Below are 144,179 nucleotides of genomic sequence, written 5' to 3' on the forward strand. Positions count from 1 at the left end.
TTTTAAATTTTGCTTGTATCACAGTTTGTTGCGCTACTGATACTTACCTTGGATTAATAATCTGGGAAAAGGTATGTATTTGAAGTTTAAAAAAGAAGTTACAGTGGTTGAACTGAGTCCAGTATTCTACTTGGGATTTTTTACAGTTATCTTTTTAATAATTTCATACAATGCATGCACAAAAGCTTTTCACTTATTCCTAGAAGGACTACTGAAGAGCAAATAATTTCATATTAGAGGCATTTTCATACTAAGTGACATTTCTTTGAAAATTGTATGCTATGTTATAGATGAACTTTTATTTCCTCCTCTGAAGAGAGGCTAGCATGGGATTGATCTTTATAAAAAGACATTAAAAAAAAAAAATTCTAATGCTATTAAATTCATGGATGTTAATGACAGCAAAATTTGCCCAGCTAATACTCCCAAGGCTAATGATTATTCCCTGCCTGGTCTATTGACTCTCTCATCTGCTTTAATCTAATGTTGCTGTATACTTCCTGAGTTACATCCGGGACATACTTCTAACAATATCTACTTCCTCTTAATTTTCAAAGTTTATACGTCTATAACATCGCATATTAAACATCGACAGTACTATTTCCACACTGAAAAGGCAAGTATTAACTTTCATGAGCAGGTCACTGCCTATACCTCATAACACAATTTCGCTCATATAATTGTATTTACTTTTAGTTTTTCTGTAATAAGGTTCATGTAGCAAGAAAGAAGACTGGATCTACAGTTGAACATAAACAGGTAGGTAAAGGGGTGAAGAGTGAAAGAAGTATTGATAGAATTTACACGCACCTTAGAAAAATGCAAGTCCATGATGCTCTTGAGCAGGATAATAGTGATTACTTTCAGGGAAAGAAAACACAAAACTACTCTGGCTGTTGTAGAAGCCATCAATGTATGTTAAGTGACGTTGCTCCCTGCTGTGGGCAATTCCTCCATCCTAAATCTGGAGCAAAGGTCTGACCCAAGGAAATTCTTAGTTAGTGTAAAAGATTCTCATGGCAATCAGTGTTTTTGGATATGTTTGTAGTTCTTTAATGTTTAAATTGGATTGGTATAAATTTTCGGGTGTTTCATTGGAATGTAAACTAGCTAATTATATATGTAAATGAGATGTGGTTTTCAGTGTGCCTCACTGTTTGTGACATAGGACAAAGTACATAGTTAAGTCTTTGAAATTATAGTAATTGGTGTGAGCAAATGCGTTTGAAATTCTGTGTATGGTTACCCTTCTTCCATTCCTTTCCCTAAAGAGGGACTAAGAAATGTGACAGAATAAGTATCCAACTAAGTCATTGTCCTCTCTTTGTTGGAGGAATATTCGTTTCCAGCAAACTGTCTCAGGGGCTTCCAGAGCTATAGGTGATTGTTACTACGTTTAGTAACCGTGGCAGAAAAGTCTTACACTTTTTGAATCCACATAAATTTTTAGCATCCAGGATGTATTGTTGCAGACTCCATACCTTTTGTTTGTTTGTTTTTGAACCTGACATCTTGTTAATCTTTTTATGAAAATATTTTAAAAGGTGAACAGCTGTTCCCTGTATTTTTTACAGTTTTTTAGACCTCTGTCACATCACCATTTAATCTTCCATTTTTCTAGGCTGAAGAATCCTTAGTTGGTTCAGTTATTCTTCATTAAATAGCTGCCACATAGATTTCTTAGTCCTTGTTACCGATTTCTGTTATATTATTATACTATATAACTAATTATTCTATATAACCTTTTTGCGATGGGGGGGTCAGAAGATTGTGTAATAATGATATTTTCTGTTTTTTTCCGTATTTTCCATAGCATATATATGTGTATTTCCATATAATCCCAACATGTTTTGTTTTCTTGGCCATTGTTGAGCACTGAGATGCATTTTCATAGAACTTTGTACTGTAACTCGGAGATCTTTTTCCTCAGTGGTATTAGCTAGTTCAGGGCCACCAAAATATATGTAAAATTAGGGTTGTGGGTTTTGGGTTTTTTTTTTTTATGTATACTTTTGGGTGTTTTTGTATCAAGCTTCACGTACCATTTTGTCTCTCCGTCACTCAGTATCACTAAGTTCTCATGCAGCTCTTCTCACCATCTTTTTACTACACAGGTAGGTTAATATGATCAGTAAAGTATATGATCACAATATTTACCTCCTTTTTCAGTATGTTGAATAGCATTTTACCTAGGACAAGGGCTTGTGGGACTTTAGTTATTTCCCTTCAAAGCCAAGCATTTGTTCTTGGCACCCTGTTGCTGTCCATTTTGTTACGCTGTTCTGTAATCAACATAATGGCTTGAGACATCTACCATACATAATAAAGGATTCTGGTTTGGAAACATCCCTACTCTCCTCTACTGTGAACACACACAAAAATCTCTTAAATCTGTTTGCAATGACCTTTTTTCTTCTGACTGCTGCTCTTAACAAATTCCATCTCCTACAGGCTTCTCTTTCAGATTACCTGCTACTGAGGTATTCAGAAATGAATACAAATTTTATGCCTTTACTTTAGAGATCCTTAAACTTTTTTTCATCTGTGTTGTTAAGTTCTACATTTAACTTGCCAGAGTTCTTTTATTTTTTTCCCCACTGCTTCTGTCACAGACCATTGGAGGTAAGACAGCATCCTTGAAAAAGTTTATTTTGTTGTCTAATGATGCTTGGGGAAGTTTTGTTCTCTCTGAGGTCTTGATAATATTTAATTTTGCTTATTTTTTTTAGCAGTTATTTACTTAACTAGGAATTTTTATAATCTCTAGCAAATGAATTTAAAAGATCATGTTGTTAAAAATAGTTCCAGTGGTTTTATTTTACTATATAGGTGAGAGAGACAAACTAAAGGAAACAAAGAAAAAACCTCCTCTTATCCTCATGCCAGTGGGCAGTTTATTTTCTTCCAAGAATGTATGAATTTTCCAGTTTTATCAGTTAATTAAATGTTTCAAGAAAAATAAGTCTGCTGTTTTATTTGCTATTTTACAAGAAGATATGGCTGAGTTACTAGGTTGTGATAATGTAATGCCATCTCTTTCTCCAACATACAAGACTCAGAAAAGCCTAGTAAGAGACCTGCAGATATTAGTGAGCCTTGGATCTGAGGTGAGTAGGCATGGTTCAGCTCTCTTTTGTTAAAAAAATCAGAAATTACTGCAATTAAACATCACAGTAGCTAATGAAAGACAGCTTTGAAGTAAAATTTAATACTTCTATTAAAGCTAGATTGTTTGGACAGTACAAGAAAGATGTTTAGAGTGTGTCTCCAACTTAATCAAAACATGCTGAGAAACAAAGCAAACTTTCAGTTAAAAAAAAAAAAACAACAGAACATCATAAATCCAAAAGTAAACGGACCTTATAAAAAAAAATTTTTAGTGTTATTCTGGCTCAAGTTTGACCCTTCATAAATTTTTTTTCATCTGTTGATTTGAGTAAAATTAACCTCTGAATTGAAATAATCAGAATTTAGCCTATTACATTACTAAATTTTGTATTTGGTTGGGTAGATGACATTCTATTTATATCATACGTTCTATTTATATCATCACAAGTCATTAAATTCTATACAAATAGAAGAAATGTCTAATGGAAGAGTGCAAATCTTCATGTTGTGTAAAGTTGGTATACTAATACGGATTTGAAGGAGTTCACTTGGTAAATTGCTGCTGTTGCTTTGGCAAGTTTCATAAGCAAGTAGTGGAGACTCAAGTTAGTAATATGAAAGAGATTTCTGCTCTTGTAAACATAGCCATTTCAAATACTGAAATGTGATTATAGAATGAGAAAAAGTAATAATTCTCTTTTTCTATTCTGTTTCATATTTCTGTGAGAATCTTTATATTTTTCTTTTCAAATTAATTCTTTTTAAAACACTTTCAGTTTTTAGCTGTTTGTGTTAAACTGAAGATAGCGTTTAGTATAAAATTCTATTCAGAGGACATTAACCTCAAAACTTTGCAATGTAAAGATATATGTTACATAATCACAAATTTAATTTACAAATCAGCAAGACAAACTATTTGTATTTGACAAAGGGGCAGATTTTTAAATGCGGAAAAAAAATAGTTTCTGAATGGGGGAAAAAAATCAGTTTCTGAATGGATAAACTATGTTCTACTAAGATTTCCTGGTTTTCCTGCTGCAAGGGCAAAATTACGTTTTATTTGCAGCTATTAGTGAAATGTTATTAGTATTCTTGTGTTACTTTAGTAATGCTAATAAACAAATAAAAGCACTTAATGAAGGAAGCCAGGTCAGTTCTGGTTTTCCTACTGTGATTTTACTGTTCTTTATTTGCTTCTCATGTACCTCCACATTTATTTCCTGGGGATACTATGTTCGTTCCCAGCCCTGTAATACAATAAAACTACTTCAAATTCTTGAAGCAAGGAAATATTCTGTATGAATTAGGGAGAAATGTAATGTCAAGTCTGTTCCAGTAAATTGTATGTGTGATTTCTGTCATACCATGTTGCAATTATTAATGGAGTGAAATGCTTTTCAGATGACAGCACACGGAACCAGGAAAGCTTTAATATCCAGCAGACACTCTACACAGTTAAAGGCTGATGATGTACTGGGAGTATGAGGAGTACTTCAGGTGATCATTTAATCAGGATAGATACTGCTTTTTGGAAGCAGAGTTTTATATAAATACTTAAGGGTTGGGTTAGCTTACTGGTTTTTAGTTAACTTTATTAAATAGATTATTGCTATTGTTCTGTAAGTTTCTGTTGCTACAGATAGGTATCTGTGCCTATTTTTGCATGAATCTTTGAATACTTTTTGTTGGCTTAAATACTTCTCCAAATATACCATCTTCTTTTCTAGTTTTATTTTAAGAGTTATTAAATGCGACTGCATTGCCCAGCCAGACACCTTACTGATTGTATGTACTACCTGCATTTTATGCAGTTAGCTTAAGAAAGATACTCCGTACTGCAGTTTAAAGCCATAGTTCTTCTTGACTAACTACCAGCCAGGAGAATTGATCAAAATATACACAGGAAACTAGTCATGAAAAGTGAGTGCCATATGAATATATATTTGTCCCAGGTCTAGAGAAATATGCACTAGTTACTTCACTGATGTATGAAAAGTGAAGTATTTGCATGAATATTTGCCAGTCAGGAGAGGAGGACATTGCTGTTAGAATTTTTCTTGCTGTTGATGCTCTAACTCAGAAATGTAATGCTGCTTAGCAAAATTATAGTGAACTCTGACCCTGAGAAATCTAATTCCTGGGGCTTCTTATTAGCAATCCTGATTCTTTACAGAAGAAACCACAAAAATCTTGTCTGTGGGAGAAACCACAGAAAATAAACAGCAGCCACTAGACGTCATAGTAGAAATTGCACAATTGCAGTTAACACAGCAAAAAATACTCATGCTAAGTTCCAAAAACTAATAGCCCCTTCTTTCTATCCTTAGAAAAGATAGATGAGGGTAAGTAATTCTATTGTAATAATATGTGGTCTAATCTAATTAGGCCATTTTGCAGTAATACAAGAGAGTGGAAATATTGAGGATCCAGATACTTCATCATCACACCAACTTGAAACAAAACAGCACTCCAATATGTGCTCTGGCTTTCTTAACAGAATATTTGGTGTTACAGTGGTGGTGTTTGAAATATGTTAAAAAAGAAAGAGTACTGTGAGTACTAGCTAGCTATTTATGACACAACATATAAAAATGAAAAATACTTAGCTTTGAGCTTTATTAAATTTTCTATGACCTTTTTCCATCAATATAATTTAAGAGTTAATTCATAACCACTTCCTCAATTGAAAATGCTAGGAAGGAAGTAAGGATTGGAAAATACTGCATGTACAGGAAAAATTGACAAAAAGAAACAGACAGCTACATAAAGGTATTACTGTTTTTTAAAACAAAAGATTTCATTTGTAATATTAAAATATTAGTTGTTATTTTAATGCTGTCACTAGCAATTAAGTGATGAGATATTGAAACACAGATGTCATGAAAATTGGCTAAAATACTTGAAACCAATGACACTGCTCTGGAATCAGGATGAGCGAGGAAGTTAGTGAAAAGATAAATGAGAAAACAGTAAAACTGGTGGAGAGTTTAATACTGTAGTATATGAGAAAACTCAGTTAAAAGAAACTGTGCAGACACATAATAATTGGAGTTTGATTATTTTACCCATTTGCTACTCAGCAGTCTCCAGCAAAACATCTAGCTGGAAAATGCTGTCTGTCTGATCACATGCAGAAGGATCCCCTGTCGTTTCCCAGGTTCATGCCCCTGCTGGGATCATAGTCAGTCTGAAGCAATGAAAAGTTTGAGTTGTGAATTCTTGGGAGATTCAGGTCTCCCTGTATCGGTAGTTATCCGAGTCCAGCTCAGAGATCTGAGTACTAAGTCTAGACTCAGGATAACTGAAATAGCAGTGGATCGATGTTTTTTAGCCTACCACTGCATATTTGAGCATGTAATATGTAACTGTAGATGCATATACCTACACATAAATGAAAGTGCAGTTTTCTAAGCCATCTGTTTAGCTCCTGCTGACTTTTTAAAAAAAAAAACAAAAAAAAACACCAAAAAAACCCTACTGGGCTTCCGGAAGGATGGCCAGCAACAGAGTTCATCCCGACAGAGATCATAAGCTTTTTTCTACAAAGAAAATGTTTTTCATTGAAAGCTTAAATGACTGAAGAATGAGAGATTCTGCCAAGGCTAGCCAAGTGTTATACAGCTGGTGTAGAGCTGGGAAATAACTTATTTCTTCTATGAACTGCATTAAGGCAGGATCTAAAGGCTCTTAGCTTTTCTACTTTTGAGACCTTAGTAGGATGTATAACAGTTCCTACAAAACTGAGAGCATTAGTCATGTATGGTTCAAACAGATGAGCTCTGGTGGTGTATACCTATGTATGTTCAAAAGGTATATAATATGTGAAAACCTAACCCCTGGGTGGAACTAGAATTTCATTCAGTATCTCTCCTGGTTGTGTTTTGTTTTGTTCCACCCCCCTCCCCAATAAGCTCTACATAAGGCCTTCAGAAGCTATATTATATATAAACAATAGGAAGATGACATTACTAGAACCTCAGTTGTTAGATTGTCCATATCAAATGATGGAAGAAAACATGAAGAGTTAGAGACACAAACAGAGGGAAAAGGTTGTAAACTCTTTTTCTTGCCAGACCTGTGTGACATGCTAAGATCCAGAAAGAACAGGAAACAGATTTAAACAATCAACAAATGGCAGTACAGTAAAAATGCGAGAATCTTTTTTAACAAATTTGAAATGAGAAGTAAATGAAAAAACTCTAAAGCTTTCAAAAAGCCACCAAATTAACATGAGCACTGATATTGGTAGTAGGAAAAAGTTTGTTACACAATGTATACTTCAGTTTTAAAAGCTGAAGAACACTTCGTTCTCATTTGAAAAGTTTGCTTACTGCACATTTTTAGTTAGCAAAATCGTGTGTGGACATGAAAAATATAAAGGACTTGTGTTTCCTGAAAAATATGAACACACAATGTGGAGTTAACAAAACAGCAGGTTTTTTTCATTCGTACTGGCCATCCAGTACTAGGATGATAAGCCATTGTTACCATCTCATATAGAATATAACTATCATTTTCTGTAAGATGATGGGATAGAATTTCACTGATACAAGGGTTAGTGGCAAGGTTTGTCTTAGACAAGGGAAAACAGATTTTACACTAGTTAACTTAAATGTCTACGTTTTCAGATATCTAACCGAGAAACAGAATGGAAAAAAAATAGAGAATTAAGTAAATAATAATTTATGAAAAATCAGAAACAGCAAAGCATGGCTGTATGAAAATCTGAGTAAATTATGAAAGTAATAATTTGATACTTAGAATTTTTGCACTTTTGAGCCTCTTGAGAGGTAATGTATGAACAAAATAGAGCAGAGGTCACTGAGGTTCTGGTCATGATTATGGACGTTGTTGGCTGCAGTCGTGATTTGAAAGTGAAAATGCATACAGCTATGTGAGCACTCTCCCAAAACATGGGAAGCAGCATGTACCAAGCTCAAGACAATGGAAGGCGACAGTTTCTGTAACTTCTCTTTCACTCTGAAATAAGTCTGCCCCTGTTATCCTGTAATTTACAGGGTGCATTGATTCATTCATATTCTGCAAAAAAGTCATGGTTTGCCACACACCTATTATAATCTTTTCCTTGCTCATTCCTGATTCAGGTTCTGCGCAGGCTTAGTTAACACAGAAGGACAGTTGAGGGACTTACTCCTCTTACAAGCTGGATACTTTTTTGAGACACTGAACAGAAATCTTTCTGCATTATTTTATTCAAGACCCAGGTTGTATACAGATGTAAGAATCGCAGGCTACCAAATGGGCCTGTATTTCAAGTTACATTCCATGCTGGAATAAATTACGCACAAAAAGTGGGTAGTATAGAAAAAGAGAGGAGCAATGTTCTCTTGACTTGCGATTTTCTTTCCTTACTTCCTGATAAAACTCAGGTTTTGAATTGTATATCTTGAGGAAGCAAAGGATTTTGCATCCTCACTGAAGACAAAAGCCCTTGTCATATTAAATCTGGAAAACAGCATCAGTTTTAAATTTAGCCTGTCTATAAATAAGCTATAGAACTGTGAAATAATTCAGTTTGAGGAAATGCATCAGAGTGAGGCAGAAAAAAGCCTCTGTTAGATGTAAGTAAGGCTGAAAAGATTTTAAAGAAACAGTACACATTTTTTCTCTTCTAGAAATGTGATTTGTGCTAAAGAAAACACATTTTGTATTTCTGTCAGATAAAACCCATATGCCCCAAAGTTACTAATCTATAGCTCAGCATACTAAAGGCTTGGGGAAAAAAGAAATGCCTCAACCTCCTTCTTCAATGCCTTAGGTAAGTGCTAGAAGATTGTTTTATTGTCATACTTCGGTACAAAAGATCACCTTATTATAAAAAGCTAATGAACAATAAAAGCATACCAAATTTGGCCAGCACAGCAAATAACTTCTAACTATTTTAGTATTATTTGTTAGTAAGATGGATGGTTAAAGATGCCTGTATATCAATCATTGTCCCAGGGTTTATTGACCTGCCTTACTATGAATTTAAATGTTTGGTCAGTTGCATTGTGTGCACTAATTCATATGTTTCAGTTTACTGGAAAATCTCGTCATTTATGACTAGCTACTCCAGCATTAAATATTGGATTGTTGATGTTCTATTGAAGGTACAATGTCAAGAGAAAGTGTTTGAGTAATGCTAGCATCTCCACTTAAAAATCAGTTTGTACAATAGGTCTCTAGCATATGAGACTTACTGTATTCCAATATTATGATACAGTTACAGAAAAGACTTCACTGATAAATGATATAATGGTATTTAAACTTACCCAACGATGATGCAATTTTGCAGTAAAATTCCCAGTCTCCCTCCTGTGTCACCTAACCACAAACTGTGCGGTTAGTGCAAATTTACAAGTGTGCTGGCTGACTAGCTACAAAGCCACATTGAACAGAAGTGTTGAGCTCCTGCCACATCCTTTCCCTAAATGGGATAATTAGCTTTGTTCTTTCCACCTTCTCCAAGCTCAACTTGTGAAATTCTAAGGAATTTATATCTGAAAACTTTACCTTCCTTTATTTTGGTTGAAACTGGCAAGAGAGTCAATGTGTTACTGTGAAGAGAAAGCAGGAATGCAAGACAGGCAATATGGGTACTGTGACTGTGCAAGTCTCATTTCCATAGGAAACAAGCAAGTCATGGTGATCTATGGACATAGCATAAATACCATGCCTTCTCTAGCCCAGGTCTCTGAAAACATAAGACACGTTAAGAAGCACTTTTGTATAATAGTAACTACACAGAACACTTTGCTGATAAAGTCAGTAAGCAGCATGATAATACGTTAAACCTAGTGAAAGACAATGCATGCTATAAATAATAATGACACCTATCAAGTAGAAATTGTAGCGACTGAAGAAAAAGAGCTGAGACAAGTACAGACAGATTGGGGAAAGCTTATAGCAAGTTTGACACTGCCCCAAAACCCAAACATATTAAGAAATGATGTAACTTAGTAACATATGATCCAATACCTTATGCTTGGCTCTGATTGTCCTCTGTCAAAAAACTCTGAAGTAGAGAGAGGGCGTTTTGGAGATGAGAAAGGGGAAAAAAAGTTTGAATCTCAGAAAAAAATAGTTTGTGCAATAGTTTAGAACAGTGGAGACCATGATTGCATATCCTTGGTCTGCCACACATTTCATGTCTGACCACAAGAGCATTCTTTAAGCTTTCTCCACTTTAATTTCCAGTCTGCGCAATGAGAATAATTCTGTAGCAAATAATATAAACAAATACTCAGATTAGATCTACTCCTACTTTCTCTGCTCACTTGAAATTTGAAGAGACTATTTCACAGCACTACTGTCAAATCATAAGATTAAATAATTGCAAAATTAATAATCAAATTACAAAGCTAAAGCGGAAGAACTGATAGTACTAAAGATTTTATGTCACCATAGAAAAATATAAAAATATGTAAGATAAATTGATAGGTACATTGGACTTCAAGTTGTACTGGGCAACTGGTAGGCCCGAATACCTCAGATAATACACATACACATCAAGCTATTACAGGTCTCATATTATTTGAACGTACTAGTTCTGTAGTTCTCATGGTCAGTTCTCAGGTTTGCGGAGACTTTTAACTGCCTTCTGTGCCATGTGATAACGCCAACTGCTTCTGAAATGTTGCCAACCTTGAAAGTGCAGCAATTGCATTCACACAGAATTGCAATCTAAATTAGGTCTGGTTTGGGCTAACTCAGGTGTCTCCAGTCACTCAAGCTTTCTACAAATAGCATAGCTGAGAACATAATTAAGATGGCCCATTCACCTTGTCTATTCTCTGATAACATAAGATAGGAGACAATGAAAATGGAAGGCAATATGCTTAAAATTGTAGAAGGAAATGTTTGAAAGCAACACATCATGTAAGGAAATAGAATCTTCAAGATGTTTTAATAAAATCTAAAATAATTTGTTTATATGGTTAATGAGACTATATTGAACTACTTTGGGCATGGTGTGAAAATTATTATGTAAACAGTCATGTTTCAGGGCTTAAGCCAATTATTAAGACCACCATCTAATAAATCACTAAAGCATGTTAAGAGCATGCATGGTTTTGTTCAAGGCAATGGAACTATTCATGCTTAAAGGTGGTATGCACTTAGGTGCTTTACTGGCTCAGGAGCTAACAGTCCAATGGTAGAAAGATAATACAACCGTGAGCAGGTCCTTTCGAAGGTGTCTATTATGTCTTTCTTTTACTTTCCCCTAAAACAAATAGTATAAGTTACCATCAAAGGCAGGATATTACGATAGATGGACCACTGGTCTTGTATTTTCCTGTAACTAGCGATTTTTCAATGCTAGTTTGTTTTTCCTTTTTCTGTGATGCATAGAGGAAAAAAGAATTACAAGCCCTATCTTCTGCATCATCTGTTTGACCTCTCTAAGAAGTGTATCCACTAGGAAATGTAAATTATTAGAAATGTACATACTAGGAACAGACAATGGAGATTACCTTTTTTTAAACGTTATATAGCATCCAGGTTTTTTTAAGTAGATGGGAAAATCATTTCATTCTTCAGCAATGATGTCACTATGCTTGTAGCCCAAATGGTGTTCTCATTCTTGGCAAGTAACATTAAACAAAGAATGTATGGTTTTCAAATGCTGCTCAGATTCAGTAAAAAGCATTTATGCAAACAAAAGCTGTTGTTGTGTCTAGAAACTGTTGTTTATCTTCAGAATGGAGCCATGTTAATAGTTTTAATATGCTAAAACGTGAGGTCCTAGATGGAGAGAATAATCAAATTCTGATCATCTGACTAAATAGCACTGTCATACTGTGATCTGAATTAGGACTATGTGCAAGAGAAAGCAAAGATTCAAACGTTGAAGCTTCAGGCCCTGAATAAGTTGTGCACAAATTAGATACCACAGAAGTCTCTTTTATTCTTACATTCTATGGAAGATATAGTTGTGTTTCTAAGTTTTAACTGTATTTTCTTGAATGTCTAGAGAAAATATATGTATAATACTTAAATAGTCATTATGCTGCATCAGTATACAAATTTACTGATCTGATTAAACTGATGTCTTTCTTTTCTGGAATCTTGAAGGAGATGTACATTGAAGAGACATTGTGAGTTTTGGTTCAGAGTGGTTAATGTCCACAGCCAAAATCATTAAAGTCAATAGTGGGATCTTGGTGCTTTTGGTGTCCTCTATTTTCTGATGAGTGCTTATAATTTTATCAAAGGATATGATGGCATTGAGTGTGAATATATAGAGTTATCTTCATATTCATTTTACAGAGAATAAGCAAGGACTGAAAGCTTTTAGTTGAGAATGGTATCCCTAATAGAAGATAGGAATATACAAATAGATATGAAGTAGAATGAGCAGCATATTCTAGTGATGAGTTACTTGACTGCCAACATGAATTTTCAGTTTTAGCTTTTCTGTTTTACCTAAACATGTCTATTTCATTATAAAACAGTGTATAGTGGCATTCTTGCATGGGGCTGGAAGTCGGTCCCATGAGGATGACAGAGCACTGGAACAGGTTGCCCAGAGTGGTTGTTGAGTCTCCATCCTTGGAGATACTCAAAAGCTATTTGGACATGGTCCTGGGCAACCAGCTCTAGATGGCCCTGCTTTGATTAGGTAGTCTCCAGATGGTCTCCAGAGGTCTATTCTAACCGTAACCATTCTGTGATTTCATTGCTTGCCTCTAAAAAAAGAAGGGAATATATGTGTTGGTGTTCAGATGAAGAATTCTGTTTATAGTAGCATCCAGAGTCATCTTTGTGAAGATACTCAGCATGTCGCAGTGAAAAACTTTCGAAGTTTCCAATGCAGAAAAGTTAATATGGTTCTCAATTTTCTTCATTGTCCTTCAGTTCTTCTCTAGCTATTAGTTGTCAGGGGGAGAGGAGGCTAACGACTCTACAGTACTTGATGTGTTTATAGTTGGGATGTGATAAGGACTGAGCAAAAGAACAGGGGAACAGCCTTACTCCTCCTAAATTGGTGGGTACAACCAAATAGAGAGTATGATGTTCTAGCTAGGCAAAGATTTAGCAAGTGAGAATAAGAAGAATACAGAAAATAATTTACAGATCTTCTTATGGGGAAAAGTGTATATGACTATTTTGCGTGTCATTTTATCTGGATGGCTCCCCTCATAATTTGGCACTCCTTAGCCAATTTCAGTCACATTTGACTGAATGGGAAAGGCCTCAGTGAGAAGTTCCCATAAGTCTGAATATAGGTAACGGAGAAGGATTCATTAAAGGTCCATTTGAAGAATAGCCTGCAGCTGTATTCATCGCCAAAAACACTACATGGGAGAAAAAAATCTTAATTTCTTCAGCCACAGGAAACACTTCAACTGGAGTTCGTATTTTTTTAAACATCTGCTTCAAATAATGACACGAAAAAACCCATCAGGAACCAAGTGTTAGTTTTGATATTTCAGTGTGACTTGTCTTAATATTTACCTAGTGTCCAGGAAAAATGATGAGAAGAAAACAAGAAAGGAAGTGGAAGATTGGAGGAGAAAAGAGAAGAAATGGTAGCTATATGAAGTACTTTTTTTTTTTTTTAAATTTAAAATGTTCGTCTATGTATCTAAACATCTTTTCATCTCAATATCTCTTTAACATTCAGTGGAACAAAGAAGGAACATCTGTATGTCATCTGTATGTCAGCTACATGCCATACTGTTGTAAAGCACAACCTCCAGACCATTTGGATGACTGCATTATTATCAAGGCAAGTAAGACATTAGAAGCCATTTCTGAAGTAATATACAAGCAAAGGTAGATTGTTAGTTTCCGTAGGTTGGTTTCTCCCAATTTGAGGCAGCCATGGAGTTGTGTAGGTGCCACGCAACTTGCCATTTAAAATTGTGGGGGTAAAAAAAAAATATTTCCATCTTTTCAAATGACATGTTTTTTTCTTACTTAATGACAGAATCCAAGATCTGTTTGATTATTTTTAGATGTCACATTCCAGTCCACAGATCCACTCCCAGTGATTAGGAATGAATAAACTTTCCTCCAGCATGACACAAAATCTCTTTATCATCTGTAATACAATCTTCCTCGTATAAAACTGAAATTAAGCAATCTGTCTGGATTATGTCTTCTGTTTCTGAGAATCTCTGAGGCAACTGCATGTGATCATTCTGCAGTTTGCTATGCTTCATATATATTTGTGTGTCTCAACGTCAGAGTCTTAAGAAGTTCCAGCTGCTAACTTAGCTTTGCCCAAGGTTGAGAAATTTGTACGTTCTTTCTCTCACTTGCTGCCTCTCATGTAATAATTCTCTGGCATCTAATTAAGTAGTGACCTGGGGTCAGATAAGGTCATTTTTTATCCAAGTTCCTATTGTCACAAGCCTTAATGGAAGTTAATAATCTTTTGCACATTTATGTGTCTATTGAATTTGGCCCAGGCTGTGAAAATAATATACAAGAGACAGAAGTGCGAACACACTAGGAAAACAAAAGAGCAATTTAATTAAGTTTTTAAAAAGTATTTTATACAATCTAACCTCATTTTTGCCTCTGTTTTTTTTTTTTTTAGCCTTTAATGTTTGCCCTAGAAGACTTTTTATCTACAAAGATTATATCAGCTCAACTAGAAATCACACAGGACAGTTAAATGTAAAAGGGAATTGCAGTAATACAGTTGGAGTAACACAGAGCAAGAATCAGCTGCAGGCAGGACATTTTAACGTGCTGAGGTAAAAATTGTTTTGCAAATTTGCCAGTGTGCTGAATAGATGAGGCTGATTACGTTAGCTCCCCAAGATGTAACACAACCTAAGTGTACCCAGGGAAGCAGCAGTTCACAGTGGGAAGCATTTTTCCATTAATTGGTAAGACGAGTCATGATCATTTACCTATGGGTTTTCTATTGTGTAGAGAACAGTCTTTATCTGATGCTGAGGTGCAGTATTTGTACTTTGAGTTACAGTGTTTGGATAGAGAAAGGGATTTCTGATGGGACTCTTCACTTTCAAGAAGTTTCATCTTAAGAAGATTCTTCTCTTTTGGAAAATTATTGAATCTCTCATTATATGGTGCACTGAAGAGGCAGGTAAATTGAATTTCAAACTTGCATTGGAGATAAGCCTCCCTTATCAGGGACAGCTAAGTATTCCGAACAGATCAGTTTAGCGCTGGAAGCGTAGCTATAGGTGCAGAATGGTAGCTTAGGCTTTGTGCTCACAGGAGTGTTACAAGCAAAGAATATCCTTTCCACCACCCAGCTCTTAAATCTAGGTATAAAAAGGTTATGGGTACTGAATGTCTGCTTGCTTTACAGCAGATTGAGTGGGGAACAGACAGTGGCCTGGCTATTTGAATTATTTGAATGAAGTTGAATGGATGTTGGGTTTTGCTACTATTTTAGACAAAAAATGTATTTATGCTGAAGATTTTTTTTGTTTGAGATGCCCTGCAAACAAATCAAACCTACAACTCATTACAGTCTCAAATGATTACAGAACATTGTAAGCTTTACAAAAAAAACCAACCACCCACACTTGTTTCTGTGCAACAGTGTTTAATTGTAACTATTATTTTATAACCACTAAAGGCCAAAACGTTCTTCACTCATGTGCACAGCTTCTATTGCGAAAGACCCAGCAATTGCCTCTAAAATATTCTGATTTTCGTCTTCTTGCTATAGCTGCCTCTTTCGTCCATGCTGGCGAAGCTTACGGTAAGAATGCTGTAATTCTAACATGCTCCTTGCTGTCTTAAGTAGTTTTCACAGCAGTATTTTCAGAGTGTTTGTGAAGCTTACCATATGGTTTCCACACTTCAGTGCTGACCGGACTCTGGCTATTACCAACAGACATGAACAACACATCTTCAGAAACTCATGTTCTGTACTCCTTGCCTCTTGCATCAGTTCGTTTTTGCAAAAGATCTGTAATAAAGTAGTCTGCACTAAAACAGGAGAAACTGAAATCAATTGTTCTATATAGGTAAAGCTGCTGCCCACACCCAGGACACTATTCTGTGGCTGCTCTACCAGTGCTGTTTGTCCTTGTACACCTCTTGAATTTACTTTATAGTTACTTTGTTGAATGATTTCTTGTTTATAAAAGAAAAAAAGCTGAAAATACTCACTAAGAGGGTGCTAAGCAGCTCAACTCTTATGACAAACAAGACAACTAATTTACGTGAACACTGCCATCTTTCTATTAGCCTGTCCTCCATTTGTGTGTTCACCTCTCACTGTAGTTTTCTGTCCTAAATTTTGATAAGGAATATTTTGGTACACATGTGCTTTTGTTTGGCCTCTTAACAAGAATTCTGTTTCCCATTTTGTCCTACACGGTGGAGTTTTAAATATATGTAGGTGCTAATTCATGTTGAATTCAAAGTGAATTAAATGCCTTAACAAATACATTTAGAAATGTAGCCACCCTTAATATAAATACTAGTTAGAAATGTATCCACTAGATTGGGAATGCCATGATCCAGACAATTTTTTTTTTCACTCATCTTTGATTTTGCACCATAGGGAGTTTTCATGGATGGGCCTAGGAGACTAGTCTTCCTCCAGACAGTAGAAAAAGAAAATATTTCTGTTTAGATTGAGCTTTCTAGGCATTATGAGTCAATCTGCTATATAGAGGATAGAGAGTAGTGCAACTGGCTGTGGAAGACTTGCTGTTTGTATCACTTAAAAAAAGTAACTTTAATTGATGCAGTTATTTTTAAATCAAATTCCATCATAGGGAAGGAAAAGAGTTAAATGCTGTATTTTCCTTTGAAGGTTTTCCTAGGTACTTTTAAGTAACCTTTCGTCTGGATAGAGAGGGTTCAAATAATAACTATGTAAGTTTGCTTCCCAGACAACTTTAGCTTTCCAGGTTTCTAAGTTTTCACAATTAATTGTTTAGTTCTTTTCCTTCTCATGAATTAAAGAAAAAGAATGAATCATCTGACTTTACATTTTTGGTAAAACCTGTGATTTTGGCTTACAGAATGGTACGTTCCGATTAAAGTAAAAGCCAAGCAATCCAGTTTACCAATGATGTAAGGCAATACAGCTTCATCAGCTGCTGCTTTTGCACACTCAGAAATCTAGTATTGTAGCAGCTTAAGGACTAGAAATAGCATGGCTATGTCCACTGCTAAGGCTACAGTAATACACACTGAAGACAGCAGAGCCATTTCTCCACCCTGAAAGATGTTAGTGTCTTCTGTTGGAGCTGACTCTGCAGGTTTCAGAAGCACAGAATGGCAGATTGTGCTTTGTGAACCTTGCTCGCTGAGTAACAAGATCTCTTTCATGTGTTCTCAAACCTGAATGGAAGTTTAGGAAATAACAATTCAGCTGCACATCTGTGCAAAGAAGTTAAGAGCAGTAAGACCATTCTATGTCTGTCTCAACTTTGGGATCTGACATGCAAAAGTAGAAGGTGCAACATATTCATCTGCTCTCCTTCCAGACCAGGCAGCCTGAACATAAATGAGGAGGATTAAATGTAGCTTTGGTGAGTTACCTGCTGAGCTCGGCTACTATTAGCACATGATAGTGCAAATTTACAGCTAGTGCAGCCCATAAGTCAGTTTGTATTCCTCAGAAGTGCCAAGATAGCAAGAAGGAATTTAGGATTTTCTGAGCCATAATTATTTCCCCAGCAATCTAGCAGGACAATAAGTATTATGCCATCCTCTATACCTTGGGCCACTGGAACTGTGGCAAGGATGCATTGTCTGACTCTCCTTAAGTCACTGCCTGCCTTTCTTTGCCTTATTTTCCCCATCTTTGTAAAAACATTACCTTTTTGGGTTTGGAAAGACTAATTTGTTAGTGTTTATAATGTGCAGTCATCTGTTCCATGCAGAATTCTGTTATAAATTCATAATAAAGATTAAAATGAGTGGAAACCTAACTAAATATGATCTACATAAGAGACTCAATATGGCTTCTATAAAGGAAAGTTCTGCCTTACAGACCTCTGGGTGATCTTTCAGAGGATCAACACATGTGTAGATGATGTTGCTCCAGGCAATATAGTCTGTGTAGATACGTAATGCATTTAATGAAATCCCTCACTGGAAGCTTTTTAGAAAATTAATCAGCCATAGAACAAAAAGGAAGGTCCTTGGATAACTAAACAGTTGACTAAAATATCAATTAAGGAGAAGTGTAAAAAGTCAGTTTTACAATGGACTGGTCATTTGCAAAGTTCAGCAACGGTCTGTGTTAGAATATACTCTATTCAACGTACGCATAAATAACCTGGAAGCAGAGGTAAACATTGAGATTAAAAGTTTGTGGAAGATACTAGGTTATTCAGGATAGAAAGGAGAAGAGAAGACTGTGAAGAAGAACTTACAGAACTGAGTCCCTGGGCAATAAAATGGCAGTTGAAATTCAGTGTAGATAGATGTGAAGTGATACACATGGTGAAAACAGCTCTCATACAGTCGTATGTAAAATTGAACCAGCTGTTACCACTCAAGAGCAAGTTTCTGAGGTTATGATCTTTAGTTTCATAAAACGTTGATTCATTGCTCAATGACAGTCAAAAAAACAAAGCAACTGTTAGGCATTGTCAGGATTGAAAACAAAACAGAGAACACCATTATGCCACAGGATTATGCCACCATGTACATTTATAGTTCAACCGTTTTTTGAATACTGTGCAAGTTCCGATCCCTTGATCTCAGAAAGGAGTATATTAAAACTGGAATATGTTCTGAGAAGGCAAAAAAGGTGATGAAGGTATGGAGTTTCTGTAGAAGGGGTGGATTAGCAGGCTAGGCATTTTTAACTTGGAAAAGGGTGATTTAGAGGGCTGATGACAGATCCACAGAATCCTGGCTTTCATGGGGACAGTTGATGTGGATCAGCTGTTCACTGTCTCTTCTCATACAAAAACTAAGGACCATCAAATGAAGTTGGCTAAGCCAACTTCAAAACAAATATAATATGGAAGTTCGTTATGCGAAGGGTGGTAGACCCATGGAACTGCTTTCCAAAAGGCATTGTAGATGCTCGTATTTATGTGTATTTTAGGGGAGAGTGGACAAGCACTTAGAAAAGAAGTCCACTGAAGATTACTAAACAGAAAAATTCCATTAAGCTCAGGAAATTGCGTGACCTGAATATAATTGGAGACTGAGGGACTATTGAAGGGAAAGTCAAGTCTGTTTTTTCTCTGTTGCTCTTCACTGAGCATCCACTTATGGCTACTGTTAGAAAAAAGATACTAGGCTAAATGGACCCCTGGTTTGAATCCATAGATGCATTTCTGATCTTATATGAGCCTTATTTCTTTTGCTTAGCTGCAGATGCTGAGCACTCACGCTAAGAATATAAGAAGTGCAAATAATGTGTTTCTTTTTTAAAAACAATAAAGACTGAAGTCACCCAGTTAGAGGTTGTTGGGCAAGTAGTGTTCTGTGTTATTAGGCTATTTAGATATCTAAGTAAGAATTTAGAGCTGATATTTTCATAAAACTTAAAGGGAGGCTGACTTCCAAATCAAACTGAATTGCAGTCAGGTTTAGATATTTCATTGTATTTGTTGTCCTTGAAAACTGGGGCATAAAATAACATACAGGCAATATTTAGAGAGTTATGATTCCAGTTAAAATTATGTTGACTTTTGCACTTTAATTAGGGATTCATTTACCCTCTTATTATTTAAGACTATTAAGCCGCCATACTTATTTTCAATACAGGGTGAGTAGAAACTCATGTTTCTGCTTTAAATTTTCATCCCCAAAGCCTAAAAAGAGAAAAAAACCAAAGAGTTCAAAACCAAGCTGATGTTAATCATGATTTTCCAGGAAACATGACTGTTCCATAAATGTATTCTGTTGTTCATTCAAGCAGAATAGTGCTCTCTGTATTTGCTGATTCACTGAGGCTCCTATAACACTCCAGAATGTGTAACCCTTTAGAATGTCTTTTTCTGAAGAATCAACTGTTTGGTTTTTTTCAGCTAAGACTCAACAAAAAATTATGTGGATCCTTAATGCATATATTTCTTAAAACCTCAAACTAAACAGTTTAAGATCTAGAAGAAGATTGCTGTCCAAGATCATATTAATGCTCTCAAATATTTCATCTGAGAATTTATGTATGAATGGACATTCCCAAAGCATATGCATTAGATTAACATTCAGTCCAGCACAGCTACAATGCATAACATTTTCTTTAATGAATTCCAGGGATTTTAGGAGAGTGTATTTTACATTATTAACTTCAGCTTAAAGCTATTAACAGCAATTAATCCTCTTTTCTGTTTAACTTCATGAGATTTATGCAAGTTTAGGATTTTGAAAAGAATATTGTTATATTAGCTTAACACTACTAACGAAGGGATAAATAGTGAAATCACTATTTATTCACTGTCTATCCAGTGAAAATTCACTGTCTATCCAGATGCCACCATGGTGCCCATCATTAACATGCCTACTCAGTTCACAGTTAAGTAAGTCCTCTAGTTAGCACACTAGGACTCTGAATGCCACTTAAAGACTCCTGCTGATTAGAAAATTAATATATTTTTATATGTATATACACGTATATAGTATATCTAGCAATCTAGTCCAAGATTTCTGATAAAATTAGGATATTTCTTACTGCATTAAGGCTTTTGCTGTTATTATTTGTTGCTTGCGGTGTATATTAACCCTCAATAATCATAATCTGTAAGGTTAGCACATCACTTTAGTTCTTAATGTCAGATTAATGCACAATAAAACAATATCAGGTAGTAGACAACAGCCTGTTTCTTGGTCTGCACATCTAGTAAATAATAAAGTGCGAAAATTCACAATTTTTGAGTTGGAATAAGAGTATTTCTGAAGTTCTGAATGAAGGAGGAAAAACTCACTAAGAATTTTGCTACCAACATCAGTGCATCCAAGACTCAAGTCTAAAAATACAAGCAGTGTAGATCATAATTTTGTTATTTTAGGTTTTTTTCTGCTCCTCTAGCTCTAATAAATAATGCTATTAGCCAGTTTGCTTAATGGCATTTAGAATTTTTAATATTTTAGCGTATTATTTAAATCATAAGACAGAGTGCATCAGCTCCTGTATATTGGGCCTTTATTCGGGAAGATGCTTAACATAGTTTGTCACTTTAAACAGGAGTTGTCTTGTTCATTTAAGAGCATTGTTCAGGTACTTAAAAGTTATGCTCGTGTTTAAATTCCTTGCTGCATAGGAGATTTGTTTCTTAAAGTAATGTATGCCACTTTAGATATAACCAAACAATGCCTGCTTCTGTCCCAGTCTGGTGTGGAGGTGTATGGCTACATGACTTAATATAAGGCAGATACGGCAATTCCTTTTATCTTCCTTTTCTTCCCTCCACAAGCCAAAGTTGCTACTCCTGCCATTGTTCAGGGTGGATACCATTTTGTTTCTTCACTAAATGTTGAAGATAAGACATTCTGAGATTGAAAGAGTACTTTGGACACTTCCTTCAAGATCTTGAAATATGCTGTAAGACAAATCGGTGAAGACTTACTTGTGGCCTTGCTTGCCTGTTTCGCACAATTGTTACAAGAAGGCGGCAGTTTGATTTTCTCCATTTCATCTACATTGTTAAGCCTTCTGAGCTCCTCTGTTTGGAGACTTTATACAAACCCATTGAAGAAACCGGGGATTAAATGAACAGAGATCTACAGAATCTTTTTAAACCAACAGGAAGATAACTCCATGTTAGAATTCATGTGCAGCTGCCAGTTGTACTAAGTGAAAAATTTACATCGATTTTCTTTTAAATGAAAACTCAGTTTTTGTTGACATTTAATTTTAAGTTCCATCTCCCCTTCTCCTGAGCCGAGGCTTCCAAAGGGTATGTACCTTCCTCAGTGTTCAGTGGTTGTCAGGCTCCCACAATACATCACAGTATGTCAGCGAGAGCAAAGACTACTATAACAGCGAAGAGAGTCAGAGTTTCTAGTATTGCGTATCAGAATAATTATAATGAGCTACAGATCCAGCAATAAAAAGTTATCTTGAAAAAGAAAATGGGATCTCACTATTTAAAACCTTTCTTTTCAGAACCAGTGTATCCCAACTGCAGTATTCAAATGCAAATCTTAATATTCACAAGACCATGAAATTAAGAGTAAAAAGAATTTACACATTAATAAATTACATCCTAGAATAATAAATATATGGTTAATTAGTATATGTGGACATACCAACTGCCTGCTAGTTTTCATTTTATTTGAAGGACAGAGTATGTCCAAAGTCATCTCCACAACATAAAACATTTTACATAACTTGGATTAGATCCTATTTCCTGTGAAGTAAGGAGAATTTTGCCATAGACTTCAATGGACCTAACTCTTGCCCAGGTGCTTATGTAGACATTTGAGGCAAAGCAAAGAAAATGAAAGAAAAACCCCACTGTTATTCTGTCTTACTTGCAATTAGCACCAGTGTTAATGACTAACATGAGACACAGGACAATGGATAAGGCAGCTCACAAAATACTGTAATTTGGAGCATGCCAGAATTTATATGTTCAATTACATTGTTACATTGTATTGTAGGAAAAAAGCCTTATAAATACTAATTCAACATTTTTAATTGAACACAAGGGTTAGTATCTTACTCAATTAAATAATTAGCAGATAGTAAGCCATATCAGGCAAGTTCAACTAGTTGAAATGTGTTAAGAATTCTTAGTCGACTTCAGGGGTCTTTGTACCAAGCTTGCATGTAAATGTACAAAATGGTCTTGATTATTTGTAATTAGATGTTTTTATTTTTTTAAAGACTAGATTCCAAATTAAATATGGCCTATTTTAACCCTCTGGGCAGTAAGTATTTCCGTTGATTTGTTTAGTGCAGCTGTAATGTAGATAGCTTGATCCTTCTACTCTTGAAATTAATGGCAAAATTCCTGCTGATTCCAGCAGGAAAACCAAGTCTACATCATAACTAACCACAATTCCCTCTACTCCTCCTTCCCTCTCCAAATATCTTGTTTATTACAGAAAATTAATTTTAAAATGTTCTTTAACTAATGATCTGCTGAAAGACATTGAACTTTTTCAGTTTAAATTTGCTTTTTAAACGTCAGAAGTTAAGAAACAGGTTGCTTGATTTTGAGAAACAAAATACTTTGATTAATGGATTTCTTTTTCGATCTGTGCATATGCCAAACCTATGGATAGAAAGGAGATGTTTACATGGTATATCATATATTGCAAACACTAATGGCATTTAGAAAGACCTGTATTAATGCAATTTTCCTGCTTAAATGTATCCTCTGTGTTTTGTGTGGTTACGGTTAAAGCTTATTATCATACAAACTAAATGAAAGAGCCTCGTGAAATAGGCTGTTGTCAGATCCCACATGATGAATTGTAACTTCAGGCATCTCTGTTTAAGTCTCTCTGCTAACCTGTTCCCAATTAGTGACATCTGGGACCAGATTTTCTTTCATTTGAAGCAGAGGCTTTAAGAAGTTTTGACTCTGGAAAAAAAGAAGACATAAAAAATAGGAGACGGGAAATGTAATAACAGAAAGAACTTTAAATCCAAGTCCTATGTATGATTTTACAAGCAGTGTCAGAATATTTTTAAGCATTACAGCTAAGTGTAGTGCTTTATACCATGATGTGTTAAAGGTCTGATTTTACAGTGACTGGTATTTTTCCAAGTCTAAGTTTCAAAACTTTGGCTAGGGATACTTAAAAGGCTTTTCTTTTTCTTTTTTTAATAAAGAGATGAGCTAGAATATCTTTGAAGAAACAGTAGTAAACTTCCTGTCCTATGTATAGAAATACAGAAATATGTAGGATACTACACCTCCTTTTTTTCCAAGAGTTGGTAATCCTTTTCTGTTGTAAATTGGCACAGTTTTGTTGAAATGAGTGGAGCCATGAGGATTTTCACAGTTGAGAATCTTGACATATATATATTTATACTTCCTTTGCGTTTTTGGTCATGATATCACTTCTGTTTTTCTTTATGCCATGGATGACGTTTTAGACTATGTATCTGTTCAGTCTTACCCTGAAATTATGGCTGGAGTGCAGGAGTCCTGAGGCAAAAACATGTTACTTGCTGAAATGTACAAATGATCTTTTAAACAAGGATTCTTCATTTTGAGAGACACTGAACATTAACCTCCCATGCATTTCAGCTGGAGCTGGGGATGTGTTGATCCAAAAACCAGGCCAGCATAAAAATGCAGGCATATATACATAAGTACACAAACAAGCAAAGAAATACGTGCTGAAACTTAACATTTTTGTGTTGTTTCACAAATAATTGTGGGTGCTTTTCATATGTATTCGGGTCAAAAGAGAAGGTGATAATTTAAGTAAATTTAAGTAATTTTGTGTGTATGTCCCCCAGAAAATACATATCCTGTTCTTGTGATAACTAAGAGTGCTTAAACAATTAATTGTATAAATGTAATTATACGTACCATAGTGACAACTCTAATCCCACATTGCAAAGGAAATGTCAGTCCACTGTCCTATGTACAATGGAAAACAGCTATTCCTTTTACTTTTATTTGAGTCCTCTGAAGTAGAGAGGAGCACCATGAAAATGCCTCCAAATAAAATACAACCTGGGTGGTAAATGGGAATGCCAAAGCCAAAAGTAGTACAAACTGAGTAAAATGTGAGCCAGACAAACTCACATTGGCTGAGAATTTTCTCATATGCTAAAAAAAAAAAAAAAGTATAAATTTTGAACAGTGTCACATGGGACAGGCAGAGATAGACAGACAGAAATCATTATCTGTGTATTCTGGTTCTTGAGCGGTATTTGCAGTCATAATGTATAATTGTAAACAAAACCATTTTGCATTACTCTGAACAGAACAAAGGAATTTTAAAGTGACTTTATTAATCAGTGTGTCACAAAAGCAGAGAGTAACCATGGCATACAATGGTTCCATGACAGCCACAGCAATCATCAAAATGACTGTAAAGAAAAAAAAATAGCAAAAACACAAAGAATAGCAGGCATGAAATAATTAAAACAACAGCCTGAGGTGGAGGAAAAGTACAAATGACTTGTTGTTCTTTGGCTGTATTCTTAAATGAAAGCTGTATAGATGGTTGTTCATAGATACGACAGAAGTTTTCTCTAGGACCTATATTAGTTAAAAAAAAAAAAATTTTAGGAAGAGGTATTTTGAGGTTCCCCTGTCATCTCTGGACATAAGGGGCATATAGGACATAAGACTGTAGGAAAACATTCAGAAAATACTGTGAATACTTGCAATAAGCCTGAAAGAGCCCCTGCTGAAAGCAGTATAAAAGCTGATAAAGTCTTTCTGATAAGTACTTCTTTGACCTTGCTGTCCTACTAGCATGATAGTGAGGATTGCATACAGACACATACACAATTAAGTCTCGTGTCCATCCTGGCTGTGCTCTTAAGAGCAGACTTGTCCTTCCAGCAAGAAAGATCTCTAGTTAATCTTCCATCTCAAAAACGCTCAATCTGATGAGAAGCTGTTAGCAACTTTGATGGCTTAAAGCTCACGGATTTTAACTGGCGTCTAAGGCAAATATTAAGTATATTTTATAAGGAGGAGCCATGGAATATAGGAGGAGAGACCAGATGAATGGAGTTCTTTAGGCTATCATCAAAAAGGGTTTCCCCTTGTTTTTTATTGAAAGTACATATACTGCTATTACTATTATTAGTTACTGTTTCTATCAAGGCAATATCTAGGGGCCTTTCTTACAAATGGGATGCCGCAGTGCCAGATACTCTAGGAGTATACGGCTAATGTCTGTGTAATCAAATAAAGGAGTGATTCTACCATGTATGACCATGCCTGAAACAGCTTACATTTAGCTAACACAATGAATAGTCATGGTGATGTGACAGTATATTTGCCTGTAGTCTGCTGAAAGTCCCTACTACTGTGTCTTCACTCCTGATTAAAGTGAATATGGGATACACTTTCCTGAGATACAAACACACTCTTGTGTCTGTTCTCCAAGAAAGTAATTTCTGAAAGAAAGTTCAATGGCAAGTTAGCTAGCTCTTTAAAAAGGAGAACAGTCATTGCCTCCTTCACAGAAGAAATAAGCTCAGAATATCAGAGAAACAGACTGTTCCACCTTTTCAAAATCTAAGGTGAGTTTTAGACATATAAAAGCAATGCTGACATTATTCATGTCCTCTTCCCCAATACTGAGTTGAATAGAAATCTAGCAGTGAAAACTTTAGGAGCTCCAGCATGGATTTTGTTACTAGAAACAGAACAGCAAAACAGGAGAGAATTTACTGACGTTTCTAGTAAGGCTGGCTTTTCTAAAAAAGGAAATATATCACTGTAACCACAAATGAAGGCAAAAGGACCTCAAATTGTGTGAGCCATCAGAAAACACGGAGGCATGAGTAGCATGTATGTCAGAATCAAAAGATTCTTTTGACCCATGATCAAGTCTGGCAAATGCTAGCTTTTAAATAGCACTTGAGAAATAGTAGTGAAAGACTACAGTTCCCAACATGTACTTCGGAAAATGAAAAGCATGAGTGAGCTTTTCTGTTTAGTACACTTTATATAACCCAGTTCAGTAAAGAATTTAAGGGTATATATAAATTAAGGTGTGTGAGTAATCCCACTGAAGTTAATAAGACTATTAAAAAATGATGAAGTGTTTTGCTATATTGAAATCAGACTACATACCATCTCATGGGAACAAGTCTTACAGCACTCCAATAGAAATATTACCATTTACTTCAGTGGCAGTTACTTGAAAAGTTAAAGCTATTCTTAGCTTTGCTGGTTCAGAGTGAACAGTCAAATTTCACTTAGGAACAGAACAACAGTACTTTAACATATATTGCTAAATTTCCCAGAGTTCAAAAGAAAAATGCATCTAAGCAGCTAGAAAGACTTATCAAGGGGACATAGAGATTTATTCAATGATTACTAACGTGTATCTGCATTCACTATGTTTAGCAAAGCACTTTAAATATGGAAGGTCCTCAGTGTATCATAGAGAACTCTCCATTTTTGGGTTTTTAGGGGTTTTGTTGCACTATGATAATGTTGCTGAATTTTCTGTTACATGTTGAATGAAGAATTTCTTGTTATCTGGTGACAGTTCAGGACCTGGCTGTCAGTCCTTTTGTAGTGGTCAGGGAACGGGCAGAATTAAGTTACACACAATGCATCATATAAAACATAAGGCAACCAAACCAGTCATGGTTGTAATGTATAGCTAAGTAGTAGAATATGCAGTATAAGGTCAAGTTATGATTGATACTAATGCCCTGGCTTCAGTAAATGCCCAGTGATGGCTTTTGGTAATTGCTGCTGCTAGTTGGAACAGATCTGAGGAGCAAGGCACATTATAACTAAACGAGTGTAGAAACTTCGGTAGATTACTGAAGTAGATTGCTAAGTGTTTGATGGAAGGTGTGGAAGTGTTATCTGTGTGTCTCCGTACTTTGTGCATACATGTCCTTTAAATTTAAGAGCTTTTTGTTCTATTCACAAAGTCATGTTTATATCTTGATGGGTACAAACAAGCTGAATGGTCTGGTGTAATGAATGGTCTGGTGTAAACACGTATTTAAATCATCCTTAATTCTGATAGCTTCAGGAGATACAAAATAATACACTACCATTTCACCAAATTTTGTGTATTTTAGTGTATTTGTAGTGAAATGTCAGACCTGAGGGCAAAGCATTTCATCAGTGTTCATTTAGGAAACATGAGTTTCTTTCTGAAACTGAGAATTAATTTTTTAATTTCCATAAAAGGAAAACTGTTAGCGAAACCATTGGAAGATATAAGTCTGCATAGGTGCTTTCACTTATAAAGTGAGAAGGTTTGTTTTACTCCAGGGTAAAAGTTTGGGGATAATTTATGATGCTAGTTTTGTCTTACGGATTTGGCAAACTCTCAAGAATAACAGCCTTAGTAATTGTACAAGGTCAGTTCAACTTGTAACCAGTCTGGATCGTGGTCTTAACAGAGGCAGGTCAGTTACTTAGGCAATCTGGATTTTCCTTGTAGGGAAGAGTTAACAGCAGTATTGGCCCCACTGAAGTCAGTGGGAATTTTGCCAATGATTTCCATAGAGCCAAGATTTCACTCGTCTTTAGCAGAGCTATTAAATACAGTATATTGCATAAACTGAGGGAAAAAGTGAAAGCTACAAATAAAGAAACTTCTTTTTCTGGATTCATGTTAATGATTCTGCAAATTATTTTCTTACTAGCTATCTGTTTTATGAGAGTTAAGACCCAATTTATATTACTCCCAAATACACAAAGAATATACCTATTTAATGGGAAATCTAAAATCTTGAAAGAATCCTGTTTTCTGACTTGCAATGAAGCTGTTACTTACATGCACAAGTTAGATCCTCATAATGACTGGCCTGTATGTTTGTGGAACATTTCAGAAGTAAAGTACAAATTATGGAATAACTATCAAAGCAAATGTATGTATCTGCTATTCAGCTGGAAATTTGCCTGTCTGAACATTTCTAAGTTTAGAGAAAAGAATATGAGAGCTATTCTGAACACTAGCGTTATTCTAATATAGACGACTATGTAAGATGCTGCTTTTAAACAGGGGAAATAGAAGTTAAGCTAAAATTGGCCTAAATTACTTCATACCACATTCATGGGAAGTTAATGGCTCAAGGTTGCTAGTTTATAACAGCTAACTCTTATGCAGCGTGTTTAATTTTATGGAGCTCAAAACATTTTACGAATCAGGTTATTCTTAGAGATAAAATGAGGCACAGAGAGGTAAATATCTTGCCAAAAGACATCTCATAAGCCAGAGAGAGTGCTTGAAACAGAATCTCTGTTCAAGTCTGCTCAAACTTGCTGTTTAGAAGGCCACATTTCTCCCAGATAATTAATTCCTAAATAGTTAGGACTCGTGGGGGATGGGGGGTCATTTTTGAGAGTAGACTGAGCATGTTTTTTCTGCCTCCCTTTGGCATAAGTTGCTGCTGCCTGTCTGTATGTCACATCCTCTTTTTTGTACATTGCACTGGGGACTGTTCTTCCCTCTCGAAGGAATATCTCATTGACCCAGTCCCAAACTATATGACTAGATCTAAGAACAGTTGTGAGATTACAGTAGAAAGAAATATGAGTGGGAGGAAAGGGTTTTCTGGAATAAAATGGGTAGTACAGAGCTGGTTAGTTTGAGGTTTTTTAGATAGAACCTAAATTCTGTTGCTAGCTCTGCTTCCAGAGCTCAGCCAGGAGCTAAGAAAGGAGTGTCAGAGTAGTCCCTGGCAGACAGAAAACTCAATTTTTATGCAAAACTTAAATTATACTACAGCTCTTCTCCAAAGACTCTGAGCCAGTCTCCTCATCTACATGGCCTGTGGCTAATGATGTAATATATACAAATGAAAATGTCTGCTCTGAGACCTGGGAGCCACAGGGTACATGCAGCATGGAACATCTTAACCCATCAGGTTCATTTAATAGGGCTAATAGCTTTATTTTTCCTTTCGCAGCTGTCCAAAGATATTCTGATCCATCCACTCTTCCAATTAAGAGACAACGTCCACCAACTTCGCATGTCCCAGATGTCAGCCAGTTTCTGTAGAATCATGCCAGAAAATATGGTAAGTTTATAAAACTTTTCTTCCAAACAGTTTGCTACACTACCATAACTTTTAAATTAATTTTTATGAAGGTGCCCTCCCATAGCCACCACTCAGAACTGTGTAAGCATTGTGTAAATGCAAGCCCCACTCCCTGTGTATAATATTATTAACATGTGTTTGTAGAATCAGGCCACCAAGGATGATCTTGGGTTCCTGGGACAAAGATATTACAGCCCAAGGCTGTAAAGTCTAAAAGATTTGGTACATGAGTAAATAAAGTTTGGGAACCTCTGTTAAACTGAGACTGAGGAAAAGAAACACAGGCTGTCTATGAGGCTGAGGGAAATGGAGGAAACCCAGTATACATGAATTTTTTGTAAAGCTTTATCAGTGTTCATACTCTTTCTGCTGACTGTCTGCTTATATTATAATGAGTTTAAATCGCAGTTACTGGTCAGATAAAAGTTTTCTGGCAGGCTGGGACTGTTTGCAGATGGATAGGATGGCTTCTTTCTTTATTAGACTTAGGCAAAAACATTTGTAAAAATACAGCAAATTCATAAAACAATAATGAAATAGCACTGAATGAAGCAGATTTTAAGTGATCATGAGGAAACGTAGAAAACTCTGTGCTCCTGATTTTAAGCTATTCGATACAACAGACTCTGGAATTTTATTTATGCAAACCTGAAATGTCTTATATTCACTTGTATATTTTCTGTTTCCCAAAGATCATTTGGTCACATACTTGGATACTACTTTTGTTTGACAGGGATGGAGCTCAGATTTATCAGGGATGTCAGGAAGGGAAATGGCCTTTTGCCAGAATAGCCATTTACTTTATTGATGGCTTTTCCCCACCCTTTATAATGAGATATTATTTTTGTTTGAACAGTGAAAATAACCATTGGTACAGATGTTGATTGACAAATTTAAGAGTCACCCTCTGAGATGCTGCAGCTAAAATAATGACTGATCCCTGCTGTTAGATTTGTGGAGGCCCCAAGCAGAGCCTAAGGCAGATGCCATTGTCCCCTCCAACCCATGTATGCGTGACTCACACTGCTCTCCAGCTTATCCAAACAGAGCCCAGCCTTCCTAGGCCTCAGGTCCTGGAAAATGCCTTGCCTGTTCACACATAAGACTAGCTGTGCCTGCAGTGACATGAGGGAGCCTAGAAGGGGAAAGGAAATTTATGGGAAGGGGGAGATCTGAGAGACTGGGAGGATGCATCTCTAGAAGGAGAGGCAGGAAATACCCCATGAATGTCAGATTGAGTTATTCCTGAATTCTACAAGTAATGCCACAAGGGAAATTACATGGATCATCAAAGCATTCCTTTATGCCCCAATAAACTCCTCCTCGCCTTAGAAGCAGACCCTATACATATTAATAGAAAACTAGTGTGTGTTTTGAGTGTCCAAGATAGCTATATGTATTTTTTTCTTAATCAGACAGGAGAGAAAAGAAAATGTAGACAACACTTACAAAATGGATACAAACTCCAAAATGGGTAAAAACTCAAAATGCTTAGAAGCAATGATGTTGAAGTCTGATGTATGAGTCGCAGTCTCGAATATTTAACTGATCCATGCAAAGAAGAAAAAAAATGTTCAGAGATTAATCTAGCAGTGAAAGGGTTTGTCTGTACAAGGAAAGCTCTATAGAGTAAGCCAAGCCTCTTCTAACAGTCTTCAGGTATTTGAAACATAGAGCCTAGGTAGATACCCTAGTTTGGATACAAGCATATGCATTGCTACCCACGTGGTATAAGTAGCTTGGGCTATTGGCATCCACGTAATTATACATATGCATATATGTAATATATTACTTATATGTACTTTTTTATATATATATGTAATATTATTTATATAAAGAACAGTCCAAATTTAGGATGGTTATAAATTTGATCTGACATAATTATTCTGGAAGAAGTCCTGAGCCAGCTTCTCTGCCTGACTTTAGCTACAAGATGCCATCATAAGCCGGATAGCATAAAGGTGGTGGCTAGGTCAGCCTTCTTGACTAGACTTGGAGGTACAGTTTTGTACACACTAGGGAACAGAGGAGGCTCTCAGTCCTCCCATCTTCCTTTGCTTATCTAGGGCCTGGCTTGACTCAGGCTGGTGTCCATGTGGTGTGGATAGTCAGTAGTTTGGGATTTCAGAATGAAGATGAGCCTGCTGTGTGGGGAACAAACTGACTTATCTAAGGGGAGGTTTTATTCTAAGCTAATCCCTAACAAGGACATGCTAGGTGCGTATGAAGCTACACTGCCCTAGGGTACTTTGATGGTCACTGATGACACACAAAGCATTGAGTACATAGTGACAGTAACTTCAACATGAATACAAGCCCAGAGATCTATTAAAAACTAAACTAGACTGATTCAGAATCAAAATAAGCAACAAATTGTAATATGTAGTGCCATTAACAGTTTCAAAAAATAACCAAGGATTATGGTGCATCCATCTCTGAAAACTCTGACAAGTTTTTTTTTAAGGTGTGTTCTAGTTCAATCGGAAAACCTGCCTATACTATTCAGAAGGATGGGCAAGATAGTCGGAATGGTGCCCATAAACCTTAAAAATCCATTTCCAATATTAAGATGCTAAAACCTAAAAATTTCCAAAACTTCCAATATTAAAATGATTAGGTGGCACAGTGGTTGCCACATGTCTTTTGGACAGAGGTCTTCCTTAGTATTCTAATTATTCTTGAATTCATAAAACAATCAGGTAGTGTTTTCTCCAGGAAAGAAGCCGAATGCCAATTGTACTTTGCACATACTAGTGTCTGGAGCTAATCTGAATGGATCATTTGTACTCCAATAGCTATGGATTTGCTTATGGGGTCTTATTTTTACAGTGGGAGATGGTTAAGATCCACACAGGTTTTTCTTCATCCTTGTGCGTCCATAGCAGTCAGTGAAGTATTCTTCCTATTAAGAAGGAAAGAGGCCTTTTTATGCATCTTTAGTGTGGCACATTACCTTAATGAGAGTCAAAAAGTAGCTTCATTTTTTGTCGCAGGGGCCAGGGAGTTTCCCTTCAGTAACTATGGGTAGATCTCATTTCTAGGTGAATCTATCTTCTTACGTGCAACATCCTTTCTGAATACAGGGAAGATATAGCAAATTTTTTTCCCTCTCTTTTGCTCAACTTCTGGGACAGATGGGTGGAGGAGAAAAAAATAAATCAGGATTTGGGAGCTGCAGTAAAACAGAGGAGCTGGGAGGCGCAACAGCTGTGACTATGGGGCAGCTTTGTTCACTAGGCAGAGGTTGATGTCCTTACATAGGCTTATTCAGGCCATCTCAATAATTCCTGTTCCCATGAAAACTAAGTAGCCAAATGACAACTGTGAACCTGCTGCCATAGATGGTAATGGGTTTGTTAGAGTAATTCTAAATTCTTTGTCAGTCTACTTGTGTGTATCTACTCTCAACAAGACCCTTGGAAATGACTTGCACAATGATTTGTTACGCTGTCATTACTCATTAATATGAGCTTCTGCAAATGATTTTTATTCTTCTGAAGTAAAAATAAAATCCTCATTAAAGAATTTGTTTGTTTTAAAAGCTACACAAAGGATTACAGGCCCTTTGCAAACAGATGTAAGAAAAAATGTGGTTATGCAAAATGTTCCCTCTCATAAGCCTTTACTTTCCATTGACTTCCAGGAGCTTTGAATTGAGCCCAAAGTGCATGGCTTAGCTCACTACAAAGCTTGGGGTCAGTAATTAGAATCACATGTACTCGAGGCCACTGAATCTGATTGTAGGTGAGAGTGCCAATTTATTCTGGAAATGTGCATTAATGTTATGCAAAAAACCCCACCCCAAACCAAGGAAGAACCTATTATCAGATCTGCAGATGACCATAGCCATGATCATTTCTAGAAATATTTCTTAAACTGTTACTTGATTTTGCCTCATTTCTGGTAAACAGCTTGTGGTGGCAAACTAAAGAGGCACAAGGAATTCTTACTCTGGAGTAAGAATGTCCACACATGGTGTTAATCAGGGTAACTCCATGTGTGGACAGGCTATTATGTATGACTTTACACTGTTTTAGTCAAACTGGTGAACTTCTTTCTACCCGCCTTTAATCAATTAGGAGAGGGTTTAAAGTAAAGTGAAGTAAGCCAATATTGAACTGAATCCAGGGTTTCTATAGAGGGGAATCCACCGGTTCAGTTAAGCTGGTACAAACTTTAGACAAGGTGTGATCTTTGTTAGTTGCCTCCTGCAGCTGTCTGATACGTGAAAAACAGTAGCTTGGAGGTTGTGATGAAACCCTGCCAAGGTCCCACTATAACTGCTCTAAGATCCTTGTAAACTGAGTTAGGGCATTTAAAGAAGAGACAGGAATAGACATTCGTGTATAGAAAAAGGAAGCAAAAAATACCCTCAAATAAAGCCAGCCCTCCAACTTTCTTCCCCTTTTCCATCTGACCATTCCTAATAAAATAGAAGGGGCGAAAAAAACAACCACCCCCAAACAAAAAAGAAACAGCAGTCGAAAAAAGATGACCTGGGCATGAAGAGTGTGGATAGGGGTCAGTTCTTTGATGTCTCTTCCTGCAGCAGAGTTAGGAGGCACCATGAGAAGGTTGGTGGAGCCAGGTTCAAAAGGAACAAAAGGAAATGGCCCTTCACACAGTCACTGGTAGATCCATGAAACCTGTTGCCAAAGGTTGATAAAGGTTTACAAGAACTCATTGGGAGACAGGGTAAATACCTGGAATAGAAATTCACTAGGGGCTACTAACTGCCCAGAAACCACATTCCACTGAGAAAATGCTCCAAACTCAAAGTAGCTGGAGGCTGGGACAGTAGTTGGGAGAATGATCACGTGTGTTTTCCTAGTTTGTACTCTTCCTTTGGTGACCGCTTATGATCATTGCTGAAGACAGGCTATTGGTCTAGTTGGACCCTTGGCCGTATAGTCATTTTTATGTTCTTGTGTCAGAAAAGAAAGGAGCAAGTAACCTGGGGCAGAACAAAACATGCACACTTTCAACGCTTAGTGCCTTAAATACTTTTTCCAGTTGGACATTTTGAGGAGAGATATTCAAAAGTTGAGTTATTGAGTAGTTACAAGAGGAACAGTCCAATCAGAGTCCCTATGGCACAACTACCAAATAAACACAAACTAATTTCCAACTGTTTGTCTGAGTAAAACCGAGGGCAAAGTATAGAGGGGTGATGAACTCGCCATTTGTTTCCATGCGCATTTGCCTGCAAATATTATCCCCTGCGTTATCTTTAAGATCTTGGCAACAGCATAGCCAACTGGGTGCTTTCAACTCTAGCTCTTCCTTTGACCACTATCAGTGTTTGTGTTCCTGTTTAAATAAGATAATGAGGTTTAAAAAAAAAGAAAAAAGAAGGGAGGGGAGAGATAGAGCAGAGCTGACTGCCTCAGTTGGGTTGAAATTCTCATCCTGACTTTTTAAGAGGAGGGGGAGGGCAGAAGGGAATTTTTTTTCCAGTGAATTTCATTGAAAGCTTCTAGAATCTCTCTCCTTTTTAAAATCCTTTTTACTGACAAAAGTTGTGTTGGTGTAAAATCCACGGAAAGACCACGAACGAGGGCTGAAAAATCTCCCCTCCAGAGGTTAAACCTTTCCTCCTCTGCTAGGTGGTTTCTTTTCTTTTGTTTTTCTTTGCTTTGCCTTTGTTTGTGGCTTTCTCCTACTTGGCACCGAGAGAAGTCGCTGCATTTCTCCTTCACAGAATCAGTCACGCCGGCCCTAGGTTCACGCTGAGTGTCTGTAAAGTTTTCCGAGCGAAAGGGAGTCACTTTCACAGCGTGTGTGGGGGTGGCGGGGAGAGAGGTAGGGGTATCAGAAGCAACAGGGTCTCTGCCTCCGAGCTGCGGTGGCGGCTCTCTTCTGCTAAGCACTTGCAGGCTGTATAATTAACCGGGGAGGCAGTGAATTAAATCTTTGTAAAGCCCACTGAGTGGGGGGTTCCTGCAAGCTCTTTTCCAACCGGTCTCAGGCGGCTGGGATAACATCAGAAACAGCAGCAACAGCAAGCAAAAAGGGGGGAGCCCACTGGACGCTGCAGGAGAGCCAAGCCCCCGCTCGGTGCGAGTGCTCCCGCCGGCGGGGAGCTGCGGGCGGCCGATGGACAACCTCCGCGGGGCCCGGCCGCTGCGGCTGCTCTTGCTCCTGGCGCTGGTGCCTTCGCTCCGGGGCCAAGGTAAGTGCGGGGAGCGGCGCCGAGCCGATCAGCGGGGCGTCCGCCGGGCTGCGCTGCGCCGCGCCGCGCTCTCCTCCCGCTGCCGCCGCCGTGGCCCCGGCGCCCGCGGGCCCGGCTCTGCCCCCGAGGCAGGCGGCGCGGGGTCCCGGACGCCTCGGCAGGCTGGGGGGCGCCGGCGCAGCTCCGCCTGGCCAGGAGGCTGCCGGCGGCGGGGCACCTCGCCGGCCCCCTGGGCCGGCTGCCCCCGCGGTGCCCGCTCCCCCTCCCGGGGCCGAAGGGCGCGCGCGGCGGCGCTCCGGCCGGCGAGCGGGGTCCCGCGGAGCGGGCCCCTGGGGCAGCGGGGCGGCGAGGTTTCACCTGATGTCCCCCCCCTTTCCCGTGCCCCTGGACGTCGCGGGCAGGCTTGAAAGCGCCGCTGCCACGTTCGAGTGAGCAGAAAGGCGTGGCGTGCACCGGCTCCGCCGGAGCCGCCCGCTGCCACCGCCAGCTCCCGCTTGCCCCGGGGGCCGCTGCCACCCGAGCAGGTTCGCTCTGCTGCGGAGGGTCGCTCCGAGGCTCCGCCGGGACGGACTTGGCCGCTGGGAGCTGGTGAGTCGGTCGGTCGCGGGGCCGGGCTGCGCTGTCCGCCCGGCGCTCCCCGCCCCGGGGCCGGGCACCCCCCGGGCTCCTGGTGGCGGGGCCGGCCGGACCCCGGGGGCGGCTCCGAGGCTTTTGCAGCCCGGCGTCCCGGGAGTTGCGGTGTGGCGGGGCGGTTGTGCGGGGCCGCTCTGCCACGAAAGGCGCCCGGCCGCGGGCGTCGGGGTACATGGCACACCACGAAGGTGATGGGTCCCGAAGCCGGCCCTCAGGAGAGGTGTCGGGTCTGAGCTGCTGGGGGCAAATTACGCTCCCCAAAAACGGGAAACGGGAGCAACAGTTACTTGAAATCTCATTGGAGCAGGAGGAATAGCGAAGCAAAGGGTGCAGGCTTTTTGAACTCAAAGTGTGAAACGTTTATGAATGATACTGTGTGATGTGGTTGCTTTTGAAAGTAGGGATCTGGATGTGCGCCATGAGTCCCCTTCCGTACCGTGCTTTTTTTTTTTTTTCTGTTCTCTTAATACTGTATGAAAAGAGGATATTCTCTTGATTTAATTCAGTGTAGTAATCCAACGCAAATATAACTGGTAAGATATGACAAAGAAACTACTTTTCATATGGTGATAATGAAACTCTCATAGCTAACAGGTAAGTGACTTTTTCTAGTAGAGTAATCCCAAGGACGCCAGTCAGAGTTGAGGCTTGATTATGCTGTACTCCAGGCAAACATTTACAAACATACAGTCTCTGGCCTAGGCCTAGGCAGATAAAAGCCAGTGAAGTAACTTATTTGTTACTATCGCAGTATTTTGGCTCTTAGATTTTCATATAGCAGAGCACTTGTCACAGATATCCTTCAAAGTATTTGCTTTTGATAGAAGGATGTTAGCCACTCCTTTTAAAGAAGGAGGGACAGAATAAAGAAGGTTGGAAAAGCAACATTTAGTGCCCGAATCCCAAGATAGCTCCTACTTTCTCTCAGACAACAGGGTACATGAGTAGAACTGTGGCTTTGATATATCACAGTAAACAGACATAGTAATTTTAAGTATTCAACATTATTGTAAAACACTGAATAATTTCTTTTTGTAATCTCAGTGTACATTTAACCTTAACTACTGGACTACTTTTTAGAAAAATGGTAAGTAATTAGATATATAAGTTCAGGTTTTCAAAGTGTTTTGTTAACACAAGGTATAGCCAAATCTGGCAATAAAAGTTATCCCAAGTTTTTATTCTCAAATAAAAATCCATACTCTTTAATTTCACCTAGAATTTCTACATCTTTAGAATTTTGAAAAGAGTACATTGGATAAAATTAGATTTAAATGCCTAAAAGCAGATGAGGATCCTTGCTTAGGAGACTACCTTTTGAAGAGCAGACTTTGATCAGGTGAAATAACTACTAGTAATTTAATAATTTAATCATTACTAGTAATTGTAACTGCTGTAAGAAAGATCTCTTTCTGCATTATTTCACATGGCCATCTGTGTTTTACAGGCAAATGAAGTAATTGCCTTGTGAGATCATGTTGTTTAAGTGCAGGCTCTTTGGGGCAGAGCCTGTGATCCTCCATGTGACTAGTATAAAGGGGCTTGGGGCAAAGCCGAGCTCTTAAGTGCTTTAGTGATAGAGTTGCCAAGTTACTAGGAAACATATTTCTGAACTACAGCTTCTTCCTAAGCTTGTTACCATCAGTTTTCTTAATTGTTTTTCCTTAGTAATGAATTGTCAAATCATCAGTATCTATTAAATAAAGTCCGCATTCTGAAAAAACAGGAGGGACTGCCTTCACTGGAACTGCCCAGTGCATGTGAATATAGATATGCATGTCATTCTTTGCAAAAGTAGAGGTCTTGTAAACCTTCTACATTTTATAACACAGCTTCGTTTTGTTGTAAACATTGCATTTTTTAAAAGAATTTTTTGCTTATCATGTAAACTAACCATCTACTGCGGAAGATTAATTACTTGCATCATTATGTCCAGTCAGTGTACAAATAGTTCATCCTCTAGCTGCGTCTTTGGCATGTCTTGGTACTTACAGGCACAGACAGTTTAACTCACTAAACATCTGGAAACATGTCTTTTCAGGGTGAGCTTATAGTTTGGAATAAAAGAAATGTTCCACTGACTTTGTGGAATGAGTTTTATTTTAAGATTATGATTTTTACATGTGCTTTTATAGCAGTAAATTTATAAGAAGTATATGGGTGGAGGTAGGACTTATAAAAGGCTAAATCTGTGCTTTTTTGCCTGCTATCTTAGACACAATCTCCCCCTAAAATCACATACTACTAAAAAATACAGTTCTAAAATATGAGTGCTATCTCTAAATTAGCTTTTAGTTGAGTTTCTTTTTAATAGTACATTTTCAGGCATGACGTTTTATTGCAATCAGGGAAGAGCAAGATGTTAAACTCTTGTTTTTCATCTGTGTAATTGAAAGCAGACATGTTAGTGAAATCCAAGATGAAAATCCATAAACTAGCTTATCAAGTTACTGCAGTATATTTATACTATTCTGTCAGATTTCAGGCATTTTCTGATAGCAGGTCAATGCATTTTCAAAAGCTATTTATTTATTGTTACACTTTAGCTCATTCTGCAAGTTTTGTATCAACTTTACATGTGTTTTTAATAAATAGTTGTGTTAAGACCAACTTGTTCTACAATACTTTCATTAACATTTTCTAAAATGAAAGATGAGTCTTAGCCCTCTGGGACTTGCGAAATAGAGTTACCTGGGACCATAAAAGAATTTAAGTTTAGTTTTGTGAGTTATGGGTAGATCTAAAGAAGTAGATGGCAAAATCAATTCACTAAAAAGAGAATATGGGTTTACTAGATGTAGTAAAATGTGTGCAGAGAATAAAAGGGGATGAGACAGAGAAGGTCAAGAAAGAGAGAGCTGAAATCCAAATAAAAAAAAAAATCAGGGCATGGGCAAGAATTTTAATGGTAGCATAGAGTGGTTTCGTATGAAAGAGATAAATGAACATAAGCTTTTGTGAAAAAGGTAGCAAAAAGTGATGGTTGACAGTGACAGGGAATAAGGAAAATGAGTAAAGTTAAGAAAGAACAAAATAAGCAGATCATTTTAGCCAGAATAGGCAAGAGTTTTTGTAGAGCACTCAGGAAATGTCAGGCACATATATTTACGTGTAGATTCAATGGAAGGAAGTAGGCCGGGTGTTAAGATTTTAATAGTTAAGTCATCACATATAATTAAACTAGGAGAGTGAATAACATTGCTCCAAGATAAAATGTAGAAGTGGAGGCAGAAGATTGAGAAGACTGCAGCGTGAGAAAGAATAGAAAAATTGTCCACAAAGAAGTCAATGAAGGAGTTGTCAGGGGCAAGAGGGAAAACAGTGGAAGAGGGCAGAAGACACAAAAAGACCAAATATGAAGGAGGGGAAGGGTCAGTAGAGATCAGTGAAGAGCCCTAGAAAAATGTAAAGAATTATTGGCCGTAATATTTTGTGAGTAAAGACCAGTTTAGAAATGTTCAGGTAAGTGGAGAAGGAGTAGTCAACATAGTATCTACGAAGGTGATGTACTGGGTAATTTGCAGTGATAGGGAGAGTGTGTACAGTAAGGGAAAAATTGTGACAATAACCTGCCTGTTTGTCAGAGCGGGTGATGATTCTTGTCCTGCTGAAATCATCTCTGGCAAGACACTGGGACAGTCCCGTGAAAGTTGTGTTGAAAGTCTTCTCTGATCAACAGGATGCAACCCTTCTAAAGAAGGATGTCCAGTGCTAATGCTTTCCTGAATACACTGGCACATCTTTGGCTAATGCGTTAATGAAGCTTCTTGCCTTCAGTTTTTTTAAACAAGTAACACTTTTTTTCCCCAGCACTCATGAGTACTTTGTCTCTGCTTTGTACGTAGTATAATCTACTTCAGACTTCTTAAAAGTTCTGAGAAATTGCCCTCTGGATTTCAAGGATGTGCTGTTGGATCTTAAAAAGAAACTGGATTTCTAGATTCTCAGGAATTCTCATTCAAATTCTTTTCAGTTAATCAAATTGATTTAAGATTTTCCTTCAAAGAAAGCTGAATGACATCTCTGAAGTTTTGGGTACTTGCCACACAAGTATAGGAAGTACATTATTTACTGGATTACAATAGCACCCACAAACGACCCATGCTGCACAAGCATGTAAGATGTTCCCTTCTAAAGGGTTCACTTTTGACTCTAGTACTGCCAAAATCTGGATTGAGACCTTAAGCATAGTAATAAAGAAAGCAATATCTAAAAAAATCTTTCTTTCAATGCTGAAGTAAGTGTATGGATATATAAATACTTTGTCTGGTATATTCCAGCTTTTTTGGATGTTTCCTAGTATTTACTAAGCACTGGAAGGATATACTGTACAAATGCTACCAGCAGTACATTCATTCAAAATACTAGTTTTCCAGCTTTGAAGCTCTTATCACTGACTAAATTCCAAGCTCAGAGTACTGAGTACTTCTAATATCAATACTTAGGCAGAAAATCTGGAAGAGCTAGATATCAATTTGCAACTCAGTATACATAATTTCAATAATGAGGAAAATCTCACGGAAGAGTTCTAGTAACGCTTTCTCCAAAAGAAAACCTTTCCTAAATCGTTGTTATATAAATATATACAAAAATGGGTCTTTATTTTCTCCCTGCTCTGTAAAGTCTGCAGTTCCTTCTGCGTTCATTAGTTACTTGAACCTTGTCCCATTGTGCTATAGATTTTATCCCATCTACGTAGTGTTTCCAGACTATTCTTTAAATGTGACAGTGGTAGAATATCAGAATCTTTCATCATTGTTCATCTTTTATTTTTTTTTTTTTAAATCCAGCAATAAATATGCCTACACAGTAGATATGTGTCACTTAAGCAGTATATAAAAGCATAGTTATTCTTGATAATTTTCTGGTCAGATGAAAATAGAGAAATCCCAGTGTGAAAATGTTTTTCCTGTAACCATTTCACATGAGAAACTATAGAAATGCCTGAGCATATATATGTTTGATACTCTGAGATGTGCCGCTTTGTCATATTCTCATATGCTTCCTATTTAAATTGCTTTAATTTAAATATATTTAAATTGCTTTAATTTAAATATATACATAGTTTTGGACTTGATCGAAAGCTCTTTAAGGTCTATCTAAAGATTGTCATTTACTACAGTACATCTTACATCATGGCCTTTATACAAATGAACAGGACTAACAATAGATTAATTGTCACATCTTATATAAAACTTACTAATCACACTTTTTGTTTAAGATTTGAAATGAGAAGTCAAGAGAAGATAAAAATTTGTTCTTAAATGAGAAAGAAAAAGTGCCACTTCAGGCTATCAACACCCTGTGAAGTAATTTCATTATTTGCATGATTTTTTCATGCAGGGAGGAGTGAAGGACAAAATTTAGCATGTGCTTGTCAGAAAGAGCAGTTCCTGTTCTTCCATTTAGGAGTCTTTTTTGTAGGTCCACCCATGTCATCTTGGTGAGATTGGGTTCTTTAGGTCACCTGTGTCTATCAGAGCTGTGAATGTAACCTCTTTTTTCATGTTCTTGTGAGTATGTAAAGTCTATGACAGCCACTACTTATATGGTGATGACTCAGTGGACTCCAGTATTAAACTTCTCTCAATTTCTCCATGACTTCTAGAAATCGTCAGAACAGCCTTCAATGTTCTAGTTTTAGTATCTTTCAAGCTCCCGCCCTCTCACAGAAGTCCAAAAAATAACCTATCCAGAAAGATGAAAAAATTAAAGTTAATTTGAAAAGACATTCACATGAAGTAGCAGTCTTCAGATATAGGTTGCTGAAGTGTGTAAAAGCCTGTGTATAAGAGGTAGCTACAAAGGAATGGGTTTAAATGGGCTTTTGGAGCAGACAGTGAGGTAATTTATTACTAAAAATTCTCTGTCATTAGGGACATTGAAGTATAAGAGCTTGTTGCCTGGAGAAGTTGTGCAATCAGCCTGACTTGATATCGTTATGAACAACTAAATAGAAATCTGCCTAGAACTGACCAAATTCTATCAGTTCTGCCTGAGAGTAGTGGGTAGGACAAGATAACCTCTTGAGGGCTCCTACATCCTTATCTTCTGTGGTATTTTGATATGTATATAGGATGCCTTATAGTCTTTCTGCAATAGGTGGAGTCTTCTTTTCTGATTTTTTTTTTTTAGTAGCCCATTGCCTTTTTTGAAAGATTTTTTTTTATTAGAACTTAGACAAAATAAAAAAAAAAAACCCACAATAAAGCACTTACTTTCCCCACCAGGGAAAATAAGGCATGTTGCAACAGACCACTGCCTCCCTTAGGCCTGTCCTTATCACCAAACACAGCAGCTACCTCATCACCAGCTATTGCTGTGAACAATTTTAAGAGCTTCTTTTATTAACTGTAAACAGACACCTCGTAAAATGAGGTTTGGCCATATCTGAAAAATCCCCCTAATATGTGATGGCCACTGCTGGTGCTACAAGAGCCACATTCCCTATAAATGAGTGTTCTCCAGACCTAAGAAAATTTCCAGTAAAATGCTGGCTGTTTTAAAACCAACCACAAAACACAATAACATACCAGGCATTTCCTTTAGGGTGCTGCTGCTTTACTAAGTGTGCTAACTGTGTTTCTTTAGTTATTTCAGCTATCCTGGAATAATCACACTCAGCTGAGAATTCAGCTGAAGGTAAAGGTTCAGACCCTTTAAGCCTGTTTAGGGAAAATATTGTATTTTTTAGCAGCACATGAACTGTGAGTGATTGTCTGTCAGTCCATCAAGATCCAATACGACCTCCACACTTGGGAGAGAGAGCAGCACCATTTTCATAGGCCCACTTTGAGGGCAAAGAGTAGTCAGGAGCAGTACTGGAGAGGGACGGCTGGTGATGAACGGAGCCTTGCAGGCTGCCTCAGATGCATTGGAGACTGCCTCCTGGCTTGCACTGCTGTGGGGATTACAAGAGAGGGCATCCTGGCACCAGGTGTCATGCGTTTGTTACGAAGTTCAAGCTGATATAGTCTTTAAGGGAACATGTAAGAACAACCCAGTGAAAGGACTAAGAATAGGTTACTGTCCAAAGGTGACTAATGACACAGCTCAGCTATGTCTGTTCATCTTACTCCATCCGTGTATTGCCATATTTCATGTATGGTCTTGAGGTAAACAAGAACATCTCTGCAGAAAAAGGAAAGTTCCTATTCACTTTACTTCTTTCTCTGCATATAAAATGGAGGAGAGGCATCTTCATTCCAACTCCAGTCTGAAGAGATCCAGCAAATAATCACATCATCTCAGATGGAGAATGGTAATGCTTTCCTGCATCGCTCCATTACTACCAATTCAAAGTATTTGTTTCAGGGAAACATGAGGCCAGATTTTCTGTTGTATGTCTTTCATAGTTTCAGGTCTCCATTCTTTCCTCTGCTCTGTGTGCCTAATCCCTAGGCTTACACACAAGATCGAGATGCAACAAGGCTGTACTTACCCCATGTTAGTCTATTACCAGTTGGACCTTTGAAGTCAGCTGGCTTCCCTCTTGTCTAAACATGTCTCTGGGTCTATTTGATGCCTTGAGTGGCCAGCCAGAGTGTATTTGCATTGCCAGAAAGACCGTTTCCACAGTTTGTTGTAAGGACAGCCAAAAAATCAAGACTATAGGTCCCAGCTGCCAGCAGTTGACTGACATCCCTGCTACAAAGGCAGCTGACTTGTCCACCTAATATTAGCCAGGTGTCATTGTTTCAAGAACAATTGGTTTGGTGTAGCAGATCAGGCCAAGCACACTTCATCTGCCCTGAACCTATAGCACAGCAGAGCCTTGGCCAAAGGGATATGCAGTTGCTCTGGTTTTGTGTCAGGAGAGTGCAGATGGAAAGGGAAGTTGGAAGACAAAGAATGTGACTCTGAGTAATACGGATGGCTAGTCTGTCATTTTGAGGATCAAATTCTGTATGCAGACTTGAGGGTTTTTTTCAGCTGACAGATGGATGAGCATCACTATTAAGATGGTTTTCTTGACAGGACAAGAAGGGTTTAATCAGAAAGGTATGCTGTGAAAGTTGAAAGTATTTTTCTTACTGGAAATCTAAACTAGTGCATGTCTGTTGTAAGCATGAGTTCCAAAAATTCTGGATGACATACTGTTACTGAAACGTGTTGGACTAGTGCTGAGCTTTCACAGAGTCCATCTGCTGCCTGTATCTGCATATGCTGAGAAATGATAATCATGTTTTGTTTTCTCACATTCCATAATACTGAGTCTATTACAGAGTAAATTGAGTGAAGGGCAAGACCTACACCACATTTTACAAACTTAATCATTTAATGTGCTTGAAAGATTGAAAATGTCTTAATAAGGAGGTGTGACTTTGGCCCCTTGACCTGGACTCACTTCCAAATCCATACCCAACTGGTTATGTGGGCTGGGAAGTCGATGAATTTGACGGACACATCACTTACTGCACTGATGAACTGGAAAGCTTTACTAGCACTAGCTTGATAAGCCCACCTAGGCTCAGGTGTAGCTTTGGTTTGATATTATCATCAGCTTTATAACTGTTCCATAGATCAGCACTGAGTAATGAACAGCTATCTAATCCTGGACTGTACATAGGCTTTTCCATCCTCATCAGCTGTACAGAATAGCTGCTATTGAAGATTGTTACTTAAAAAAACTATCCCTTTTTGATCTAGCTGGAATGCTACTGCTGTGAAAATTATCCACTCCTTTTTACTTCTGCTTATTTTTTGCACAATTCCCAGAAACAACTCAGGGTTTGTCATTCCAGGAATCATGCTTTTGGGTAACATTCTTAAGCTTATCTTTCTTTTGCAGAAAATATTCACTGTAGCAGCTGAATAAGCAATTATTACATCATAGAAGTCTAAGGTTATACATATTTTAATCACATTTCTTGCTTTGAACTCCCACACAGTATGGCAATCCTGTTAAGATTAGCAAACTACCTTTTTTAAAAACAACCATATGTTCGTACACATTTTGTCTATCTAAGCATAGTTCATAGCTAGCACATGAATGCATCATGTGCACAAAATGTTTTAATTTGTGTGACCTTTAAACGCTTCTTAACTGATAGGTCTTCTTCATGACAGCTTCTGTATAATTAGTGGTCTGAGTCCCAGCTGTGTTTCTACTGTCCTCTTCCTGAGACTCCTGAAATCTCTCTCAGAATACTACGTATGCCATCTTAACATCAGGACAGGCATCCTGGCTGTTATCATGCTAACACGACTCAAGTTCTTGTCGATGCCCTGCTGCTGCACATACTTTTTTACAGGGACAAAGTGGTGATGAAGCTGCGTTTGATTTTATCCAAAACAGACTTGGATTTTTCCTCAATTAGTATGCAAAATTACTTCATCTGAGTGAAAAGGAAGTAAACATGGTACCATCTTAAAAGATCTCAGGTTTATCTTCATATTTTTCTGTCTCGTGATACCAAAAAGCTGAACAATTGCTTCACAAACTTACAAAATGGACCAGACAGTGTATTCCTGCATGTTACAACTTTCCTGTAGGGTTTCTCCCTCCAAATAAAAGGGCACATTTTGGTTGAACACAGACAATATCATCAGCCTTTCCCAGAAGTGCTTTGTCTCTCAGATGCCTGAGATTTCTGTGGCTGATTTGCAGGAAACATTATGCACTTGGCAAAACAGTTGAAGGGGCAGCAGGTTCAGAAGAGCAGTGCTGTAATTCCTATTCCATCATCTTTGGCACGCCAGCACTGAGGGGTGCCATGAGCCCATCAACAGCAGTAAAAGACACATGGTCACATTCAGAGAAAAAAGAACCATCACTTTCTGCACAGTAAGTGAGATTCTTCAAGATGTTGTAATCAGAGTAGTTTCTACCATCTGCTTTCCACTATCCCCTCCTTTCAGACGCCCTGCATTACGAACTTCTAGTTAGGAGAAACTGAGGAGAGGCCATGGCACCCCATGCTGTTGGTTCCCTGAAGAGGGTGTTAAGGAAGCCCAAATGGCCTCAGTGTGTAACTGCTTGCCCAAAGATTTTCAACTGGGAGCCACCTGAATATGCACATGTACAGCTGAGTCCACAACACTGGCAAGATACAGGTATGAGATGGTAAGTTCGACCTGTTTTTAAACACTCATTGACAACTCTTGATGCCAAAATAGTCAGAATCGATTTCCAGTGCCATCAGGAGCTGACACCCAAAGTGTGAGACATGTACTTTCTGAGATTTTGAAAGAGTAGAGATTTGTATACGAATGACATTTTTAAAAGCAAACTGCAAAGCCAAGCTAGAGAAAATCTTTTTCACTGTTTCATTGTTATGTTTTAGAAGAATGGCCTTGAGGGTGGAGTCCTTCTTTTTTTTTTTTACTGCTTGTTTTTCACTTCCCTCTATTCTCGAGAGATTTTTGGCAGGCTCTTTGGAGGATATGAATTGTGATGTCACCAAAAAAATGAGTCTGGACCACAGTTCTCCCTCAACAAACTGTCCGAAATCCTTCTTTGTCTGGATGCAGTCCTACAGACGAGCTTGCTTAGTTTGGCCTGCTTTGAATTCTTGAATTATTTGGTTGGAGTAGAGGTGTGTTGCCAGAGCTGGGAGGGAAGAACTGGTGTCCAGAGCCAGGGATTGTCCTTCTGGGGAGGAACTTGGCTAAAGACCCATTTGTACAAAGCCCTGCAAAAACCTGCAGCCAGCTCTGCATTTCAGTTGAATGTGTATCATTTTTCAACACGGTTAAGATTAATTGCAGACAACAGCACTAAAAATACAGTTATTTGTAACACATTGTATGAAATTTGATGCATATAATGTTTGTTAGCAGTACGCTGGCAGACAGAGAACCCCAGACAGGGTCCCTATTCCCAAAGAAGAGATCAGACACAAATTCATGTCTTTCACCACAGGCAGATATTTATTTACAAGACTGATTTTTTTTCTGTAGCATTATAAACTACAATTAGCTTTCAGACACTGGCATGAATTCTGGACACACTGAGGAATTCAAGAGAAATATTGACTTGACTTCATAATGACAGAATTTTGACCATTATTTTGGGTTTGTAAGTAAGACTAGAAGGATGACCTGGGTCATAGAGTACAGAGCTCTGTTATAAACTAACATTTAATGTAATTCCATTTATAATTATAATGATTTTATTATTAAAAAATGTCTGGTCTACTTGATCCCATAATTCTGATTATTGTTTACTGCTGTAATATTTGTTGACCAGAACCACATCCTTTCACAAGCTTTACTTATCTAGGCTTAAAATGGTCTCTTTCTTCCAGTTTCTCCTCATACAATAGGGCTTTGATTCCCCTGACCATCTTCCTAGCCTTGCTTTACACATTTTCCACTTTGATGTAATCCTTCCTAAAGAGGGATAGCCAGAATTATGCTCAGTACTCCAGAGCTTTGTACTGTCGAATTGATAACTACCTTAAGACTACCTACCTTAAGGTGACTGATGCATCCTAAAATCTCATTTAACTCTTTCCTTTTTGCTTTGAATTATTGGATTATAATCACTAGTTGAGAATATAGGTTGTTCCCTACAAACAACTGAGTTACTGGAGGGGGTTATCTTCTCTACTCGCTTTCAGCTGCTTTTTACTTTCCCACATATGAAGATCTGCCAGTCGAGGTACTCATGTAAACTCTGTCTGATGTGTGTCAAAGTAAGTGTGATCATGAACAGGTTAAATAATATTTCTGCTTATTTTGATAACTGCAACAGGTTAGGAGGTGGATACATGGAGAGATGGAAGGAGGCCGTAACCCCCATACATCAGGAGCACCTGGGGAATGATGGCTTTGTAACTGGTATAGGGAGAGCCAGAGGAGACAGATGCTTGTCCTTACTAGACTCTGCAGGAAGTCATTTGTGCAGATGGATAGTCTTGAATATAATGCTGTTGCTTATTGAATTTTGTTCCCTTTAGATGTGCTTGGAGCAAAACTAAGAATGAGACAATCGTGTGAGGCTTTTTATGATCCAGTGGAAAGAGATGGTCTGGGAATGACCCTGTGTGCACTCCCTGTTCTGCCACCAGCTTGCTGTGTAATTTGGGCAAGTCATTTCATCCTTCTGTACTTCAGCTTCTCTATCAAAAAGAAGTAAATGAGATTTGCCTTCATGTGCAGCACAGTGACCTACAGATGAAAGGGTCTTATTTATTTTTCATTAAATAATCAGTCACAGAATTGTTTAGGTTGGAAGGGACCTCTTGAGATCATCCAGTGTTTGAACACTCTCACAGTAAAGAAGTGTTTTCTTCTGTTCAGATGGAACTTCATATGGTATAATTTGTGTCCATTGCCACTTGTCCTGTCAGTGGACATTACTGAGAGGAGTCTGGCTCCCTCTTCTTCATCCCCTCCCATCAGGTATTTATAAACATTGATCGGATCCCTCCTGAAGCCTTCTTTTCTCCAGGCTAAACAGTTCTAGCTCTCTCAGTCTCTCCTCGTATGAAACATACTCCAGTGCATAAATCATCTTGGTGGCTCTGCATTGGACTCACTCCAGTAACTCCATATCTTTCTTGAACTGGGGATCCCAGGACTGGGCGCAGCACTCCAGGTGTGGCTTCATCAGTCCTGAGCAGAGGGGAAGGATCACCTCCTGCAACCTGTTGCCAGTGCGCTGTTTAATGCAACCCAAGATGGTGTTGGCCTTCTTTGCTGCAAAGGTGCTGGCTCACGATCAACTTGGTGTCCACCAGGACACTCAGGTCCTTCTCTGCAGAGCTGTTTTCCAGCTGGTAAGCCCCCAGTCTGTACTGGTGCATAGGGCTTATTTCTCCCCAGATGCAGGACTTTGCATTTCCCTTTGCTGAACTTCATGAGGTTCCCAGCTGTCCATTTCTCCAGCCTGTTGAGATCTCTCTGGATGGCAGCACAACCATCTGGTGCATCAGCCCCTCCTCCTAGTTTTGTGTCATCTGTCAACTTGTTGAGGATGCATTCTTTCCCAGTGTCCAGGTCATTAATGAAAATGCTGAACAGTGTTGGAACTAGTATTGACTCCTGAGGTACACCGCTAGTGACTTGCCTCCAACTAGACTTTGTGCCACTGATCACAGCCCTCTGGGCCTGGCCATTCAGCCAGTTTTCAGTCCCCCTCACTGTCCACTTACCTAACTTGTATGCCATCAGCTTGTCTATGAGGGTATTATGTGAGACAGTGTCAAAAATGTTACTGATGTCAAGGTAAACAACATCCACTGCTCTCCCCTCATCCATCAAGCTAGCCACTTCATTGTAGAAGGCTATGAGGTTGGTCAAGCATGATATCCCCTTCATAAATCCAATCTGACTTCTCCTGATCACCTTCTTGTCCTTCATGTGTTTGGACGTTGTTTCCAGGACGATTTTCACCATCACCTTCCCAGACAGCGAGAAGAGGTTGACCAGCCTGTAGTTTCCCAGATCTTCTCTCTTGTTCTTCTTGAAAACAGGCGGGCATTTGTTCTGTTCCATTTTTCAGGAACTTCTCTCATTTGCATGACCTCTCAAAGATAATTGTGAGTAGCCTGGCAATGACATCAGCCAGCTCCTTCAGCACTCGTGGGTGCAGCCTGTCGGGGCCGTCAGTCAAAAAACTTATGAAACAAAGAAAAAACATTAGAAAGCTGTCCCGCTTAATAATCGGATGTTTTTTTACGCAGATTGCGTATTTGTTATACAAGGAGCTGTTCAGTATCCGGACTACAAGATAATTAATAGGAAAATGTGACTCATGTTTTATTCCAAGTTCTGATACACCTGCTGTGCAGTGAACTTTTGCACTTGGAGTATGAAGCAAACCTGTGTGCTTGTTAGTTCGTTAACAGTATTTAGATTTATTAAATTAGAGACTTTTGCAAAAATCCTACTCTGCACAAGTAATTATCTTCGGTATGCTTTTCCCTTTAGTTTCGGGGTTGGTGTCAGTTGGTATCTATATTAATATTTCTTTCATATGTTAAGTGATCAAAATAACATATACCTTTCTGTGTCTCTGTACAATACTTCTGCATTTACAGACATACTTTTGAGTAAAACACATTAATTGGATAATAACCTCAGGAAAAAATAGTTCTGTAAATTAACTTGTAATGATACTCATCTGTCTTTCATATCAGACAGTTATTTGATTTATCTTGTGTTCTTCAGGATTTTAAAAGGTTGCTTATTGCTACTGCCACTTTCGATAACAAAGGAGTGCAATCCAACAGATCCTTTTAGGAGTCTATCTGAACTGTTTTCTGCTGGAGTATCAGTCCTAGGCTGTGTTTTTATGTAGAAGGTTAGGGGAAAATGCAGTTTGCTTCACCGAGGAAGGAATACCTCCAGCACTTGGGCTGATTGCAAGGTGCTAACGGACGCTTCATTTGGCCATGGCTGCCTTTTGGATGGGCGCACTACTCTGTCTGTAGATTAGGAAGGGGAAACCAAACTGACTCTCTTTTGTTTGTTTTTTTTTTTTTTTTAACTGGCAGGTGCAATACTGTTTACTAAGGTTGTATTAAATACATTGTTGTGTTTTTCTTTCTTCATTTCTGCAGATCTTTCAATGGAAGAATGCTGTGACAAGGGTATTGAATGGGCAAATAAAAACAGACTATGTACTTCTCTACCGTTAATATCCGAGGCCAGAGAATGCAGGTATATAGTTATGAATTATATATTAAACTATAGTTTATATTTTCATGTAAAAACATGGGAATGGCAGGTATGAAAGCTGATTTAGAAGATGAATCATCCAGCTCTTAAATCCAAGTTTTTCAAATCCACATCTGGCCTTGGGGAGTACGTACGGAGTACCTACTTTTCTTCCTTTATGTCCTTTAAATTTTTGCTGTTGGTCTAGTGTAGAGTCACCTAGCTCTAATCCGTTTGACATGTGCTTAGTCAGAAGTTTTTCCACTGTACTCTACTCACAGGGCTTGGACTCCGCCTATAGTGAATATGTCTCAGCATGACTCCCCTAATGTCAGCAAAACTTCTTCAGTTCATACTGGTTGTGAATCTAACCCAATGATGGTCTAAATTCTTAGGCAAAATTTTATCAAGAAACACAACAGATCCTGTACATGAATAACCTATAGATTGCATATGTACATATGTATGTATGTAAGACAGCCTTTTAAAACTATTTCTCCTGTGTAGTGCCAAACAGATAATTGTCCTGTGGTTCTCAGTTGAATTGCTGGATGGGGGAACTTAAAGGAGAGTCAAGGAGATTCCTAGTTACGTAGAGTGTCCGACTTCTGTCAAACGTATTTGACCGTAGAAAATATTAACCTTTAGTTAACAAATAGATTTCTTAATTCTACTGACATTTAAGAGGATACTAATTTCTATTATGTAATCTAGCAAATGAAATAATGAAGTTAAATGTTAAAATTATTTGCAGAGTAATATTTTGGTTATACTGAATTTCTTACATGGTTGGGGCATTCGTATTTTTTATGTCAATGATAGCTTGCGTTATATTTGCTGTTAAATGCACTTGTCACATTTAATTTGTGGAGCTAACAATTTGTGATTGGTAGTTTGAGGGGCAGTTTCACAGAAGACTTTGTATTTAAAACACATTACATTGCTCCCCTCTATCTTTTCAAATGCATTGCAAAGTGATTTAACTTTGGTAATTGTAGAAGTGTTGGATTGATCTTTATTGCGGAAAGAATGTGTCTTGCAGGCAAGTCTGTCCATGTTTTCTGACTTTTGCATTTATATTGGCATAGAAAGCAGTCTCTTACGCAGAAGAATTGACAGATAGGACTTAAATCCCAATTTAGGAAATACTTGAAGAGTCATAAGAGTTACAGACAAAACAGAGACAGGAAAAACAGGAAACCAAGTTTATTGAACAATCTGGGAGTGAGAATCTTGATGATTTAATGATCGTTTGATTAATGTGAGTTGTGATTCAGCTGTAAATGTAATTTATTCTTTTAAAGATTGCCATTTTAGAGAGTCTTTAGGACTTCATAGGAACTGAAAAATGCTTACTAATACTTCATCTAGCTTTTATGCATAACTGATATGTAATTAAGAAAATTATAGTGATGTAATAGTAAATCAGAAATGGATAAATGCACATATTCTGTGAGAGGCCTGAGCACTTATTGACAAAAAACAAGTGGATAAATTCAGTTCGGTTGCATTTATTCATGACTGTGTGATAAATAAACATAGCCACCCTGAAGCTTGGCTTCACAATAAAAATGAGTAAGTAAAATTGGCATCTTTGACTACTTTCTTTAATGGCAATATTATTTTACTCCAGTTATGACTGCAAACTGGCATATCTGTGAGAGGTACAGAAAAATCACTTTATGATGCCATTCAGACACAAAAGTAAGGGCCAAATTCTACTCCTAATTGCTGGTGTAACTGGAGCCAGAATGAGCAGTGAGGGAGCATGATTCCCTTTGCAAGCACGTGAGGGTAATGACACTGATTTTGTACATTTATTCCTACTGCACAGAGATGCAAGCAAAACCAAAACCAGGTTCATTGCACTTGCTGATATGTAGGCAGATGAGAATATGGCACAGGATGCCTTATTGGTTACAGTTTTTCAAAAGAACTTCCTTCCTATTTAGACATCTACATGCAGTGAGAGCTGCTGGGGGCCAGATACCTGTCATTTATGTGGTCGCTTAAATCCCAGCTGGGATCTTTTGACTGTTGAGTGCAGAACAGTTTGGACAGTGTAGATTGTCTGACTTTGAGTGCTCTAAAAAAACATGGCCTCTTGGGTGTACAAACCTGTATTACTTCATGCCAGAGGGAGCTCTGCTCTGCATATTTCAGCTTGGTTTTGCAAGGTTAGTGATAGAATACAAGGGAAAAATACATTGTGAAGTGAGCAGATTTGACCAAGTTACTGAAGTAAAAATGATTTTGCATGGTTACATTGCAAAGACTGTGCAACACAGAACAGATTGGATGTGAGTACTTTCCCCAACATGCTTTACAAGAATTTACATGCTGTTTTTTAATCATCTGCTTAGAATAGTAATAACATAACAGCATCTCAGATTCGGTCCTTCCCTCAAAGCAAGCCCATTGCTACCGTTTCTTTTGCTTTTCTTTTGTTCGTGTGAGGAACAAGCTGCCTTATTGAATTAGAACTGCACCCCCTTGACCTTTTCCCAACCGTTTAAAGCACATGCATAGTAATCAAGAAGGGTTTCCACGCAAGCCCTGACATTCTCATATCTGCTGTACATCCTAGAAACAAGCTGACAGCTCTGGGTTTCAACATCCTTTTAGGATCCTTCCCTCAAAGTCCCTCGTGGTTCTTGAGGGACTTGCCATCTGTGTGAGCGTCACTTGCTGACTATGGTACAGTTCAAACTGCAGATGTGCTCACTTTCTTGTCCTACACCACAGGTGAGCCAGACGCCCTGTCTGAAGTTCACATGAATTCATAAGATCTATCTGGCTACTGTTACTCGGTTGCATTTAAGTTGTAACAAGGTTCCTGGCTCAATGTCCAGTCATGTCTGCAGTCTCTTACTGTGGTTGCTTCTCCCACAAATGAGTATACCTCACTGTATTATTACTCTGGGCAATGGCAGTATTTTTCTCTCTGCCTTCATGACTCAGTAAATATGAGTGTGGAGTTTTAATGAATGATATCTTTGGCTGTCATAACAGCAACTTTTTGCCCATTCATCCATTTTCTTGTGATGTGGTTAAACTCACAGCATCTGGAAACAGCTGCCATTTATTTTTGGAACTCAACCTGCTCAATAAATCTTCTTCATTTCAAAACGAAGAGTTTCCCCTGCCCAGAGCTCTTAGCAAGTGAACTTAATTCCAGGGCCAGAAACAGCGTATCTCCATGTGAGAATTGCATGCCTTTAGCACTGTGTAAAGTCTTTTTGCAATTACATTGGGAATAACATTATTTATTATTAGTGTTGCAAGAATGCATAAAAGAAGAAGCTACAGAACACTCTGCTAGGTGCTGTGCACGAACAGAACAAAAAGGTGATCCATGTTCCCAAGCAGAGATAAGTGGCAGCACTTGGATACACACTCAGGCGGGAACACAAGGAAATAATAACACAAGAGTGTTTGGAATGATAGGCACCAGATGCTTAACCGCTGATAGATGTTTATTGATTTACGCCATTGTAAGCCTGGAAGAGCCTGAGATTTTGGACATCAAAGTTGTGACAGTTTTATGTCTGAAAAAGCTATTTAAGGTTGGTTTTGGAGAAGTTGTCTTTATTAATTATTATCTCTTCTCTGTAGCCTGCTAAGTGTGCCTTACAGTCACTAAGATCTTTGGCTTCACAGTCAGAGGCGTAGAAGAACAGTCTGCTATGTTGTCAGGGTTTTATTGCCCCTCATTTAGGACAACTTGCTTACTTCACTTTGTGAATAATGTCAAACTCAGTCCTTTCTCTGCCACAACATTATCAGTATTGTTTCTTTACATAATATATGATATCAATATCATTTTACCCTTTACCTTCAAGAAAACTTTTATTAAGTAAACTACAAAGTTGTTTATGGATTGCAGCTGATTAATTTTGAGGTTTGTTGAATCAATTATTTTTACTTGAGTCCCTTGCTAATTTATAACACGTTCAAATATATGTATTTTCATTTTTGAGGCACTCTTTATTATTTTCATTTGTCATATTGTGTCACTCATAATACCAGATCTTGCTCTTAATTTTCCTAAGTTCATTTCTGTTGCACATTAAACTGTGAACTGAAAGGACTAAGGGTGGAAGACCCAGCTTGTTTTTGCAAAATAATTCTGGAGTGGAGTCATTCCCTTTTTAATTTTAGTATTTTTTGTCAAAGGCCTTCCACTGTGCACATGAATAGCACTGACATAGTTTGAAGACAGGCTAATAAGTAGGAGAGAGGCAGAGGGTAATGAAATTAGACTGACAACAAAGACATTGTGTTCAGAGCAAAGTTACATTTTAATGCTTTTATGGAAAGAAATGAAAGGAAAATTAAGTGTTTAGGAAATCTTTGGTGGTTTAGGAGTGCATCCTCTGGGAAGGAGAATAAAAAATGTGAAAGGATTGTGGAGGTAAATGGAATGTAGCTTTTCAGCTGGAAATTTATTCCATGAAAACCTATAACATTGGTTAAATTTTAACAAAGTAACAGTGAGAATATAAAACATGGTTTATTCACTTGATTTGTAATCAAATTACCTAGTAATGAAATAACGTTAATTTTGGATCAGCATCTGCCACAAAAAATAAGGATTTTTTTAAATGTCTGAGTGATTTCTCTTCACTAGTGAGCCATGAATAAAACTCATCTTTCAGAGAAACCAGAAAATGCATGATTTTACCTGGAATATCCTGAGTGAATGTCAGTTATGAGGCCTCATGCTCCTAGAGACTCTGTATTTAGTGTTCTAAGATTTCAGCCATATTGTAAATACCTATTTATTTCAATAAAGTTCTGTTGCACTATTTTAACTGAAAATCAGAATATGGCAGATAAGGAAGAAGCAGCCTTGGGCTTTTTTAATTATTAGGAGTAATTAAAAAAAAAAAAACAGGAAAGCACTCCTCTACTTTCTCTATTTTTAGAGACCGATATTTTAAGCTGTCCGTAGACATGAAGTTAATAGGAATGCTACACAGGAAGAGTTGAAAGGTTTTACATGAAGAGGCAAATCTAGATGTCCTATTAGCCATTAGAGGTGGCTCCTTTACTCCACTGTGAAGTAGAAAGTGGGTATGTATTATATTAGGGTTTAAGCCAGGGAGACACACATAACTTAGCAAAGACAGGGAGAGACTCTTCATCTCAGAAGTCTTGGAGTCTGAAGAGCTTGTGGTGGTATGCTCTAGCAACCGTCAGCATGTGGGCTGGGGTGCAAAGGGAAAAGGATGGTCAGCTGGGCAGGCTAAGTTGCAGCCAGAAGACCAGTACTGTGCAGATTTTTCTAGCATTTGTCTCTGCTACCTTTCAATGATTTCTACCTCTGTTACAGCCACACAAGTGTTTACAGTCTCAAACAGTATTTGCTACCAGTGCAACTTCACTGTAGGATTTGGGCAGTGAAGTGTGCTTTTATTGTTGTTGTTCTGAGAATGAACAAATGGTATTTTAATCTAGTATTCAACTGATGTTTAATTCCTTATTACAGTTGGGGTGGGCCACATGACTTATGAATACAGCTGTGGGAAACATTTTAAGAAACTTTTTTGTTTTGGTTGAAATTGCCAATTTGTCAGGAATTTCAAAGAGGTGACTTGTATTTGAAAAAAAAAGCCACACTGGAAATCAAACAGATCTACTGAAAGACTGCTGTTGTTTGTTTGTTTGTCTGGGGCTAACATATCTAGTCCTCAAGAGGACTTGGAGGGGTAAAGGAGCTGGAAAGTCTCAGCTCCCACACTCTTGGGCTTGAAGTTCAGGTTTTACAGGCTTCCAAAGTCCTGACAGTCAGACCACCCCAGAGCTGGGCAGGGAATGGAAATTCTGCTTCAGAGGGAATTTCAGCAACAAAAAAGCTACGTGTTCTTCAAAACTGGAACTAAATCAAGTATCAAAAACTTCAAATATTCTGCCAAATAAAGTTACTGTCCTGGGCTTAACTTCTAGCTATGACTTTAGAGTCTATTTTTGAACAATTTGTTCAGGAACTTATCCTGGTTTTTGTTCCTATGCATTGAAGTCTCATAGCTGTTTCTGTCCAAGTGAGAACTGCACAGTCAGACTGTTACAAAATCCAATAAATAAGAATCAGAAATCTTCAGGAGTGTAGCTTGACAACCTTGCCTCGCCAATTTATATCCTGTCTCCTTTCCACATCTTCCTGCCCTGTAATACTCTTCTCCTCTCCCTTGTCTTTCTTCGCCTCTTGCTTGCAATACGCTCTTTCTCACTATGACTTTCCTCAGTATCTTAACTTCTCCTCATATCTCCAGTTGTCCCACAGAGCAACACTATGAGCTTCCTTCAACATGCCGTACCTGTTTGTTTGAGCAAGGGGCAGCAGGTGCCAGGGTTGCCTGGCCATAGGATTGCAGACTGTCACAATGTCCAGGGCCCGACTTCTCCCTTCCATCAGTAGGAGCACCGATTTGTTCTCGCCATCCTCTGCTCAGCCACCAGCTGTCACAAAACATGCAACAGTGCGACGACCCGGAGACCCTGAGCCCTGTAGCAAATGTGGTTGAAGTAATCCAGCTTAAAAAAATTGTTAGGACAGACTGCAAAGCAGACAGGCAGTTAAACTGTATTAAACATATGACCTTAACTGTATTAAACATATCACGTAGATGTTCTGCCTACCTTAAAGAATATTTTTACTTTGTAACTAAAATGTGTGCCCACAGGAACCTCTTTCGATGAGACTAGTACAAGTGCTAATTGTCAAAATTTGTATTATCTGTTCTTTACCTGTCTATGACATTCTTCTCCCATTGCTTCCATCCTTTTGTCAGCATGACTCAGTTACAGTGCTGCCACAGCCATTTGGAGAAGCAGTACTGTTCAGATGGGATTGAATTTGCCAACGTGCGTGACGAGTGTGACTCACATATTGGTGAAAATTCTACCTGTGAAGCTGAATACTTTAAGGTGAGACATGAGAGCTACTCCTGTTCATCTTTAAGAAATGGTATTGACTGTCTAGATTGGTATTAAGGGTTGACTCTGAAGGTCACCATACTCAGTTTGATGCACATAAACAGTTTTTTCCCGCCTACACCTCGTGTCTCTGTTAAGGCTGTCCACTTTGTGCTTCTTTGAGAGAAACAGCTCCTTGTTGAGTGAAGTGGACTGTCTCGTTACGTTTTAGCAGAGGCAGAGGATTGAATGTAAAAGGGTGGAAAGTCTTGAATGGGTAACTGGTTAGGAAACTACTTTTGCATGAAGAGAAGACATCAACGCTGTAGGAAGGGATGGGTGAGAAACTCAGTCTTATTTCAGACTTTAGCTTTCATTAGAGCTTCATGGCCTAAGGTCAAACTCAGTGGTTTTCAGTATTGGTGGTCCAAAGGGGAAGGACTGACGTTAATCCTCTCAATGTACTTACAATTCCAGCTTGTGTACATGTCCTTAGTTAATACGACTTTGATTTACAATTGAATGGAGACATCTGTAAGCTTGTAATAATAGCTTTTGATATTAGAATAAAAATACCTATCGTTGGCATCTTTAGTTAACCTGTGCCCTGCCCTCCACCTTTGTTACTGTCTTTGTCTCCCCTTTTTTGAAAGGGAGCATATTCATACCACTCTGCAGAGTGTTTTTGGACGAAAGTTCCACCAGTAAGATCATGACCTTGACCATGACCCAGTCATGAACAGCTCTGGTCCTGTTACGGATTTCTTTCAGTGGTGGTGAAAATAGATGAGAGTGGTTTTAATTCTTCCTACTGCTCAAAGATGCTGAATGTTTTGGTTCATTCGGTTAAAAAAAAATCTATTATATAGAAGATGGCAGACAATATCTGACTCACAAGTTTCATATCTCTTCAAAATGCTGGCTTGGTCATGTTCCTGGCGTTAGGATGCTGCTGATGCCAGGGCTGTGAAGTAAGGTAACACATGCTGATGAGGCTGGCATTGTCGGGTTGTCACTAACTTGTCTGCATGTGCAGTGTGATTTTTGTCCCGTAGTGGAGCGTATCCCATAGAGGGGACATATCTGTTGACCACATCCAGGGTATGCCCTGCTTCTGGTATGGAGATTCCTCTGTGCAGCCTTTACCGTTAGGAAGCCTGTTCACCCCAATATGAATGTGGCATGAAAAAATATTTAGCCCTCTGTGTCAGTACTTTGAAGGGCCATGAACAGATGGACAAGCACCGTGATAGCAAGTAGTCTGCAGATTCAAGTGCTTGCTACAAGAGACAGGTTTATAACAGCAGCACTATTTTAAACACATGCCATGGGACAACTCTAAAACAGGACACAACTGTTCAAGAAAACCCACTTTTCCATCAATTGTTCCCCTATGTGGGCTTGTCAGCATGAGAATGATGTTGTTTTTTAAAATGGCTAGACTTCTTTAAAGATAGCAGGTTTTCATGGTGACAGCTGTATTATTAAACAAAATGGACTGGGCCTTGATCTCTGGCCCTGAGAATAAATGACTCAGCACAGCTCATGTCACATAACTGACATCTTTCCCCTGCAAAACACAGTGCATGAGGGCTGTTGGGAACATGCACTCGCCTGTGCTAACCCCAAAATATGCTTCAGCATTGTCTGAGAGGATGTTAGTTGCCATTAGAACTTCCTAATATTTAAACGTTATAGACGATTGCGGGACAATGCCTGAGCCCATATTCTGACCCTGTTTAATTTAGTGGTATAAACATAGTCAGTTACTTATCTTTGTGAGACATGTTCTGCCCTCCCTGCCTCTCTAATAAGAATATCTTACACTTAATAAATGTACGGACATAGCTGTAGGAGTATCTTTGTAGATAATCTCTTTGATCCATGATGGGCATAGATGATTTATGATCTAATATCAGTGAACAATTCATCATTTCTTTTCTTGAATACGTTTGTAATCTGATGACCTGGAGACATACAATTTATCTGGCAATTGTGCCCTGCTGTGGTAAACTTTTACATTCACACCAAGCCCATCTCACATGGGCTTGAATCTCATTTTGCCTAAGTTGGTCCATTTTAGTTTAGCTTAGGTAGCATGGGAAATCTTTGGGATCCTCTTTGTCTCCTTCAAGGAAGCAAAAAGAATGGTTTAGTAATTCAATTAGTAGGATTAATCGCAGCACTTCACAGCAAATGAGGCAGCTAATCTTTCTTTGGAATCCCAAATTTGCGATTGGAAAGAAGATAAAAAGACCGTATTTTGAAAACAGTTGCCTCAGCTTTTACAGTTAGAGGCGGTAGGCATAGGTAATGATGGGCATACATCTACTCTGTTTTTTTGGAAGCATAGCTTTTCTTGCCTTGAAAAAAAATGATGCAAAATTAATCATTAATCTTTAAAAGCATGCTCAAAAGACAGTAATCAGTTTCAAGTTTTGTTGCTGATACAGGAGTTGTAGAAACGGTGTTATAAAAGTTTCTACCACAGGAGCCCTGCAAAAAGGAGTGAAGCTTTTAGAAATTTGACCTTCTTTAAGGTGCTTGGATATTTTCCCCCAAATTTGTCATAGGTACTTTCTTTTCCCAAAGATCAAGATACAGCCTTATCTCCCCAATTTTGTCAAGAATACTTTGGTTGTGTATATTAGGTGAGCAAAGAGGTTTCATTGCTTTGGACTGCTGAACATATTTTTTATTTTTGTTCACATCTTCAAAAGCTGTGAAAAATTCCACTGAGTTATTTGGGGTTTTTTTCAGTCTGTTTTTCATAGCATCTACTAGTTAGTCTGGATTTCAGCAAGTGAGAGACCTCTTGTGGACAGACACATAAAAGCAATGTTAATACATGGTTCACCCTTCAGGACCTGGTAACTTAAATGGTGACATAAATAATGAAGAGCTATTATAAAATTTAACTAATTAAGAGAGCTTATCAGTGAAAGCAATTTCAGGGGCTTCCTAGTAACACCAAAAATAAATCTTCAAACTTCTCACATGTAAATATTTATTCCTTTATTCCTTCCATCTTTATTGCCTTCTGTGAGAAGGCAAGGTATAAGAGCAGTCAAGGGATCACAGGACACAGCTTTCTATCCAAGCTCGGAGATCACGACATGGTTTTGAAGTTGCATGGGCTTTTGCTAGTAACAGGGGAGAGGCAAATGAAAAATTGTTTGAGGTTATTATCAGGATCACGTAAGATGCAAAGGCTTACAGGCAGTGAAGGTGTATAATACCAACTCGATGATGAGGTAATACCATCCATGAAGGCAGTGATGGTTCTAGCAAATGGGTGAATGGCCATCGCTACATGCATCTGGGCAGCTGGCAACCTTTGGAAAATGGCTGCAAACACATTAAGAACGGAACTAATATGGAGTCTAGACTGCACTCTGGACTAAAGATCAAAGTCTTTCAGAATAAGCTAACAACCTTGAAAAAATTAGTGTGAAAAAGAAAATGCTGAGATTAATCTTACCGGGATAGTGATAGTTATAATGACATAGTGCTTTGTGTCTCAAAATGTCAGAGTGCTCCATGAACAGAAGTTAAACTAGCCTCACCACCTGCTATGTTACTACCTTTCCACAGTGGGAGAACTGAAATAAAAGGAGTATAAGTGACTTTCCAAGTTCACAGGTGAGATATGTGGAGATGTATGCGGTCTACAGAGTCCTGGGTGTGCTCTGAGCACGAGGCCGTCCATCAGCTTCTCCATCTTTTTTCTTTAGTTGAACAGGAAATGTTAGCCTTTAGGACTGCCAGTGCAGAATCTTCTAGGGTCGGTATTAAAAGCCAGTTACCATAAACATCAGTTAAGAAAACATTTGGCACTTTCCATCACTGGATCATTTTGGCTGTGGTATAGCTACACAAATTATTATCATAATCAAGATGCATCATGCACAGTTAGAATAAATACAGGCTGGAACAAATGGTTCAATGCATACAACTATGTGAAATGAAGATACAGTTTCTTACAGACATTGCAAGACTTAGCAAGCTCTGTACTTGAAGATTTACATTAGCTGGAGACAGAGGTCTTTCAAGTGGTGACTCAACCTGGAAGAAATAAAGAACTTCAAGAATGGCAAGATTAATGATCACTCTTTACAAAAAAATCCAGAGAAACTATGTAACTCCCAATTTGAGCATTGTGTGACAAGACAAAGAAATAGATTGAGTCAATTCGTATGCCTAACAGTAGAAGCCAGTGAAGGTATCCAGAAGTATATAATGTCAAAATTTGGCAAGGCATTGGCTGTATTCAGTAACTTAAATTAGATTTGGTTATCAAAATTATGCAAGCTTAAGTCAAACAATGAATCTTCACCTCAGTTTTTATTTGCTTTCTAATTTATGGTTGTGAAAATTGGAAGTCTAACAAAATTGTAGACAGATACTAAAAACTTTGAGAAGGATGCCTCAGGAAAATGTTAGACATGTTAGACAGAATAAATATTCAGAAATATTGCAATTCTTGAGAGAGATAATCAAGTATTTATTTCTAAAGTCATCCAGAAAAGCCAGAAAAGATGGAAATATCCCAGACATGTCAGTGATGAAACCAGAGCATCCGCCACTGGATGGAAGTAGTTGGAGAACCAAGTTAAAAAAGTAGGTAGTGAGGAACCACCCCACCAAACAGAAGTTAATAAGGGAAAACATATCTTAACGTTATGGTGGACATAAAAACAACACCCCAGCACTGGCCAGGAGGGAAGAATTCCTGCCATACACCATTCTGCAGCAGGGAAAGGATCCAGTTGTGTATTTAAAGACAAAGTACAAAACAGCATGCTTACATACTTCAAAATGCTGTAAAGTAAAAAAAAGATTGAAGAAACAAGGAAAAAGGATTTTATTATTTTATTTTCATGCTGCTCTAGGTTTTAAAAGAACCTTTTTCTGCAGTGCAGAGAGAGAAACATATAATATCTTATAAGGGAAAACTTAGAATATAGACAGGGGTATACATCTCAGAGTAGTGAAAGAAATGTCATAGTTGCCTTCTTTTCAGTAGGTGCGGTGCTTAAAGCACCAGATTACAGAAGTTTAGTTCAATGTTCAGTTATTTTGTATTCCATCTGCTCTGTTACGTGACACAGGCTATTTTCTTCAAGCAAAAAAGAGTCTGGAAGAATAATAAAATCAGCAATAAAAGCTTAAATCTGCTTTTACATGACAGTAGCAAGCGGCAGACACCAGTTCCAGAGAACCGAACATCTTTAAGAAAACTGAGTAAATCAGCAGTATCCCCTCAATTTAAAATAAAAGGAAACCTCCACGGGATTAACTTGTCCTGTGTTCACTTCTGTGGTGTATTCTGGGTGGTAGTTCAGCAGGTCTGGAAGAGGCGGATCATGTTTCATTGCTGGAAGCCATGTCAGGACTGTGATGCTTTTAAATAACATTTGACTATGTAGTCTGTTTTTCAGAGCAGAACAGCTTCTCTTTATGACCTGTTAACACTAACCTTGGATGAATCATGTTTGTTCACTTGTTTGTTAGTTCAGAGAGGGGTATTTTTTGCTGGGAAGTTGAGTAGGCAGATTAATTATAAACTGAGTCACGCACTTCATTGATCGTGTCCCGTTTTAATCGAACTAGACACAAAAGGGAAGCAGAGGTGTTAAGAGTTCCCACTGTTTGCTGGTGTTTGAAACTGGGCTATGCAGGCAGGGAGCAATGAAATTCTATATACGTATGTGGACCTTGCACACACATTCACACATACATAATGTTTGTGAGAACTGGATCCAGGTTCTGTGTTTGGCTCTATGTAGGCCAGATGCAGAGCTCACTGAACTCAACTACAGATTAAAATGTCTGAGCCTAAGTATACTAGGAGTTCTTAAAGAGTTTGCACAAAATTTTCCATCAGTTTGCCAATGTGAGATAACACTATTGACACTACTGACAAAATTTGCATTGATTTGTTCAGGGCTAGGATTTGACCTTTTTTTTTTATTTTTTTATTTTTTTTTTAACAGATATGTTGTTACTGTTGTTTGCTGGGAAAGGCTGCCCAAGTCCAAGGACAGAGTTGTGAACCCAACCCGAAGACAGGATACCAGTGTGGAATTGTCTTCAGAGCTTGCTGTGTGAAGGGTCAAGAAGGCATTGATGTGTCTGTCAGTGATGATGCTCCTAAAAAGGAGCAAGGTATTTCACGTTGCAAATTATAAAAGAGTGAGACGCAAAATGATAGGGGGTGCAAGGAGTGCTTGTACTTTAAATTTCTGTTGGAATTCCTCTAACTTGAGATCTCCTCTGAGTAATTTAATGATGCGTGTGTTGGAGGTCATTTTTTTGGCTAGTGATAGCTGAAATGTCATATACCACGGGAGGCTAAAAGAGCTGGAAACTGGTCACTCAGTTCCTGGTGTCAGAACTTAACTATAAGACAGATTATTTTGGCCACTAATGATCTTATCTTGGAAACTGAGTATAAGTTATTAATTTTTAATAGCATTTTGCCCATTGATAAATTCTTCATTAAAAAGAAAATCGACAATCGATTCTTTTAATTGGATTTAAAAGCCAGATGGCCTTTGCCAGCTCGGCAGAATTCAAATGTTGCCTTTTGTGTGAGAGGCAAATGCCCACAAATGGGGCGTGTTTGAAATACCTGGACTGTCTGGGAGAACTGAACATGACTGGGAAGCAAGGTATCTGAATTTCTTTTGGCATTATCAGAGAGAGGGACATCTAGATGGCAGCAGCTCCTGACACCTTTCTCCATATCTAGTCGACAGAGCTGAAGAATGAGTGTGGACATACTGACCCTTACAGACCTGGGTTTGGGGTTTTTTGTCTTTTTCACTTAGCAGACAGACCTGAAACAGCAGTAAAGTCATGCTGTATAGTGTTGCCTCCTTCGTAGGCAGCTGAGCACTGAAAACATGCAGTCTGGCTTGCAGATCACCAATGACAGATTTTGGGAGACATCACCCTAATCAATCACTTAAACCCAAACCCCACCGCAAAAGCTTGCATTGGTCTGCTTGAGCCAGTGTGTTATCAGACTTGTTTCAGGTCTTCCAAACCTGGCATATGTCAGTGTACGCCCTTATCAGGTAACATTTAGAAATGTCCTGCCAGTTTCTTTGTGTACCGCTGTCTCAGCGGGGGAATTCCCCTTGTCCATTAGCACTGTCTGAAGTGACTGGACTGGTAGATACCTTGTACTTAGACCACTCTGCTAATAACAAAAATTTGCAGAATCAGTGTACCTGCATGACATGAGAAATACAGTGACACCTGAAAATTCAGAATTGTGAGTATAGCATACAGAATTTCCCCACTTACCCTTGTGGGCAAGTGGCATGCATAATAACCATTATGCATATCGTTATTATGGCATACATAATAACCATTATGCATTGCAAAGATGGGTCTATGTCAACAAGCAGGGCAGGACAATGTTCTCATCATTAAACTAAGAAACAAGCAAGTGGCTGAACATATGTCAGATAACCCTATTGACAATAAAAATTGCCTGTAGAAAGGCAGAGCAAGCAACATGAATAGACACCTTTGTTAGACACGCAGGGGAGATCAGTCTCCATTTTGTAAGGCAGCTTCTTGGACTAGCACCTTGTGTTTGTGTTATGCAATAGCAAGGCATGCGAGGCATTCTGCTGCAGAGGGTAAGGCAAGCTGACTCCCTGTATGATGCTTTCTTAGTCATGTAAAGAGTAATCTCTGGTACTGTGTCCTCAGAGACCTCTACAAAATTACACCAGATTTCGGCAAACTGATTTTATTAGCTTCTGTGTGACCAAAATGTACCCCTATGGCTTGAGGACTCAGTGTACCAACCCAGCCTTGTGCCACTGCACAAAAACTTGCTTTCACGTCCGTGATGTTTTATTTGCTTGTAAGTGGCTGCTGGTTGAATAGGCGTATGGACAATCACTGAAATGAGGCTAAGCTTCCTATTCAATAACCAGAGTGTTTTGAGATTGTGTTTTTATGCATCTCACTACCAACCTACCATTTCCCCTGCGTTCAAAGTGGCGGGATCAGAGGAAGTCCATTAACTAGTCCTTGGGCAAGCAAGTGGATGTATTCATCCCTTTTATGTCCTCTGTGTGGAGAGAAAAGAACTCTCAGGACACATGCATGTAGCAGAAGTACCGCTGATCAAAACTCTCCAAGTTTAGGTACATGAAGTACATTTGAAAGAATGCCATAAATAGGTGCCCAGAAGTTGGGTGTGGAGTTCTTTTTGGAATGAAGTCTAAATAAATAACTGAGGTTAATCTGATTTTCATTAAAACTGTGAGTACCCCAAGCTACTATAAAGTCAGTGGAAGCCAAGCATGCCTCAACAACATGTCTTATGAAAATGAGGTTAAGCTCCGGTTAAAAGCCTGATGTTAAGAACCTGTATTTGAAAATCTCAGCCCATATGTAATCTATGATCACAGCGTGACTTTCATATTGAATCAGTCAGATGGAAAATGCCCCATGGCCATGTGCATTTGAATGTCAAATTTAAGTACGAAATAGCTGTAAAATATGTAAATAACGCTCTTTAATTTTGTCCTGGTTTATCCAAAACCCTGGTCTGAGTCCTGTCCCAAGCAGGCAGCTTTTTACTGTGAGAAGAAAAGTGCTTTCTCCTCTAATGCCTATCTCTCCTCTTTTTAGTGGAAATTTCAAAGGAGGAACTAGACCAAGAAGATCCTTATCTGCATGATGGCTGCAGAGGTAAGTCAGGTGACTAGCCCTGTTAGCCAGCTCTTTTTTGATTGCCTCCAGTATAAGTGAAGCAAACTTAGATCTAGAGATTAGCCAAAACTTTTTGCCTAGGCTAGTTATGGGTAAAAATAAGAGAATGAAGATCCTCTCTAAGAAATAGTAGGCCATTATGTGACGCCTCAGTAGTTCTTAAATACAAGGGAGGCATTGTCTCCCATAGTGGAGTTCATCTTATCCAACTGAAGCTTAGACTATACATTTAACTTTTTTTTAACTTCTAGTGGGTAATACCTCAGAGGTGTTACCCATTGAACCTGTGGAGTACTCTAGATTCTTCAGAACATGGGGATCCTATATTAAATATGTGCATTCTTTTATTCTCCTCTTGGGGTGATCAGGGTGATTGAATATGACATGAAACTTGTTTCCTTTTGAGATGCATCACCTGAAAAAAAGGAGAAAAAGCGGCTATTGTCCTCATTAGTCAGGCTGTTCTGTCTCCTGGGAGGAATGTGTTATTGGGATATTGTTCTGCTAAGTATTCTGATTTATTGCTTGTCACATGTGATTTAGATGTCTATAAACTTAAAACAGCAGTGATTTATTACTTACTACAAGCATTTCAGAACTAAGTAATGTATTTAGGATAAAATCAATTTAATAGACTTATATTCCAGTTGAGAGATGATTTACTGTGCTTCATGTTGTATAGCTATTACACTGTAGAGAGGATGGAAATGTTTGCTAGGTCATTAGCTAGTCAAAGCCAACACTGGCTCTCCTCCTTGTCTCCAGCTGCTAATTACAAGAGATGACATAGAAAAATGTGTTATACGTTTTCCTAGCATTATTTCTTTATGTAATCAGTTGTTGCATTTGTCAGTTAATTGGCTGCTGCAAGAGATGGATGGGTATGACTAATTACAAAACTAGAGTTTCTATCTCCAGTATATTTTCTGATAAACTTGGCATGCCAAAATTACTTGTGATTTTCCGAACTTCACCAGGGAAAACTTAAATTTCCTAGGCAGTGGAACTTCTAGCAGTTTGTTTTGGAGCACCTTCATGGTATATGAAGAACTTAATTCTGTTCTTCCAACACGTCCATGATAAGTTTTACTGTGACTGACAGGAGCTTACAGTATTAGCAGAGGTTCAGAAAGTGGTAGCTGTCTATCTCAACTGCAAGAATATGGTTCCTTCTAATGTCATTGCCTTTGCCAGTACTGTGTACAGATCTAATTTTCTGTGGTGTATTGATGGCCCTGTCCTCATTAGAAATTGTTGCACTTTAAAAAAAATATTTTAATTCACTCAAAAGTTTAAAGTGTTATAGCTGCATTTGCCCACATTGATTGTGCCTATCTCAAACTTTTTGTTTTAATGCCTATTCAGCCATTCTGAAAAACGGAAGAAGACAGGTTTGATTTGTAAAAAGAATATCAATACTCTTACAACAAATAGTTGGAAGTATATAACCTTTGTTCTATTGTGAGCATATTAAATGTTTTGAATATAGATTTATTTTTTAACAAGATCAGAAAAAGTAAGTTTTCTTAATGATGAGCCAAATTTTGTGTAAATTTACTATAGTATCGTCTCTTTCTCTCTGCCAGAACAACTCCATCTCTCTTTCACTTTTTTCCTCTCTTTTTCACGTTTTTCCTCTTTGTTTGTGACTCCTGCACATACCTCACTAGGTCCTTAGTACCCCAGTACTAAGTCTTGGTTCCTTTAGGTTCTCTGAAGCCTTTGTCACCCGCAATACCCTCTTCTCCCTTTCATGTTTCCTGGCTGCTGTGTGGGAAAAGAGCACATGCTATAGCTAATTCAGGAGTATGGTCCTAATAATGATGGGCTAAAAATAAAGCCTAATGCAGCTAATAGTGAAAACATTTCATTAACTTATGGTGATGCATCTTGTCTTCCTTATTGTACAGTAATCACCATACAAAATTTTAACTTCTCAGCCAAAACCTGAGGAGGTGTCTGAGCTCATCAGCATTTTCCCTTCAACTTCTAACAATGATGGGCTATAAGTGACAAAAAATTTACTTCCTTCTTGTATTCATTTTTAGAGCTAGAAGAATCCAGTGATTACAAACACTTCTTTCAGAGTTTAGCCCTTTCCTTCTTTTCTGTTTGTGTGTGTTTAGTTATCTACTTTTCTAAATAAATCAGCAAGGATCCTGTGAATCAATGGTTTGTTTCAGTTCCTGTGAAGAACCTCTTAATTATATAAGACTTCTTAAAATATCCAATTAGGTGGTGGTCCCTGCTCTCAGCAGTGCAGAGACACAGGATCCAGTTATGTCTGCTCCTGCTTTGTTGGGTATCAGCTTCAACCAGATGGTGTCAACTGTGAAGGTAAAAGAAATAAAACCATTGCCTTGATTATCGACATCCTTGTTTTAAAAGAGCAAGAACAGGTAAAAATGATCCAGACAGAAGAGATCAGAATATGCTTATGCCAACTGGGGAAAGAAGTGAGATCATAAAAAGTTGATTTAAACGGAGTGTTGGAATGAGCGTTGTGGGAAGATGGCATTAAGAAAGAATCAGTAGAACAGATGAAGGATTTAGAGTGGAGAAGAGGCAGAAGATCTTGAATTTATTGTTATGAATCAAACCAAAATAAAATACCTGTTCTTTTTTACAGTAGTAGCTAGTAATTGATAAGGCAGATGAAATAAAGTAGGATTCTTCAGCGTGTTGAGGACACAACTGACAGAAAGGATGAAAGTCTTGGATATCATGAGTGGCATGGGAATAGTCAAGGGGGAAGAACTGTTAAGTTTCTCCCAGAAGAACTAAAAGGACATGAAATGAAATGGGATGGGATAGAGCTCATCGCACTTGACTTCAGACGTGTGCAATGTAGACATTTGCTTCTGAGCTAGTCAGCCTAGGCTCCTTTTGTGGCTAACTGAGAGAAACAAAGCACTTCCAGGGCACAGTCATTCTTGCCTGTTTTGCGTAGCCATTCTAGGATGAAAAGCGTTACTCATCAGGAGTGCCTTTTTCTGACTGAAAACAGAGTCTAGGTAGCTCAGATACAAACTTCAGAATATAAAATAGATATTGATGATTGGTCAAATTAACATTAAACTAGTGTGAAATATAAAAAGGAAGAACTTTTACGTTTGATACATGTGGAGGCCAAATTTTCTCATGCATTCAAAGAGCAAATGAAATAATTCACAAATGTCTATCAGTAGCTATAATAAAGTAGAAAGTTGCAACTTGTGGCTTGGGGAATCCCTAAACCATATGTTGGTGGGAGGCAGAGCAAGGGAAGGATTTCTGAAAGTTTGACTCATTCATATAGTCACTATAATCATCTGCTACTGGACTCAATCAGATGATGTTGGCCCTTTGCTCTCACTCAGTATAACTTCCTCCTCTTTCTTAAGTGCAGCGAATCAGCAGTCGTAAGTCCTGTTACCAATGGGGTCAAAATCTCTTTACTGCCTCACACTCTGACAACAGAGATGAGTAACCGTGTTGTGGGTGTGAGTCTGAGGCCAAATCCACACTGTTCTTTGTATCCTGATGCTCAAAGTAATGACTGGTTGGAGGTGTGCCCACAGCTAGCCTTTGACCTCATCTTTTCCCAGTGATTTCATGTTTCTTATTTACTCTCTTTTTTTTTTCTTAAATAATTTTGCATATTCTAGATATTAATGAGTGTATCACTGGGACACACAGCTGTGGGATTGGACAAACCTGTGTCAATACATTAGGATCCTTTCGCTGTCAGCGGGACACGAGCTGTGGAACTGGTTATGAACTAACAGATGACAGTCGTTGCAAAGGTATGTCCTATACAGAGAAGCTGTAATCTTCCAGACTTAATTAAAAAAACAAGTCATGCTCTTTTACTTTTGGTAAATACATGTGTAAGCTGTAGTTACACAGGGACAAACAGACAGCGCTAGTTCTTCTGGGACAGTAGTTTTCCACCTGTCACCTTGCAGATAGCAGGTCAGACTGTCTGTGGACTATTACAAAGACTTCCATGAGAGATAACTGCATTTATTTTACACTGGCAATTTGTGTTGTGTGACAGGAGCTGGTCTAGGGACTGACACAGTTGATTTTGAAGGCCAGCACTCACATTATACACATTTTTCTGGCGCTTACTTCTGGCTAGCTCTAGTCTGGTCCTGTGGATTTGTTGCTCGTTAGTGAGTGGAGTGCCTGAGTCCTGCTCCTGGAGCATATCTAATGGTTTAGTTTCACCTGAAAGAATCAAATTTGCACACTTCAGAGTGTGAAACGAAGTGTGGCAAGTGGAGCGACCAGGTGATTCAATTTGAAAACGCCAAGGTAGATGCATCTTTTAAAAAGAAGTAAGCCTTTATCCTCAGGGGTTTTAAATTTGTTACAAAGGGATTGATTTCTTAATCACAACATTCTTAAGGATCTAAAAATGGAAAAGGGTTAAAAGCGCTGTTCTTGACTAGCTATGTTTGAACATAAGGGTAACAGCCTTTTTTTTTTTTTTACTAAAGAAATGGCTTTTTTCAAGTTGCATCTAGCTTAACGTATGCTGTTATGTGCATCCGTAACTTCACCTGACATGCTACCTTCACAGAGATATAAATTAGCAGCAGACTCTCTTATAGTGCAAACCAGTTCCACATCAAATGAAGTCTGTTCCCCCAGAGCTTAGAATTGTTATAAACAGACTAATTTCATTCCACTGAATAAATTAACTCAACCAAAATTCTGGGTAAGGTTTTATTGTAGGAACTGATCAGTGATGAATAATAGATTGAATAAAAAAGCTGGCGAACAAACTCCAAGGCAAAACCTGCAGAACATACAGACAATGTTTTTCAAAGTATCATGGTCTAACTTTGATCCCTTTGAAGTAAAATTTCTGCTGATTTGAATGACATCAGATTTAGGCCAACAAATATCTTACCAGCAAGTATTAACAATCTTTCTCTGATGGAAAAATAGGAGTACAGACAGTAAATTATGCATGCCATTAACGTTAGACATTTCCTATCTGGATAAGATGTGTTAATGATGCTAATTATTAATGTTACTTTAATAGCGATGAAAATAGAAAATGAATAATCTTCATGTATGATTTTTAAATGCCAAGCAAAATGACTGAGTTGTAGAACCTGTAGAACCCTGGTGAACCCAGTTCAGTATTAACCCATCCTAAACTTAAAATGGGCTCCATAATCTTTATCTAAGTCTTGCAAAGCTCTAGGGATAAGCGATTGCATCTACTGTTGTGTCAACTGCATAAATGGGAAAGCTGAGGGATCCTATTGCTAAAAAGTTTCTGTATTTTAGCAGCTTTAGGAGATTTAATCCCATTGCAAGGAGGCAAACATTAAATTTTAGTTGCTTTTATGTGGATAGGGTTACATTCATGAAGGAAGCCTTATTAGCCCTTGTCTGCTTTATGTGAACTATAATTTATTCACAAATATTTATTGTCTGTTCTGAACTGGAATGGAATATTAAAGTGAGCAGAAATCATGTTTGTGTGCATTTTAAAGCAAAATAATGCAAGGATATTGCAAGCCTTAAGATGGATGAGAATCAAGGCCAAGTAATTCACTTATGAAAGAAATAAACAATGTCTTCATTGGATCTAAGGTTAAAATTAAAATTAAATCTTACTGACTTCAAAGCTGAGCCCATGTATAAGCACACTGCTGAATCAAGGCTTAACACTGCTGAACATAATGCTTCAGGTGCTCTATAATAATTTTGAATCATTTAGTTGTGAGAACTACACTTGTAAAGCATAATATATACACACCCCCCCTCCTATAGATAATGTTTATAATGAAATAATAAAAAAACCTTAACTTATTCTACCTGGTTCTACTGAGATTCTGTGTGAGGTAGGAGGTCAGATTGATCTTGGGTCACTGCATTGAATTGCTTGAACATACGCTGAGGATTAATCTGTCTAACATTTTTAACTATGTCTTATGTTTTAAATGTGATGAAAAAACTTCTGTCAAACTCCTGCTAACAATTTTTTTTTGTGATGTACTAGATATTGACGAATGTGAGACTGGTACTCATAACTGCCCCCCCGATTTTATCTGTCAGAATACTCCAGGATCTTTCCGTTGCCGACCCAAGCTACAGTGCATGAATGGGTTTATACAAGATGCGCTAGGCAACTGTATTGGTAAGACATATTCTTATCTTGGTGGATACTTAAGTGTTGCCTATGAGATAAGTTGTAGTTTTACTGCGTGAGTTCTAAGCTTCTCAAATCATTCTTCATGCATGTATGCATTGCTCTGCTGTGTGTTTTTTCTGCTCCTTTAAAGGCAGGCTTGGTCCTACGGGTAAGATTTACACATGAAAACCATTTAAATAAAAGACTTAAATAGTAGGTCTCTATTTTTAATGAGATTTGGTTGCCTAATGCACTTAGCTTCATTTGAACATTTTTCCTTAAGTCTTTGGGTATTTTATCTGAAACAAAATTTGTAAAAAATTTGTGATATGTTTTATCTTCCTCTATCCAAAATGTTGTAGCTAAAGCTTAGTAATTTATAAACTGTAATTTATCACATCCTCTGTAACACATTTTGTTGGTATTAGTATGCATGCTTTTACAGGTATGTAGGTCTTCCCTGTCCCCATTTAGTTATAGCCTATCAAGAATCTTACCATGTATGAGAATGATGGGTCAGTTATAACACACTGTGGAGAGGAGTTTTATTTTAAAGACTGATTACAATCTGTCAGCCTAATACCTTGTTTCCAAGACTCCTACAAAACAGAATTATAACCTTTATATAAATATGTTAGAATTATTGGTTTCCAGCAGACTCTAAACGGAATTGTCTAATGTGACCTACAAATCTATCAGTTATTCCCTTGAGTAGTATATTCAAGTCTCAACTTAACTTTGAATTCCCCCAGCGGCGTAGCGTGTCTTGGACTTGTGGAACTGGCTGAGCGGCAGCAACTGCCAAGTCTAGCTCATTGTCAACCCCTTGTTCTCCTGACCATATCATACCCTGTAGTGCTGAAATCTGACACTGGAAACACTGAGACTGAAAACAAAATTGCAGCCTTTAAAATGAAGGGGGCCAGTGCTTGTGCACAGCAAACCCTTTGAAGACATGTATCTGCCATTGCTAGCACCAGGTCCACGGCAGTTAGTAGTTAGCTCACCTTCGGTTAGTTAGCTTTACTTCTGTAAAGCCACATCAATTTGCAGCAGCGATTATTATGTTCCTTAAAATGCATTTGCTCAAAATATTTACCAAAACAATTTCACAGGCTGATTTTACACACTGTGAATCGAATGCTGCCTTATGTGGTGAAAAAGTATGAAAACTTTCCTGTCTTTCCAGTGTCTTTGTAAGTTGAAAATTTTACACCCTAGTGAGCTGGGATAGGCCTGGCTGAAATGTTTCACATTATACTAGGTCCCCTTCCCCATCTTCAGGCCGCCAGCGTTTTGCAAGCTGGATGCTGCGCTTAATGCCATACCATACCAACTGGAAAGCAGTAGCTCTTCAACAGTTAACAGTACCACTGTGTTAAATGATGATAATATCCCAGTGAAACAATTGGGAAAATTTTAGGCAGAGGAGTACTCACGTGAAGCCGGACTTTGCTGAAGGTTATGGGATGCAAGCCCATACACTCACAAACAGTGCTACTCCTACGAACTGTCAAGCCTTAGTTGCATTAACATTTCCAGGTAGCAAAGGCTGCCTCAGTACCTCCTGAGCCACTGATTCCTGACTCTGAAACTCCTTTTCCCCAAACTAATAGCACATGCTAACCTTGTGTAACAGTGAGTTCCTTACCTTCTTGGCTAGATACCACACCAGATCATACTCTAATGCGCTTAGTCTCATCTAATACTTTTTCTGAGATTTTACTTTATGGTTGGTTCTTACCAGGCAAAGGGTATCTTTATCACAAAGTGATATGATGTCCGGTTTGTAAAAAACCAGACGTATGTTTGATGGATGGTAGAGGTCTGCACAGTCTTGCGAATACATAAATAAGCTATTCGCATTCTTATCTGTTTACATGGACAACTTACCGTAATTAAGGTAAGGTGTTCATGGTGAATACCTGTGAGCAGTAGTTTATCTCTGTAAAAATGGAGTCAGCTACTACCTATATGAGCACGTACTACCAAATAGCTCATTCACTGTGAGCCACAACCCACAGACTGCAGCATAACTGGTTGAGCTGGTGAACTGAATTGTTGATCATCTTCTTATGTTTGGAGGCGACTTTCAAAGGCTTTTAAACAAATACAACTTCCATACCCAATTTCCACTGCTTTTCAGTGGGATCTGGGCCTCTCATTCCTCTCCTGATCTAAACCCTGGAAGCGTTATATCGGTAAAGTTAATGACACACATAGTTGTATTCCCCCATAGGCAGAACTTTTCAAACTCTGAAGGATTACATCAGGATGTAATCCTCTGAAGGATTACATAAGGAAAGCATCTTACCTTTAAACATCTTCAGACAGCAGATAGTTACACTGACTTGTTGTGCTCTTGTAGATATCAATGAATGCCTGAGCACCAACATGCCATGCCCAGCTGGACAGATATGTATTAACACTGACGGCTCGTATACGTGCCAGCGAATCTCACCCAGCTGTGGCCGAGGTTATCATCTCAATGAAGATGGAACAAGATGCGTAGGTAAGTAACAGTTTGGAAGAAAAAACAGTTTGAAGAAAATAAATCACATCTGTCGTTTACGTTTACTAGTTTCTTTCACTTTGCCCAAGTTTTTCTCATTCCCACAGTCAATTCTTGATCCTGTCCTTTCCTTCATGACAGTCCCAACAAGTGAAGAATGACAAGGATCCACTCTCTGTCCCTCATATAACTCATGAAACTCTGTATTCTGAGGAGAAATGATAATCACCCCCCAAAAATGGCCTTGTCTGTGCCTGTATTAGCATATTGGAACAATGCTGTGAGGTCTCAAATCTCCCCAATACAGAGGTATAACACAAGGCTCACTTAATGTCCCACAGAAGCCATTCAAGTAATGTTGAAAGGCATATATGCCTTTGGCTGGCTTTTAACTAAGGTGCTTTTGCAAAGAGAGGTATTTTTGCACGTGCTTTCAATTTTTGTAAATGGGTTATCAAAGCACTACTGACTGTGGGTCTCTGGCATCTTACACTAGCTGAAGATCTGATCCATGAATACTGAGTGTGCATAATAAAACAATTTTGCACCTGATTTTCTCCAAAGACTGTCGGATTTTCTGATTCCTTTTCCCTCCCAAGTCCATCAACATTAACAGGACACCTGAGAGATAACCTGTTTTGGTCAGAATAGCTTGGGTTTGTGACTCTGATCTTTTTATGGAAGCTGAGAGCTAGATCAAAATCTTGCTTTCTGTTTCAAAACACTTTATAACTACTAGGGGTCCCAGAAATATGTTAACATGTCGTTCTTCTCTCAACTGGCATGCTCAGAAGTGTACTTTCAATCATTTCTCTCCTTTTTTTAGATGTGGATGAGTGCTCATCCTCTAATCAGCCTTGTGGAGAAGGACATGTTTGTATAAATGCCCCAGGCAATTACCGTTGTGAGTGCAAATCTGGCTATTCTTTTGATGTCATCAGTAGAACTTGTATTGGTAAGTTGTACCTATTGACTTAAATACGTGCTGCCATGGCATTTTAAAAAATGATCCTGTGTAAATAATGTTATTGCTCTCTGCATAACCTCTTTCATCTGAATGTAAAATTGACTACTATGTTATTTGTATAAATCTAATACCATATTAAAGAGCTGCTGATACTTCAAAGGAAGCTGTATTAGTATTGTCAACATGTTACCTGTTGTCCTGTTAAAAGGTAAGATTATGAGAGTGTGTGTAATTGTTTTCTGTGATATTTTTATATGCACCTACAGCAAAACATTCCTTTGGAAGATCAAAGCAACTTTCTTCTTTATAGATCTAATTCAGTTATGCACTGGGGTGCTTCTAAATGAGCATTTTGAGCAAGTCCTTCCCTCTCTTGTATGAAATTTAGATCTGGATAATAAAAATCAAACTTTTATGACCATGTTCTTGTCCAGACTACTATTGCAGTGAAGCCAGCCAATGCATACGGCTCTGTATATATTTATCATTGCAGATATCAACGAATGCAGACGCTATCCAGGCCGCCTTTGTGCTCACAAGTGTGAGAATACTCCTGGTTCCTATTACTGCACATGTACCATGGGATTCAAACTTTCAACTGATGGCAGGTCATGTGAAGGTATGGCTGTTACATGCTTTGGTCATATAGTGTGAGATACAGCTCATTGCTGTTTAGCTATTTCTGTTTGATTTTAGGTTGTAAGACTGTGCTGGAATGGCATGAGAAATGAACCCAGTGTGATCTCTGATCACATGAATGCTGTTATGATTAATCAAGGCCCACAGTTCCAATATATTGCCCTTTGGCTGGATCACACAGGATTGTATGGGTCTGCCTTTACTGTATTTTGTAGGGTGATTCAGCTAGATCAGATTCAAGATCTTCAAAACCAGCCTTGCTGATAACCAGATACAAAAATGCAAGTGTGGTCCTAAAGAATCCCTCCAAGTCACACACCTTGAAGGACAATGGGAAATAATAGCACAGTGCAGATTAACCTATACTGCCAGACCCTGTTGAGAGTAATATGCCCAAAGCCCCCTATTTCCAGCTTACTCAGTGACATGCATACCATCCTTTTTCAATTAAAAGAATTGTCTTCCAAACTTCTGCCTTAGTCCTGTAATAGGAATGACGAATATAGCAAGAAATTTGGGGTTCAGGTGTATAATTTTGCATTTCAGATTTAAATGAGTGTGAGAGCAGCCCCTGTAGTCAAGAGTGTGCCAATGTGTATGGCTCCTATCAGTGTTACTGCCGCCGTGGCTTTCAACTTAGTGACATAGATGGGATTTCATGTGAAGGTAAGCATTATCGTTTTGCAGATAGAGGATGAGTGAGCATTTCTTAGTCTAACCATAACATATAGGAACAGTTCCATGTACCTCTAATTGTTTATGTTAAAATCATTTGATTCTCTTTGGTATTTTCCTGTGAAACTATGAAACTGTATTTAATGAAGGACTCCCACCCATGTCTTAGTCTAGAAGTATCTCTGCTTGTGTGGTGTCAGTTTTGCTGTTTACACTGAATTGTAGCTTGGCATACTTTTGTAACTTACCAGAAATGTGGGGTTTTTTTCTGAGGAACTACCAGAATTTCTAGTCTTCAGCAAGTGAAGGTACAAACACATTTATATATTACATATGTAATATATAATATTGCTAGATAGTATTTTATATAACCTCTTTTTGTGGCTGGTTGTGAACTAATGTGTATGTAGATTTTCCTCAAATACAAGGAGGATGTGGGTGTGACCTCATGGACAAGATCCTGAATTTAGACTTAGGTCTCCAGGACTTACTAGACAGTAAGACTTTGGGCAGAACACCTCATCTCAATTTCGTTTTTGTAAGAACAGGGATAAAACTATTCCTCTCCTTCCCTTTTGTAAAGTACTGTGATACACGTTACTGTAAAGTGCTTGCTCTTACCCATTTACTTTGTCTCTTTGGGCCCTTATATTGCTTTTCATTTTCTTAACACCTCCATTTACTCCTGACAGCCTTTATTGACTAGAGCCACCCCTACCTGATGATCTTTTTCCTTGCCCAGCAATTAGAATCATGAAATTGTGTTGGAAGCTTGCAGTGGGAACACCATAGTTGTGCACTTGGTTGAAATGTCATGAGCACATAGTAAATTAGTGGTGTTTTCTTCTTGCAGATATTGATGAATGTGCTTTACCTACTGGAGGGCATATCTGTTCCTTTCGATGTATTAATATTCCTGGGAGCTTTCAGTGTACTTGTCCCTCCACTGGTTACAGGTTGGCACCCAATGCACGCAACTGCCAAGGTAAGTTCAATAACTGCAGGGATTGTGGACTTCTGAAAAGTTCTACCAAGTTTTTATGTTCAAAAATGTGCCTTTCCTACAACAATATAGGTAATGCAGTAAACATCAGCTTGAAATCTGAAGAAACCAATATTTTATGATAAATATACAGGAAAATTCTCTTATAAACTATAGAATGCAGTAGAGAATACTTTTTATAACATCATCTTCAGAATTTGGTAGAATTCTTTAATAAAGATTCCCACTGTGAAATGGTATGAGTTATTTTAGCCATTAAAAAGAAATACCATGCTATAAACGTTTCAGCAAATATTTAGGTCTTGTCCACTTAGTGGCACTGCTGCTCTTCCTTTTCCTATTCTTGCCTGTTGTTTGGGTTAGTTTTCTTCTTTTTCTGTTCTTCTGCCCTCCCAGTCCTGTAATAATGTTTAATTGCATCCCATGTTCTGTAGTACCTAATATGATACTTTCATAATCTGGCACCTGCAAGTAGAGGGAAGGCACGTGTTTAATCCACTCACCTTTTTCCATTTGGCAGATATTGATGAGTGTGTTGCAGAAAGCCACAACTGCTCTTTCAATGAGACCTGCTTTAACATCCAGGGGGGCTTTCGCTGTCTGTCTTTGGAATGTCCAGAAAATTACCGCAAGTCAGGAGATACGTAAGTACTTTCTTTTTCAAGGTTGAACAGTTTTTTGGTGACATGATCTCCTTTAGGTCATGCCACTGCCAACTGAATACATAACGGATTCTGGCAAATATGTACTTGGTTGGTAGGCCTACCCTATGTTTTGCACACACAGGTCTGGTCCCTTTCTCATGCTTTTGTTTCAGTCTAAGAAAAAAGTATTCCCTTAAAAAATGCCACGTGTCAGTGGTTTGCATCGTAATGATCTCTAGAGCCATAAGCTGATGTCCTTTCTCTCTCTGGCTACCTTGCAGGCAGCCTGTTAGGAGGGTTACATTCAGCTTCAAAACTCTGACTTTTACTTCCTTTCACACGTAGTCTTACCTTACTGTTACACTCCAATGAAAGAGTTATTTTTAGCTCCCTCTCTGAAGTCTTACCAGTGCTGTTGCAAAGCATTGCAAGAATGTCATTTCTTCAAATGTCTTACCCAATTTCATCTCCGTTAAAAAAGCTGGGAATCCTAGCAAGGGTGATATGTTAGCTGCTGCCCATATTTGTGTCTCTTAACCTAGCTCAGAGAAAGTCTATGCGTTCTGGTGTTGAAAATATGGTATGGGAGGAAGGCCAGCTGGCAGCTCATTTATACTCATCAAATGGTGCTAGCAAAGTGGAGAAGTTGTTGCAAAATTTCAGTCGCTTAGCTAGAGTTTATGGCTGATGCGCATGACGGCTTTTCCTCCTGCCCCGTGGCTTTATGGCCACACCGTACTCCGGCGATTCTTCCAAAGGCTGCGCTACAGTCCCCGCCATGTGCCCCATACCCAGGTAGGTGTATGCTCCGCCAGCTAGGGAGGAAACCTGATAAATCATATTTGTCATCAGCCTGCTATTGCTTTTCACAGCCAGTGTTCATATGCCCAACATCTTTTACTGTGCCTCCTCTGTAGAATGGAGCTAATGCTGATCTTCATCAGAGGGACTTTGTGGGGATTAGTTAGTTTCCATTTAAACCTTAAGCTGTGAGATGCCATATAAGTGGCACAGCAGATGTAGTTAATCAGAATGCTGTAGAGGGAGTTCATGGTATAAAACCAGATATTTATAAAATATGCTTGTATTCTGAGAAGCATCAATAGTAATTAAATCTTAAATTATATTTGTCACATCCATAAACAAGCAGTGCCTTATGATGCAGATGTTTTCTTTATTTGTAATATTGTGGGTTCATTTGTATCCTAATTCCAAAAAGACATTTGCAGTGGCCCACTAAGCAGAATTAGCAGATTTCTACTCTTATGGACATCCCTGAGTTGCAAAGTTCAGTCTAGAAAATACACATCGTACGCACACATTCCATTTCATCTTCTTTCTCATTTATATTTTTATGCATGTGTTGAAATTAATGGCTGTTTGAGATTTAAGGGATCTTTTGGGGAAGTAGTAGAATGTCTGAATTGTTTTTCTGTGTCTGGGTTGTTGGGGCCCTGTAATGGCTTACTCTGCCTAACTTGAACAGACTCATAGGGAGAGATTCTTCTGATGTGCTAGGGCTATAATTAGGCTATGAGTCAGACACAAATCCTGTAGCTGCTCAGTGAAGTTCTAATTATTTTAATTCCTTGAGTTATTATCTTGTTGGATTTATTAGGTTTTCCCCTCTCAACAGCTACAGACACAGTTACTAAATTTATTGTTGAAAATGTGCTTGCATAAAACAAAGAGAATATGAGTTCATTATCTTTATTGCAAAAATTCCAACTTAGTTCAATGGGAAAATAGGCACTCTCATATTTAGCCAGTATACGAGTATTATACGAACATGCCAGAGTCACGGTTTATGTATTGGGTTACCTTGTGGCCATTGGGGAACAGTTTCAAAACACAGCTCTTTAGCGGCCTTTTTACATCCAAACTAATTTACGTATTCTTGAATCATTTATTTTTGGCATATATAACCCAACATAGCTGATAGCTAGCATATTTTCATTAGCTTTTGTGTGATAATGACATTAAATCACTTTTTCACCCAACCTTGTGCCAGGACTCTAAAATCAAAATAGTTGGCTTCTCATAACATTGTATCTATTACAGATACCATTTCCCTCTCCCTTTCATTCAAAACACATTCCAGTTTCACCAACTTGGCACATCATAAGAAAGACAACACATTTTCCATTCTCATCAAGCTGGCACCTCATGGGATTTTTTTACCCTGTTCTCCAACATTTTCTTTGGAACAGCTATAATTTAATAGGCCTCAGTCCTACAAATCCAAGTTTGTCCATTCTTATTTTTCCATAAAATCCTTTTGTACAGGCAACAGCCCTCAGTGATCCAGAAGCTTCCTTATCCAGTACCTTTAAAGCAGAGATTTTTGCATGGTGGCTGTTGCAGTGGTGATTGTGATCTGTTGAAGTAATCGCAGGATCATCCCATGCTACAGGCTGAAAGCCTGGGATGCTGTATAGAGCTTCAGGAGCACACAGCCTGTGTAACCTTCCCCAGAGACCAGCAAAGTGCCTGGCATGGTCCAGTCCTTAATGGTAACAATTTTTTTGAAGGTCTCCCCTCTTTTGCTTAAATTCTGCATATTTTTTTTTTCCTTGATCAGCCTATAGGCTTGGTATTTTTCCAAGGATAATTAAGATCTACTGCTACTCACAATAGGACTTAACTTGCTGTACTGCCTTGCCAAACACTTTGTTTTCAAATTGCATAACAATTAAATTCTCTTTATGTGACACTGAAGTCAAACATTTGTAATATTTAAGCCAAGAAAAATAGTAGAAAAGATAAAGAAGCGGTTATGGCGGCGTGTCAGAAATGCGTGCTGCATTGAGCTGGATTGGGAAATATTTTTATATTCTAGACATGTCTGTGTATTATTAAGGTTGCCTGTCGCTTCTTATTATTAGGACCTGTTTTTAACTGCTTAGAATTTTGCCAAAACGTAACCAACGGCTGAAATTTTACATGTCGGGTGTCTGACTCAGGCTCAAGTTTTGGCAAATCTCAGCCAAAGCAGTTCACTCATTTCCAAGAACAAGGGTAGAGAGGAACACATTGTTTTGTGTGTTTAAGACATTTTGATGATTTTTTTTTTCTTTTAACAGTTTGCTGTCATGTTTTGCAGCAGAAATCTGGAATTTGTTAGGAGATTACTTTTGTGCTTTTTGTCATCCTTGCCAAAAACCTCTGAAGCTTCTGAAATTATGAACTTTGTAAAATTACATTTAGCCTTTTTCCACAAACTATAGGAAATGAGGACCTTGATGGGTAGTCTTAATCCACCCCTGTATGCCAAAACAGAATCAGGTCTACCTGGAGTATTTCTGAGAGTTGTTTGTTTAACTTTTGCTTCAAGTCCTTGAATGATAAGGATTTCATAGCCTCAGTGGCAATCTGTCTTTGTGTTTGACTATCTTCCTCGGTGCAATTCAATTCTTCCTATCAGTAGAGAGGTCTTTCTTTTCAAGCAACAAACAATTCTCTTCTGATTTAGCAGACCTGAGCTGCTTGCAGCTCTTTAAAGCAGTCTAAAATGTGCAGGTACCGGCTCCACAGCCTGTCTGAGCCCGCTCCCACATATGGCCACAGGAAAGAAGCCCGATCTTCCCCATAATGTCAGCTCCTATCCGTCCTGGGCCAGCTTCTGCCAGCCCCAACAACCCCAGAGCCTGTTTCTTCTGTGCTTTCAAAGACTACCCAGACGCCATGGATAAGAAAGCTGTTTCTAGCATGGGTGAGAGAAGAGCCGACTCGGTAAGAAGGAAAGGTGTACTTAGGGATAAGGAGGCTGAATGTAGGGAGGAAGGATCTGAAGGTATGACCAGGTGAGAAGAATGAATATGGGAGAAGCTTGAGGAGTAGAAGGTAAAATTGGGTAAAACAATTTAGAGACAAGGGGGAAACCAGCCACAGGAGTCAGGAGCTTATGGTTAAGAGTGATTGATGCCAGATTTGGATGAAGACCATCAGAGTGAGGAATAATTTGGGATGGCTGCATAAAGATACTGAGGGAAGGGGTGTATGCTTTGGGACTAGGGTTGTGAGGTAGAAACTGAGAGAACCAAGTGTCAGCCAGGAGAGGATGGAGCAAGAAGAGGAGGATTGGCACTGGCTGAGTAGACAGTCTTGATGGCAAATCTTTGAGTGAGCAGGAAGAGCAGTAGGCAAGGGAAGGGGATAGGAAGAAGGAACCAGGTTGGGAAAGACAGATGAAGGAGACAAGGACAAGGACGTAAAGGCTCAGTGCCGAGGGCAAAATGAAGATGGGTCTGTCTCTTCTGTAGCTTGAAAACTCTTTGAGACTTTCCAGCTCTGGACAGGAGGAACATGGAGAGTATTTGTCCATCCTGTCTGCTGCTGTATACTGTATTCCCACCTGAGCCTGAAGTGGGACTCCGGGTTAAGTGGGACTCCTGGTTAAGAAATATCTGTGAAAACCAACCATCAGTTGGTTTCAATCCCTTTAAGTTCTGGTCTGTTTAAGACAAAAACCACCTTCTCTACACAGCTGCTCTATTAACATAAATGTAGCGATCCACGATGTGGTGATACAACCTGAGTGATGGCTCATCTGGGCCTCAAGGTGTGATGCAACCTGCTAAAAAGAAATACACGCCGATAACAGCATAAGTGAGTGTCTTTGTAGTGGAGTATATTCCAGGAGGTCCAGAAGATTGTTACAGCTCTGGAAATCTACAGGGTCGAATTTCAGAGATAGTAATGTATAGTTTGGTAGTAATACTTGGTTAGTTGTTCAGCATGTTGAGATGATTTCCCTGTATGAAGTAAATTACAAAGCCATAAATCCTGCTAATAAAAAGTTCTTTTCCCTTCAGCGCATGAGGAATTGTTGTATACCACTCAACTCCTTTGGGCACAATGGAGTGAAAACCAGGCTAAGACATTAACAGGAGGGAAGGCAGAAAATATTTTATCCTCATTTCTCTGCTAGGAAATGTTGTATTTCATTATCTAAAATGGAATCTCTCTAGTTTTGGTAGTTTTCTTTTCCTTACCAGTACAGTTTTCTGTACCAGTGTTTGGTACATGAAATACAAACTATAAGTAATTCTTTGAAACCAGTATTTCAGCCACATAAATAAACCTAAGAGAACAGAGCAGTAAGCGAGCTAAAATAATCAGGAACAACTTCAGGAATAAGCATTTAGCAGCAGTATATGCTTATTTTTCTAGCCCACGCGCCTAATTGCAGAGGTTTGCAAAGGTGTATATAAAACGGCCTCACTGCGAAGCAGCGTATGTTTTCCTTGGGCTCTGGGTTGGGTTTCTCTGGTAGCATCTTGTTGCCTCCTCAGCACTCCCCTTCTCCCACCGGGCCCCGCGTGCTCTCTCCCACAGCGACACGACGTGGTGGCAGGGCGCGGTAGCTGTATGGCCAGCTCAGCTGTCCCGAGATGCCACGGAGCTGGAGCAGCACCCAGGGGCTTGGGCTGCTTACTCACTAGCAGCAGATTGTTGGATTCCCCCACCGTATGATTTTCTTCTGCGTTTAAATAAGGTCTAGAGAGTACACTGGGATTTAAATACTCCTTGCTGATTGCCTTTGTGGTTCATGACCCCAGAATGAACTCTGGTTCTTGAAAGCACTAATATTTGCTATCTCTCCTTTGTGGTTATTTGATGGAACAATTAGTGCACATTAACTAAACATATAGTGAAGTGTGCAGTGTGTAGTGTGCACCACCAAAGAATAAGATAAAAGATGATGAATTTTGAATAATTCTAACTCCTAGCCGCAAGCACATCTGTCTCCACAAATAACTTTCTGAATCAGCAGAATGTCCTTTTTCAAATCTCAGGAAGCTGGGAGCGTTGGTTTTTTGTTCTCTTAAAATTCTGGCTATTATTATAAAACACATTTTGTTTTTCTAAAAGAATAAATCATGGCATCTTTATGAGCATGTAAGTGCTTCCAAAAAGATTTACATGAAGAAAACATTTCCAGCTAAGAAATTAACTGCCTTGACTTGCTTCAAGATTTCAACAAAACCAAGTCATTCTTTTTAGTGGAGTTATTGATGGCATTTCAGAAAAGAATGCAGATCTCACTATACCTGAAAATATTCCAAGAGTATCCACACCTAATAAGCTGGCCATCCTGTGGAGACTTGTGTGTGCTCTTTACACACATGAATAAAATTAAGAATGCATTTAAGTCTTCAAAGAATTGCTTTGTACTTTAGTTTGCAAGTGGTATTAAAAGAAAACAGAACACATTAACTGAAGAACTGAGGATGCTTTTAACTACTCTTTTTGAAAATGCTTATTTTGCATATAATGAGAAGATCCCGGAATTCAGGTCACCATGCACTGGCAACAAAGTGGTGCTTGCTTATGAGCCACAGTTCTATTGATACCAGATACTCCTGACAGGAGCTCAATTTTATATGTCAAAATATTTTCTTAGTAAAGAAATGAATGAATAGTTTAGGTTCCAAAACCTCAGCCTGTGGACTGAATATTGCTTTTGAGCAGAGAGACTCTTGTACATAATTTAATTGATTCATAGTTGTGCATGAAGCAGGTTTGGAGCTAAATGCACAGCCTGAGCACCCCCAAATTTTGCAAAGTCAACATCCAGCTGAGATCGTCCTGTCTACCTCTACTTCCGTGTACTTGTCTGAGAGGTTGTTTGGATACCAACTTGAACGTGGTGCTTTGGGCATATCTTTAATCTGAAATTCATATAATCTTTCCTTGTATGCAATTGTCTAAAGACTTCTTAAACCCACCATCTAGCATGACATGTCAGATCTTTGTTAATATGCTGGTAAACTACAACATTCTTTAATAGCTGTTACTTCAATGCCCATACCTGTCTGTGCCATATTTTACAGGACGAACTTCACTTCTCTCAGTAACAGAAAGGGAGGAGATTGCTCCCTCCATGCAGATCATGATTTCTAGTGCTGACATTCGTTGTTCACTTTCAGCCTGTATGGGTGATCTCTTCCTAGTTCTGTGGATACGACGCTGTAATACAGTGCCTAGTGATAAGGGAGGGAAACAGTAGAGAGTAACTTTCTCACTCACCAGCATCATTCCTGTGACTCAAGGCTGCTTAAGAGTGGTCTGAATGTTTAGGGCACACGCTGGAGACATCGGGCCGTTGGATCTTGGTGTCATTGCATGCCTAGGTGTGTGTTAGACTGACTCAGGTTGGCTCTCCTGGTAGCATCTCCACATCAGGAGAAAGGTGTGTCTTCAGAGCAAATAAACCTTAACACATAGGCAGTGTTGGAAATAAGTATTGCATTCCTCTGTATGCTGTCAGATAATGAACATACATAGCGCAGTATCTAGAATGCCTCTTCTCTCTCAGAATGACCAACTCCTTGTACATTTGTGGTTTTCAGAATACTTTGCTCGGTCTCAAAATCCAGCCAGACATCCCAAGTAGGACACAGTCAACCACTTGGGATCTCTTCCTTTATTTAATATATGTCATATGTCCAATCAACAAAAGCATAAAACTTGGGGGGTGGGAGGGAAAAGCCAGTGTTCTGCATAGGAAGAACTTAGCTGATCTAAATGCAAATAAACTCTCACCCATGCTGAGGTGCCAGACTCAATCCACCTGTGCATGCAAAGAAAGGGCAACACTTCTGAAAATGGCAACGCAACGCTTCTCCAAAAGCACCAACTACAGACGAGTTCATCCTTATTTAATAAATATCCATTTGCAATATGACTGAGGTGCCAGGCTGAAGAATGGATACAGTATGCAAGTCAACATATCTTTTCCCACCCCCACTGCCCTTGCTCTCCTATCAAGCTTGCTAATTGTACGCTAATCTTCCTCTTGTCTTGTGTTCTCACTTTTCTTGCAGTCGCTGTGAGCGCTTGCCTTGTAATGAAAATAAGGAGTGCCAGAGCCTGCCTCTGAGAATAACCTACTATCACCTCTCTTTTCCCACCAACATTCAAGTACCCACCGACATTTTCCGCATGGGCCCTTCCAATGCTGTCCCTGGGGATAAAATTCTGCTGTCCATCATCAGCGGGAACCAGGAGGGGTTTTTCACCACAAAAAAAGTGAACAACCACAGTGGCATTGTGGTCATGCAGCGGCAAATCACAGAGCCCAGAGACCTTCTTCTGACCATTCAAATGCAACTTACCCGCCATGGAACTGTCAACACCTTTATTGCCAAACTTTTTATCTTTGTCTCTGCACAGCTTTGATCCCTAACTTACAGGCATCATTGACTACTTTTTCTCTTCTAAGAGTAGCTTTTTTTCCCCATTTTTAATAAAGTTTTAGTTCATCTGTTGCATGCTGCACTTGCATTGTATTTGCTATCATCATTACAGTTCTCCACTTTCCCCTATCACTGAACGTCTCAATTTGGGGAGATTCTTATGTGTACTCTGCATCATTATAAAAAGCAGAAAGTGGTGTCCAAGAGCTTATTATCTGAATATACCAAGGACTGAAAACTCTAAATTTACTTCACACAGTAGTGGAGTTGGTCTCATCTAATGATACACAGCTGCATACGTTTAGGTCTAAATTTTCAAAACAAACAGGTACATAATTTGAGGTGTCTCAACTGAGACATCTTTAGAGAGTTTCATCATTTAGGGGGCAAATACTGTGCATTTTCTGAAAATCTATTAAAAGGGCATAACTTGGGTCCTTAGGACCTCACAGGTGCCCCAGCCCACAAGTCACTTTGAAAGTGTGGAGCCAGAGTCTCAAGCTGCGCTAGTTATCATTGCTCTGTTGTGGCCAGTGAGTTTGTGCTGATTTCCACCAGGTACAAATCCCAGTTGTAACTTTTAAGGATGGTACAAAAGAGAATCTTGTCTAAAGAACATTTATTTTAGAGATTTTTCATCTTCCTTTCTGTGGAATTTCCACTGAATTGAAAAACTGCTAGTGATGGGAAAACAGCAATGGACTCCTAGCAGCATTCAGCTAGTAGCAGAGAGCTCCTTTCTATTTCAGAGGCTGTATCCTGAGATGTGTCTACAGGAGCATTTGAAAAAGATATTTAATTGGTCTCATAACATTTTTGTCTCTCCAACTTCCATATCAAAGCTAATAAATTTTTAACTGTAAAGACTTTACCCACCACCATCACCACCAAAAAAACCCAACCAAACCCTAGCAGCCCTGAAAGATCAGCCAGAATTCCAATATCCAAATCTTTCTTCCTTTAATTCTACAACTTTCTTCCTTTGCTTCTGTGACATCACAAGCAATGTAGACAGTACAACTGGAATTTCTTCAGAATTCTTTTGTTTTGTGAGCTGGAAGAGGATTTATTTTACTCTTCAGTCCTTGAATTGATAAATATTAAAAGCTCAGCCCCAGAGGTTTGATCTAAAAATTAATGTTCTTTGACACCATCCTGGGCTCAGGTATCACTGCTGCCCAGTACATAGGCAGAATAGTCAGTCTCTAGATGAATGAGGAATAATCCATGTGAATGCATATATAAAAAAATACTCCACTATGGAAATACAGACAGCACAGGCAGGGTGCAAGGTTAGAAACTGGGAACCTTCTAATCCAAGATCACAAGTCTTAATCACCTGAACACAAGGAATTACTCTATTAGCTAAAAGGTGCGGGCTCTCAGGCTCATCATCAGCCAAGGACTAGATTGGGGCATGATCGCAGCACTCTGCCAGAGTATTACATGTTCCCTAAGGCAAAGTTTATCCCAGCTGGCTGACAGGAGTTCCAGTCTCACGAGGAATGCCAATGTTTAATAAGTCTGTTGACACATACTTATAAAGCTGCCAGAAGTTGCCAGTGGGGATAGAGTCCCAGCTTTAAATATTGAAAGCACAAGCCCGTGCTGCTTGAGCTAATGGGGTTTCTTACCGCCACAGAAGATGCTTGTGTATAAATGCCCTCTGGCTACCAGTTCATTATGAGGCCATAATTAAGTAGGATAAAGATTCAAAAATAAACTTCATTTTTTGCAAGCATTAATATATATTTGTTTGGCAGGAAAAGAAGGGAGTGTGAGAATTTGGCCCTCAGTATTGTAAAATGCTATCATATTAATTGCGTTCAGCCAGTAATTCAAGAATGCGGAGCTCAGATTCTCCTGTATTAGATGCTTTAATGCCGCAGCATAGCTGGAACTTTCAAGAACATGTATGTAATTATGTAGCGCCATTTATGTGCGTGGTTCTTTCCAAATGAAAATGAAGTCACAGCTCCTGGTCCAAAGAACTTACTAATTGAATCCAACAGAGAATATGAAAAGGAATGACAGCAGGACCCAAGAAGAAAGAAAAAAATTATGTTCAGGAAAGGATTATTTGCAAAATAATCCAAGCAACTGAGCTGTTTCTTAACTTTTTTATCTTTTAAATGAAAAAGGCCTGGAGGAGGTACCAGCTCCAAAGCTGCAGTTTTTTTTGGGGGGGAAGCTTGAAGGAAAGATTTGAATAAAGAAAGTTCTCAGCACTTAGGAAGAAACTTTTGTCAGTCACAGTCCCCACTATAGGAGGACATGAGCAGAAAAGAAAACGCCAGCTAATCAGAAGATGAAATGCAAAGATGATGTGTAAGGCTAAAAGAAAAAATATTTTGAGATCAGAGCACATCATTAATAGCAAATATCAGGATTTGAAATAGATGCTAGTTGCCAAAGAAATTTCTCCAGAAGATGTCTAAAGATGTGCTGTCGAACCAATGAGAGAACAAAGTGTTACCAACTGCACTTTGGATATACTGAAGCAATTAGCAGGGATATCAAAAGAAAGGAGATCAGAGAATGAATATTTAGGCAGGGGAAAATGAAAGTGCAAACTCAAGTTTAGCAGTGTGGACAGAGCATGCGAAAAAAAAAAAGGTTGTGGGATTTGTAAGAGGAGAGAGAAACGGTGCAAAGAAATAGAGCTGACAAACATTTATCTGTCGCATGTACGGTTACAAGCTGGATGGATCTAGAAATTAGTTTTAGTTAGGAACTAACACAAATCACTTGTGATCATTGTGATCCTCCATTTCTGTATGCAGGGTACCTAATTCATGTCAGAATGCTTTACTCCAGTGAATCAGAAGTGAGAATTATGAATGTAAGTCTTATTTAGGACTTAATCTTAAACAAATTCATGGCTTTATTGGATGAGAATTTCAGAAATGTTTGTATTCGCCAAATGTTGTTCCAGCTGAAGTTGAGAGTAAAGCTCCCTTTCCTTCCCAGGAAGGAGCCAAGGCAGACCAATACTGAACGCTTTGGACACTCCCGTCACAATGTTTTTGCATAGAAATTCTATTACAGCTATGAAAATTTAGGGTGGTGTGTGTATTGTGCCAGTACTTCATTAGTAATAACGTCCCAAAATGAGTTATGCAAGCTGCTGTTTATTGGTGTCCCTAAAACTTTTAGATGATGCTATAGTTATTATTTATGTGTTATATAACACAAAGAGAGAAACTTTTAAAGAACTTTTTCAGAATTCATAAATACGTTATTGGAAGTAAAACCAGTCTGACTTGGTTGTTGTGACCCCAGCTCAGCAGGATCCTGAGGAAAGGTGCAGTGTTTGTTTGTATGGCTATATAGATGTAAATGTCTACTGAACTCCTCCATACACAATAAGGAAAAAAAAAAAGGGCGAGAGGGAAACAAACATGAATGATGTACATTTTGTCTCAATTCTATTTGTTGCGTATTTTGAAATAGACTATTTTACGCTGGAACTAAACTATGTAATTTAACTGACCCTTATTTCACAGACGTGAGGGTCAGCTAGCTGGAAGTCCTTTCTTAATTTGGCAGCTGAGGTTTAAAATAAGGGGATGGAATCTGTTATTGTAGGTCAGACTATTATGTCCATATATCCAGAATTAATTTGTTCTAAAATGACCAGCATGAGGCATTTCAGCAGAAAGCCCTATTCTGTCCCCTGTGAGATGTCTAGGAAATGACGAAATTTTGCACTCAGAAAACGGTGGGAAGGAAAAGGTCTGTCCTGGCCTGTATCTCCTGGCCAGTCTCAAAACCTCAACTACAGAGTGAGAGTAGCAAGCCAGACTCAGCTGGTGTGAATTAACCCAGCTTCATTGCCTTCCCATGGACTATGCCAGTTCACATCTGTTGAAGCATGATTTCCTTAATGTTGATTCATGTTTTCTCTTTTATCTTTATTTTAGCTTCATACAATATCGGCATGTTTGGCTTTGTTTTCTTTGATGAGCAAATGTGGGTAGCATATAATAAAAAGTTACTGATGTATTTATTATTAATAGACCCATAAAGTCCCTTTGAACATCTGAAAAAAGGTGGCTTGTAGGTGTGGACTTGGGTAACACATTTTGAAAAGAGCAAGAACCATTTGTTTCTAGAGGTATCTGACGAACTAAAGCTTCCATTTTTGTTTCCCTTTCACTCAGTGAATTTTTCTTCCTTTTAATCTTTTAATTCCCCCCCTCTGACATTGCAGTCTTTTCTTTTTTCCACTTAGAAATATGAAGAAATGGGCAGGTCAAAGTTGAGATCATTTGTGGGGCTTAGTCACATTGTAAGTCCCAGCGTAGCCCTTTCATCTCTCATGAACACAGACCGGGTATTGTGTGAAGTTCTTGAACTGTAAGTGACTTTAAATTCACTCTAGTGGACAAGGGTGAGAAGAAGTCATTTAACTTTTAATAGACTTTCAAGGACGAATGAGCAGCTGGTTGAGATGGAATATGAAATGACCCTTACCATTTCCCCAAACTCAGAATTCAATCTTTGAGGTTTTAAATAATGTGGTTAACTTCTTTCCTCCCCCCAGTTTCCACTCCTCTCTGTTTTCTCAGTTTAGATGGAAAGGGGGTGGTGTGAAAAAAGGACTTAAGAGAGGCTTTTCTGGCTCTTGCTGCACTGAAAATCGTGAAAGAAAGTGCCCTTCAGATATTTCCTGCCAGACTTCGAGAATGGAAACAATTGTTTCTGCTCTATACGACTAATACCACATGGAGTACAAAAAGGCTTGTGCAAGTTTCTGTAGCTCCGCTGAAATTGGTGAGACCACGCCAGTGCACTGCAGCTGTGCATCTAGGCCTGGTCTGTTGGTCCTGTTTGTACGTGGAAAGTGACTTTACGTGGCATGTTATGCACTACAGTTCTATTTTTACACGCCTGGCTTGAAGAACTGGGTTTGAGCAGGTTTTGACTGCAACTTTTAGCCAAGCCAAATTTTTCAATGGTCCAGCAGTTCTGATGATCTGCGTTTGTCTAAGTTTTTGAGGTGAAGAATGAACACTTATATCAATTATAGTTTCCAGCTCCCCAGATTGCAAAACACAAAGTAATTCATTTTCAGGCTATATATGCATCTCTCTCTCATTTCTCTTAGTGTCAGACTTGAAAAGACAGATACTATCCGTTGCATTAAGTCTTGTCGACCAAATGATGTCAACTGTGTGTTGGATCCAGTCCACACAATTTCCCACACTGTCATTTCACTGCCCACGTTCAGAGAATTTACAAGACCTGAAGGTAAGTGGTTTGTTCCTTGTTTCATTTAATAGACTACAGCATATAAAACCTCCACCGGAAATCCTTGCCTAAAGCCAGACTAGCTACCGGTGCAGTAAAATGTTTGCACAGTTCCAAATTATAGTGTACTATTCATTTAATTAAAACCTTCAATATCCAGGAGTTTTAATTTTATAGGGCAAAGAAAGTCATTCTGAGCTCTAACTCATACAACTTCCCAGTCTAAGGAAATATTGAGTCTAAATTCCCATTTACCACATTTACTCGAATAATAGCTGTATGCCCCATGACTTTTTTCTTCCCTTTTTTGCAGATTTTGCCAGAGGAAGTAGGTGCTCATTATATTTCTCTCATCTGTTTATGGTCCATTGTTCGCTATTGACGGGTGGCTTGTTCAAAGAATATAGCCTTTACCTACATGCAAGCATTAATCACAAAATACATTATATTGAATATACTATCTAGTACTGTGATTTGCTGATTTTTGACCTATGAAAAAAATCCGTGTTGTTTTTTAAGATATAGAATAAAGGAAGGGAAATTCCAAGGTCTGGGCAGAAAGCTTTTAAGCTAAGATTTTCAAAAGCGTCCGAGTGGCTGGCCAGTCATCCAAAGAGAGTTTTCCAGCCCCAGATGCTGCACTGTCATGGGCACTCGTGTATTTCTTTGGTTCCTTCGGCTGCTGCAGTCCCTGCGAGTGTTTAAGTCCTGCAGTTTCATAAGGATCACACTCACTTTGCTTAGTTCACATATAAACTTCAAGATCAAGAGCCAATTTGTGCTCCTTGGCATTTGTATTTATTTTCTGGCAGCTTTACTGGGGATTGCCTGCACATCCATAGGTGGGATGACAGCCTTCAGCTCTGCTTCTCTGTAGGATGAGCCACTCAGCAACTTACTGTGTGGCACAGACACAGAGAGGGAAGAAGGGGACAGAGGAAGATTATTTTGGAGGGTTTTTTAAAGATCTTAAGTCCTGATTTCTGATGCGCCCAGACTCTCAGCCTTGCTGCCTCAGAAAATTGTCCTAAATGAAAACCAAAGCTGATCCTTCATTTCTGTACCAGGCAACAGGATTAGGGCAAGAGATGTCCCAATCCTTGTTCATTTAGGAACAATTTAACCACCAATAACTTAGATGCATAGAGCTGCTGTAGATTGCGTCAGGCCTGTTTCAGGCCTTGGCTGGCCCTACTTCACAGGGAACGGAGGAATGCCCCATAGCCACTTCTACTCCCATACACACCCCTTCAGCTTCACCAGGTGTACTGGCAGCAGAGCTAAGGATTTGGCCCAGGATGCTTCCCAAACCGTTCCCTCATTAGTCCATCCTCATGATTTAATAAAAAGAGATGAGACCTCGCAATCTGGAGTACTACCGAAGCTCAGAAGACGTTCCTAAACTGTAATTCAGCGCGTGGCCTTGGGTGAATTCTTACAGCCCCATGGTTTAGTTTCATCATCTGTAGAGTGAGGATAATAATGAGAATAATACTACTTACCTCCCTCACAAGAGGCTTGAAAAATAGTCTCACTTTTTTTTTTTAAACCTAAACCCCTCCCTCAGTACTCAAAAGGACTGTGTAATTTGTAATGGCAATACTTTGTGTAACTGCCTAAGGGAATCAGAGTTCAGGGGTTTACCTGGTTGGTGCCCCTCCACTGCCCACCCTGTGGATCCTCAGTGTGGTCCTCTAGGTACCTGCTGGAAGTCCAACTGGTTTCCAAGAGTGGTCTTTCTGGACTCTCAAAGTAATAGTGTTTTGGCTTCAGGGCTTCTTGGATGGTGCAGGAGGAGAAAACAAATCTGTCCAAATCCTCCCTTCCCCCAGATGTTCTTTCTTTTGTTTTAAAGGACAAACGGGGGGTGGGGGGTTGTCCTCCACCAGCTTTGAGGACAAGTCATTTTGGATCAAATTCTGTCAGGTTCTTCAGTGGTGTTTTCAAATACTTCTCAGTACATTCTGTGATACTTGTTCTTTGCAGAGATTATTTTTCTTCGTGCCATCACACCTACATATCCAGCCAACCAGGCAGATATCATATTTGACATAACAGAAGGAAATTTAAGAGATTCCTTTGATATCATCAAGCGTTACATGGACGGTATGACAGTGGGTGAGTAGAGTGTTTTCTGTTTACTTTCTTCTCTCAATAATATTGTAGAACCAGGTCGAAGAAATTAGCTCAAGTAATTCCCCCCTTGATTTTCAGGCCTGTATTGATTTGGTATTCTCCAGTCCAATATGTGTGATTTGAACTAATATCACAGACAACTTTTCGTCCAAAATACCAGAGGCCTAAACTTTAATTTGAGAAGTATTTTAAGTTTTTTCAGAACTGGCTCTAATTACAAATGCAAATGGCTTAGCTTTAAAATGATGAGGTTTGCCCATTATAATCAAACCAAATATAAAATATGTAGTATGTCAGCAAAGAGACTGTAAATTTAATTAACTGTTCTTTCTTGTTTAAACAGCATTGCACCAATTTTTGGGTAATAATCACATTTTTAAGGCAGGACTGAATTTACTGAAACTGTTGCCTGTTTTAATATTTAATGACAGGCTGGTTCAGTTTTAAACAAATACCTCTGTTGAGGGTAAAAGGGATCTGTCAAATGCTGCGGTTTAGAAGTAACAGCAGAGTGGAACATACATACACATTTGATTTACAGTCTCGACTTGGCAGGGAGGAGACGTGGCAGGAGGTCTACCTGTGTACATGGGTCATGCGCTAGACCCGCATCTCCTCACAGAGCAGGGAGGGGCTGCACCACAACCTGGGGTTGTACTTTCCGGTAGGTTTCTTTCAGAGCAGGGCCCTTTTGGGGGATATAATGCCTACTGTATCCAGTAGGTAATGTGTATAGTCTATCTAGTCTATACACAGACGTGCAAACAGCTATGTATTTCCAGTGTATACTGTAGCTTGGCTCTCACGCTGGGACCCAACATACCCAGGAGTAGTTGGCAAATTATGTGAAGGTTGCAGAGGGGGAGCAGGTCCCAACTGATGTGCTGCTCTGCCCAATGTGAGTTGCTAGTCCAGTGGCAGGGCAATATGCTGTGATTCTCATGCTTAGAGAATGAATATGCCAGGTATTAAAAAGCAGTACTTGATTGCTCTTTATTAATGTTTATTTATGAAAATAAAGGACCACTGTTCCTAGTGAACATTTGTGTTTCAGTATGTGAATGTGCAGATTCTGCTCAGGTTTATACATGTGCTTCTGGGCTTTCTAGCAGGACTTGTCTGGATGAAAAGAAAAATCGCTGTTGTGCTTCCTTCATACTGATGATTTGGGAAAAAGTCATATTTAGCATGATCTGAAGGTGGCACTGTTGCATTTCAGAAGCATGATAGTACAGCATCAGCGGTGTGATGTTTTATGAACTGTAGATAAAAATCGTAAGTCATTAGGTTTATATTTCTGTCTTTATCAAACAGAAGTATACATGTGAATGCTGAGAAAGAGGGAGAGTCTGTTAAAGCAGGATGATAAGATTACAGATTTCAGGTATTGGGTTGATTCTTTAGGAGAGTATAAATGTTATCAGATCCCACAGTAGTTACAGAAGTTTGCTTTTCGTGCTGTGTTCTTCTTTCTGTCTGAAATAAGAAAGAAGGATGTGTTTAGAAATTTGACTGGCCAAGGTATTCGCCTGAGGGAAGCATTTCCATTTTGAATAACAGGACTGCGTGTCAATGGTATTTTCCTTGGTAAACTGGATATCTGCCTCACAACGTTAGGAGGGAAAGGATATTCTTATACACCAGGTTGAGAGGCTATGATATATGCCTAAGTACATTCCCAGCTCTGCAAAAGAATTGGGCAACTCTTTCTTCACCTCAGTTCCCCCATGTGCAACATGGAGATGATAAAACATGCCTACTACTGTCTTAATTAATTCTTGTATGTAAGAGTCTTAATTAATTCCTCTATGTAAAAGTACTTTGAGATTAATGGATGGAAGCTGCAAAGTAAACTGCCTGCAGCAGAATTGGAAAAGGAAAAACAAAACAAAACCCCAGCTGATATTACCTGGAGGGGCAGAGGTTCAGGACAGCATATTGTATGTGTGAAATTAGGATTGCAAATAATTCTGCCAGCAGCGGTTCTGCTGCTCTCATCGTAATATTGTTTTTCTTGTTATTAACAATCAGAATGTTAGGTGTTCCCATAAAAGTGCTGGGAAGTTTTCAAGACAAATAAATAAGATGAGATCCTAGTCCACAGGGGTTCACAAATTGAGTCCCTCTTGTAAAGAAAGGGGAAGGGTTTGTATAATGATGGAAAAAGACAAAGGGCATAGACGATACCAGAAAGACTTACTGGTTATCAGAAAGATTTATTGGTTATCCCATTAAGTTATAGGAACATAAGAACTGTGGGGATGTAACATAGGGACTCTAGCAGAGCAAATGCCCAACTAGCTCAGTAACCAGTGTCCAACATAAGGGCCAGTAACAGACAGGAATACAGGAATCTTTCTCCAAATACAATGTTCCAACTTCCTGCAATCATCAGTTTATACGCTTCTCGGAAAGCACACCTGGACCATCATGCTTGATGACCACTGATGGACATAAGCCTCTTGAATCTGTGTAGCCTATTTTTTAATCTTTTTTTGCTGCCTGTATTTGCTCTGATAATAAATCATAGATGCATCGGTAAAAGGAATAATAAGCATTTTTCATTCTGTTGTAATATTTCAGGAGAAATGACCAGAGTATCAAAGCTATTTTATGTGCTAATGGAACTTAGATCACCAAATATCTTTTCTGTACAAGACAAATTTTCTCCACAAGAGAAAAGATAGAAAACCTCTACAGGAGGGGTTTTTTTTTAAAGAAAAGACATGGACTAGCTCAGAGAGAGATGAAGTGCATTAAGAGCATATGGAAAAAAGCAGGAAAATAGTTACTAGTGTTACTGAAAGAGCTGAGTGTAATAAACCTTGGCTTGATGTCACAGCAGAGGAAACCAATGAAGGGATTGAAAGAAAGGAGGGAGCACTGGGAAAAGAGAGGGAGAAAGGACAGGTCAATGAAGATGCTCTTGCAGGAAGTCCTTCATTAGTAAAACAGTTTTTTGCTAGATTGTCACAAACAAGAATAGGGATGATGCCTTAAGAAGGACCTGCATCTAAACTGTGTTTGTCTGAATGGAAAGGAACAAGATGCTCTCAAAAGTGTAACACTGAAAAAAAGTTAAAAGGTACAGGTTTCTTTTGGTAAAGGTTTAGAGAGTGGCAGGAGCTGTTAGAGACGGAGTTACAGAAGAACAGTGAGGACTTCAACACTGACAGAGAATCGTGGTCATCAGTTTTAGCCATTATCCTGAGACATCAAGGAGAAGATGTTAGTGAAGCTGAGAAATATATAGGATTGGATGGAGAGTGGCTGATCAAGCTGGTTTGTGATTTGTTGATAGAGAGATAGCAGCTGAGGTCATAGGAGGAGACGAGAGTGTGTAGGAGCAGGTTGTGAGGAAGGAAAAAGAAGAAACTAGAAACAGAGGAAAGAGCTGCCCCAGGGAATGTTAGCAAAAGAAAGAACATGGTCTCCCAAAGGAGATGTAGGAGGAGCAGCCACAAAAGTAAGAGAGGAAAGAGGCAAGGACAGTATCGCAAAATCAAGGAAAGAAAATATATCAAATGGGAATCAATGATCAGCAGTATCAGACATGGAGGAGCCAAAAGAAGTAAGAACAGGGTCCAAAACTAGCTATGCTGACGTACAGAAAGTGTCTTCCAGTGGAAAAGGAACAAAAGCCAGCCTGCTGGAGTGGCAGCGCGTAGACTTCATGCAAGCTGAAGAAAAAGAATTGTGTAAAAGGTTGCCTCCAGTGTTTCTACCCTATTATATTAAAAAGAGATGTGAAACCCCATTCTTTCCTGGTTCAAGAAGTGCTGTAGACTCTCTGTTGCCTGGTGTGGTTACAGGCCAAGGTAGCACTGAATCCAAAAGATACTGTTAACAACACACATCACTTATTAGCATGGGTGGGAGAAAAACAGAAGTGAAGATCTATCCAGGTTTTTTTTTAAAGCTTTTATAGACTTTTCACTGCATTCCTCCTTTAACCAGCTGTCAGTGAAAAATGAAGAATGCATTTTCAACCTGTACAAAAATGTCCTATCAATGCCTAAGGTATTATCAGATACTATAAAACATTTTCCCCCTCAGCTATGCATTCATTTCCTTAGGTGACTGTAATACCACCTTGTAGTCTGGTAAACTTCAGGAAGATTTTAAAATTTCATAATGTAGCTAAAACTAGCTTTGATAGGCTGAAATCTTCCATATTGCATTTGATACTAACCTAAGCGTATATTCTTGCCTATTAAGCAGAATTCTTATTCTTATCAAAAGCATCCAGAGCCAATACAATTATAAAATTTCACTTGTACCTATAGAGCTTCTCAGGACTGTTGTGCTGGTGCTTGAATACACTGATATCAATGGTTGCTTATAATTTTACAGATATGTACTACACGTCTCCATTGTTATTTGCAAGGATTTCACTGCTCTGTCCTGACTTCCCAGCTTCTTTTACACATGTGATTGTTACCTTTGAACGATTACAGAAAGTGTCTGAATTACTGATAGCACACTGGATTTATTAGTCTAATTTCTGCTGTGGTATCATGATTGTTTAGTATGTTCCAGAGGCTGGGGAGAGACTTTTAAAAAATTATCAGATGGTAAACAAAAACAGATACCATAAGAAAGTGTGCTTGTGGGATCCCATGTTGGCTGGGGGCAGGAGAAGGAGACTGGAGGTTTATTTGACTTTTTGGGAAACCTGTCCTTAGCATAGGGGTAGTAGTTCTGTATCTCATAGGTAGTTTGGCCATTTCCAGTGTGGCAAAGTCTTTTCACAGTCCGCCACACAAATGTTTGTATGGTCTGACATCAAATTCAGAGTCACTGGATTGCAAAAGATTTCGTTCTGAATTTTGTGCCTGGACCTACTCTGCAGCACTGGGCAAGTACCTTCACATTCCTCTCTGCTTCTCCCTTATCCTCCGTTGCTCTAGACTCTTTATCTTTGGGCCAGAGGCTGGCTGGCTCTTACCATGCATTTGTTACGGTGTTTAGCATAATGAGATCCCTGGACTGATTTGGGCGTCCTGGCACAGCTGTGATGCTGAAAGTAGCAGTTCAATTGCTTTTCTGTGGGGAAATGAAGTCTAGGTGTAGGGAGAGCCAGGGTGTCCAGGAGAGCTCCCAAGTTCACAGAGGCGAGGACGTACATACGTTATCTCCCCTTGTGGATACTCTTACTAGAAAGTAAGGGACAATAGCCCCCTTTTGTCATGACTATAATGTCATTAGCATGAAACCACAATGGTGTCTGGCAATACAAAACCGATGCTGTCCAGTCATTCACAGTGAGCACACAGAGCAGGGACATAATTCAGCAGGTTTTTCGACAGGCTGTTGCAGCCTTACATTAAAAAAGACACAGTCCCTTTCAGTATCTTTGTTCTGGTTTCATCTAGGCTTGCCCCTTTCACAAGAGGAGCCCCTCAGCAAAGAATATTTTGTGAGTTTTTCTCTATGCCAGGTTGCCCTGTCGAAATTAGTAGCTACGCATTTGAGACGAGGGTGCCCAGAAGCCATTTGGTAGACGGGATCTTAGATTTATTGCCTGAACCTGCCCTTTTGGGATGCTGATGACTGCGTTGTTCGGTAGTCAAATCTCTCAACACCCTCCCTCCCCTCCAGAAAAAATGTCAGGCTGGAGAGCTCTTCTGGAGGCAAACAAGCAACTCGAGCAGGAGGTGAATTTTCATTTCGTATCTGAGAAATGCTGAAGGTGCTTTTCTGGTGAGAATGAGTCTCGTGCTCGAGTGGGACAACCTTTCTAATGCCAAATTTCACTCTAGCACATTGCAAGTATCTGGTTAATCAAACACTCCTCCTTGATCAATGTTCGTCTCACCCCTGGGGTAGGAAGGTGTAACGTATTGCAAAAACATCCATACAGACCACCTTTGGTTACAGTTTCCCTACAGCCAGCAGACAAATAAATCACACTGCAACTCTGACGAAGTTTTGTGAACGGTGGCGTGAAGTGTAAAACCTGCCAACTTGGGAAAGAAATGGACTGAGTCAGGGAACAGCTAAGGGGACTGCTGAAGGTGCTTGGTTCAGATTACGTAGCATGCATTTTTTGGTATTAATTTTAAACAGTGGGCTGAGCGGAAAAAAGCCAGATTTGGAACGCAGTACGCTGAGAAACATACTACAGCAAGTCCTCTGAAAGATGTCTGTGTGAATTCAGTCTTCTGAGGTGCTTTGCCCTGGTTTAGAATAGTCAGGGACCTGCTTTTCTGAGGATCTTCAAGTGTGAAATATTTGTGTGAGTCATTCAGCTGCTTCTGCTGCTGCTCCTGAGTTTGTGTGTAGATAGTAGGCTTCTCATTCCTGCCGTAGCGCCTACACACCCTATAAAACTGGAGACAGAAGATAAGAGACTCAAGGCATATCGTAAATCTTTCCCGGTATGATGCACAGATGCATGGCTCACTTAAAAAAAGCCCACCCTAACTTTTATTTTTAAAGGGGTCAAATGTGGTGAAGTGACCCCTTATTTCAGCCTTATTTTGAGAATTTGGTCAGGGATTAACACACATTAAAATTCAGAAAGCTTCCCTCGACAGAAGTTCTGCTAACAATACCAGCAGAGCTGTCGCCTCTAGGTGATGACTGAGCGGCTGTGTAAGGGCTTTCATGTCAAATCCTCAGGATTAGGTACTTTTCTTCCATGGTAAATTGAAATCACAGAGCCATATCGTGCTGTGTGCCATAATGTGGCTCTTTGCCAAGAAATGCTTAGGGTTACAATAATTAATTGCCCAGGTGTCACGGATATGCTACTGTATCAAAGCTTGGCTGAAACTGAATAATGTGGTCGTGGGACAGGTAGGGTAAACTAAGCCGCTCGCACTAAATGGAGAGATTGCATGTATGTGATGGATACTAAACCCACTGTAAATAAGATAGTGGGAATAAAGTATCAGGAAGCTGATATATGTGATTTTGGACATTTTGGACATTCAGCCTTGAAGTTTTTCCACCTGTTTCTGTAATACGTACGATTCTTATACTACATAAAGCATGTCACGTTCTCAAAGGTGGAACAGGAAGGATTAAAAAATATATGGTGGAAACTATTTTTTAATGAGGCTACTTCAAGTACAGTTACTGCATTTTAGGCATGAGTGATTTCGCAGCATTGTCAACATTAAAACCCATTGCGAGGTTTGGCTGGAAGGCAAACCAGAGATCTAAAAGCACTTCACGTTTGCCAAACCAAGATAAGGGCACATCTCTCTGAAGTTATTTGGTATCCTTAATAAAGATCATAGTATTTGTAAACTAGCCAAACCTCAGTAAAATCAAAGGTTGTTTTTAATTCTTTCATAATACCAAGGCTCCATATGATCCAACATGACAGATAATAGCTTTGAAAATATTTACCATTTGTTTCTGGCCAAAAAATGTATTAATACCATGAGGCCTCTTTATTGCCTCTTTATTTGATGCATTTCAGCAATCAAAGCTTTCTAGAGAAGCCCGAATGTTAATGAAATTAAACTTTGTTGAGTGGTTGAAGGGTAGCATTTATAATAAATTGAATCCCAAATTTCTGATCTGTTGAATAAGGCTAATCAGAAAGATCCTTTTTCATGCTGAAATGTAACTCCTGTACTGTAGTTTCTTCTTTTTTTTTTCAGAAGTTAAATAAAAGGCAAAAAGAGAAGCAGATTCAAACAGTTTTAACTAAACTTAAACTAAGACTTGTACCCTACGTGAAAACTTCAAAGGCTATGAGTACCTGGGGAGTTTTAGACACAATTGTTTGGACAGTCTTTTAATGAGAGCTCTTGTCTTTACGTGGTTTATAAATTATTACTGTGGTCAATAAATACTGTGAGCATAGGAGAGATCTCAGCATTAGATGTTGCTTATAGAATGATAGAATAATTTAGATTGGAAAAGACCTTTAAGATCATCGAGTCCAACCGTAAACCTAACACTGCCAATTCTACCACTAAACCTTGTCCCTAAGTGCCACATCTACACGTCTTTTAAATATCTTCAGGGATGGTGACTCAACCACTTCTCCGGGCAGCCTGTTCCAGTGCTTGATAACCCTTTCAGTGAAGAAATTTTTCCTAATGTCCAATCTAAACCTCCCCTGGTCACAGGCCCTCCTTGTTACACTACTCTGTTTTCCTGAGGGGTGTCTCTCCCTACCTGTGATCCTCTTTTACACCTCTCAGAGAAGGATGCGGTGCAGCTCTTAGCTGCACTGTTGGGTAGCGGTTATTGAATTGCTCGGGGGACACAGGCAATTTTTGCCTGTTCCTGAGGTAACATGCCACTGCGGTCAGCACTGCACCAAGTGGCCCAAGTCATTAGGAGTCCTGTTTATGCCACTGGTGCAATACTCACTGTTACAGTACCTAAATCACCGTTGCCGTTCTGTTCCCTAACAGGGAGCACTGGGGTTGTATGAAATATCTGGAGCTTTGTTGGTGGTCGAAAGGGAAATCCCCCTCTCCTGTCTACCTCTGAACAAACACTCCAGCCCTTTCCCTGTTGCCAGCGTTAGTGCTTTTGCTGCAAGCTACATTTTCAGGTTTTTTTCTTTCAGGTGTTAATCCAAGGGAAGGAGTGGAGGATATAGCAGGACTACTATTTTTGATCAGCTTAACCAACAGTGAAATTGCCCTGAGTGTCATGTCGCTTATGAATTTTATGTGTCCAAACTAACTTCTAAAGCATTTTATAAGCACTCGGTCGCTCAACAGTTGAAAATTAGGCCATTTTCTTAGGAATTTGAATAAAGATCTGGGAGGTCCGTGTTTGAAAAGTGTAGGGTTTTGAATATCTTGTCCTCAGATACTTCAGCAAAGATATGTATAGCCAGCCACACTCCTGTGAAGCAGTTCTCCATCAGCGTGGAAACCTTGTTAATACCCAACTCTAACTTGATTCTCCAAATCTATTAATTTGTGAAGTGTTCACCGTCAAACGCAGATGAAGGTCTAATTCACAATTATGAGGGCAATACACTTCAAAGCAAGAGGAAATCTATTTCAGTACTTCTATTTTGATTAATGAGTTTTCTGAATCCTTTAACCATATTTATGTTTGTCAGGTGTGGCAGCTCAAGGATTAATGACATCTTCAGAGCTATTTTTCTGTATATGATTTGATGCCTGCAGTGATGATTACCAAGAAATATTTCATTTTCCAAAGAGCAGCCACTTACTAATAAACCAGATTATATCAGAAACTGTAGAGCACCACATAGCAGGAGCCTACATTGTTATTGTCACAAATAATTGAGAGAAATGTAGATAGCATTCACAAAAAAAAAAAAAAAGAGAGAGAAAATGAAAAGGACTATTTAGCTTTTGAGAGATGGAGGAATCTAAGGTGTACATTAACTTTCTGAAGTCAGCAGACATCTGGTGGTCTGGGAAGTGCCTGCAGTTTGACAGCTAGATTGTGCCTTTAGGCACAGTCATGAACTAGAGAGGACTGGAGGAACATAATGCCTGTGAGACTGCCTATGGAGGCACAGCCCCCTGCTGTGAAGGGCAAAAAGAAGGGCTTCTAGAAGTACATCAACAGCAAAAGGAAGACTAGGAAAAATGTGGACCTGCTTCCAAATGGGGCAGGAGACCTGGTGACAAAAGACATGGAAAAATCTGAAGTATTCAATGTCTTCATTGCCTCATTCTTTACTGATAAGACTGGCCTTCAGGAGTCCCGGGGCTCTCAGAGCAACAGGAAGGTCTGGAGCAAGAAATACTCACCCTCAGAGGAGGAGGATCAGGTTAGGGAACATTTAAACAAACTGGACATACCCAAGTCCATGGGAGCTGATGGGGTGCTCCCACAAGTGCTGAGGGAACTGGCTGATGTCATTGTGAGGCCACTCTCTATTATCTCTGAAAGACTGTGGTGATTGGAAGTTCCCGTGGACTGAAAGAAGGCAAATGTCACTCCAACCTTCAAGAAGGCCAGGAAGGAAGATCTAGGGAACTACAAGCTGGTCAGCCTCACCTCAGTCCCTGGGAAAGTGATGGAGCAAATCCACCTGGAAAACATTTCCAAACATATTAAGGACAAGAAGGTGACTGGGAGTAGTCAGCAAGGATTTATGAAGGGGAAATCATGCCTGACCAACCTGACATCCTTCTACAAAGAGATGACTAGATTAGTGGATGAGAGAAGAAGAGTTGATGTTGCTTATCTTGACTTTAGTAAGGCTTTCAACACCATCTCCCTTAATATCCTCATAGGCAACCTGCAGAAATGTAGACTAGGTAAGTGGACAGGGAGTTGGATTGAAAAACGGCTGAACTGCCAGGCTTGAAGGGTTGTGATCAGCAGCACAACTAGCAGCCAGTCACGAGTGGTGTATCTGAAGGATCAATACTGCGGCCATTTTCTTCCTTAATGACCTGGATGATGGGTCAGAGTGCACCTTAACAGGTTTGACGAGGAAACAAAACCATGATGAGTGGTTGATACACCAGAGGGTTGTGCTACCAATCAGTGGGACCTCGACAGGCTAGAGTAATGAGCTGACAGGAATCTCATGAAGCTACAGAATCACAGAATCACTAAGGTAGGAAAAGACCTGTAAGGTCATCAAGTCCAACCATCAACTAACACCACCATCCCCATTAAACCATGACCCACAATGCCTTGTCCACACATTCCTTGAACACCTGAAGTTCAGCAAAGGGAAATGCAAAGTCCAATAACCCTATGTACCAGTACACACTGGGGACTTACCAGCTGGAAAGCAGCTCTGCAGAGAAAGAACTGGGGGTCCTGGTGGACACCAAGTTGATCATGAGCTAATAACGTGCCCTTGTGCCAAAAGCAGCCAATGGGCTGCATTAGGAAGAGGGTTGCCAGCAGGCTGAAGGAGGTCATCCTTCCCCTCTACTCAGCACTGGTGAGGTCACCGCTGGAGTGCTGTCTCCAGTTCTGGGCTTCCTGGTACAAGAAAGACATAGACATAGTGGAGAGAGTCCAGAAGAGGGTGGTGAAGATGACTAAGGCACTGGAGCATCTGTTATACGAGGAGAGGCAGAGAGGGCTGGGACTGTTCAGCCTGGAGGAGGCCCAGGGACAATCTGATCAATGTAATGGGAGGGAGTAGAGAAGACAGAGGCAGACTCTTCTCAGTGGTGTGGAAAGGACAAGAGTCAGTGGGCACAAATAGAAATACCGGACATTCCATTTAAACGTATGAAGAAACTTCTTTTCTTAACTGTAAAGATGGTGGAACACTGGAACAGGTTGCCTAGAGCTGTGGAGTCTCCATCCTTAGAGATACTCTGTGGTAGGTTGACTCTGGCTGGATGCCAGGTGCCCACCAAGCCGCTCTGTCACTCCCCCTCCTCAGCTGGACAACAGGAGAAAAATACGATGAAAGGCTCGTGGATCGAGATAAGGACAGGGAGAGATCATTCACCATTTACTGTCATGGGCAAAACAGACTCGACTTGGGGAACTTAATTTAATTTATTACCTATAAAATCAGAGCAGGGTAATGAGAAATAAAACCAAATCTTAAAACACCTTCCCCCCACCCCTCCCTTCTTCCCAGGCTCAACTTCACTCCCGATTTTCTCTACCTCCTCCCCCCGAGCAGTGCAGGGGGACGGGGAATAGGGGTTGTGGTCAGTTCATCACGTGTTTCTGCTGCTCCTTCCTCCTGACACTCTTTCCCTGCTCCAGCGTGGGGTCCCTCCCATGGGAGACAGTCGTCCATGAACTTCTCCAATGTGAGTCCTTCCCACGGGCTGCAGTTCTTCACGAACTGCTCTAGCGTGGGTCCCTTCCATGGGGTGCAGTCCTTCAGGAACAGACTGCTCCAGTGTGGGTTCCCCGTGGGGTCACAAGTCCTGCCAGCAAACCTGCTCCAGCGTGGGCTCCTCTCTCCACGGGTCCACAGGTCCTGCCAGGAGCCTGCTCCAGCGCGGGCTTCCCACGGGGTCGCAGTCTCCTTTGGGCATCCAGCTGCTCTGGCGTGGAGTCCTCCAGGGGCTGCAGGTGGATATCTGCTCCAGCAGGGTCCCCATGGGCTGCAGGGGCAGAGCCTGCCTCACCATGGTCTTCATCATGGGCTGCAGGGGAATCTCTACTCCGGCACCTGGAGCACCTTCTGCCCCTCCTTCTTCACTGACCTTGGTGTCTGCAGAGTTGTTCCTCTCACATATTCTCACTCCTCTCTTCCAGCTGCTGTTTGGCAGCAGTTTTTCCCCCCCTTCTTAAATACGTTATCACAGAGGCACTACCACTGTTGCTGATGGGCTCAGCCTTGGCCAGCGCTGGGTCCGTCTTGGAGCCGGCTGGCATTGGCTCTATGGAACATAGGGGAAGCTGCTAGCAGCTTCTCACAGAAGCCACTCCTGTAGCCCCGCCACTACCCAAACCTTGCCATGCAAACCAGACTGAACACAGCCCAGAGCAACATGCTCTAGTGAGCAAGGGGTCATACGATGGTCTTCAGAGGTGCTTTTTGCCTCAACTGTTCTGTGATTCCGATTCTGGATTGCGGCGATGTTGAAAACATGACAGGACTGGACGAGGCACTGTGGGACATGGTTTAGTGGGCATGGTGGTGTTAGCTGATGGTTGGACTTGATGATCTTACAGGTCTTTTCCAACCTTAGTGATTCTGTGAAAAGGAAAAACTTTGCAGCTTTCACTCTACCGAATGCAGTAAGACATTCCCTAATGTGCAATGTTTGAAGCATTATATTTTCAACGGTAGGATACATTAAGCAATTACCCAACAGTTGATTCACTTCCCTTCTCCCCTGGCATAGTATAGGTCAGTAAGTACTCTAGTAACTATGTTGGCAGAGCAATTTAAACACTGAAAATCATTACTTTGGCATAAACTTTCAGAGTAAAGAGCAGCCTTTAGGAAAGGAATTTAATTAAACTTTAACGTATGCAGAGCCCCAAAGCTTTTTACAGAAAAAAAAAAAAAAAAGGATAAAATAGCCTAAAATGTATGTTTTCTGTTTGTGACCAGGATGTGAATTATTTTTTCATCTTATTGATGAACTTTGTATATTTGTAATGAATACTGAATGAGAAATAACTTTTTTCTTACAAATCTTGACATGACTTCTTTGAGTTGAGGTCTACTGAGCCAAAAGACAATTTGGCTATATCGTTTTGGCTTCACACTGTAGGTATGTATTTACATGTTGTAGACTGAGATAGTCTGGTATTCCAGCCTAACCTGCAACTCCTTGTCTATGGTTTGATCCAAGGAAACATTTATTCATGGCTGGATTTTTTTTCTCTGGCTCATTTCTGGAATGATCCTATCAACTTTGACTTTTAAAATAGCCACTGCAACAATCATTTCCCTAGTCCTAAACTTCCTAATTGCCTGAACATCTCTTTTGAAACTAGGACTAGGCTCTTAAGTAACACTGATGCATCTGAGATGTTTACTCTTAATTTTGAAAATCTTGGCCAGCAGTATAAAGCAAGAGGCCTTGAGGAGAAAAGCAAACTTGAAATTATAGTCCAGGATCTTGCATTAACATGAGGAGATCAGTCTTCTTGTATTGCTTAAGGGAAACTCATAAACATGCTTTTCCCCTACAAAAAGTTGTTCACCACACATTATTATCACTAGTGTGCCGGTGTTTTGGGCTGCTTTCCTTTCATAGCCATGCAATGGCTTTAGGTTCCAGGAGGCTGAGATAACCTCTCGGCTTCATTACTGCAAAGTCCATATGGGATTAAACAAGTTTCCTAACATTAGAGGAGAGCCTATGTCCATCCTTTGTACATCATCATACATACCCGTGGCCTGACACGGACTAGCAGACTATTTAAAGGCTATTTTTGTGATTCCCAAAGATCCATTGCTTAAAAAAGGGTAGTTACTGTTGTGTCGTGGCAGCTAGGACTGAGAAGACTCTAAAAAGGAACGGAGTGGTTTTTGTGGGGAAACAGAGATCCAGAAACAGCCAAATGTAGGACTTCAGAACATAGGCTGAGATTATTTGGAAGTTAATATAAAGCCCAATACACTACCTGAGTTTCAGTTGAGTTTAAGCTTCAGCTCCACAGCTCTCACCACATTCTCTGGTGCTTGAATTTTTCTGAATTAATAATTTTGTGTTCCAAGTATCCATTTAAAGCACAATGAAGATAGCTAGAGGAAAAATTACGAGGTATTTTTTGTGTCATTGAAATCTCCCTCTTGTAGGTGTCACTAGCAGCTCATCCCAAAAGTTCTGTCTGAAAACAGCACAAACTCTCACCGTGTAATAGCACGTTCTCTTGACAAGCCTTCTTGGGGTTTTTTTCAAAGGGGGCACATTTTGTGATGGACTTAAGCTTTCGCTTACAAGCAGACCTGTAGACTTATAGCCCCAGGATTAGGAAATTTAGGGGAAAAACTGATTTGCTGGGGCTGTTATGCATCTCACATGGGATTTCATTTATCTCATGAGGAATAGAAATGTGTATTGCTACCAAAATGTCATACACTCTGCATGAACAAGCTACGCATTTTTCAGCCCTGACATGTATTCCTGCTTCTCGCCTGTTAAGCCTCATACCCTGCTCAGCTTTTCGACCCTGCTCTCCTGCCTGCCTTGCTGGCGTGTGCTTGATCAGAAATTGCCCCAGAGCTAGGCAGCCCGTGAAACAGGCGGTGTATCAAGGGCAAAGAAACATCATCACTCATAAGAATTACCAAGAAGATCCTAGGAGATTCTTTAGCTTTCCTCAGCCCTTAGACCCTTTGCTGTCTATGACTGTATTTTACAGTGGAGCTGATACTAACATTCTTATGGAGCCGTATTCCACACAATAATTCATATAATACTTCATATACCAAGTTGCTGTTAATTCTAACTAATGCAGAATATTCTCTTTTTTGTATGTGGTCAGTAGTTCTGCTTGCAGTAGAGTGAATGAAGACTAATTCTTAGTTGTCCTATTAGTTTCCTATTTGTGAAAGTTAATTTTAATAATGCATGGCCAGGATGCAACCAGGAAAAAAAAAAAATCAATAGCAGTTTGTGCTTATTTTGAAGGAAAAGCGAACAATGAACTATGCTCAGACTTGTTTGCGTGCCTTTGGTATTTCAAATATATATCCCATTCTTATTATTTTAGATACCTTTTACAGAGTGTTTAAAATAGATCTCAGAATGAATAAAAAGATGTGTCTTGTTCTATTTAGGACTGGAATAATACGTTAACTACAGATTAATGATTCAGAAAAGTGGATTGTTCTTTTCACCACTTCATGCTCTCTCAGTAACTCTTCACCATCCATCCCAAGATTAGTCAGTCTGTGGTCAGTTTTTAGCTGACCACAGATCATACAATTAAACAATGGGAAAAAAAAATTGCAAATTTTCCTAAATAAATTGTTTGTTCCCAGAAAAACTGGTTTATTTAGTACCTGCCTATAATGTCAAGTGTGAAGTCTTGCACTAATGAAAAAGGGGAATACTGTTGGATTCAACTGATAGTAAAAAGCCACGTGTCTCTCTGTTAACTTGTCACCTGTGCTGTGAGCACAAAGGGACAAAAAAAAGGTAGTTTTGTTGCTATCCTTTGGCATGTGATGACTGGAACAAAACAATACAGCTGTAACCCCATGTATGGGGGAAGAGATGGGAAGGTGGTAAGAGGAAAAGAGTTCTTGTGCTTCTTACTTAACACAGAGCTTGAAATGTGGTTGAGGGGATTGATCACATTTTGATAACTGTGTTTATTGTATTTTCCTGAACATAGCCCACAGGTTATTTGGAAGAACAATTTTTGATTTGGCAGTAGTTTGTATTGTTTATATATACACAAATACATATGCCTGCATACGCATATGTAGGTAAGGCAAGAGGAGGTTTACTTCAGCACATCCCCTCTTCTTCCAGCAGTCGAGATACAGCTCCCCAGTAATCAGCAGTCCCTGTTGCCTCTCCCTTCAGCCTCTGATCCCTTGCCCACTCCGCTAACACTTCTCAGCTTGATTTTGTGGGGGTCCTTAAAAGTTTAGGTTATCTGAGGCTCTCCTTTTGAGGAATGGATGCAACTTATGTCTGTGCTGTGTTCTTATGATGATACAGATTTAAATATTTGACTAGACTCAAGAATCAATCCTTGTGGAAAATCTTGCGACCTTCACCTCTGCAACAGAAAACATAACATAGTGCATCCTCTCTACCAACCCAAACCAGCCTTTTCTAGTGGCAGTGTGAAAATAAGCTGCTTTGGTTCTGCTTCGCTTTCCGGCAAACTGTGGAGATCCCTGTTAGAGGAACTTTCTCTAGAGAAAATGCAAGTATAAGGAACACAGTGACCCAGATTCATTGCAAGTGTAATTGCTGCAGATTTTGTGGTTAGCAGTGGAAAAAAAAGAAGAAAAGATTTTTTAAAAAAAGTATTTTAAAGAGTTTTGCAAGTGCTCCTTTGGCATACCGGGCAGTGAGCTTAGCACAGAAGTCAGACTCAGGAGTCTGGATTTCTGGAGACAAAATGTTAATGCATACTAATGTGGGGACTTGTCATACAGAACGGGTTAATGTGGTAACAAAACGGCAGTGTTCCTCCCAAGTTCAAAATGGACCTTCTTAGCAAATCAGCTGCATAGTGCAAAAATACAAGCAGAAACCAGACACAGAGGTGAATTGCCTGAGGGTCTCACATATTTCAAAGCAGAGAAATGTAATGATATCTTAAAGAGGTATAGACAAGCCAAGGAATACCTGTGGCATCTGATTACTATAATAGAAATTCTGCTGAAAGGCTTAGGAAGATTAACAATATTAACCTTGCTGTCTTAGTTATCCCATCTTCTTTGATAAGCAAAGCCTCAGTAATCCAATGACAGTGGCTCTAAGATCGTTGGTTGTTGTCATTATTCTCACTTGAAAATAAGTATTATATATTATTTAGGTGAATGTCTTCACTACACATGGTGACATACTTTTACCTTAGACAAAATCGAAACATGAAACATGAAAGAAGAAGAAACAGGGCAAGAAGGCAGCTCAGTGTATTAATTACAGAGCTTTAAAAGTTCTGGGCCATGGTCAGACTATCACTGCAGAAATAACTGTGACATCCAAAAACTTACTGCCTCTCAAGCCAAGGCTGTTTGCTTACACAGATTAGCAGATGGAAAGGATTGGCGTAGATCCTGTTTACAATAAGGGCAAAGTGTGCAAGAAAAAGAAGTCTTATCATTGTTTTCTAAAAGGAGGTCAGCAAACCATGAAGATACCCAAGCCGATTTGGGACGTGTAATAACATCTCTGCTCAGTTAACAAAACAGCAAAACCAAACAAAGGTGAGCTGATGGAAAGTAGTCTGCCTGGCCTGTGACACGTAGCGTTTTCTGTAGGTTGAGTCTGTGTTTGGGTCACAGATTATGAACCGAAAAGGATAAACAGCAACAGCAGCGCATCAGACTGGAGGGTACCAGCGCTTGCGTGCAGAGATGTGCCTGTAGGCAAGACAACACAGATGCTGGAGATTGCCTGGCACATGGGATTCAGCAGCACTGCGAATCTCCTTGTTCATTTCTTATCAGTGATTCACCCTGTTTTAATATAGACAAATACTCTCCTGGCTTTTTTTTGTGCAAAGTGCTAACCTAGCTGAAATCGAATTTTGTTGGAAAAGGATTTGGGTGAACTTGCTTAAATAAACTCACCCCATTTACCAACTGTAGAGCCTGCAGCTTTGGTCCCAGAGAGGACCAGCTGATGGTGGGATTTGAGAGTGCTCTGTTTTCAGGTCATGTAATGAGCAACACCATTGTTTTCCTGGCACCCTATAGAGAGTGACTCACAGGACACTGTGTACTGCTACAGTGAACCAGGACAAAGTCCCAATCTGCAGTTATCCCCATGTCAAATCTGAGTGGCTCCATCCAGCTACTTTGGGTTTAGACTGGTAGAAAAAGAGATCAAAAAGCAGCTGCTTAATTTCTACATTTCCTGACTTTTCAGTACATTTCAAAACTGTAACCTTCCTATTACTGTAAAGTATGTTTTTATACTTAATATTCAGCTATAAATGCTGAAGGATGCCAGACCACAAATCTGGACCCAGCAGTAGTCTGCCAAAAGGCATAGTGGAACAACATGTTTATGCAAATGTTGCAGTAACTGATAAATCCACGTTGCTTACAAACATCCAGAATTATTACACATGGCATCTTCAAATGTGTCCTGTGCTAAATGCTCTCGAGATACTGATCGATTCATTGAGCCATGTATGTGAATGACATGTACCAGGCCCGAGTCTTAAGCTTTTTCTTTAGACATGTTTATGAGAGTAGGCACAAGGCACTGCTGGCCTTGTTTGGGTCTAGAATAGCTGCACCTCCCTCGAACCCGACGTGAAAGGCACAAGACTTTAGAGAATCAGACACAGGTAGCGTCAAAAGACACATTAGAGCAGATAGCCTTTAACAGCATTTCTGGGACAAGTCCTAGGACCACTGCGACAGGATCACTGGGAATTGGATAAATGTGGGGCCAGGTTTCAGGCTCTGAGCAACTTTGCTATTGCATGGTTTCCACACACATTTGTCCTTGAGTTTGGTGGAGAAAAATGCTCAGGTTTCCCATTTTAGCACTTCCCACCAAAAAAATGGAAAGCTCTCGATGAGTAAATCTGCCAAGAGCTGAAAAGCTGTCATATGCTTTTGTCCAGTAGAACATTTCAAGGATTTTTTCTAATTTTTTTTTTTTCTTCTGCCCATTTAGAATGACTGCATCCTTCTACACGTGCTGTAGTGCAAACCCGTCTGACCGCATCATTCTATTTGTTTAATAGGAGAGAAAGGAAAATAGTTCTTTTGCACTGGTGGTCATTTCAGCACCATCTAGGATGTTGGCACAACAAACTGGATAAATAACTATTGTGAGGGTATTGTGTTTCTTTGTACATTCCTTCAATTTCTTGCTTCAATATAGCTGTCTTAACATGTGCAGCATTCATTTCTCAGACTATTATTAAGCTTGATTTTAAAACTGCAGCAAGAGAACTGTGTGGAAAGGTACTGCCACACGGATCACACAGTGTGTTTGCCTGTTCCACCTTGAAAATAAATGTTCCATTTTTTCTGCTTATTAGCAGAATGCATCCAAAGAAGAATGAGAAAGTTACTAACAGCTTTGAATGCTACAGCAATAATGTACAGATAGATGCCATACTTCGGCATAAACCATCCCGAGTGGAATTGCATCAGGTCAGAAAAAACCACAATTTGCAGTCCCACTTCTAGACTAGAGCAGACTCTACTAGAGCAGAGTAAGAAAGTGTAGAACACTATAAAAATCTTGCTAAATGGAAACAGCAACCTTTGCCATCTGAGGCTTGGTGATCACTGCATGAGCCGCTAACAGGCTGGGTTGAACAGCTTGCCAGTACTGAGTGATACCAATGCTGCATATTTCCGTGGTTGTCAGTTAAAGCACTGCCTGCAATAATGTGATGTGTTGTTAGCAAAATGCTTTAAATGCTACCCTAAAGGGAGGGCGTTTTTAGCAAGGCTTTTCTTTTTCAATATTCATCTGCCAAGCCCAGTCATTTTTATAAGATGCAGGAGAGTAGCCAAGAAAACGAAAAAAAAATTATATATATATGTATGTACGTATGTATAAATTGTAGGGGGAAGGATGCTTAAAAAGCGTATTCATCAAATATGGCAAGCAAAGTGAGTGTGGTGAAAAGTTTGCAATTTTACTGCATGCTGAAGATATTATTTGGTATTTAAACAGGACAAAATGGTAATGTCATCACTGCCTTAGAAAAAGGTGCTGACAGGCTGCATAAGCAAACGTTTATCTCTCCCATCAGATCTCAAGCCAGCATGTTCATAGGGGTCTGCTGTAGGGGTTCAGCTGGGACTCTGGGAAGGTGCTGGTGCTGCCTGCTTGTGAAACATAACCCCCAGCACGCAGAAGGAATACATCTTAAATAATCCTTTCTTGAACGGTGTATTTCCTTCTGATTCAAACGCCCTGTCGGAGAAGTCAGTTGTCAGAAGGAGGGGTCTGAGTGGGGGTCTCTGCCAGACTCCCTGTGCCCGCTGGCTGACCTTGGGTTTATGTGATTTTGACCTTTTGGATACATCCTTTCAGATGTGAGCCGTTTGGTATCTCTACTCTAATAACGCCGGACCTAGAAACTAACTGTGAGGTGAGAACGTGTTTATGGGCTGCTCCTGAGCCTTTGGAGTCAACAGCAAAGCTCCCGTTGACTTTCTTTTGTGTAGGTCTAAGCTGTAACGCTGTTCTCTTTAGCCACATCGTGTCAAGGCACTGGTAAGACCTTAGGGCCAAGGTGAGCCTCCCTGGGGTCCTCCCCCACACGCTGCCTGGAGGTCAGGAGCCCCATTTCAGCTTCAGTCCCTGCCTGAGCCGTGCTGCATGAGAGAGCTGGTGTCCAGCTCCGTCACAGCTGTAGGTCCTCTTGTTCTGGACCTGACCCGTACGTTGCCTTCCTGGTTTGACGTTGGCCCTGCATCATCACCGTGAACTCGCCCAGTGATCTGGGCCCGTGGTTGAACCCGGCTGCCCCCTGGCCTGCCCCACTGCCGGGCTGGGAGGGTGGGACAAGCCCTGGCTGGAGAAGCGCTGCCCTGCCACCCCCCCGAGGACCTCACCACTCAGCCCCCAGCAGTCCCCGTCCTGCTGCGCCCCGACACTGGGGCCCCTCTTCATAAAACAAACTGAAAACTAGAGCCCTGAAAGACACAGCTCACTCCGCCTTTACCGCTTCCTTCCGCGTTATCAGCCCCTGGTGTTGGCGAGGGAACGGCCACCATCCATGCGAGGAATGACAGAGGGACAGACGCTGTGGTAGTCCCCCTTTCCTCATTAAACTTGCCTGCTTCTATTCCGATTGCTTCCAGTGGGATTACCCATCCACGATGCAACACACTGTCAATTTACAAATGAGTGTTATCAGATAGTTACAGGAAAAGTGTTGATTTTATTGCTGCATCGTAATTGCCATTACAAATAATTTCTACTGTTCCAAATGAAATGTGGTTTTCAACACGGTACCAGAAACTGCGTGGCATTCCCAGGTGCGCTTACGCACTCCGCAGGGCAATGTGTGTGCTGGCTTACCTAGGGAAAGTCTCCTTATATCCTACTTAAAAAGCAGTGTTGCCAACTTCTTAAAGAGTTTATCGCTCTCAATAAAAGGTAAAAAAAATCCCTCATTTCAGAAGATATAGTTTTTCTGTCATTAGCAACATTTTAGTGCTCTTTCTAGATCTTCTGCAAGATATTTTGATTAAAAAGTTACATTTTATTCTTATTTTGCAAACTTTCTTGCAAGCCATTTATGGGTCCAATATGTAAAATAACTTTCCATCAGCAATACTGAAAATGAAGGGCAGTTTTTCTGTCGCTGGAATGGAGCAGGGTGTAGCTCATCCAAAGTCTTCTGATCCCCCTATTAATCTCAGCAATCTATTTCTATCCCAACAGGTGTAGTTCGCCAGGTGAGGCCCATTGTTGGACCTTTCCATGCCGTCCTGAAACTGGAGATGAACTACGTCATGGGTGGAGTGGTATCTCACCGTAACATTGTCAATGTTCACATCTTTGTCTCCGAGTACTGGTTCTGAGAGAGCGTTTAAAATCCCAGACAAGCAAGCCGCTCCAACCTGAATCATTAGCACAAAACTATTATGTCATATACTTGTTTGTAAAACCCAATAGTGTTTTTTTTGTTTTATTTTTAAATATTTGGTTTATAGTGTAAGACAAATAACAAGCTATTATGTTGATTAGACATAGGGTGGAGCAAGTTAAGTGAGCCTGATGTAGTAGTTGTCTGTATAAATAAGTAGTGTGTAAAAGTGCTCAGCTGCCTAGTGAAATTTAAAACTTTTCTAAATGTTGAGGCAGATCGTAACTATTGCTCCTTGGCCGGATAACCAGAGTGACTGAGGATGTGGAACAAAATAGATGTCAGAGTTCATTGGGATGAATATATGGTATCTTTGGATGGAAGAAGTTTGGTAAGGATTAGTAATTTCACCTCAATATTAACTACCTTGGAGGAGTCAGATTGTCAGAAAGTGCCAAATATTCACTTTTGGGCCCCAGTAGGATAACTCTGAATAGGTACCCAGAATTGCTAATCATTTCTGAAAAGTTTAGCCTGGGTACTTAAAAAGCGCCATTCAGCTACGGCTACAAGAGGAAGTGCAAAAGGAATTAGAGATAGTAAAAGACTAACAAGCTATTGCACATATTAAAAAAATACTCCTTTTTTGTACTTATTATTTGATTGTAAGATTATATTTGATTCTAATTAAACAAATACCTCTCATTGAAATTAACCTCTTACAAGGATAAGGCACATTGCTTAAATTCCAATCTCATCTGTACTTGGCAATACATGGGAAACTCGGACCTATATCTCCTGTCTATTATAGAGTAAAGCGCCGTACCTTTTTAAAATTGGTAATAAAATCAGCATGTTAAACTGTACACCTCCTATGCACCAAACCAAGGCATATGTAATAATATAATGAAACTCTCACAAATAAATGAATGTTTAATGTATTTTCCGGGCATCAAAGTAACGTATCTTTTTCATTACACAACAGAAAATGAATAGTTCCATGTTTCAGTTTGTTGTGTTTGTTAAGGTATGAGGAAATAAAGAAAGTCAGATGGGAAATACTGAAATCTATGCTATGGTTTCTGCTTACCAGAAAAATTGTATAATGTACAAAAATATATCTCCTGTAAGCAAATGAATTATATGTATATATTACACATTCTCCACTCGAAACAATCCGCTATTTCATCAGTCATTCTTGGCCCTAGGCATTTGTCTCTTCCTTCTATACAAAAGCCCCTGAAGCTTAAGGGAATCTTTCCGTTGACCTGAATGATCTTTGAATAAGACTAATAAAGACCCTCCTCTCTGATCCATTGCAAATAGAAGACCATAACAACTTTACTGTGTACATACAGAAGTCTTCATTACATTCTCTGTGGCAGGGAAGCTTCTCTGCCTGCAGCATTCTCACTCCTTAAATGAAGATGTTATGATAACATATAAATAGAATTTGACTAAAGGATACCCTCTTGACGGTATTTGTTCCCCCCACGCTTAGAGGGCATCCCAACCCCATACATAGCCTGGTTTTCAGGATGCCATCAGCTTAGAACATTTTCAGTGCTGTTAGTGGCCACCTCTGCAGTCTTTATGATTTCAGTAAATAGTTACATATTTGCACAGAAAACTGCTATGAAGCAGGTGACCTTCATCATTCAACTAACCAATGGAGATTTTGGAAAACTCCGAAGTAGAAGAGATATTGTTGACTTCAGGGATTACTAGCCTATGTAATTCCGATTTAGATTGGACAGTAAAACGTTTTATTACGCTAACAGAGTCCAAGAAAAGGAGGATGGAAGACTCTCCTTAAATCATCAAGTTCTTTTTCTTGCTAGTGTAGGAAAAGTAAGTAGCCTTAGTACCAAAAATACAAAACCTGTTTCCATCTGATTTTCTAGACTGCAATTTTTGATCCTTTATTTCCTCTGTAAGTGGTATTTAGGTGCAGTGGAAAGAACTTCAGGACAGCAGAAATCTAATTTTAGGGTCAAACTGATGAACAAACTAATTTACAAACTTCTTTCTGTAAAGGAGAAACCACACACCACCACACACATACACACCTCTCCCCTTCTTCTGTCTGCATTTTTGAGTAAAAATAGGATAGAAAAAGGATTACCACTACTTCCTGGAAAACTGTTTTCCTACATTGTCCCAAATAATCTTCGAAAATTGCAAGCAGCTTTATAAATAGTCCTGATGTCATATGAGAATGTTGATCCAGTAGATGATTTTATGTTTTGTGTATAATAAAATTAAAGAGTGCTTAGTGCCATGGTCACCGTGACGTGTCTTAACTTTTAATAGATCAGCATAGAAAAACTAGATAATTCAGTAATGATAGGAAAGATTAAGTATTTCTCTCATCCAAACCTGTGACAATAAAGTTTCATTTGTTGCAAATGGGACAAAGTAAAACTATTTGTAATTTTTATTGGCAAATCATTAAAGCTGTTGAAGTGGGAGAATGTGCTTGCAAAATCGTCACTGAGATCCACTCACTTTGAGGGCTTTTCTTTTGCTGTGCTCTCTTTGGATTGATTAGATCTAAGTTCAAATCATTCTAATTGTGGGGAAAGAGAATCACAAGTAATTGAGCATTTAGAAGAAAACAAGTATGGACAGCTGAGTGTTCATTAGCCTGCTTTTTAAGAGTCATCTGCTCAGTCACACACAGAATGATACCATGTGCCTTGGAAAAACAATCACACACCGTTAAAAGAATGAGTAATAATAACACAATTACAGACACTACATGGGATCAAATTACCTGATAAACTTCCGTATCTGACACTAGATGAGTATGGAGAGACAAAAATCACTCGAATGAGCAAAGGCTCAGAGGTGCTAGCCAGATTCCCGACGGGAGGAGCAGCAGGGCTCAGGTGGTTCTGCCAGGAGTCAGGCATCCTGCATAGATGGGAAGACTTCTTGTGTGCTACGGGGACTGCTTCTAAGACAAGCCTTATGGCAGGAAAAATTGTCTCAGAGTTATTTCTAGTGGGATTAGGACAGTTTGCCTGAGTAAGCATTCGGTGTACGTAGACAGTTCTGAGTAGTCGGGGCCATAGCCTTAGTCAAATAAAATAATAACAAACCAGGAATATTTCAGATCAATTTGCTGATAGACTGATCTACTTTCTACTCCTTCAGTTTAAAAATCACTTCTTGATGGATCTGTAATTTATTAGCAGATAGAGAAGGCAAAATAGCATAGCGTATGTCATCCTAGCATAGTTACTCCCTTTACAGAGGGAGAGCACGACAGCCAAGGACGACAGCAATGAAGAACAAACAAGTTTCGTAACAGTGTTCAAATCAGTACATTCCACGTGTGATAGCTGGATAAGCTTGTGCAGTGATGACAAAAGTTATTTCATGATTTGGAGAGAAATACTGCGTCCTGACGACGGCGTACGGTAACTCTTGGAAGCTGCTGGTGACTGACTACCACTCCAACATGGCAAATATTGCTTGTCAGCACTGTGAATATATCCATTATTTGGAGCTCATGCAGCATTAACGTGTTCCTGTCTCAACAACAAAATCACACTACGCCTGAGTTTGGCCCATGAAAAATACTATAGCATCACTTCGCCCATCCAGTTCGTGACTGCTTCTGTGCCTGAACACATGCAATCCATCTGTGCTGCGAATGCAGCCCTGGTGAAATCTCCTGCCTCGTGCCACGTGGGGTGGAGTGAAAAGCATGGCCCAGGCTGTCTTCTGGAGCAGAGTGAGTTACACCAGTGTCACCAACACATGACAGACTGCACTTTTTACAGAGGTGGGTTCAATGCAGTTGTGTTCGCACATCCATGCCAGTACAAAAGAACTGAAATGGAGACCATTTCCAGATTAAATACAGTAACTGTTTATAATGATCTGTAGTTCAATTAGCAAGTATACATGGATGACAGCCCGTATTTCACGCCAGTTAAAAACGTGCTTGCTGGTAACTGCAGTGAATGCAATTATTATCTAATATCTCATTCTGAAGCGTGGCACAAAGCCACCAATTCAACACCGGCTGCCTGGTATCATCTGGTATGTAGGTACCCCTGTGAAGACAACTCTTCCCAGGAGCATCGGGAAATGTTTACATATGCTGTTTGTTCCACTGAACCCAGAGAATATGCTCTGTTCATCAGTCAATGCGATCTTGCTACCTTTATTTTTCAAATGAGGATTTGTATTTTTGGTCTGTTTCTGAAAATGTTATTGATGCAGAAAAAAAGTAGGTGCCAGCTGTGGCAGAAAAAAAGAGCGTGGGGTCTTAGAAACGTTGTGAACGATAGCCTCTAGCAATCCTCTTGCAACATTTCAGCAGCCTGGATTTAGTATTCCATAAAAGACTTTTATAGGGATGCTGACACACTACTTTTCTGTATTCTGTGGTGGAGTTAATCCATATTGCGTAAGAAAATTGTGTGTATCTGTGTATTAGGTGTAGCTTGCTAGGTAGGCTCTTTAGAACAAGAAATCCTGATGCCTGAGGAGCAATTCACACCTGCTGGAATGGAGAAAATGTTCATGCCATGACCATATTGCCTTTACCTTAACCAGCTGAGCGTCACAGCTTCTCTCCCAAGTCTCTCGCTAGCAAGATCACTAATGCAATTGGACAAGAAACCCACCCCAAGGATGCTGTCTATGGGATGGGTTTTCCCAGGTAGGTAATCCTTCACGGAAGTTAAACAAAGGATCTGTTCCCTTTGCAATCAGGTATGCTACATACAGAGCCATTTTAATGTCGCATATATTCCAAACTTCCCAGGAAATTGCAGCAAAGTCTAGCCTGTGTCGAGTCAGGAGTAATTGCTATTAACAGATGAGCCAGGGGAAGCTCATTCTGAGGTTTTCCTGTTAAATTCCAGGTTAGAGGAAGTTGGGTAAAAATTTATTTCATCAGAAGTAAGGGTGACACACTTAGTACTGTCCCTGTTAAATATGCTGCCAGATGATACCCTTGTTGAAGAAGACAATAATCTTAGTTGACAGCTTGATGCATTTACTGGCCAGCTGAATCCAACACATTAAAACCTGGCCTGGAAAACCCCATATCGCTGCTGCTGGAAGTGCCGAGGCCAAGCCCAGGCGGTGGGGAGGACTGGCGAGGGTTGGCCATGGTTGACGTGGTTGGGTGCAGCACATGAGCAGCATAGCTCAGGGAAGGACCAAGGCTGAGGGCCCCAGTGCAGCTCCCAAATGGATGCGTGCGGACCCCAGCTGAGGCTTCTGGCAGCCCTTCCTCACACCACTTTCTCCACGGTGGCTGGCTCAGCGTCACCGAGCCACCTTCCGTCAGAGCTGGCCTGGAACACCGGTGGCCGAGCCCCCAGGAGGAGCGGGGGGAAGCGGCTGCAGCGAAGGGTTACAGAGAAAGGCCGTTACAGGTTGGTCATGCTAATTAGAGCTTGTTGGTGCATTCAGGGCTGTGACAGGACTTGGTACCCTCACAGATGCCATTATGGGCAAATAACTCTGGTGGTAATGGAGAAATTGAAGAGCAAGGAAAATAGGTGGAGAAAGTTATGAGAGCAGGCAAGTCAGAGCAACTGCTTTTACAGGTTGCTGAAAAAAGAGCGACATTGGCAATAAATAGTTTAAAAATCCCCTATGAGAGACAGTCAAGAGTACTACAAGAATTTTGAGAGATATCAACTACTTTAGCCTACTTCCACGTGAAGTCAAGAACCAGGTGTCCTGTGGGGACGTCCCTTGCGTTTGCTATCCTGGGTGTCACACGGCATGAGTTGCGTTGGCATTTGAGAGCCCACACACAAGTGGGCAATGCCCACCAGTTTCGGTGACCAAATGCACCCTGTCCGGCTCCCCATGGGCCCTGCACCCCTTGACAAGCCGGGCTCTCCGGAGGCTGCCTCCGTGGGAAGTCCCGGGGCTCACAACCCAGAACCCGCAGCAGCCTGTGTATGTGCCGGGGCTCGGGGTCTGGCCTTGCCGTATGTGTCAGATGAGCACAGATCCCTCCACATCCTCTCCGGCGGTAATTCCCCTTACGTCATGTCTCCATGACTTATTTGAGAGAGCTTTTGTGAATGTAAAATACAGCTCTCTCTTCCTCTGCAGAAACGACCGAGGGATGCCGGCTTGCTTGCAGTAAGTGCGTGCCTTGTCTGCATTTTGTCTTTGTCTAAATGAGGTTGTAAAGTGTCTGGAAAATGATCTTGTCTTTTATATATGATCTGTGTGCTGTATTAGATCAGTACAAAAGTAAGAGTTAATGGAGAAAATTGTTTGGTTGTCGTCGTCCCCGTTCCCCCCCCCCCCGAATATCTGTTTCATGTAACTTTTTTTGCTAGTGAATTGTGAGAACACTACTTGTAAGAACAGCAGGAAAAATATTCATGCAGTGGAAACCCTGAACTTCTATCTACTTTTTGCATGATGATCTAGTGCATCTCAAGATAAGCAAACAATGCAAGGACAGCAGAGTAACTTATTTCTGGGGATTCAAAATGAACCCGAGGTAGTTCCAAGCAGAATTTAAGACAAGGCTGTTGGAATTCAGTAGACTCAAAATAAATAAATGTGCTCCTTAATATTATTTTCTTCTTCCTTTTTGAGAAAATAAAAATCTGCGTATAACAGCATTCTGCAATTTTTTTTCTACTGTGGGCATACCTACTGTCTTGATATGTCTTCTCGTTTGAAAGGTATTTGTTTTCTACAGCAAGGTTCGAGTTTGGGTCCATTGGCTGCCACTTTGCTTTTAGTTTTTAGTACGTTTAACACCCAGTCAGAACTAATGAACCATATTCCTTTCGATTTGTGGAAAAGGCATTCTCTCTGAAAGGAAAAAAAATAAATCCTTCTCTTCCCTAAGTTGGGATTTTTACTGGCTCTTTAAAAGATGTCAGCTGAGGTCTCCTAGGGATGCTCATTCCAAGGGCTTGCAGTCAGTCGCCCTCGAAAATAGCACTTGATTGCTCTCTCTTGGCCGAGTCTGAAGCGAGCGCAGTTTTGACAAAAATGCCAGAGCCACTTCTGGTTGGCCAGCGTGCGCTTAGCCATGAGTTAAGAAATACCATTTCTCCGAAGGAGAAACAGTGAGAGGGACCAGAATCTGATTTATACCTCAGGGTCCCGAGTTTGGCCGAGGTTTCAATCCTGCCTGCAGCAGTCCCGCACCTCCCCTGCCCTCTGCGCACCTCAGCTTCTGCCCATCGCGGCCGGGGCTCCCCGGGCAGCCCCGCGTGCCTGTGGAGGACGCCCTTCCCTCAAATTACCCGTCTGGTCTGACGCTGAATGGTCCTCCCCGCTCTGCAACGGCACGGAATGCCAAAGCCCTTCCCATCATCGCTTCTGCTTTCTGAGCGTCTTTGTTCCCCGCTGCCTGTGGTGAGCGCAGGAGGTGTGAGGCTGCGTGGAAATTGCTGCTACTAGACAAGAGAGACATAAAGTACACCCACCAAGTCTCCAAAATCATTGATCTGATGAAAGATTTTTCATTCCTGCTGTGGCTAAGAATGCGCTATCTGTTCTGTAATGAGCCCTTTTTTTTGCTTTCACCTTATCCTATTTCATATTTTTTTTCTCTCCCTTTATTGGATTCTCTTCTCCCTCTCCTTGTTTTCACTCCCTGCATCCATCTTTTTCTTCTATCACTCTCTGAGTGTTTACTTGTAATTACACAACTGAAGTCAAACATGTCCACCGGACCCAGAAGAGAGATCTTTAGGAGCTACAGAAAGAAAACCTGTCCTGGGGTCACTGCAGACAGACAGAGATACACCGTGCTCTCGTACCCCACACGTTCTACCACGGCACTCTGTCTCATCGCAGCTAGATTACATCAGGATGGACACCTGCATGGGACAGTTTATGGCCACCCTCTTTTAAGCTTCTTTCTTACAACTAAATCCACGTACCTCATTGCTTCCAAGTGCAATAGCCGATATGAAGCACGGGGCAATAGCGAAGACTCAAAAGCCCTATTCTGTAAGATATTCCCATTTGGGATGGTCCTTTGTCACTCCCTATGGGAAGACAGGCCACACAGGGGGTCGCTGAGCTTACTGCATCTGTGGCAAACAGAATATGAGAATCAATCATGCTTCAACTACGCTGGGTCAGAGGATCCAGGTTAAATCCCTGCTGCCCGTGGCTAATGCAGACAAGCAACGTGAGCACAAGATATAAAGATACTTTCTCCCCTCTCCTTCCAGATGTATTTTTCTGAGGGTTTCTCTGTGTGTGCTGCAGATGAGAGAAGGGGCTTATACCTTTTGCTGTCCTTCAGGCCTGCATGGCCATTTGGGGTACCCGCCACGCTCTTTGCAAGCTTCAGTCACAGGTGACTCTTGCCAATACTGCTGAAGCAAAGGGCCAGTCCCCCATCACGGGCCCAGACTAATGTATTGCAGCACGAGGCACTGGGTCAGGGGCGTGGGGAGCCACCTCATGGCATCTGAACCACTTGCAGACACAGGTTCCCCGCAGTAATTCCCATGTCCTACTGATAATAGGTTCTCACTTGCCACAAAACATCGTGGCCCCTCCACGAACTCATGCTACAATCAGGTTCTTCGAAGGCATTTAGGGTCTGCCTGTCTTAAAAGGCAACTGGCAGAGCTGGCTTGTCCCATCGGAAAACCTGGGACTTTGAACAACAGCAAGGCAGGACTTTCCTTCCCCTCCTGCAACCCGTGCTGGTTGCTCTCGGGGTAGATTGGGGTCCAGAAGCACAAGAACGGCTCTTCTCTGGAACTGCGCTTAATCATTGAACTAGGTTAACTAAATGTCAGGTAGGGAACTATGAACAAGTTGGAAGTTTTATGATTATATCACTGAGATGTACCCCAGCTCATGCTGAAATGATGCTTGGTAGTGATAAAAAGTGAGGATTAAGGATCTGGGCTGTTTGATGTTATTCTGGTAACTGGGTATATCATATCCAGCCCCTCCACGCCTTCACTTACACATCTGCTAGTGGCTCTAGTAACCTCGTAATTTCACTGAGCCGCCAACCACGAGGAGCAAGGAGACAGGAGTCACGACTGGTTCCCCTTCTCTTCATCAACGGCGACCCGGCTACGGGAGTTCCTCCACTCGGCAGTGAGAGGAGCAGGTCACCAGCCGGTGTCCGACGATTCATGTGGCACGGAGGTGCGATGCGGGATTTAACAGTACGCAAAGCGTTTGAGATCCCATGAAGGCAAAGCACTGTTATTTCATGATGACACCAAGCTTAAGTCTGGCGCTGGTACTGCTCTGATGGAAATGGATTCCCTCACCCCATTTAAATTGAAAAAAAAAATCAAATGAAAGAAAAACAGTTGTACCATCTCTGATGCCACAGGTGATAAGTATCTTGGCCTGGCAGTTCTCCCAGAGTGACCTTTGCAGGTTGATTCCCAACATGGTGATTAGCTCATTTGTTTTGCCGTTAGCTGATGGTTCTCACATGAGTGAGATCTGGGGCGGGTCACACAGTGATGGTGGGGGAGAGCTGATAAAAGAGAAATGCTTTGGGGTTTTCCTAGTCAGACTGCCCCTGGCAAAGCAAGAGCAACTTTCTCTGAACCTGCCCCATCAGTGACCTTGGACCTGATCAGAGGGACCACCCTCAACTCTGGATGCGAGGTAAGTTAAATTACATGCTGCTGAATTGTCCTAATACTGCCAACATTTTGGGCAAAAGTTGTAATAATGATAAAAAAGCACCAGTGTAATGGATACCATCATAACTCCATAACTACAGTTTAGGTTTTGAAAATTACAAATATGTGTTTAACTAAGGCTAACCAGAAAGTACTAGATGGTGCTTTAACTGTGGCCAGCTGTCTAGTATTTAGAAATTAGAAAAGAATGTTTTTTCCCTTCCAAAGTGGAAAAAATTGCTGTGCATTTGTACATACTGAGCTGGTGACCATTTGTCCAGCCCTACCAGGAAGCATCAGGTTATCTGTGGTACCAACAGATGGCAAAGTACTTTGTAAAAGAGCTGCACAAAAGGAAAAAAGGACTCTGTAGCCTTCAACTTACAATGCACTTCACCTCTTAGGGGTTAGAGCCCTCATTTGCAGCCCCTAAGTTTCAGACTTTTTTTAATCAGACCCTGTCAGTTCACAGGTCATGGTAAGCTTCACTTTCTTTAGCAACAGTGAGTTTCATTTTGTCTTGAATTGTACGTGTGAGACTTATTTAAGTGACATTTCTTCAACTCATGCAGCTAACTCTGCTCTTTCCACCTGAGGTACCTTTGGCTACTGATCTTTTTATAAGTGTTTAGGATTATAATTCCTTTTTACCCCTACCCTGAGTAAGCTTTGCACCTGACCCCTTATTCCACCTCCCCCTCCATAAGTTTCTCGGACATGGAACAGTGGGGAACATGGAAAGAGTATTTCAGCTGCTGATGTCTGTGTCAGTCAAACCAAAACGAGATGTTCTGCCCCTGTAAGCCAACATGTTTGTAAAGCTTCTGGCTCCATGTCAGGCAGAGACCCAGTGAAGAAGGTTATGTGGATGAGACGGGCAGACGGATGCAGCAAAGCATCTATCTTGGCAAGCCAAGAAGCGGGCATTAATGCAGTCTGAAAACATGTGGGCTTTCCTGAACTCTTCCTAGGCGAAGGTTAGACTGAAATCATCAGTGGTTCAGGCTTGACTTTGTTTTTGAGGTCTGGCCAAACACAGTTAGCTGATAGGTGTGGGTGGCTGGAAGATTGCTTTCATTGAAGGGCATTGACAAAATCAGATTCACTTTTTTCTAAACCCACAAGATTTCCCTGATCTGGAGATGAACAGCTTACTGAGACAGGGTTAGAGAGGAGCCAAAACAGAGCTCCACATCTAGGGTAGAGATGGACTTACCTGGGCAGCGGCAGAAGGACTCTGAAGAGGCACAAGGGGTCAATTGAGGCGGGGTCTACAGATCTGCTCTTCAGTGGTGGTTTCGTACTTGGTCTAGAGGCTGCCTCTGCAGGAGCCTTTCTGTAAGGAGAACGAACAGTTCAAAGAGCAGTTTGGTCAGCAGGCCCTCTCTGATATCTCTGCAGCAAAACTCAACATCCCCTTCTCCAGACCCCTGCGTCCTCTGAAACATGGAGTCAGTGGGTTGGGTTGGTAAGATGGACTGGGAAACACCTGGTTCAGCCTCTTCTCCGTGGCAGTCAGTTATGTTTGAGCAAAATGGAGAAAACACTCCTACTGAAGCGAGGAGGAGGGAAAATAGGAGCCAACAGGATTGATCTCCCAGCTGGGACACGCTGGGCAGAGCTGGGATGGAGGGTTGTGCACCGTTCGGAGCCGGGGGGGTCCAGCAGCAGCTGAGGGGAGCTGCGTGAGCCCGTGGAGGGGAGGAACACAACTGTAGTAGCGGGAAGTAGCTCATCACTGTGTCTTTGCTCTCCACGCAACACCGGGAGTACAGGGGAACCACGCTGGCTCCACACTGGGCTTACTGTACCAGACCTGGCTTCTTATCTGCTCAGCTGGTGTGGCAGGGGTCTGGATGGCCTCTCCAGTGCGAGCCAAGGAGGTCCGGTGGGTAGGTTCCCGAGCTATGTAAAGCAATATTATCCAATTACTTTCCATGACTGCACTGGGGTCAGGACATTTTGACTTTATTTAATCTCCTGGCAATAATACTAAGACCTTAAATTGGTGTCCATTGAAGTTAATGAAAAGTTCATGATTTGTCATGTACCCAACATCATAGAGAGACCTTGGGCAAGCCTTTCACCTCTTCACACCATGTTTTACCCTTTTCTTCTGTCTATGGAGACTATGTAGATGGGTACCGGAAAAATCCATGTTTTGATGTTTCATTAATAAAAGCAAGTTGTACTGAACCCTTGGGTGGCAGAGACTCCAAGGCAGAACATGAAAATTTTCATTAATTTGCTTATCTTAATATGCATCTTTAGCTATATAAAAATGTTAAGACAGTTTTTGGAAATATTTTAAATTCATAACCCCGAAACTTCACAGAAACAGTGGAAAGGCTGCCTGGGACCACTGCAAGGTGGCAATAGTAATTGGGGAGGCCAAAAAGAAAAGCATCTTCTGCAGTCCCAAGCTCTGCAGAGACCGCAGATCCGCACCCAGGGTGCTGAGGGGTGCTCAACAACATGTGCTAATGGGGTGCCTTTCGTTGGCTCCTGTGGTCTGCAGTGGGATATTCTGAGCTGGGAGGGTCCCAAAGGGGTGGTTTGATCCTGCAGAGCCAGTCTAAGGGCTCGATGCCCCATAGCACAGTGGTCCCACCTGCAGATCTTGGTCCCTGGGTCCTTCTTTCCTTGAACTGACAGAAGCCTTTAAAATGACATTAATACCTGCTTTTGGGGTGGGAGAGGTAGTTTTTTCCTGGTGAGTGGGTGGGAAGCGAAGGTCTACCAAGCAGCAGAGCCAGCTGGGAGGGAGGAGAGGCAGCAGCAGCCTGGGAGACCAGAGACTGTGTTGTCAAGCCACCTCCAAAGGAAACAGTGGCTCCCTGGAATAGCCACCACTCTTCAGTCTGAAAATACCTACTGATGGAGGTGCAGGTCTACCTGAAATGCAACTGTCTGAAGTAAAAGTAAGACAGGACTGTTAACCTGTAAAGAGTAGTTTGGGGTCTCCAGGAAACTTGGTGAGTTGGTAGCACGTGGTGCCCAGCTGCAGAGGCTCCTCCCCAGCACACCAGTCCCTGTGCATTAGCCCCCTGTGGCCTTCAGCTAGCCCACCCAGTCCTGCCACAACGACCCCAGGCAGACTGGCAAGCAAAAGAGTCTTGTTAGAATTTGTCCTGTTCCCTTCCACGTGGCTCCAAGAGCACACATTGCGAAGGTGGATGTTCAGTCAGAAATACCACTGTCAGCAAGGACCTGGTGGTGGGATTCAATTGCTTAACCATGGGCTTCTAGTGCCACTTTAGACATCTCAGGTCGTCAGAGACATCTGTGTGCTGGTTGGGATATGTGGTCCAGGAGACCCACACCCTTCTGGAAGAGGATGGAGACCAGGGGGCATCTGGGCTGTCACTAACTGCCTGGATATCAGCATCTGAACCCCATCCCCAGTGCCACATCCAGGGCACCCTGAAGCACCCAGCCCTCCTGGGGTCTGCCCTGGTGGGGAGACACAGGGTGGGCTCAGCTGGTGTGGCCATTTCTAAACTGGTGGTGCTCTTCTCTGCCTCCAGTAGGCAAGAGCTGGCTTTATTTATGCGGGGCTGGATCCAGTTGTTTGTGTCAACAGGAATTTCACCACTGAATTCAGCAGAATAAAAGCCAGCGCAGCTTCCTGCTGATGGGCTTTCACAACCGTTTGTTGACAAGCCACTGTAAAAGGGAAAACAAGGTTTAATCTAACAGATAACAGGAAAATACAGACTTGCGTAGACGACAAAAAGCTGTTTTCTGTTGTCTCGCCATGCTCCTCAGAGAAGATAAGCAAAAGCAGATTAATATCAGTAGAGGAACATGTCTATAAGCAATGAAGCAAATCTGGAGATTTTTTCAGTATTCTCTTAGCTGGAAGATGGCAAATGCAGACTGGGAAGTGACTGAGTGAAGAATCTGAAAATGTTCAACTGAGAATGACCACAATGAAGAACAATATAGGCAGAAAGAAACAAAGACTGCACAAGGAGCTGGAGAGAGTTGGCAGTTTATGGGTTTGCTTTTCCCTTTTTCATCTGATTAAAGTAATTTCAGCCCAGTGGGTTTACATCGAAGTGGTTGAGTGGCTGCCAGATAATATCAGTGCAACTGCTCAAATGAGAGACGAGCATTTGATAGCTACCTGTATGTAAATCAGATAATGAGTTAGAGACCACAAACTCCAGTAAATGAATGAGAGGTGCTATCACTTGGCTGGTTCTTGCCAGAAAAAACAATTGACCTCCCAGTCTGCCAAAAGCTGTACCCAGGGAGACGTCTGTGTGAAGTATCTCTGAGGGTCTTGTGGGATCCATCTTTGTGGATCTATCAGTAGGAACTACTAACACCAGGCTAGGAAGTTTAAATCCTATTATTTTCCTGTTATGTATGAAAAAGCAGAGTTAAATGAGTTTTTTTCACCCCATTCACAGAAAGCACTTAGAGATTATGGTTCAGGATGACTTATTGATGAAGCGCAAATGAAACAAATCTCCTCTTTTAAGTCATTCTATTAGTCTCAGTTAACTTGCATCTTTTTAATAAAATATTTTTAAAATATACACAAAATATGCAGACACATTTTACAAAAATAATATATAACAAATAGAACAATCCAGGAAACCACATAAACTGCATGCCATAAATAAGTAAAGACCATCAATGACTTCTCAGAGGAAACAGTCATTGAGAAAACTCAGTTCTATCTGTAATCTCTGTTGCTCGGTGACTCTTACCAGAGGGCTAGCAAGGGTCTGTAACTGAATCCTCTTAAAAAGGCTGTTGAACTGAATTCACTCTGATATCAGGGTCTTTTTATGGAAACTGGTGTGAGCTTTAAATGCAAAACTCTAAATCCTGCTGTTCTGCTCCATTTAACTGGAATTCAAGGACTTCAGTCAAAAAGAGGAGTCTGAAAAAAATAATCTCATTCTATTGACAGATCCCCAGACTGGGAGGGAGGCTGCAGTCTTGGTTTGACAGGAAAAGAGTTATAAACACTTGTGGTCCTTCACTTCTGCTCCCCATCATGAGCATTTGGAAAAGCAAACACAGAGGAGGTAAATGCAGTGAGGGTAGTGCTCGTTCTGAGAGAGAGGATGTCATAACAAAAAAGATAAAACACAGCTATAACCAAATTAGCCATGACTAATTTAGAATGCTGTGTTGGGGACTATCAGATACAGATAAGTTCAACAAATCAGCTTCAAACCACAGGTGCCTCACTCAAGGTTTTAAGTCCCACACAGGTGAGATTAAAGGAGATGCAAGAATGTAGTTATTTGCAGTATGTTAAAGAGTTTACAAACTCCTCCTTCAAAAAATCTGATGTAAAAGCAGGTATATTATAGCCTGTTTACAGGCTAAATACCAACCTGGCAATTATGTTCTGCTTATTTAATTTCCTTTGCAATTCTAATTGCATACACAAGTAGTCTTCCTCCCTGCCCTCGATGGCTCTTCAGTACCTGCCACGGTCTTTGGCATTTCTTTGGAATATCACGTAAGCCACCGCGTCGATGTAAACAAGCACTGCTCTGTTCTGCAGCTAGTAAATGTTATATGAAACTTAATTCACGCTCAAACAAGGAGCACTCGGGTAATTGCAGCCCTGGGCCTGGCTCATAAATGCAATGTGCTAAAACAGCTGAATAGCATCCATCTCTGAGCTTACACTGCACGTACGTCTTGTCCAGACAATATGCTTTTATTCTCCTCTTCCAATTGCAGTTCATGTCCTGAATTTGCTTTCCTGAAGTCAACGGAGCATTGACATTAGTTTTGACTAGAGAATGTCATTAATGACTGAACTTCTTCTGTCTTTCCTTCCCCACCCCCTGTTTTATTTTTGTTTGATTCTTCTACAATGCTAAATGCATTAGACACTCTTACAACACATCAACCTTATTTTTTATTTACCAAAAAGGAAACTCTTGAGGGGAGAAAACCTCCAAAAAATATTTGATAGGCTCTGTGGATCCAAAACTATTTTCCACATGGCCAGATTTCTGAAGATCTGCAGATGCCTAGTAAGATTGTCATAAGAGTCGAGACAGATTAGTTATCTGTGATATTTAGGTATGTCAATGCTTTTTTTAATCTAGTCCTTAATCTCCTCAAAAATTGGCTGTGTAACAAATAAGAAAGTATGTGCTACGGTATTTTCAGAAAGGCATTTTTAAAATACCATTCTTTCCTGACTAGAACATGAAAATGAAATATATTGGACTTGCTACAAAGCAATGTTGTACTTTCCTACCACCCACCCTTAAATTTAAACCAGAGATTATATATGTAAAACTTGAAGCAAATTGACAATGGTATGGGCATTCAGCTGGAACTGAGGAATAGAAATGTTGATATTCTATAAGATACCAAGGCAATATGATTCAACTAACTGTAAACCACCTACACAGCAGAGCAAATAGTCACTTGTTAAACAGTAGAAGAAAGTCTATTGATGGAATGACTTGCAGCCTCTTCAGTTTATGGTCAATAAATCTCATTTGAAAAGTAATCCTGCCCACTTGTCCTTTCAGCACAAAGAGACTGTCATCACCATGCTATATTATTTCTGGCCTCGCAGTATTTGCACTGCTGACCTGTTATTAGTTGAGTTATAGCATCATCCATGACTAAATTGGTTTGTCAGAAGCCAGTGGGTGGAATTGTCCCAGGTCACTGTGGAGCTCATTGATGCAAATAAAAGTACTTTTCTGTGGGAAAGAAAGATGAGAGGGACAGGTCCGTGTGATGGGGGGGGCATCTTGGGTGACTGTAGCTTGTGACAGATCAAATGTGCATCCTGATATAAGGCTATACATAGCCCGAGATGTTTGGATGCAGTAGGTTATAACTGCACACTTAATTGTGTTACGTGTCTCAAAGAGGTAAGAAGCAACTCAGGAGGGCTGAGCTTTATCTTCATGCTGCCCTTGATGTTCTCTATGGCCTTGAGCAAGTTGTGTAGGCTTTGACTACACTAGCAAGCAGTGAAGCATAAAAGGATCAGATCTGGAGACTGAAACAGTTGAAGGTAAGGAGTTGGTGTTCACCCTCCATAAACCCATTTTTTTTCTGAAAAAAGTCTAGTCAAATCCATAGTACCAAACATCCATGAGGCTGGAGCACATTAGGAGCCCTCTTGGTATGCATCTCGATTTAGTTTCATCCAGGGTGAATCCAGCTGTTACTCTATGACCTCTCCACAGTATAAACCAAAGCATAGTAGGGGGGACAACCAGGACATTAACTTCAGAAGTGCACTAAGGATGCAAACTGAAATGCCAATGCAGATAACCCTTTTACTCCTGCTGTCTCATAGGGATATTGCCATACCAGGTTCATTTATGTGTGACCTGTTTAGCTACTGTGATAATGATAGTAGATGTGATAGCGTATTTTATTTCAGCATTCATTTGAGAATGCGTAAGCAAAGATTAAATGATGTTTAGTAGGTGCATAATTAGCAGAGGTTAGACTGAAAATTAACAAGAAGGAGGTGGTTCTTCATACCATGGGTAATTAAGCTGAGGACCTCCTTGCTACAGGATATTGTAAATACTAAAACTTCACAAGATTACAAGTGTCTGCACAGATTCCCAGAAGTAAAATTCACAGAGGGGTATTTTTTTCAAAGACTTTTCCTGTGTGTTGGGAACTGAGCTGTGCATTGCTGGAGGATTGGAGAGTGTCTTGGGGAACAATCACTACATGCTTTCCCCAAGTACCCAGTATTGGCTGCTGCCAGAGGTAGGGCGATGGAGCAAGACAGACCTCTGATCTAACATGTTATAACAATTTTTGAATTGATCACTTCTTTAAAAGGCTTTAATTATTTTAATAATTAGAGTTGAAAAATCTAATTTCAATGATTCAGGTTTTGAATTGTTTTTATTTGCAATATATCTCTTTGGAAATGCTATTGTGGTTCCTCAGGGAGAGGGCAACTGGATATTCCTTCTTCCAGAATAGCTGAGGTCCTTCTACAGACTCAGTCTCACAATATACGCCACAAGTCTTGCCCCAAAGTTGGGAAGTGGTCTGTGATGGGAAAGGACACAAACCGTCTCAATGATGCTGTGGTAGAGTACTGAAAATTGAACATTACTACTTCAGCCTCAATACTTTGGGGACTGGGTTTTCACATTCTTACACAGAACTGTGACTTCCCCAGAACCCCGATGCTCCTTCATGAAAACAAATCTGTTCAGTTCAAATCTCAGCATCTCACCAAACAACAGGCAAAAATAATCCCTTACAGGCCTTTAATCTGTCACTGGGGGAAAGCCTCAATGCACACATATGATGCAGTATAAATCTACAGCTTACATGGACACAAGCAGCTAGTGTCGCTGTTGGCCAAGCTCAGACTTCTCCATATTCATCAGGGAATCAGATGTTCTGGTGGCTCAAACCAGGTCTGAGAGAGCAGCTCCATAATACTCAGAGGGATTATATACCCTGTGACAGGTTTCCTTCTCAAAGCCAGCCTGAGAATCTCCTGCTCCTCAGCAGTCTTTTCAAACCCTGCGTGGCGCTTTGCTGTCCCATCACTACGGCTGATGCAACTCTTGAAGAACTTGTGTAAACCAGGCCTTTCACATGGTCTGTATTAAAAAAAAAGAAATCACTGCTTTGCTGTGGAAGGTGTTTTAACCCAGGCGCTTTTAGCAGTCCAATATATAGATCCTTTGCTTTATCGTAGAAGTAAGGTACACAGAGTTTGGTGTGCCTATACTTGTAATGACTATAATTCCTTTGTCCAAATTTTGGCCTCAAAGCAAGCAGCCTTCCTCCACAGTCCCATGCACAATTACGTTCTTTGTGCAATTCAAAATGTGGACTTTTTATCACCCAGTGGCTAGAATCTAGTTGGCACTACAGGAAATACAGTTTAACCTCTTCTCTGTAGACTGGGTGAGGTCTGGGGCTTTTTTCCTTTTGGATCTGTCTGTCCCAAGCCATAAAACTTTTGCTAGGGGGTGGAAATTCCATCTATAGAAGCAAAGCAGCTGGCACTGATCTATTGCATCCTAGGGATTAATAAGTTCTAACAACAAAAAAATTAAAAAATCATGTCGTGTTGTGAGCCTCCTAGTTTGTAAAGCCTGAGTAATTTTTTTTTTTAAATCTGTCCCCATCCTTTTAAAGTAGTTAAATTCTGCAGAAAATTTGGAGGTAAGTTAAACCACTTTCTAAAGCTACTTGAAAGCGCATTGGTTTTCTTTATCAGAGGTATGTTTATAAGTATGGGGAATGCTGCACAGATCGAAAGCACCCTGTGCTGCAAAAAAGGCAATATACGGTAATTGATAGTAAGAGGCAAGCTCCCAGCTCCTCTTTTCTGCTTTATAGGAGAAGCTGGCAGTGCAGCCTACCATTACTTCTGCTCAACACTCCCTGTTATGTGATACTCCTTTCAGCACTAGGATTTTGGCAAAATCTTAGTGTTTGGGCAGAAATTTTCTATGCCTCAGGTCAGCTTCTGTTTCTTAGCCAAAACAAGCCTGATGTTTTCAAGCACGAAGCTGTGGCAAATCAGAGTGACTGTAGACCTGAGCTGACGGGTACCAGAAGAGGGGGTGAACATGCATCCTGCCATGGAGGAGCATACGATGCACTGCCTGTTGCTAATGAAAGGTCTAAATTTGCAGTTTTCCTATATTAAAGTAAGCATGGATTTCTCTCTCTCTCTCTTTTTTTTTAATTTGTTTTTTGGGGGTTTTTTCCTGGCATGCTCTCAGGCTGCTGAGCAAGCGCTCCCTCGTTCCCAGGTGGGATGGCCTTTCTGTCAGGCAGGCAACTTTCTCCATCTCCAAGAAAATCTACAAGAACTGAGAAACTTCTGAAAACCAGCAGCCTGCAAATGCTCAGTCAGTAGGGATGTGTTAGGTTTCAGCACCTAGCCACCACATCTTTTTAAGCAGGTAGAATTTAGGTGCACATCTGTTATAGGTGAAACCATCAGATCTCACCAAGGCTCTCTGGTGTTGAATCATCTTCAGTTTTCATCACCAAGTGCAATGAAGCTGGTGAGGGGTCTGGAGCACAAGTCTGATGAGGAGCGGCTGAGGGAGCTGGGGTTGTTCAGCCTGGAGAAGAGGAGGCTGAGGGGAGACCTTATCGCTCTCTACAACTACCTGAAAGGAGGTTGCAGAGAGGTGGGTGTTGGTCTCTTCTCCCAAGTGATGAGTGATAGAACAAGAGGAAATGGCCTCAAGTTGTGCCAGGGGAGGTTCAGGCTGGGTATTAGGAAAAATTTCTCTACTGAGAGAGTGGTGAAACAGTGGAATAAACTGTCCAGGGAAGTGGTGGAGTCACCCTCCATGGAGGCATTCAAGGAACGTGTGGATGAGGCATTGTGGGACATGGTTTAGTGGGCATGGTGGGGTTGGGTTGATGGTTGGACTTGATGATCTTACAGGTCTTTTCCAACCATAGTGATTCTGTAAAGTGCACTAGAAGCTTAAATTTCTGCTATGGAGCATGCCCTGAAGTGTCAATCTGACCTTTGAAATTCCTGCCTTAGGTTATGAGGGATTCACGGGTCAGACATCTCTGCCACCTCCAAGTTCCTTGGAACACCCAGTTTGTCAGGTGTGCCAGGCCCTTCTCTTCTCAGGCCCTAGACTAGACTAATTCTATGCTTCCTCTAGGACAGGCCACGTATTCTGAAGGGGGCCTGCTCTTAATTGTTAGAAAACCTTTGAACAAACAGATAAGAAGAAATCTTAGAATGGAAAATGGGATTTGAAGAAAAATGCCTGCAGCCAATGGGGTTAAAATACTGATGAAATTAACTGTTTGTTTTTCAAGAAAGAGCATTTATTTATATAAAATCTCCCAAACCCAAGGCAGTTCTCAGTCCCAAAGATTGTCACGTAATTGTGGTATGGCATTCAAGCTGTTCTGCTGCAAGAGTCTGCCTTCAGCTACATTGCTTGAGAAAGATTAAAGGTATCCTACCTAGCTGCAGTGGCACAGAGCTGTGACAATAATACTGTGGTTACTTTAGCTTAAGCGATTATATTTTGAAATGGGAATAATTAAGTCAGTGCAGAGCTGGAGAAAGCTTTGTGGTGACTCTAATTACTCAGTTCTAGTTGTTTAACTGGATTAAAATGGCATTGCAGAATAGTAGCACTCTACTTGACATCCCAATTTTTCTTCCTTAAAGGGTTTTCCACGTCTTGAGCTGCTTATTTTTTTCCTTGTGATAAGATCTGGGACACCACTTTGGATGGGTTAGGTATATGTCTCAGCAATATCAGGATTATTTTGTTTTTCCTTAGCTTTTATGTTATATTAGTATATAAAATGTAAGATGCCAAAAAAGTGACTTTAAAACGATAACACATGTTCTTTTTAGCAACAGATCTGTATGAAAAGCAGGATAGTGTGTTTGTTGTTAAGAGCTGCTTGTAAAGGGATGCACACAAGAAGCTGTTTGCAAGGCATGGGAGGAAGTTTGATCTGGTCCAGGAGAAAAAAGTGCCATCTATTGAGACTTTATCCATCAGTAATTGGCATATCTACACCACACACATGTCCCTTCCAGGATGTACTACTATGCCCATTTCTAGTTTGAGGTTTACATTTTGTGAAATGGAGCTGTGCAGCATGGGCAGAAAATGGCCAGATGCTCAAAGGATTCGGCACAAAACAGTGAGGTCTGGAGTACAGTCCGGGGAGCGTGGGAGGGATGATGCTGTGGTCCCGCTCAGTTTGGCTGCTACACTGCAGTGTATTTACCCATGCATTTATGCAGTACTTTGTCTCACCAACAACCCAGGGCATACAAATGAAGGGCAGAAACAAGGGCCAGACTATCCACCTTGCAGAGAGAATGTTCTTGCAATTAAAGAAATTCACTCTTATTCAGCCAAGGCAGGTAATGGAAACCAGGTTAAGCAAGCCACCATCTCTGCTTGCGCTCTCTATCGCAGCTGCTCTCCTGCTTTTACTCTTCCTGCTTCCTCACTGCTCCCCCAGCCCCAAGGAGACATCGGGTCTCTGCTTCGTGTGCGCTGGCTCCTCAGCCTCCGCTTCCCAAGAATGGTACTTCCCTGGACCCTGGGCTGAGGTTAGGAAACAGCCTCAAGTTGCGCCAGGGGAGGTTTAGGCTGGATATTAGGAAAAATTTCTTTACTGAGAGAGTGGTGAGACACTGGAATAAGCTGCCCAGGGAGGTGATGGAGTCACCCTCACTGGAGGTGTTCAAGGAATGTGTAGACATGGCGCTGCGGGACATGGTTTAGTGGGCATGGTGGTGTTGGGTTGATGGTTGGACTCGATGATCCTACAGGTCTTTTCCAACCGTAGTGATTTTGTGATTCCCTGAACCCTGGGCTGAGGATACCTAAGCATTTCCCAGGTATCTGCTTACACTCCGTGGTCCGAGATGGAGAGCTAGACCTTTGGTCTGATCCGCAGCCATTGTGTTTGCTGCTGTCATCAAGCTCCTGAGCTGTCCCTGACAGAAAGTGGGATGTGGATGCGTGAAGCAGGGTTCTTTTTAGGAGTCTTGGTCCAGCCAAATTTCTCTAATGAGAAATTCTCTCACACACAGTGTAGCTAATGCTAGTTTTCACTAAACCAAGATCGGAAAGAATCCTAAAGTCAAAATAATTCAAGGAACAAAGCTTTCCTTCCTCCGCTGAGGAGTTTAACCCACAGGCCAGGAGATTTAGTTGACAAAAGGACTGGAAAATCTGATACATGCAGACAGATGCGGACTTGTATAAGATATATAAAGAAGTTACCTGTAGGCATAAGGACTATAATACAAACATACTGATGTTTGTCCTTGCAAGGGTGGGAATGTCAGTATAAACACTGAAGTGGTGGTTTCTATACCACCATGTAATGATCCATTTTTGACCCTTGATAATGTATGGGGCAAAATTACCTACCCATTCAGCTGACGAGCACAGAAACAATCTGCTCCTCTGATGGCATGGTGTTGCCTGGACAGGCTGCAGGAATGATTCAGGTGTCCGAAATGAGTTGAGATCTTTTCAAGACTGTATTACAGCCTGCCTGCGCTCTGGCTGCCCCTCCGGAAAGGTGTGTATCTTCCAGAGCTCCTACATCACATCCGCCAGCCCGGTGTGGGTATCTTGGCTAGCCTAAATCATCTATTATGGCACTGCACATCTGTGTTCAGGCACCTGAATTGCTTCCCTTGGGAGCTTGGCTGGAGCCCATATTCAGAGAGAATTACGGCCAGGCAATAGTGGATTTTCACCATTGGGAAGACCAACACACTGTGGAAGGAAGAAAAAAATTATAATAGATTACATAGGGATTGCCTGACTAAAATGCTACCAGCTGTGCACGGGAGCAGGGAGTTTTGTTACTGCTAGCAGAAAAGGGAGTAAAATGCCCACTTTGTTAGTTGGGGGAGACCCAATTTGTAAAGTTCAAATCTGCATTCAGACCAAAGTCCAGGGTTATTTTGATCAAAGGAGGGAGTACAGCCTGCTGCAGAGACAAAAACAATAGCCAGATTGGACTGCCAGAGAGTGAGCTGAAGCTTTCAACCACCAGCTTCTCATTTCTTGGAGCATTGAGCCTGGATACAGGAGTGAATTAGTGCAGAAAGAAGCTGCATTTGGGAGCACTGAGGCTCTGTTAGGTAGACAAGACACTAGGAGTAGATTAGATTGCAGTGTGCTGAAGGAACATCTGTTTTGGGGAACTGCAGGAGGAACAGAAGGAAAAAGACAATTTAATGTGCAGAAGTTAAGTTCTTGACAGTATCATCAATTATTTAAATTACTGGATTTCCAATAAAGTTGTTCTTACTCAACGGTTGGTGAACTTTCTTGCTGCTGGCAAGGAGCTGTGGCATTGCAGAAGGTGCAAGGAGTTTGCATATAATGGGTACTGCAGCGGAGAAGGGCCAGTTCAATGGCCAGACTTGATTTAAAGTGGTGAACCGCACCAAAGACAGCATTTATGACATTGTAAAAGAAGCATCTGCATTGCTCAGGGTTATTTAAGAACTACCTTTACTGAATCACTCATCGGGTCAGCAACATGAATTTACCAGCACAAACCCCTCCCGCTCACCTCTTTTATCTCTCTGCATGATGCCCTTTTGTCCTGAAAAATTAAAAATAAAAACCAAACTGGTCCTGACAACAACAGTCATTTGAAGAAATAAAAATGCTGACAGGACAGAATTGCTCAGCAGCAGATAACTATTTTGCACTTAGGGCTGCAGAGGCTACAGAGAGCTCCGAGTGCTGCATTCCCAATGAGGATAACATCATTGATTTATTTCATAATTTCACCTGCCTCTCACTGATAGATGGCTGCTTATTTTGATCCCTGGAAAACAGTTCTGCACAATAAGATAGGTGCATTGAATGCTCCAAAGGTCAAGCAGCTTGAGCATGGGAAAATATTTGTGAATGAGGCCCAAAAAAACTACTGAAAGAGGTGACTTCTGGCTCAAAGATTAGTCTTCATTTAGAGACTGAGAATTTATTGCTGCCCAAACCAGCATTATCAGCTTTCTGTCAGCAACAATCATCAGGATTTCCTTTCCCAATCAACGTGAGCTGTGACCTCATCGTTGCAAAGGTGAAACCCTGACAGGGATTAAAGGCTAATAGAGAGAAATGAGGTAGCAGGGCTAAACAAAGAGGAGATTGTTACACGGCAATAGTGAACTCAGGCAGAATGTTACAGCTGAAACATGAACCACCGAGCCAAAGGGGAAAAACAGAGTATTTTTAAGAAGAGCCTGAGTAACGCCGGGTCTCTCTGTCTTTCAGTGGAGGAGGAAGGCAGACTGCCATCCTTGCCATCAGAGATTTTTGAAGCGGGATTAGCACAGCCTTGTGGTTTGTCAAGTGTTTAATTGCAATTCTGCAGGGACGCAGCCTGAAAGACACTGGAAACCAATTTAACCATCATGCCTATCATTATATACACCAAATTGCTCCCGTGCACATATAATATTTAGTAGTCTGAAACAGAGATGCCAAGTCTGGGGGCAAGGTTTAGAACATGAAAAGTGATGAAAGGCAAAGACATGTCTGATATTCATCAAAGCAATTTAGTCCATGGCCGAATAGTGAAAAGAGGTAAAAAGGATTTTATGTTGTTGATCTGTGAGTTATTAATTTTTTTCACTCATCCCTTCACTTTCTGGAACCAACCAGTGCGGATGTTTATTCTGGGGGGATTCTCTTCTCTTAAAGGCCACTCTTGGCCGCCACAATATCTTTTCATCTTAAAGGTCTCCGCAGGCTTCATTCAAATCCCACTGGAAGCTGTATGTATCGCACCTTCCCGCAGGCTCTGGATCAGGCCCTTCAGCACTCTCCAACATACCCCTGGTTTTTCCAGCAGAGGTAGACTTGTGCTGTAGTCCAGATCCAGAGGTTTTGGAAATTCATGGCATCCAGGTTGCTTTCTGCATGTTTCGAATGTCTTCAGACCACCAACGCAGGGTAACATCTCCTCCTGCTGTGTGCTAAGCTCTCTTTAAAAGGGACCAGATAATTTGACCTCCCACTGGAGCACAGAAATTACCTAACAGTGCTGAAGGTGCTCAGCACCTTACTGCATGAAGTCTCTAGGTTGCAATCACTTGTGAGGGTGCAAGTGGAGGATTGGAAACCAAATCCATCTCAAACGTACAAGAATAATATTGAATTTTATGTGGACCAGATGCTGTTGTATTCGACATGGTCTGCTTACAGCACATCTCAATCTGGCGCAATGATTTCGAGTGAATCTTAAGCAGAAAGGACGGATGAAAACGTTTTTATTATGATGATGAGAAGTATACATATAAATCGGGGTCCTTGCTGATACTGAGCAGCCTTCAGAAACTACTCAGAATAAAATTATCTCCAGCCTAACGCATTTTAGGGCTTTCTGTGAGGAATCAACACATCTTTAAAACCTCCAAGGTGCTTTATTTTTTATATTTTAGAGATTAATATCAGCCACAAATACAACAAGGTTAAGTCCTTCTCTGGTAAAGAAATAACCGACTAAAGCAATCTGGTTGATCCCCAGCTCCCAAAAGGTGGAGCTGCAGGAACAGCCTTCAGCTGCTTTTGAAATGTTTTTAAGCTTGCTCCGAACCTTGAAGTCACGTGTGGATAATCCCCAGCCCAGAGGGAAGCACTGAGATGCATGGCTCCTATCTATGGAGGGTAGCCCGACTGAAGTTTGGTTCCTAACTAACGATAGAAGCACGCAGCAGCTTTTGGAGGCTGGGCAAAGTCGGTGCCCTTTCTGGGCTCAGTTGTGTGTTTTTGGCATGGCTGAAACTTTTGACTCAAGGGCTTTAAAATATTTAATCGTACAAAAATCCTAGAAATACTAGGATTTAGCAACGCTATGCTTGAGCTCTATTACTGGGGTAGAAGTATAGAGAGTCCTGTAGCAAAACCCAAAGCTATCCAACATGGAAAGGCAAGTGGCAGGCTTTAGATTTGTTAGACAACAGTTTTCAGAGAGGAAGACACATACATCATGCTGAGCTGAAGGGGAAATTTAAGTAGGCACAATGTAATTACCTTGCCTGGAATCAGGCCAGGAAAACAGACTGGGATCTTTATTCTCAATGAAAACTGCATGGATTTATGCTTGGCAAACTAATTGCCATGAACAATTTCTTAATTTACATGGTCTCTTTTGTCTTCAATTTAATTTTTAGTGACCGACCACCTGCAAACAAAGTTAACTTCTCTCTTTTTTTTCATTCCTATCTTCAGTTGTGATCAAACACTTGTCAGGATCCATTTCAGTTGCTGCCTTTCTTGTAAAGTTCTTGTTTTATTTTATTTTATTCATGCTATTTCTGCTTCATGGATGACTGAATCTCCAGGCACAAGAAAACTAAAAGATTTCAAGATCTCAGCCTATTTAAACGTCAGGTTTGAATGTTTTTACCAACACCTGAGTTTGGGGGAGGTGGTTTTGCAGACTTTTACAACGTGGGAATATTTTAATGACAAAACCAACAAATATCATGTCACTTGTTAACATGTCTTTATCAGGAATGAACAGTGGAGGTTTCACACTGGCATGTGGCATAAAGCACCTGTATCTCCCTCAAATTACGGGGCGTGCTGGCACCTTAATTCCCACACAGTGCTATGAAAACTCTTATCCTACGGAATTAAGATACATTCCTTAGAGATCTTTGGCCTGGTGTGTTTGAATACATTTTTATTTGTATTATAATCATGTCTAAAGCATGCCAGCTAGGGAAAATAGCTGTGCTTTCCTCAACATAACCTATTAAGGGCAGAGTTTCAGCATAACTCTGCTGTAACTACCAGAGCCCTCCTCGTTTCCTCCCTCTCTCTGCAAACACACTCTAATTTGGAGTAAGCTGGAACTATTTTTTTCACTATATATATTGAAGACAGACTTGGTGTTTGTATTGGCCCAGGGCCTGACACGGCATTTGTGAGGATGAACCACAAGCATGCGTACTCCAGCTAAGCTGAGCTAGGAAAATGTGCGCTACAACCAGAAACTACCTTCTCTCCCCACCCCTCCGTTTCCAAACCAATAAGGCAAGGAGGAGAGCGCACTTCAAGCTTCTCCTTTCCGACCTGCAGCCACGGCTTCCCCTTTTACATCCCGCAGGCACCCACTGAGACCGCTGCGCAGTGCTAGGGACCGTCAGGGCTGCGTGAGCAAGCTTTGCGGGATGGCTTTTGCAGGGGTGGGAGGGGAGGAACATGGCAGTGGTCATAAATGGATGGCGCTTTGGCTTTTTTCCCAATAATTTGCGAGGCAACACAGCTAAGCTTTCATGGAGGAGAAGAGAATATGCCCCTAATATGGGTAGTAATTGCGCATGTTCTGAACTGGAACAAGGAGAGAATACTCCAAGGAGGCAATTATAGCTCTATATCCCAATTTTATCCCTTGTGCGCTTCTGGAGTAGCTCTGCTCCTAGCCCTGGCTAGCAGTAACTCACGTTCACACGTTGCAGGGAGCAAAACTCCACTGCGTTATACAGAGACGTGTTCTGTAGTAAGGTTAATCTGAAATGGTGCGATAGAGTGGTTTGGCGTGTAAGCAAC

The 144,179-nt window shown here is 40.2% G+C and overlaps 1 protein-coding gene across 1 annotated transcript; it reads left to right on the plus strand.

Moving 5' to 3' along the window:
* Window positions 1-35,788: 35,788 nt before the first annotated feature.
* FBLN1 (fibulin 1) lies at window positions 35,789-117,560 on the plus strand. The gene is made up of 17 exons (XM_059816722.1): window positions 35,789-35,864; window positions 51,008-51,107; window positions 57,899-58,034; window positions 64,019-64,190; window positions 66,684-66,743; window positions 69,000-69,101; window positions 70,412-70,549; window positions 72,769-72,906; window positions 75,269-75,412; window positions 76,239-76,367; window positions 76,873-76,998; window positions 77,565-77,684; window positions 78,547-78,678; window positions 79,217-79,340; window positions 92,652-92,794; window positions 94,781-94,912; window positions 116,350-117,560. Exons 1-17 carry the CDS (start codon window positions 35,789-35,791, stop codon window positions 116,487-116,489), a joined length of 2,112 nt encoding a protein of 703 aa, XP_059672705.1. The 3' UTR covers window positions 116,490-117,560.
* Window positions 117,561-144,179: the final 26,619 nt, after the last annotated feature.

This window comes from Gavia stellata, chromosome 4, assembly GCF_030936135.1.
Source record: "Gavia stellata isolate bGavSte3 chromosome 4, bGavSte3.hap2, whole genome shotgun sequence".
Lineage (NCBI taxonomy): Eukaryota > Metazoa > Chordata > Aves > Gaviiformes > Gaviidae > Gavia > Gavia stellata.

Bases quoted from the DNA above. Each gene is read 5' to 3' on its own strand.
- FBLN1 (XM_059816722.1), top strand. From the start codon at position 35,789: ATGGACAACCTCCGCGGGGCCCGGCCGCTGCGGCTGCTCTTGCTCCTG. The intron at 75,413-76,238 runs GTAAGTAACAGT...TCCTTTTTTTAG, and splicing joins AGATGGAACAAGATGCGTAG to ATGTGGATGAGTGCTCATCC. The intron at 79,341-92,651 runs GTAAGTACTTTC...CATTTCTCTTAG, and splicing joins TACCGCAAGTCAGGAGATAC to TGTCAGACTTGAAAAGACAG.